At 35.4% G+C, this 144179-nt stretch overlaps 3 pseudogenes across 3 annotated transcripts; all 3 read left to right on the plus strand.

The window, feature by feature from the left end:
* The first annotated feature begins 32895 nt into the window (after nucleotides 1-32895).
* On the plus strand, nucleotides 32896-70789 carry LOC311597397 (alpha-1,6-mannosylglycoprotein 6-beta-N-acetylglucosaminyltransferase A-like; annotated as a pseudogene). The gene is made up of 3 exons (XR_014783628.1): nucleotides 32896-34857; nucleotides 39117-39230; nucleotides 70704-70789. The product of XR_014783628.1 is annotated as an alpha-1,6-mannosylglycoprotein 6-beta-N-acetylglucosaminyltransferase A-like (transcript).
* A 42003-nt stretch (nucleotides 70790-112792) lies between these two features.
* Nucleotides 112793-113642, plus strand: LOC311598365 (phosphatidylinositol 3,4,5-trisphosphate 3-phosphatase and dual-specificity protein phosphatase PTEN-like; annotated as a pseudogene). The gene has a single exon. The product of its transcript is annotated as a phosphatidylinositol 3,4,5-trisphosphate 3-phosphatase and dual-specificity protein phosphatase PTEN-like (transcript).
* A 24420-nt stretch (nucleotides 113643-138062) lies between these two features.
* LOC311598366 (alpha-enolase-like) lies at nucleotides 138063-139122 on the plus strand (annotated as a pseudogene). Its single transcript has one exon. The product of its transcript is annotated as an alpha-enolase-like (transcript).
* The last annotated feature ends 5057 nt before the right edge of the window (nucleotides 139123-144179 follow it).

Consider the following 144179-nt stretch of genomic DNA (forward strand, 5'->3'; position numbering starts at 1 on the left):
TACAGGGACACTTGAAATATAAAAGGTCATATGAATTATTTTGGTTTCCATGTGGACCCATTAACAATAGAAAGTGTTGTTTAAGACCATAATATAAAATAGCAAAATTGTGTAAGAACACACTTTTGGTGTGTTTTATTTTTTGTTTTTTATTTTCTATGTGAAAAATGGGGTAAACAAACACTTTTAACAATCGAATCATTTAACATGTTTGTCTGCAGTTCTTTGCATTGTGTGATATATATTCTCAAATATAATATATGGCATACTACACACACATATATTGATATAATTAGTGCTACCTCCAAAAACTTAAAGTTCATTCTTCTTTAAATTTCCCCAAAAAATTTAGAAGCCAAAATTTAGCAGAGTAGACTTCAGAACATGCTTTAAAAATAGGAGTCTCAATCTGCTGTGCAAGTCATGATTTCTTTTGGTAATGATTCAGATGACTCCCTTATACTGTATACGCCTCTAGGCCTCTAGTGATAGCTGTTAGTCTTATTATTGTGAATCACTAAAGTGATTGGCATACTTTCTTACTTAAATGAATAGAATGATTTTATAGTGTGTATCCCTCATTATAACATCCTCATCTTTTCTGAATACATGCATTTCCATCTAGGTCTCTACACTGAAACTAATTTCTTACTAAATAAAAGGAGCCAATAGAAACTCTCAAGTGAAACAGCATAGTCATGGATACTGGAGGATAGAAATAATCGTTATGTATTAAAACATATCATCCTGAAAGCATTCATAAATTCCCAGTAAAACAATGTCTGTTTGGTATGTTTGATAACAACAAAGACACTTTGTGCTTATGCAACATACGACATTGAAAGTGTCTGAAGTACTGTTCTTACATACTTCGCTTACCTCTTTGAGCTGCTTTTGAGTTCACATTTGGGGATTTGTTACTTTCTTTCCTTATTCTGGTTTTCTCATATTTGGTGGAGTAAATCATGAAATGAACCGAGATGTGAGCTTATGATTCTGTATTGTTTGTTTATTCCTAATACCAAGAAGCTTCATAAAGCTTTCTCTAAAGCACTTTAGTCACACAATCAAGTCTAACAGGTATGATTCTATAGATACATAAGGTAAATTGTTAAATCATCTTCAAAAGCCTCAGAGACCCATAAAATATGGCATTTAAAGACGTTTTTATTATTCTAAAGATTCTTTGACAAGACAGGTTAACTCCTGACAACACCCAGCCTACATCAAAGATGATGATGACCATCAAAGAAACTCCTTATGGATTTGTTTTTAAATGTGGCAAACAAACCATTGGGAAAAATGTCCTCATTTCTGCCACAGACAGAATTCTGTCTAAATCTGGTAAAGAATCTTAGGAACAGTGTAAATAAAGCATTTTGACATCAACCACTGGGGGTAGGGGACTAAGATCAAGTATCTTTCTTGTGATCTTATCCTTATTAAGTCAGCTTTATCTTCTGATGGGTTCATTAGATTATAAATCATCTTTCTGTGTCTACAATATCTATAGTCAATAAACTCATAACAACATATCTTAGGGAAGCCTCCAGTTAGTGACTGAAAATTGTTTGTGTAAGGTAATTTTCTGTACTTCCCTATACCATAAAAATAATCAGTGTTAAAACTAGTCTCTTGTACTACAGTCATCCATATATATATATATATATATATATATATATATATATATATATATATATATGCCATGAAGTCTGTTTCCCCTATTGTTTCCTCTTTTTTTCCTTTCCTTTTCCTCCTCTACCCCATAGTCTATCACTCATTCTTTCTTTTCCTTTTCTATTATTTTTATTTCTTCTCCAATGCCCTTACCTTAGGCTGTACCTCAGTTCTCTGACTCTTTTGAAGACTCTCAGTAAGCTTTCCCAGATAGGGTTGGTGTCTTTTCATCTAGGTCCCTGCTAATCCCGTGTCCTAGCACCCAACACTGGCACTGCCTGTGCTCCTAATATATATGGATGACTATAGTAAATGGGATTATGGCTATGTCATTTGTTGCCTTAATATTTGACTATTTAACCTCATTGATGTTCACTCTTTAAATTGTCTTTACTTGTTTTAATTCAAATAAAGACAGCCATCATTTCAAAAGTCAAAAAAGAAAAAAAAAACTAGTCTCTTAAAGAGTTTCATCTTGTCTTTAATTGACATAACACAATAACTGCTTGAAATATTTTTAAAAACAGCATCCTTATAACAAGTCTATGTGTTGAAGTCAAGTTCACAGCACTGATACATTTAACAGAAAACTCATGAAAAAATATGTAATTGATCAGAACAAAAAAAAGTGACTTTGATAAAAAGTAAAGGGTAAAAATAATATCTTGAGTTTAAAATTAAAGCAATTTGTAAGCTTGAACTGAAACAGCATGGATACATAAAAAAAACACTTGAATAACAAATGTTTACATGCATAATTAATTTGATCAAATATTAATAGATTATGTTTCCCCCTAGATTTAACCAGTGCTGTCTTACACTACTTATCTTTTAAATCCCATGTTATCATTTTTCAAATACAATTTACTGATAAGTAATCATATGTAAAAGAAATCAAGCAGTTTCCCAGGAGGCAGGATAAGAGCATAGTTAAAATTCAGCCCTGTACACACTCACTGGTCTGGATAGATGAAATTATGCCTCTGAGGACAGTTTCCTCCATATCTTTTTATTTACTTATTTATTGTTTTCCTTGTATGCTAATACAATTATATTGGATCATTGTGGTAAGCTCCATGCATCAAACGTCCGTGGATCAATGTTTTCTATTTTGACTTTATGTATTTGTTTATCATATGGCTATTACATTTACCTTGCAGTTGAAATACAAAATACTTGAGAGTCAATAAGGAAAAACATGTATACTCAATTTAAACTTCCAAAACACAGCATTTTGAGAATTTCTGTAGATGGATTATTGTGATGGTCACAAGGCAAAAAAAGCTGTTAAGGCTCAATTGATTTTTTTAATAAATGAGAATATTCCAACATAAAACTAACGTGATCAATAAATGAACAATTTAATGGAAGTGGCAATAGTTGAAATGAACCTAATATTATCATTGCAAAGAGCTAAAAGCCCCAATTCTTTGGCAGCCTAAAGGCAGTTTTGTTCTTTTGAGATATTTTTCAGTTCTTTTAGGTAGTCACCAATATGTGAGAGGATGGAAGTAAAGTTACATAAAGTTGCCACTCATGTCAGATAGCTCTGATTCACTCCCAAGGTTAAAAAATATGTTGCCAGGCTGGGCGGTGGTGGCGCACGCCTTTAATCCCAGCACCTGGGAGGCAGAGGCAGGTGGATCTCTGTGAGTTCGAGGCCAGGCTGGTCTATGAAGTGAGTCCAGGATGACTAAGGCTACACAGAGGGACCCTGGTCTCAAAAAAAAATGTTGCCAGAAAAAATGTAAACCCGTTTCATAAATAATATACTTTCAGATGTTTGAAGAAATATATAAACTATCAAGATTCAAAACTTACTAGAACCCAGTATGAAATGACATGGCTGATCCCATAAGCTTTTTCTTTAAGTCATCTCTGATTATATGATGAAATGTATAAATATTATTCCAAATATATCAAAACATAGCAATGTTCCATGGATAAAGGTACAGTTCACCTATTGCCTGGTATATACATGCCCCCGTGTCAGTTGCTAGCATAACATGCATAAATAAACATATAAACACATATATATGTACACGTATATTTATGTAATGTGACATAAGAAAACATGTTTTAAAATATACTTGAATAGTGAAAGATACAGTCATAATCATTTAAAAGACTTTTTAAAATTTATGTCATGTTTACCAACTCTACTTTCATTACCAAAATTTTTCTTCTCTTGAAATTTCCTACAGTCTTTCCTCAAGAAATTCTGAAGGCATTTTTAATAATGTTTTGTGGAACTGAAATACAATAAACACAATACAGTACATTCCCATGAGTTCTAGAGTATCAACAGAAGAAGCAAGGGAACTCTAAAAAGACATAAAAATTTAACATGTATTTTTAAAAAGTCAAGTTTTGTTTTTCTGATATGTGTTCAGAGGCCAGATAGATGGAAAGCAGACATTTTAATGAATTACAATTTACAAGCAGAACCTTTTTAATAACATAGGACAATGGAAAATCTGATTTATTTAAAAATAACAATTAAGTTAGCATTAATATCAATTCCTAAATAATTGACTTTAAAAGCAAAAGTCTCATAAAGTCTAAAAGATGAATTTTTTTTCAAGACAGGGTTTCTCTCTGTAGCCGTATTTGTCCTGGACTGCTTTGTAATCAAGGCTAGCCTAAAACTCAGAAAGATTTGTGTGCCTCTGCCTCTCTGAATTTGGGATTATAGGCATGCAACACCATGTCGACCTTTAAAACAATTCATTCCTAGGTAAATAAGAAGTAAGTTCAAACACTCAGGGACTCAGGTGCAAAGTTTGAGTTTTATAGACTGAAAAACTTAGACATAGTTATCTCTTCCTTGCAGCTATCATCATGAATAAACTTTTCACAAAATTTGTGTCCTGGCGGAATATTTTCTCTCAAAGGAAATTAAGAATGAAACTTATTTGAAATAACTAACTAATTTAATCCATATTAATAAATAATATTTAGTACTTGGATAATGAAATAAGATTTGGATCTTAAGTTTATATGGGGTTTGATTTTTCTCTTGTCTTATCAATACAATAGGAGCATTAGTCACATGGTAAAATACTACAGACCAATTAGAAAGCTTATGTGATGAGTGCAGCTAATTTAAATATATTTATCAGTTGTGTGTACATTTTCATCTAACAGATGATTTTTCACTCTTGTGTATAAACACCGAGTTTTCATTTAGATTTTCTTTTACAACTGTCAATTATCATTTCTTGTTTATATGTTAGTAAATTCCAATTTCCAGGTTGTCACTTCCACAACCATGGCTTAGATTAATTTAATCATTAAAAGCAATTCATTAGTTAATTATGAATTATAAAATATAACATCCACCAAGTTATAATTATGAATGAACACATGCAGCAGACTCAGTGAGAGACATGTATGATGGCCAAGATCCAAGTCTCGTTAAAAGAGGTTGGCCACAGCGGCTGGGTTTTCTGAGTACTTCAGGTCTGCAGTCTCATCGACCTTGTATTTAAAATTATTCCTTGGGACATTAGTAAACATTGAATCCCTACTCTGGTCTACCTAATGGATAGGACATTCTCTACAGTTATGTGGAGAGTGGGAACTGACTTTGTCATGAACTCTGGTGCTCCAAATTTGACCACTTCCCCTTGGTGGGGAGGCCTGGAAGCACTCAAACAATAAGCAGGCTACCAAGATGAGACTTGATAGCCTATGACCATATAGTGGGGCAAGAGGTCCCCGCCTGTCATAGACCTGGGGGAGGGGAATAGGGTGAAAGCAGGAGGGAGGGAGGAAGGAATGGGAGGATACAGGTGATGGGATAACAATTGAGTTGTCGTCTGAATAAATTAATAAAATTAAAAAAAATATTCCTTGGTTGGGTTAATATATCTGCTTTCACAGTCCATAATTATATTTTTATAATTAGGATGCCTACACAATATGTCCACAGTGCCTACCTCATCTACTCTCACTGTTCCTGAAGGCCACTCCTCTTCCTCCATTACACTACATTCTTTATTAATAAATCCGCCATATGCTATCTCAGATATAAATGTCATTCTTCAAAAACCTTTTAAAAATGATTATTTTGTAACATTTTAAACATTCTTTCAAAAATACATATGTCACTATGCCTGTGTTATTTCATAGTTCCATGGATATGGTGTTTAAATTATCTGAATCCCAGAAGCCATACTTACCATATGATTGAATTTTCTTGGAGACCTGGGGAAGTCTCAGCTTCTAAATTTATTGAGGCATTTCTTGTAATTTGATTATATGTGCTTGTGATGATGATTCTTTTGTTTAACTTGCTGGCTCTTGTTGGGGTTCAGGAACACATACCCTCTTTGGGTTCTGGACCCTGTCTTTTTAAGCCAGCAGGCATGTATCAAGTATATCTTATGTTTCCAATCAATTTTATTTATACCTTTATCTCTTATTTACTAACATCTGTGTATTTTAAAAGCAAAGTTTATTAGGTAGGTAGTAGCATCAAGCAGGGCACTCTCCTTTTTTGGGTCAATCCAAAGTTACATTATATCTACCTGGAAAACATTTTCAAAACAATGGTTACTACAATTTGATTGCACATGCCAAATTTGAGGAAGATATGTTTACAATTTTACATGCTGAAACAGATAAAGATTTTTTTCTTCCACATGAAAAACACATTGAATTAAAAAATATAACTCCTTTTCATTTCATCAGCCTATTATGTTACCAGAGTTGAAAAAGAAAGCAAGGCTAAAAATAGGAAAGTGGAAATTTGTCAATATTTATCAACTTATGCATATCTTTTTTTGTCGTTGTTATTTTCTGTTGTTCTTTTTAAAAAGAAAATACGGCTTGCATTTCTTTCTGGATTATATAAAGATTTATAGTTAGTCATGAAAAAGAAGATAAAATTTCTCCTTTGTTGATATGGAAAATTAGGGAGAATGCCTTGACATTTGCAATGTTTCATGTAAGGGTCTAAACAAACTCTAGTTCATGTAATAGTGTACAATTACAAATAAAATCCAGTAATTAAAAATTCCTTACTACCCAATGTAACAGAAATATTAAGAAGATATACTTATCTTGATTATTATATGTTTTTGGCTTGTAAACTAAGCTAAAATCAAAGATTTATAATCACAGATAAGTAAATAAGACAAGAAAAATTTCAGAGGCTTCTGAAATCTGTTCTTGCTTCTTAGGAATGCTGTCCATGACTCAGATGCATTTACTTTCTTACTCTGACATATATACTATGTGTTTCATCTCTTCATGGGCTTGAAAAAAAATGTTTTGAGATTCCCTTTTGGACAATACAAAGTGAAGAAGTGTGAGAAAAAATTATGGCCATGATACATATTCCTTTAAAAAACTTCCAAAAGATTTCCAAATTTAATTACTTATCTTCATTAAATATTTATTCATTAGTAATTTTTAGTTCTTTGCAAATCTCATGCACGTATACAATGTGCCTTGTCTATATTCACTTCCACCTTCCTTTATCTCTCTCATAGAAGACACCAATACAGAGGGCTTCCTATTGGGACTTTAGGTGAGAGAAGCATGGGAGAATGGGGAAATAGAAGGATCCAGAGGGTCCTAGAAACCTAAGAGAAGAACATTATGATGGGCAGATCTGGGCCCAGGGATCCTGATCAAACTAGGACACCAGCCAAGGACAATACGGGAAGTAAACTTTGAACCCTCTACCCAGATCTAGCACATGGACAGGGCATTCTCCACTGTTGAGTGGAGAGTGAGGACTGACTTTCACACGATCTCTGGTGCCCCATATTTGACAACATCCCCTGATTGGGAAGGCCAGGTGGCCCTCAGAGGAAGGATAGCAGACTACCAAGAAGAGACTAGATACCCTATGAGCATATACAGGGGGAGAAGGTCCCCCTCAGTCACAGACATAGGGGACAGGGGAGTAGGGGGAAAGCGGGATGGAGGGAGGAATGGGAGGTTACAAGGGATAGGTTAACAATTGGGATATAAAATGAAAAAATTAATAAAATATTTAAAAACCCCAATACATTCCTGCTTTTGAACTTTATATCTTTAAAATTTTTTAACAGAAAAAAAGAGAGATTTGTTCTTTGTAATTACAATGGATAAAGGAAAATAAAAGATCCAGAATCTCTTTCACATTCATCTTATGGGCCCTGAATGGGGATTCAAGTTTACAAAAACCATACATACCTAAGCAGGCCCAGCTATGCTAAGACCCAACAACCCACCATGAGCTACCATTGTCTGAGCTTCAGCCTCATCCTGGAAATTTGTCTGATATGTTGTTAGACTTTCATTAAAGATCTTTGCAGCTGATAAGTTTCATACTCAGTTTTGAGGTGGAAAATATCTATGTTGGAAATTCATATAATAAATAGGTACAAATAAGATACAAGGCTATAATACACTCAGAAAGTGTTAGATAGCCATGCACAGAATTTCTTTTCTTTTCTTTTTCCTCTCTGATTTTATTACTTATGGAAGGGCAAACACAATCAGCTCCATTTTATCTGTTGCATATTTTACATTCATGATTTCCTTTTGAACTATGTAAGCCATGTAAAAATTTAAAGGTAGTAGATGTTTGCAAATCTGAAACCTGCATTTCAAGAGAGTTTTACTCTTTTTAGTTGTGTTATTGCAAAGCCTAATAACAAAAATTACTAATAACAAAACCATTGAGATATTTTTAGATGTTAAACATTACACACAAAATAAGACTGCTATATATGCATTTCCAAAGAGATATTTATTCCATTTCTTGGTTTCTTAAAATTGTTCCTATGGATTACTGGCAATAATTAATTGACATCAATCAATTACATATTACATGCTACTCCACAACTTGGAATAAAGTCAGACCATGCAGGAGCAATCATTTTCTGGTGAAATAATAGAGAGCAACCCAGAAGATAGTTCACCAGCAATGTCTTTAAAGATTATTGTTTGGAGAAAAAGAAAAGAGAAACAGTCACAACTAAGAGAATGTTATACTGAAAATCATAGCACTGGACTATAATTCCAACTTATTATTATTATTATTATTATTATTATTATTATTATTATTATTATTATTATTTTATTATTTTATTATATCTAACTATTTGTAAATAGTATGTGTATGGTGTTTTCCACTGAGTCATGGGTGAGGTGTCAATAGTCATCACCCAAAAGGAAGGTGACACTCCATCTCTAAGAAGCCATTAACTGCCAATAGCTATTCAATTAAGGATGGAACCCATATACCTTCCATGTGTGAGTTTTAACTTTTATGGTTGTGTACAGATCTAGACAGATTCCACTGCTTACCCTTAATGATAAATATAAAAACAGTAATAGTAAAACTAAAGTGGTTGGTTTTGTGGATATCACTGTGCCATATTCAGATATAGTATTGTCTATGATTAAGTATTTCTTGATTTGGGTAGAGAACAAAATGAAAGATTAATTCACTTTACTGCTGAGGCACAGTACTCCAAATTTGTCACTTAATATTTGTAGAAGGAATCAGTAGTCACATGGCTTCAGATAGTGGATATAGAGAAAACATTACTAAAGCACTATTGGGATACATACGTTTTGTTTAGATTTTATTTGAAATTAAACCTTTTAACTGTGACTTAATATTCATCTATATTCCTAATATATTTTCCTACAATTATAATTAAGCTAAATTTATAGAATATTTTATAATTCATTTCTTATTAAAAATGTTATTTTATTGATGACTTTTATTCAGTAGGAAAACATGTTCTAGACAGGCATGGTGGTGCATGCCTTAAATCCCAGCACTGAGGGAAGCAGAGGCAGGCAGATCACTATGAGATTGAGGGCACTCTGGTCTACAAGTGAGTTCAGGACAGTCATGGTCACACATAGAAACCCTGTCTCAAAAACAAAAAGCAAACAAAAAAAGCAAACCAAGCAAAGCAAAAATATTTTATTACTTAAAAAATAAATAAATAAAAGTTAACATGACAACAACAAAGTACACACTTTTTTTGTATTTTGAGTTATCGTAGTGCCTGAACTCATAAATATAATACTGAGACCAATGAAAGTTACGAATATTTTATTTTTAAATGATTTATTTTGATTTTTATAAAATTTATTCACTTTACATCCTTATTGTAGCCCAGTCCCTTGTCACCTTCCTCATCCTCTTTCCCCTCCCCTAGTCTTCAGAAAGAAGAAGCCCTCCTCCCTTAACATTTGACCTCAGCCTGTCACATTTCATCTGGATTATTTGTATCCTCTTCCTCTGTGGCCTGGCAAGGTTGCCCACCCAGGAGTAAGTGATCCACAAAGGGGCACCAGAGTCCATGTCAGAAGTAGTCCCTCTTCCCCATATTATGAGACCCACAAGGAGACTGTGCCTCCTATCACCTACTTCTGAGCAGAGGGCCCCAATATGCATGGTCCTTGGTGCATCCATCTCTGCAGCTGTCGCCTCCTTCGTTCAGAAACGGAGGGAACTAGGAACAATCATTCCTAGGGAATGTAACCAAGACACAGAAAGACACAGATACCCATGGTATATACTCACTTATAAGTGGATACTAGCCACATAATACAGGTTAACCACACAACAATACACAGACCTAAAGAAACTAAATAACAACGATGACCCTAGGGAGAATGCACAATTCTCATTGCAAAGGGAAAACAGAATAAACACCCAAAGCATTTGAAGAAAAGGGACAAGATGGGCACATACCAGAGAGGTCCTCTGAAAAACTCTACCCAGCCAGAGATGCAAGCAAATGCTGAGACTCACAGCCAGACCTCCCAGTGGAGTGCAGGGAGTCTCATGGAAGAGCCAGTGGATAGAAGGGCCTAGAGGAGACAGGAGCTCCACAAGCTATGAAAGATATTAAATGGAACAAAAGGTTTATGGTGCTTTTTACTTCAATACTTCCATAGTTGGATACTTTTGCTTCAATGCTGTTTTACGTACATCTGGCATACTGTAGACGTTAATAAAAGTAAAAAACAAAAATAATGATTTTCCAAATACTTAGGCATTAGACCAATTGTCCACTTGAAAGCATTTAGAGCCTTAACCAAATATGGTTGCTGTGATCTAAAATATGAGAGAGTAAAATAAAATGTTCCAGGGTAAAAGATTTCCTTAAGCATTTAAGAGTATATGATAAAATGTGATTATAACATTGCATAAATATCCACACCATATTTCAAGCATTTTTCAAGTGAGAAATATGATGGCTAGTCTTTGTTTAGGGCATCTTTGTTTAGAGAATGTTGTTTCAAAGATTTTTTTCATAGAAAATATATTTTGAATATAAAATGTGTTGTCAAGAAAATTTTAGCATTAATACAAAAATTTGAGCTTTTGTCTATTATAAAGCTATGCATTTAATAAAGATATTTATAAAAGAAGTACCAATATGCTGTTTATGATATTTCAAACCGTGCAGTATTATTGTTAGAAAGACATAAAATACAATTTTAAAACAAAACCAAAAGTCACCAGAGAGTGACATCTGGCTTGAAAGATGACAAATGGGAGAAGGAAATTGCAAATTGACTGGTCACTTGAGACTCTTGACATTTGTAAAAGGTGGAGGAGGTAGCAAGTTATGGTGTGTACTCTGCACCATACACTGCTACTCCAAAAATGAGAAATAAAGCAGCAGAAAACAGGGAACAAAGGAGCATCAATAATCTGGATAATGTAGGGACCTGAGCCCGAGACAAAGAGTGCAGTACCACAAATACATACAGGATGAATTAAACTTCAACTGGGCTCTTCTATGAAAAGAGAAAAAACAAGGCTATAAACTATCAAATCCTACTATTCAAAGCTGTTCCCATGGCCATTAGTTCTTCAATCTCTGACAATGCAAACAACGCAGCTAATTCCTTCTGCAAAATAACCTAACAGAGAACTTAGGCACAAAGTGTGGGCCTTTTGTGGGACATTTCTGAGTGCTTCTACCTGAAGATCCCATGCTTTACCTAGAATGTGAGGTCTGACTATGGGTCAGGTAGAGAGAATGCACACTGCTTAGTTTTTGTGTAAGGAGTGGCGAGCACTAGGAACGGAAGAAAATAAATTTTATTTCTAAGTTTCTACTATATTATGACATCTCACAAACTCAACCCTACAAGGAACTCAGGTATAAAGCAGCTGAGGCAAGCCAAGATACTGGAATAAGCATTTATTCTACCCTCCAGGCCAATCTAAGAACACCATAAGCACAATCTCTGACATTCTGACTCATTTAATTATGAATGGCATACTCTAATTCTTGAACTCCAGAAGAGTTTTTGATTTCTCCTTTTTATTTCCCTTTAGGGACTGTGACCCATGTATAGGACTCTGGAGTCTGTGATGGACCACGTTTCTTTTTATGGATAAAACTTTCAACCAGTTCATTATGCTCAGTGTCAGTTCCTATCATCATCTCTTTTTGAACACCCACATTGAAATATATCACTATGATATATAATGCATTTTTTATTTTTAACTTGAGACTATACTATAATTATATTTATTTCTTCCATTTTCTCATTACAAAACCCTCTTACATACACCTTCCTGCACTCCTTCAGATGCATGGTCCTTATTTTTATTTTCTGTTATTACTTGAATATATCATACATTATATATATATATATATATATGTGTGTGTGTGTGTGTGTGTGTGTGTGTGTGTGTGTTAATACATACATATACACACACACTTATATATCTTAAATACATTAAATACAACCTCTTTGGTCTGTATAGTGTCTTGTCTATGATTTATTTTTCAGGGCTGACAGTTTGACTAGCAAAGATTTGGTGTTCTCATCCTTAGGGAAGACCATCTCTCCTATTTCCAAATTTTCTCATGTGCCTGTATTACTTTTATGTAGAATTGAAGTCATGTGGGCTTTTTCCCATCCACTTTGGCATGTCCATTGGTGTCATCTTGTTCATGTCAGGTTTAGTCAGTCACATTGGTGAGAATACATGGTTGTGCCTTCTGATATTAATAGAAGGCACAATATCACTGTAAACTCCCTGGTCCTCTGGCACTTACAATCTCCTCTATCACCAGCCCACTATGCTGAATCATATGTGCAGAATGTTTTTAACTCATTGAGACAGCATGAGAAATTCTGCATTTTGAATGAAACTGGTCTTCTGTAGTTGTCTTTCTCTTGTAAACAGTTTTCCTTGATGAGGGTTAAAAACTACCTGTGTTATAAGAACAACCGTTTACAAATAGTTGTTAGTAGTTATTAATGTAATTTTTTATACATTTATTTGGGGGAACGGAAATGGAGCAGAGTTGGCTTGAGTGGGCCATGAGAGTAGAGAAAGAGAGAGAGACAGGGAGAGTCAGAGAGAGACAGAGACAGACAGATACAGAGAGAGAGAGTAACTGATCATATAATACATTTTATGAGCCTTATTTCAATACAGAATCATGTTTCAAATAATTCTGTGCAAAAGTCTATGTTTTTATCATTTTGTAAGCTTCTCAAGATGCATTTATTACAACATATTAATGACTAAATTTGAGTTACCAATAGTGTATCTTGTCATATTAAGGAAAGAAATAAACCACTTCTATTTGGAATGAATAAGAGAAAGTCCAGATGTGAATTTAATACTTTACATTCCCTGTGTCTTCTGTGACCTAACCATTATTGTCTGACTCTGAATCTTTGCCTGTCTGAAGGTTGTTAGGACCTATGTCTTGTGTGCCTGTTCCTATGTGTGTTTGTCCTTTGTGTGTTAATGTTTGTTAGATAGTATTTGTCTATCTATAAGTAGTGGGACTGTCTGCCTTTAACAAAAGACTTCATTCTGTATTAACCAAACAACATAAAAATATCACGTTTGGAACTAACATGATACTTTACAGAAATATTTATCAAATTTATAAAAAGGATGGTGACCATAGATCCAGCTGACCCCAATTGACCCAGATACCAAATACAAGGGTCTATCAACCAATACACATAAATTATTGCTTTCAATATTTACTAGATTTTGGAACTTTGATTTTGACTTCTCAAATAAATTACTCTGAGTAAAGTTTATAAATAAATGCATAACTTAACATTGTAGCTATGCATTATAGTTCTCTTAAAAGCAAATTAAGTTAACAGTTTGGATGTGCAGTGTATAGGATGTCAGTATTAAGTGATCTCAGTGCATAATATTAAATTTCATGTGAGTTGCAGCAAAAGTTAAAAGTTTTAGCCTGTTAGAAGATATATTTTCAGAATATTTAATCACCACAAAAGAAAATTTTCTTTATTCTAGAGTGTTAAATGATACCATCACTCTTGAAGAATATATATATATATATATATATATATATATATATATATATATATATATATGTATATATATTAGTTCAATAAAAACATGTTTATATACAAGCATCTAATTATCAGAAAGTAGTTTACATGAAGAAAACTAAAGGGAAGTTGCTTAACTTGACAATAATTATAGTTAAGAACCAGAAAATCTGTTTTAAAAATGAAATTTGATTCAAAAATAGGAAATTAACTTAAAAATTAATCTGTGATTAAGTTGATGAAAATAGTTATATATAGTTTTGTGTGTTCATGTAAGCACAAAAGATTAAAATACAACAGAGATCCTACCCATGGATAACATTTGAAAACACATAAAGAGCATTGCTAAGAAATATTTAGTGCTTTGAATGATGGAATTAGGAAAAATAACTGAGGATTGGAAAGACTGGAACTATTTTAGGTTAATATAAATAATTTTACTTTGATTAGAAAATTGTATTTTAAATATATTTCACTGAAAGTCATAAATTTAAAATTAAAATGTTCTGTATATATCGTTTTAGTTTGGTTTTCCACATTAACTCTTAAGATGGATTTGAACTGTGGAGAAGATATGCTCAGTTCTGGGGCCAGTTCATGTCAGAGCTGACTTCTTGACACTGCGTATCAGTTCAGTTTTCTTTTTTTAAAGCAAAGATTGCTACAGAAATCTAAAGTTAATTATAGAATAGTTTAAGATTTGTAATAAAGATTATTAGACTAATGGAATGGTTCATAGCTGATCACCTGCAACAAAACAGCAATTACTTTTGCAACTGTTTGCTCTCATTGACGTTAGTGTTGGTGCAGCACCATCAAATCCCATCATCCACTACTGTTGTGCTTTGAAATTGCAAGAAGGAAATGTAGCAGTTTTAATCGATGTTTTTCTTTTTTTTACTTGACAACTCTTGTTATTTTTTTTTTCTCTTCCAAGGTAGCATATTTAGTAATAGAGCATGCACATGCAGGATTTTAAAGAAAACGTTATATTCATTCACATTAACACTATTGTTTATTTAAAACTGGACACATAAATTGACAAACTGTTTTTTGAAGAATTAAGTATTAATGTATAGCACAAACCATGATAGCTGTAAATTTCCATTGTTTCATGCTAATTTTATCAAGTATTATCATTTTTTGTGAAATAAAGTATTCCTATCCAGTTTAATAGTGTGTGTGTGTGTGTGTGTGTGTGTATCCAAATAACCAAAGGATATACTTGCATTTGATCTTTTTTTTTTTTAAAGAAATCTTGAATTGTGGTATTTTTGTTCATTTATAGTGAAACCTCTGTAATAAAAATTAATCTCTTGAAAGGGTGCTTGAGTCTACTTGAAAGTCAAATTACAAAGACTGAGAAAAACTGAAAATATTGATTTGAAAAAGAAGAATAAATAACAAATTGCCCAAGAGGCCTTTTGAATTGAGCTGGAACAAATGCTTGGGTTCTGATTCAGTCTCTTGTGATTGGTTTTCTAGCCATTCTGGGATCAACACTTTTAAGTATCTTTTGAGATCTGGGGACTGAATATTTGTTAGCTGCCCAATTTGTTCTGAAAATGTTAGCTCTCGGGGGAAAGGCTAGCCTTTCAGACCTGTCTCTTTTTCACATTAGTGTCTGGCTGCCACAGTATGTATATTTTTAGAGTTGACAGAAGATGCTGTGATGTCCCCTAATTAGGACAGAAGGGTTGTCAGAGACTGAACTTCCTCTCTCTACTCTCTCATACTTGCATAGCATATGGTCAGGAAAACATTGTGAGTTCATGTAATATTTACAATACTGATTATTTAATATAGTACTAAAATCTTTAACCTTTAGGCTGCATTATTCCTAGCGAAACTTGAGAAGTAATTAAAAGCTACCTTTTGTGACACTAGCCTGAAAAGAGTCTTCTTGAATATTCTTGAATCTTCACGTCCCCGAGGTGCTTCACACATTTGAATCTCTCCCTGTGCTGCAATGACACCTACATCTGTAAAATTCACACACAAAAAAAATGTATACTAACATTCTGTCAGTGTCACAGTAATTCCTACTGTGCATGTGCTTTGCATTTTATCAGAACGTGAGAAGAAAAACTAATGGAGTCCTAGCAAGTGTTTAGTCACACTGTGTGCACATAATCATTGCCATCAAATCTATAATGATTTGACTACAAATAATTTATATCACCACCATTAAGGCATTGCATTTAAATGTTTGTATCTGTAATAATATATAGTATTCTGTGACTTTAAACTATTGAACAACGTAAATATTCATAACATTTTTGATATACCAATTAAATTATGGCTTAAGGATATAAATAGACATTTTTATGAAAAGACACACAAATGGCTAAAAGGTGTATGGAAAAATAATTAGCACAATGAATAATTATGAACAGCCCACTCAAAATTGTGAGAAGGTTTAACATCACACCTGTTAGAAATGATTGTATCAAAATTATAAAAGGTAGCTAGTAGTGGAAAACATGTAAAAAAAACATGAACGCTTTGAACACTATTGGTTGTACCATCAAAAGGGGCAATACTTTGGATAAGCAATATGTAAGTTTCTCAAATATTTTATGTTTTCATGTAAATCAATAATGCCACCTCCTGTTATTTAACCAAACTAATTGCCTAAATCCTACAGTCATTTCTGCCAAAATAATTAGCACTATGAATAATTATGAACAGTTTGGTCAACACTCTGAGAAGGTATCACATCACACCTGGTAGAAATGGTCGTATCAAAATTATAAAAGGCAAACATCACTGAAAAGCATGTAAAAATATAAATGCTTTGAACTCTACTGGAGTGACTGTCAAAAGGTACAAGGCTTTGCATAAGAATTTCATATAACTCAATGATATCACCTCTTATAATTTAACCAAGATTTGTTTCTACAACCAACACCAGCTGCAACAATATTCACAGTTCATACAATGAACCAGCAACTTATGTAGATATCCACAAGTTTAAAAAAGAAAATGTAGCATATAGATGGAAGTAGACAATTCAACATTCAAGATAGAAGAATTCTGTGTTATATGACCAAATCGATTAACCTTAGTGAAGTGTATCAAAGCCAATTACAGAGAGAAATCATGGAATGAACGTCGCCTCATGAACATCTTAAGGACTCATGTGTTAAAGTGAGGGACAGTGTTAATGTAGGCAAATAATTTGCAAACTAGAACAACTTAACAGATGATATATTGGGATTTGTTTCTTTCATTATTGCACTTACATATGATTATATCCTTTCTCCTTTTACTTTACTCCACATAAACCTTTCAATGCATGTCTCTTTGCTCTAATTCAACTTCATAGCTTCTTTGGCATCAATTTTTGTTACAAGCATATATATTCCTAATAACATGTATATTCCTAAATATAATCTGCTCAGACTATATAGCATTTCATGTACGTATGTATTTACTGCTGACCACTTGGTATGATAAGCAAACAGTATATTTTGGGGAGGGGAAGGCTATTTTTCTCAATATCAGGATTCCTTAGCTGCCTATTTCTTTGAGCAGGGTCGAGGCCTCATGAATTTTCTCACCCATCCATGTCTGCTCAGCTCACGCTTAGGCACTAACATTGATGAGGCTTTATGGGTATAATATCTGGCAATAGTTAGAGAAACAATATCATAGCAAACTCCCTGGTCATCTGGCTTTTACAATATGTCTGCCTCTCATCCTTCATACTCCTTGAGTGTCAGGTGGAGGAGTTATTTTCTGTGTTTACCATTGGTACTGTGCTCAAGTACTCCACATTTTAATTGGTTGTATTTTCTGTAATGACCTCTTGTGCGACTGGGAAGCTCTGTGACCAGAGGGCCTGGCCAGGAGGAATAGTGAATCAAATGCCTCACCTTGGCCAACAAAATCTCATACTGATACGAACAGGAGTAGGATCATTCCCTCCCTGTCCTATGCCTGTATGGCCCAGGAAACATAGACTTACTGGCCCCACTTCTGCAACCCTTGATGTGGTCATGTAGCCTGGTGGCCAGGCTAAAGAATTAACTTTCTTTCTCCTCATAAGGCCATGGACAGCAAGTACTTGGAATTCTTCATCATGTAAATAAAACATTTCCAGACCCTAAGCCTCTGCCAATGATGTACTCCTACCCAAAAAGCCTACAGCCACTCCACAAAAGTTTAAATAGCCTTTGTTTCCCCCAGTTAAAGGGGCTGTCTTTTAAGAAGGCTGTTTCTCACATACTCACTGCCAACTGACATTATCCCTTGCACCCACCTGCCCTTAAGCTTCACTCTCTCCAGTTCAGCTTGATATGCAATGATCCTGGACACCCAGACAGAGTTAGCAGACATGGGGTGCACTCTTTGTTGTAAAGAGAAGTTTTTTTTATAATTGATTTGAGGATGGCACCTATCTGTGGCTATAAAGACAAATATGTATAATGAGTTTAGGGATTAAACTGGGCTAGGAAATTTATATAGTGTTTATACTGAACATAATAAGAAAGTTCTAGAGATTTATCGTACAAGATGGAACATTGTTCCTAAATATGTTGAGAAGGAAGAATTCGCGTAAATGATTCCTACCATAATACATATAATTAAATATTGAAAAACATGTAATAAAAATATGTGAAATCTCCCCTACCCCTCCATGGCTACAACACTTGGGAAACCTGGCCCTTGCACATTCCTTGACAGCACAATGGAGCTGACTCTCATGGTGTTTGTGTGGGAGAGCTGGCCATACCCCTTGCTGGCTGAGGCACTTCATTGAGCTGGCCCTACAACTGCAGGAGAGTTGACCCTTGTGCCCTGGGTGTGAGAGAGTGGGCAGGCTAAGAAATTCAGCTACCACCCAGACCCATACCCAAGGCTTCGAGTTAGCCCATGAAAACATCTGCTCCATCTATGAATTAATGAAGCACATAAAGGGGCAAGTCCTGCAGATCCAAAGTTGTATCATCTCCATGACAAAGGAGAACCACAGGATATCTGAGGGGAATCCTGGTAAGGATCCAGTATTGATCATTTAGCAGATGCCAGAGGACGTGAATCTGATGCATTGCAATGAACATTAGCAAGTAAAGATGTTTAGGCTAAAGTGTATACTGTGGAGATTACAAGATAGCGCCACCAAGCATGCACTGTATCTGACCTACAAGGAGGAGACAATGGACCTTACTTGGAGCCACAGACTGCAAGAACTGGAGAAAACTTGGTGATAGGGATCCACACAGCACAGGACACAGGAAAGTCTGGCCTCTGGCCATCCAAAGGCCCATGGAGGGCTGAATCCCAGTCCACAGAGTCTGAACAAGAACCCACCAGTGAACTGCAAACTGTAACCTTGCACTATAGCATGAACTCAGTATATAGGACTAAACCCCTGGCACTGTAGGCACCAGAGCTCCTGACCTGGGGAAATCTCAGGGAAAAAAGTGGCTCTGTATTCATACGCCCCCCTCCTGCCCTGCAGCAGTACACAGAAAGGCCAGGTGCCACATGGGTCCGAGGAGGCTGTGGCCATGTTATCCATACATGGTAGCAAGGTCTGAATAGGATCCTGCAAGAACCTAGCTATAGGCCCCAGGGGACTGGCCTTGCAAAATTGGTGTGAACTTATCCAGCTTAGCCAGGCTCCACAGCCTAGCAGGACTTCCCACTCTCTCTGGAGAAGCTGACTAGGCCTGAGGGCATAGGGAAGAAATCTAGCCAACCAACTACAATCAGAGGTTAGTATCTGCTTTCTCCCTGCTGGGCAGAAAAGAGTATTCACTGCCTGGATGGATCAGGCAGAAACCTAAACAACTATGAGAAGCCAGCAGGGGTTCAGGCACTACAGGGTGATTTGAGCCTAGGACCCAAAACCCTAAGGCCTAAAGGCAGGATATGGAAAGCCAAGCCAAAGGCAGGGTAACCAGTAGTACATACAGTTCCTCAAACTGATCCTGGAGCTGAAGAACACCAGCACGTACCTCTGCTGACCCAGTAAGGATCCAAGTATGTGGAGCAAAGTCTTCTGGAGCCAAAACAAGGTCAACTGCCTGAACCAGGGAAGATATTCCTGATCCCCACAGGCGAGGGCACTCGATTTATAATCATTCACAAACAATCCAAACTCAATGACCAGTGAAGGACACCATAAGCTACCTCCCAACATCAGAAACAGCAAGATGACAAAAGGCCAATGTAAAAACACAAATAAAACCCAAAACAATATGGCATCTCTAGACCCTAGCTATCCCACAGAAACCAACCCAGAGAACTCAAATACAATTGAAATAAGAAAAATTACCTCAAATCCTTAGTAATGAAAATGATAATGGAGGAAGCGAATAAAACCATAAACAAAGCAGAAAGATGTGCCAAACAGATTGAAAACATTAAAAAGGCCTATAGAGAGGCACTGGATGAAATTCATGAAAATACAATGAGATGGAGGAAATCCATAAAACAGTTCAAGATCTGAAGGCCTATAAAAAGGCACTAGAAGAAACTCAGGACTATATAAACTATCAGATGAAGGTAATCAATAATAGAGTTCAAGATCTGAAGATGAAAATGGAAACAATGATAAAGGCAAAGACATAAGAAAACTGGGAATGAGAGAACTTAGAGAAGAAAGCAAGCAACACAGAGGCGAGCTTTTCTAAGAGAATGCAAGAGTTAGAGGAACTAATCATGAGACTAGAAGACACAATCATAGAACTTGAAGCAACGATCAAAGAAAATGCTAAATCTAGAAAAATTCTAATACAAAACATCCAAGAAATCAAGCACAGCATGAAAAGACAAAATCTGAGGATAATATGCTTTAAGGAAAGAGAAGATGCCCGACTCCAAGGCACTGAAAATATTTTCCACAAAATCATAGAAGAAATTTTCTCCAATTTAAAGGAGATACATATAAACAAACAAGAGGCCTACAGAAAACAAAATAGAATAGACCAGAAAATAATACCCTCCAATCACATATTTATCAAAACAAAATATCCATAAAAAAGAAAAAATATTAAAAGTGTTAAGGGAAAAGGTCTAAGTAACACATAATGGTAGGCCTATCAGAATTACACCTGACTTCTCAGGAGAGACCATAAAAGCCAGAAGGGCTTAAAGAGAGTTCCTGTAAATCCTAAGAGACTACATATTCCAAGCCAGATTCCTTTACTCAGGAAAACTATCAATAACCATTGATAGAGAAAACAAGATATTCCATGACAAAATCTAACTAGAAGGCACTATCCAAATAACAAAATCAGAAATTGAAAAGGAGACATAACAACAGACACTGAAGAAATACAAAGAATCATACAATATTACTTTAAGGCATATATCCCACAAAATTTGAAAATCTAAGGGAGATGCACAATTTTCTTGATTGATTCCACTTGCCAAAATTGAATCAAGATCAGATAAACAAATTAAATAGTCCTATTTTGCCTATAGAAATACAAACAATCACTGATAGTCTCTCAACCAAAAAAAGCTCAGGGCCAGATGGTTTCAGAGCAGAATTCTACCAGACCTCCAAAGAAAAGCTAAAACCGATACTCTTCAAGCTAATCCAAAAGATCCAGCCAAGGACAATAGAGGCCATAAACTTCAAACCCCTACCCAGATCTAGCCAATGGACAGGACATTCTCCACAGTTGAGTGGAGAGTGGGGTCTGACTTTCACACGTACTCTGGTGCCTCATATTTGACCACGTCCCCTGAATGGGGAGACCTGGGGGTACTCAGAGGAAGGATAGCAAGTGACAAGAAGAGACTTGCTACCCTATGAGCATATATAGGGGGAGGAGGTCCCCCTCAGTCACAGTCAGAGGGGAGAGGAGTAAGGGGAAGATGGGAGGGAGGGAGGAATGGAAGGATACAAGGAAGGGGATAACTATTGAGATGTAATATGAATAAGTTAATAAAATGAAAATTAAAAAAAGAAATTGATGGATCATTACCAAATTCATTCTATGAGGCTACAGTCGAGTTGATACCTAAACCCCACAAAGACCAAACAAAAAAAAGAGAACTTCAGACCAATTTCTCTTATGAACATTGACACAAAAATACTCAATAAAATACTCGCAAAAGGAATACAAGAACATATCAAAGATATCATTTACCATGACCAGGTAGGCTTCATTCCAGGCATACAGTGACGGTTTAATATATAGAAACCCACCAATGTAATCTACCATATAAACAAACTGAAAAAAAAATACATGATCATCTCCCTAGATGCAGAAAAAGCATTTGACAAAATCCAACATCCATTCATTTTTGAAATATTGGAGAGATCAGGGATATAAGGCACATACCTAAACCTAATACAGGCTATATACAGCAAGCCAATAGCCAACATAAAATTAAATGGAGAGATACTTAAGGAAATTCCTCTAAAATTGGGGACCAGGAAAAGCTGCCCACTTTCTCCACATCTCTTCAACAATGTGTTTGAAGTTCTAGTCAGAGCAATAAGACAATAAAAGGAGATCAAGGTGATCCAAATGGGAAAGGAAAATGTCAAATTATCCCTATTTGCAGATGATAGTATACATAAGTGACTAAGAAAATTCCACCAGGGAACTCCTACAGCTGATAAATACCTTCAGTAAAATGGCTGGATAAAAAATTAACTAAAAATGGCAGTAGCCTTCCTATATACAAATGAAAATAATTCCGAGGAATAAATTAGGGGAACTAAACCTTTCATGGTAGCCCCAAACAGTATAAAAATCGAGGAGGGGGATTCCAAGATGGCAGTTAGCAGGGTGGACCTTGTTTAGAAGCCGGAGTAATCAAGTAAGGAAATTAAACTCTTTTCTTAATCAGAAACACCAAGTTTCCTGTCCCATCACAGTAGAAGAACATTGTTCAACAGAAATATCCTTCAGAAAACCTGCACATCCCTGAACACCAGAAGCTACAGACCTCCTGGAGAGCAGACCAACGCAACAGCAGCAGCAGAGGCAGAAGTGTCAGAAGTGGCAGAAATGGGGGCAGCGGCTGCAGAGGCAGGTAGCTGGGAACACCGCCAGCATTCTGCCAACAGAGGTGATGGGCGTGGTGTCTGGAAGAACTGGAAAATACTAGGTGAGTGGGGTCCACACAGTGGAGACCACAGACAGATCTGGCCTCCGGGCACATAGAGGCCCACAGAGGACTGGAACCCAGTCCCCACACTCTGGACTGTGAAATACGCCTGCGAACTGGGAACTGCAGGCATATTCTAAAGGAACACTGTATAAGTTTCTGCACTTAGAGCAGTGAAACACCAGATATCCTGGCCTGGTGAAATCCCAGGGAAACTGGTGGATCAGTATTGAGAACCCCCACCCACCTCACATCAGTACACAGCACTGAGCCAGCTTTCCTCACTTGCTCTCTCAGTCTCCCTCCCTAACAGAGCTGTGGGCCCACTAGACCAGGGGGACTGACGTGGGAATATAGAGGCGCACCAGTCTACTCTGCGACTCAGAGCCCACATGAGCCCATGGAGCTGTGGACATGCCCCCCAAGTCACAGCTCTAAAGCTGTGCCCTCAGGTTATCTGATCTAAGAACTTGGAGGAAAGCTGCATATTTCCCAGCAGCCTGATAGGTTCTCGCCAGTGATAACCAGGAGTTTGATATCCGAGACTGATCTGTGGTCAGTTTTACTCTAGGCTGGAGCTGATAGCCCAGGAGGAACACAGGAAAATGAGAAGTTCTGACCTCAGATGGACCCGAAAGTTCGGAGAAAGTCCCAGGGGCCGGTGACTATGCAAGTACAAACCAAAACTCAGAATTAAGTGAGTGTGTTGGCCTTACCTGGAACCCCTGTCTCCCCAATTGACCATCTGTGGGCCCACAGGTCCAGCGGAATGGAGAGCATGGATCGGAGGCCACCAGTCCACAGAGAGACCCAAGAGCCCGCACAGGGGACCTGACAACTGCGTGTCTAAACTGTGCACTCAGCTTGTCTGTTCTAAGAACTTGGAGGAAGGGTGCACACTTCCCAGTGGCTAGACAGATTCCTGTCATTGATAACAAGGAGCTTAGTATTTGAGACTAAACTGTGGGCAGTATATCTCCAGGCTGGAGCTACTGGCCTAGGAAAAACACAGGAAAACAGGTGGTTCTTATCCCAGACTGACCCGCTAGACCTGAGAAAGCCTCAGCGGCTGGTGTCCACGTGAGTGTGAGCGCAAAACCAAACCCAGAGCTGAGGATGTTGCCCTCATCTGTTTTCCCTGTCTTCCTCTCAGACCGTTTCTGGGCTGGCTGGCCCAGGGAGAACTGAGAGCATGGATCTGGGCCCACTAGGCCACAGAGAAACCCAGGGCCCACACAGGGGACCAGGCAGATGTGGACATACCTTCAACAGACAGTGCTTAAGCTGCACACTACGCTTATGAAATTTCAGAACTTGGAGGAAAGACGCACACTTTTCAGAAGCTGGAGAGGTTCCTGCAAGTGATAACAGAGAGTTTGGTGTCTGAGACGGAACTATGAGCAATGTAACTCCAGGCTGGAGCTGCTAGCCCGGGGGGTGGGGGGGTGGAGGGGGAGAAAACGAGTGGTTCTGAACTCAGACTGACCCGCAAGTTCTGAGAAAGCATCAGGGGCCACAACCATAAGAGCTTAAGCACGAAACCAAAACCCAGAGCAAATGATGTTTGCATCAACTGCGCCCACTGTCTTCCTCACTGACCATCTGCAGACCTCCTAGCCCAGGGGCAATGGAGAGTGAAGAACAGGCCCGGCAGTACACAGAAAGACACAGGGCCCACAAAAGGGCCCACGCAGCTGCAGACACACCACCAGCCACAGCTTTAAAGCTTCCCACAGCCGAGCATTCATGCCACACCTGCCCACCCTGTCTCCCTCTCTAGGCGATCTATGGGCCCATGGGCCCATTGGCCCAGGGGGAACAAAGATCATGGGTCAGGGTCCCAACATTAGAGGTAGCAAGATAAATAGAGGTCAGCAGAAAACTATAAGCAACAACCCCCCCCCAAAAAAAATATGTAATTTCCAGGTTCCAACTATCCCAATGAAACCAACCCTGAAAACTCAAACACAATTAATTGAAAAACAAAAAAATGACCTCCATTCCATAGTAATGAAGATCATAATGAGGAGAATGACAAAGATCCAGAAACAAATGCAGGAAGATGCAGCAAAACAGATTGAAGACATTAAAGAGGCCTATAGAGAGGCACTGAAAAAAACAAGCAAACAAACAACAACAACAACAACAACAAAAAAAAAAAAACAGGAAAAGACAAACCATCAGATCATCAGATAAAATAATTCAAGATCTGAAGGCCCATAGAAAGTCACTGGAAGAAACTCAGGAAAATAAAACAATCAGATGAAGGAAGTCAATAAAATGTTTCAAGATCTGAAGATGAAAATGGAAACAATAATAAAACACTGATAGAAAAACATCGAGAACAGGAGAATTCAGAGAAGCATGCAAGTCATGCAGACCTAAGCTTCTTTAATAGAATTCAAGAGATGGAGGAACGATTCTTAGCAGTAGAAGATACTATTGTAGGAACTTGAAACAACCATTAAAAAAGTGATAAATCTGAAAAATTCCTCACACAAAACATCCTAGGTATCCTGGACACCATGAAAAGATGAAATATGAGGATAATAAGAATTGAAGAAAGAGAACCCAAGGGGCTCCAAGGCCCTGAAAATATCTTCAACAAAATCATAGAAGAAAATTCCCCTAATTTAAGGAAGGAGGTGAATATAAACATACAAGAGGCCTACAGAACACCAAATAGAATTGACCAGAAAAGAAAATCATCCCGCCACATAAAAATCAAAACACAAAATATATGGAATAAAAAAAATATTAAAAGCAGAAAGGGAAAGAGGCCAATTAACATTTAATTGCAAACCTATCAGAATAACACCTTCTCAGCAGACACCATAAAACTAGAAAGGACCGGACAGAGGTCCTGCAAGCCCTGAGAGACCACAGATGCCAGGCAAGATTACTCTATCCAGCCAAACTTTAAATAACCATTGATGGAGAAAACAAGACATTCAATGACAAAAATAAATTTAAACAGTACCTAACCATAAAATCCAGCCTTATAGAAGATACTAGAAGGAAAACTATAACCCAAAGGGGCAAACTACAACCAAAGCCATGAAAAATAGATAACTACACCATTGCAAAAATATAACCACACAATCTCTACTGTAATCAACTTAAAAAATTAAAGAACTTAATAGTCACTGGTGATTAAGATCACTTAACATCAGTGGTCTCAATTCTCCAATAAAAAGACACAGACTGAGTGGATACATAAACAAGACCCAACATTCTTCTGCATCCAAGAAACACATCTCAGTCAAAAGGATAGACATTACCTCAGGATAAAAGGCTGGAAAAAAAGTATTCCAAGCAAATGGACACAGGAAACAAGCTGGTGTAGCCATTTTAATATTTAATAAAATAGACTTTACACAAAACTAATAAAAAGAGATGAGGAAGGACACTTTATACTCATCAAAGATAAAGTCAAAGAAGATAACATCACAATTCTGAACATCTATGCTCCCAATACAAGGGCACCCACACTTGTAAAAGACCTATTAACTAAGCTTAAACCACACATCGATCCCCACACACTAATAGTGGGAGACTTCAACACTCCATTTTCACTGAAGGATAGGTCATTAAAACAGAAACTAAGCTGAGAAATAACGACATTACCAATGTCATGAATCAAATAGATCTAACAGATATCTACAGAACTTTTCACCCAAGCACAAAGGATTATGCCTTCTTCTCAGTACCCCATGGAACCTTCTCCAAGTCTCAGAACTAAACAGAGAATTCTCAACAGAGAAATATCGAATGGCTCAGAAGCACTTAGAGAAATGCTCAACGTCTTTAATCATCAGAGAAATGCAAATCAAAATGACTCTGAGATTCTATCTTACACCCATCAGAATGGCTAAGATCAAAAACTCAAGTGACACCACATGCTGGCAAGGATGTGAAGAGATAGGAACAATCCTTCATTGCTAGTGTAAATGCAAACTTCTACAACCCCTTTGGAAATCTATCTGGCACCTTCCAGAAAACTGGGAATAGGACTTCCTCAAGACCCCACTCTTCCACTCCTTGGAATATACTCCAGGTATATGCTCAACCATGTTGTAGCAGCCTTATTCATAATAGCTAGAACCTGGAAATCGCCTCAATGTCCCTCAGTTGAAGAATGGATAAAGGAGCTTTGGTACATTTACACTATGAAATACTACTAAGCTATTAAAAACAAGGAAACCCAGAAATTTGGGGATAAATGGTTAAAACTAGAAGCAATCATACTGAGTGAGTTAACCTAGAAGCAGGGAGACTCAAGTGATATATATTCACTTATAATTGGGTACTAGCCCAAAAGGCATCTCATGAAAGTCTTCACTTACCAGAAGATTGGAATAGATGTAAGGACTCTAGGTAAGACAAATATAAGAGATTGGGAAATAGAAGGACACAGGGGGTCCTAGAAACATACAAGAAGAATATCTTGATGGATAAATCAGGACCCATGGAGATCTGCTCAAATTTTTGCACTAACCAAGGATAATACAACTAGTAAACATCGAACCCCTACTCTGATCTAGCCAATGGACAGGACATTCTCCACAGTTATGTGGAGAGCAGGGCCTGATTCTGCCATGAAATCTGGTGCCCCATATTTGATCACCTCCTCTTGGTGGGGATGCCTGATGACACTCAAAGAAAATATAAGCAGGCTACCAAGATGAGACTTGATAGCCTATGGCCATATAGTGGGGGAGGAGGTCCCTGTCGGTTATAGACCTATTGAAGGGAATAGAGTGAAAGTGGGAAGGAGGGAGGAATGGGAGAAGCTTCTGTAAGTCAACAGAACAATGTGACAGCCTACAGACTGGGAAAAGATCTTCATCAAGCCTACCTCTGACAAAGGTCTAATATCCAAAATATATAAAGAGCTTAAGAAATTAATCACTACCAAACCAAATAATCTGTTTAAGAAACAGTGCTGAGAATTAAACAGAGAATTCTCAACAGAGGAATATCGAATGGCTGAGACACACTTAAAGAAATGCCCAAAGTCCATAGTCATCAGGTAAATGCAAATCAAAATGACTCTGAGATTCTATCTTACACCCATCCAAATGGCTAAGATAAAAATCTCAGGTGACAGCACATACTGGTGAGGATGTGGAGAAAGGAGACACTCCTCCATTTCTGGTGGGAGTTCAAACTTGTACACTTTGGAACTCAATCTGACACTTTGTCAGAAAACTGGGAATAGGGCTACCTCAAGACCCAGATATTCCACTCCTTGGAATATATCCAGAAGATGTTCTACCAGATAAAAAGGATATATGTTCAACCACTTCATAGCAGCTTTATTCATTATTGAGACCTGGGAAATACCCTAAATGTCCCTTAATTGAAGAATGGATTAAAATAAATGGTGGCACATTTACACAATGGAATACTACTTAGCTATTAAAAATAAAGAAATCATGAAATTTGTGGGCAAATGGATGGAACTAGAAATGATCATACTGATTGAGTTAACACAGAAACAGAAAGACTCACATGTTACATACTCACTTAAAATTGGACACTAGTCCAAAATAGATGTTCCATGCAAATCTTCACTTACCAGGAGATTGGAATAGATGTGTGGACCTCCTATTGGGACTCTAGATGAGAGAAGTATGAGAGAATTGATAAATAGAATGATCCAGGGAGTCCTAGAAACCTACAAGAAGAACATTATGACAGGTGAATAAAGACCTGGTGGGGGATCTGCTCAAACTACTGTACCAACTAAGGACAATAGATGCAGTAAATATTGAACCCCTACTCAGATCTAGCCAATGGACAGGGCATTATCTAAAGTTGTGTGGAGAGTGGGGACTGACTCTGACATGAACTCTGGTGCCCCATATTTGACTACTTCTCCTTGGTGGGGAGGCCTGTTGGCACTGGAGAAAAAAAAATAAACAGGCCACCAAGATGAGACATGATAAGCTGTGACCATATAGTGGGGCAGGAGGTCCACTTCTGTCACAGACCTAGGGGAGGGAAATGGGGTGAAAGAGGGAGGGTGGGAGGAACGGGAGGATACAATTGAGAGGATTAAAATTGAGATGTAATCTAAATAAGTTAATTAAATAAAATAAAAAATGAAAAAACTGTATAGTGTATGACAGACTATGTAGCTTCCACTAAATTTAGTTTTGTTGTTGTTGTTTTCTTTTGGTGATGTAAATATGGAGGTAAATAAGATGAGCAAGACTAGGGTCCATGATATTAAACTCATATAGAACCAATGAAAGTTAAAATAAAAATATGTGAAGTCTATACTTAGTCCATATATTAATGGTAGAAGATTTTATACTGATTTCTTTTTACTTTTTAAAATCACTGAAAACAAAACTTCATTTAAAATAGTAACAAGAATTCCCAAACCTGAAACTACCACTGTAAATTTTCCCTGACTATTCAAGTTCATCTAAAAACTGTTTTCGTTTTTAAATAATTAAGAGAATATCTCATATTTATAGGGGAGGTATAATCATATAAATGTCTTCCTTTTATAAATGTTGAAGGATATGTGTGCTCTATTATTGAAACAGTAAATGTATTTTCTGTGTAGGAAGTAATTTCTTCAATGTGGTGTGTTTATCACTACTTCTGGATAATTTAAATTATTATGACTTACTAACCTTGCCATTTGTAGTCTTGTTCTTATTCCTTTTTAAAAATATATTTTATAATTTCATCTCAGTTGTTATCCCATCCCTTGTATCCTCCCATTCTTCCCTACCATCCATTTTCCCCTTACTCCTCTCCCGTATGACTGGTCTTGTTGTTATTCTATTTAACCCATTTGATGTCTCTCTCTTTTCTTAAATATCAAAACATAAATTTACTCATATGCCTTTGTGAATTTTCCTCATAATTGTTACTGCATGCACAATTCTTTTCTTAGTTACAATACTTAAGAAATTAAAGGGACACATCTGAACAATTTCAGATTTTGAGTTTGAAATAGTTGCTCATAGCATATGCTGAAGACTCAATAATCTATTACTTTCTATGAAAAATATGTGCATTTTCAATATAATTTGTCAATAGAGAATGCCTGTATCATTAAATAGATTGTTTCCATAACACTGAGGTCTTTGCTAATGAGAACTATAGGAACTTCTTGCTGCTTTTAGATTGGAAATGAATATTCTTGTGATAAAAGTAAACTAGTAATTGACATGACCATGATTTGATCAAAGATTAATTAACTTAAGCATCCTGCAATAGCACTTTCAAAGTATTGGAAATAAAACTTGTATTATAATTGAGTTATATACCTCTAATATGAGGCATTGTACCCCATATATATACTGTGAAATGAAGTATTATAGCGCAATATTGGTTGAACTTTTTGCTGAATTATGCATTATTTTTTATATTAGTCTGAGGGAAAATATCACACCTGAAGGCAAAGGGAGCCTTATGTTTAGTTGTCTTGCAGACTATGAGAAAAGGTTAATTAAACAGAAGTCATGCTACAATGTTTATACTACTTACATCCATCACATGTTATTTTGTTTTTAATTAACTTTCAGAACCCTAGAGCAAATATATAAAGTTTTTTTTCTGAAATGCTATTATTACTAAGTAATGTATATGGCCCTTGGTTCTTTCCATTGAATATGTTCAAACTAATAATTCTAATGTCCTCTTAAATAGATTTCACACAATTGCATTCTTTTTCCTGCTTTCAAACAGGAAGGAAAAGTTTAGAATGTTGCAATTAAATAAAACTTTGACTATTGCTTTTCATGTTATAGAAGGAAGTAGTCTTTCATTTTTCATTTTTACACATTAGGTCTATGTATGACCTATTAAGAGAAAATGCTACATTTGTTGAGGTAAAGGTTTATACCCAGACTTGCATATTGTGACACTATTCAAAAAAATATTTGTTTACTATATTTATTAACTTATTTTGTGTGGTGTTATGTATGTGTGTATACATAATAATAGGACAGTATGCATCCAGAGGTCAAGGGACAACTATGATTATGTCCTTCAACCATGTAAATCCCATCCTGTGGAACTCAGGTTGTCAGGATCAGGAGCAATTACCTTTACTTGTGGAGTCCTCTCAGCCTTTTCTAGATGACAGTGGTGCAGACACCAATGAGTATATTAATTTTATTCCATGCCTTATATTTTCAAATTTATGTCAATGATATATAACTATAATCATGTAGATTTATTTTAATACTTGAAATCTCATAGTGTGTGTCTTCAAATTTCTTTTATATTTCAGAAACATTTTGCTTATTTTAAATCATTTTGTATCCCTCAAAATATTTATATTTAATAATTAATAAGTTTTTGTAGCACTGGGTATGATTTTTTAAGTATTTTCATAATATAATAACATATTTTGCATATTCCATGAGTATATTCACCAATGAAGTTGGAAATGAATAACACCCTTTAGTATGTCGTATGAAAGTGCTACATTCTATAAATGACTATGGGATAATTATAGGATTCGAGAGAAATGCTGATTCCAAGTTTTGTTATTTATCCTAATAAAGGATGAGCTTAATTGCTGCTATAATTAAAATTTACAGAATTTGAAAGAAAAACTACTTTTAGAGAATCTAGGAAGGAAATAAAAATATAATTGATCATATGAACAAGAATGGTCATTGTAAAATTAGAAGAAAAATGTAATACTATAAGGCTTAGAATCATAAGCTACAAAATAGAACAAAAATATATCAAAAGGGATATTTGAGCAGCATGAGGCAAAGATAAGTGGGTATAGAGGATAACAGTAACCAGAATATATTACATATATCAGTGAAATTATGAAAGTTAAATGTAATGAATAAAGATCATACAATTTCCTAGAAAAACACAATACAAATACTGCAGTTTTTCTCTGTGTAACACAACAAAGGTTAATATTGAATATTTTGTACAACCAGTAGGACCACACACTTTCAGGTAAATATTTCTTTTGCCTATGAGCTTATGTCTTAATCCACAGCTGAAGACATGTTTCAGTTAGTATTTTCTACAACATTAAAACCTTTATGTTCCATTCAACTAAAAAGAAACAAACCTTGAGTAAGTGAAAATACCAGTATATATTTTTAATTCCTAGAATGATGTTAGCACTTTTAATGTGATATATATATGTACATATATATGTTTGCGCATGTGTATACACACACACATACACATATATGTATATATATACATATATTACATATATATGTATTACATGTATGTATATATATATGTGTGTGTGTATGTGTGTATACGTGTGTGTATGTATGTATGTATGTATGTGTGTGTGTATATATATATATATATACACATTATAGGGCTTTGCAGAAGATCGCAGCAGGAGCCCAGAAGCCTAGAGATACTGGGGAGGTCAAACTGGGAAGGGTTGGTAGAAACCTTGAAGTGATTTCCTATCTATTTGGTCCTGAACCTTTGGACACAGGAAACAAACCCCTGTTTGCATCTAGGAGAGCACCTTGGAAGGTGTGCAAGGCCCCTCTTGGACTGGTGGTTTCAGACCATCCCAGCCTTGGCCCGCTCACCCGCCTGGCAGCCCGGCTGCCTCTGTGGTGACTGTGGTGGCCCAAAGATCCTTTTCGCCCAGGTAGCCCTGTGCCTCTCTCTCTGTGGGCGCAGTGACCCTGTTCTTAGCTGCTCCTGGGACCCCCTACTAGCCGGAGTGACTCTCCTCTGGGAGTAGACTTCGAAGGGCATTGTGTATGCCACAATGGGAGCTAGGCAACGAGATCAGCTGACTCAGTAGTGGAAGTGAGAGCAATTCATTCACCACCACAGCCTGTACCATGAACTTGTCTTCACACTCTGTATTGAGAGCAGAGGGAGGGGAACATTGCTAGAGAGAGATGTCATTCTTTAATCCCTGGAAGTTATCCTTTCTGAAGCTGGGCTTTTTCCTTGGGACTTTTGGCTTCATATGCGGGATAATTCTCCATTTCACCCAGCAGAAGAGTCAGCCGGACAGCAACTCCTTGTTGAGGGAGCAGATCCTCGACCTCAGCAAAAGGTACATCAAGGCCCTGGCAGAAGAAAACAGGAGCATGGTGGATGGAGTTTACGATGAGGGGAAAGCGCTTGCGGAGTTACTGGATAACATAGTACAGCGCATCAGCAAGCTTGAATCCAAGATAGACAGTCTCATAAATGGCACAGAAAGAAATTCCACCAACTCCACCATAGCCATCCCAAGCTTGGTATCACCTAAAAAAAATTAATGTGGCAGATTTCATTAATAGAGTTCATGAAAAATGTGTATTGCCTCCTATGGATTGTTACCCCTCACTGTGATGGGAAAATGAAATGGATGAAAGATACATGGCAATCAGATCCCTGCTATACAGACTATGGGATGGACGGGACCTCCTGCCCATTTTTTATTTACCTCAGTGAGGCTGAAAATTGGTGTCCTCATTTACCTTGGAGAGCAAAAAACCTCTATGAAGAGGCTGATCATAACTCATTGGCGGAAATTCGTAGGGATTTCAACATTCTCTACAGCATGATGAAGAATCATGAAGAGTTCCAGTGGATGCGACTGGATTCGGCAAATGGCTGATGCATGGATCCAAACCATCAACCAAGTCTCTGGCAGAAAACAAAACCTTGAAAAAAGAAAATGAAAGAAAATCCTTATTCACCTGAGCCTCCTGACCAAGGAATCTGGCTTCAAGATCTCAGAGACAGCATTTAACAGTGGCCCTCTTGGTGAACTAGCTCAGTGGAGTGACTTAATTGGATCTCTGTGCCTGCTGGGCCATGACATCTGGATCTCAGCTTCACTGGCTGAGCTCAAGGAGATTATGAAGAGGGTTGCTGGGGACAGATCTGGCTGTCCACCTGTAGGAGACAGAATCGTTGGGCATATTTATATCGATGTTGTGGGACTAGCTCAATTTAAGAAAACTCTAGGACCACCAAATGCTAAACTCCTTTGGAACAGGAGTTCCATGCGAGTTATGCCCAGTCATTAGGCTACAAGACCCACTAGGGAAAACGGGATCTGAACCCACAGCAGTTTTACACCATGTTCCCTCATAACACAGACAACAGCTTTCTGGGCTTCGTGGTCAAGCAGCACCAGAACTCCAGCGACATTCACCACATTAACGAGCTCAAAAGGCAGAACAAGCCCCTTCTGTATGGAAAGTGGATAGTTTCTGAAAGAATACGAAAATCTACTTGGCTATCATTCACACGTACATGGAAGTACATGCCACCGTTTACGGCTCTAGCATGAAGAACATTCCTGGTTACATGAAAATCTCGGCATTCTCAGTGGGTGTGACCTGCAGATTCTTCTTCGGGAAACCAAGCTGTTTGTTTGTCTCAGATTCCCTTATAAAGGTCCAACTACCCTGGAGGCCGTCGCCAATGGATATGTTTTCTTGAGCCCCAAGTTCAACCCTCTCCAAAGCAGCAAAAACAAACTTCTTCTGAGAGAGTTGACATCCCATCACTCTTACCCAAAAGTCTTCATCGGCCTGCCACATGTCTGGACCGTGGATTTCAACGGTCAAAGAGATGTAGAGAATGCAGTAAAAGCTATCTTAAACCAGAATATTGAGCCGGATATGCCCTGTGAGTTCACGTGTGAAGGCATGCTGCAGAGAATCAACGCTTTCATCAATAAACAGGACTTCCGCCATGACCAAGTGATGTGGCCTCCCCTAAGCGCCCTGAAGATGAAGCTGGAAGAGGTTGGGCAGTCCTCCAAGCAGTTGTGCCAGGAGAACCTGCTCTTCTGTGAGCCATCTTTCTTTCAGGACTTCAATAAAATAAAATAAAATAAAATAAAATGGACTTGCTGAAGTACAGTGTTATCTACCAAAGCTCAGAGCAGAAAGTGAAGAGTCAAGGTTTTTGGTTTGGGTTGTTTTGATTTGTTTTTCATACACATTAAACAAATAAACTTGACTGCAGTTATTCTTTAGAATAGAAGTCTGAGTGACTAGGAACAAGGAATACCTTCTACACTGCCGTGTTTCCCTTACTCTCAGAAATAACTTGATATGCAGTCAAAAACTCAGAGGCCTATACTTAACACACACTGATGGGTTAATTGCTCAAATATCTAGGCTTGGAGTCCCAGACTTTGCTGAAGTTTTGTAAAACAGGATTGGAGCTTCTTCATCTTACACACTGGTAACAAATTGTACTTGTCATTCATGCATAATGTATTCATTACCTTAAAAAAGAGTCATTGTAGTTCTTTGCCAAAGCCTTAAGAAATTATACTATGACTGGACTCTCTGTTTTGTCATAAAATGCAACTTATTGCCCTTTTCCATTAGCTTTATTATATAAAATTCAATTCAATAAAAGATTTTCTGTTAAAGAGGTATACATTTCTTTATTTGATATGTTTAATTATCATACTATTTTTCTTTTGAAATTCAAAAGAATATTAGAATTAACTTTACTTCAACACTGCTGAACGTGGTCTGAGAAGCCTAGTAATACTAGAGGAGAAAGATACTGATAAGACTCTGACATGAACTCTGTAGGCCCATATCTGACCACTTCCCCTCGGTGGGGAGGCCTAGTGTCACTCAGAGGAAGGGGAAGCAGGGTACCAGGATGACACTTGATAGTCTGTGACCATATGGTGGGGGAGGAGGCCCCCCTTCTGTCACAGACCCGAGACCTAAGAGAGGGGAATAGGGTGAAAGAGGGAAGAAGGAAGGAATGGGAGGATAAAAGTGAGGGGATAACAATTGAGATGTAATTTGAATAAATTAATTAAATTAAAAAAAAGAAAATTCAAAGCCCCTTCGCTCCCCCCCAAAAAAAATAATTCTGAATGTGAGTGAAAATAGTCACCTTCCTAAAGTTCTTCAATTCCTAAGTATGATTGCACAGGAAAATCTAAAAAACCCTTTGTTCCTAACTCTTTCCTAGCCATTCTTGTAGGTAACTAATGAATATTGAATACTAGTTTATATGCAGTCACAGTTTATTGCATTTTCATGATTGTGGGATTAAAAATCCAATATCATTTTAAGGTCATAACTGACAGGTTATTTGCAACATTCTTGTGGCTGAGTTACGAGAAACATTAATTGTTGGATCAGCTCACACTAAAAACAAACAAACAAAAAAACAAAGAGTCTTTGGATAACAATTTTGAAAGAGGTATTTATTTTAAAGAAAGGTAGGAATTCTGCTTTGGTTGGGTAAGTTTTTGTTGTTGGAATATCTTGATAATAAACTTGACTTTCTAAAGATACAAGTGTTTCTTTACATAATTGTAAAAAACTAATCTTCCTTTTAACTTACCTGGTGGCACTCAGAGGAAGGATAGCAGGTTACCAAGAAGAGACTTGATACCCTATGAGCATATACAGGGGGAGGTAATCCCCCTCAGTCACAGTCATAGGGGAGGGGAATAAGGGGATAATGGGAGGGAGGGAAGAATGGGAGGATACAAAGGATGGGATAATCATTGAAATGTAACAAGAATAAATTAATAAAAAAAAGAAGAAGAAGAAAAGACAAGCAAAAAAATAAAATTAAAAAATGTGGTCTTATCTTTTCATCTCATGAAAATGCATATATTCTGTGTTTGGATCTTGGTTTTCTAGAAAGCCTGATATGAGGTAAATTCACAGTCTTTGTATTGGTAGGGTAAATATTCTATGAGAGGCACATGATAGGAAAAGAAGCATGGGAAATACAGTGACATCACTGACCTAGCATAGCTTTAAAGAAATCAGGACTTCTCAGTCATGAGATTATTCTGTGAGAAAATGCAGGATTACTGAATGTAGACCCATTCCTTAAGTGAAAGGAGGAAGAATTCCTCTTTGTGTTTCTATCTTTTGCTTCCCGTCTTATATTTACAAAAACAATTGTGGGAGTATAACTGACAATGAACACAAAGGTGATGCAAGTTTTAAGATAGAACTGTGTCTAGCCAGCAGGATTAGGTGCATTAGTTAGTACTGTTAAGGAAAAAGAGGAGACAATATGTTCCATAACTGTTCCATCCTTGGTTCCAAAGTTGCCCTCTCTTGAGATGTTCAAAGATAAGGCAGCATCAACAAGGTTTTAATCCACTTATTCTCTTCTTTGGACTCAGTGTGTCTGAGTTCTGTTACATAGAATGCTGGGGTAGTCCATCTTAGCTTACTCTAACACTCACCTCAGAGCACATTTGCTATCCATGGAAAAGAGAACTACAAGAACAACAAAGCCAGGCGTGGTGGCGCACACCTTTAGTTCCAGCACTCGGGAGGCAGGGGCAGGCGGATCGCTGTGAGTTCGAGGCCAGCCTGGTCTACAAAGCGAGTCCAGGACAGCCAAGGCTAATACAGAGATACCCTGTGTCAAAAAATTAAAAAACAGAGAAAAAAAAAAAAAAAAAAGGACAATGAAGCCTGACTTCTAGCCCAAGAAATTAAGAACAAATTGTAATTTTTCAGGTGTCTGACAATGTTCAACTCTCCAGAAGATGTTAAAAGTGTTGATAAGTTGCATATAATTTTGATACTGAAGGGACTTCCAGAAAAAAAATGGTATTGATTTTCTAATTTTCTCAGCTACTTCTAGCTTACTCAATGTGAATATCACTTTGAGAGGTTCTTACTTTTTTTTTTTTTCTCTAAAGAATGGATGAGAACTTCGGGCTTTCTGTAAGACTTAATGGATATAATACGTTTGTTGGCGTTATCTCTTGCAGAAAGGCTTTTGTTGACATATATCACATTTATAACACTTACATGGCCTGAAAAGAACAAAATATCATCTAGTAATACCAGACTTAGTCTAGAAAAATGTTTTACTATGGGTCTCTTTCTTTGTCCATTGATGTTCGAAACCGAGAGTAGCAAGGTGATAGTGAGGCATGGATTGCATTAAATATCCATTACAGAATTCCATGCTATTTACAAAACTTGTAATAATTACTAATTGGATGTTGTTTTATTTTACTTTCTCTAGCTGTAATAAGTTATTATAATAAAAGCAACTCTTGAGAGGAAACTATTTCTTCTGACTGACAGATCAAGGGTACATACAGTTCATTATCCTGGGAACAATTGGGCCATCTGGTCATTGCCATCTACTATCGTGATTGGTGCTCATCTCTCATTATACACCTAAACATTCCAAAATGCTATCTTGGAAATAGCTCCTCCAACAGTAGACAATACTTTCACCTTCGTTAACACGATCAAGATAAACTTTCATAGACATTTCAGGATTCCTACAACCTAGTGATTCTAGATTACACTCCATTGTTGATTATTACCAGCAATATATACAAATAAAGTAACAAACTCAGTTATGAATGTTGCCACAGAAAAGACATTGACAAAATTTATGTCATTTCCAATAATTTTCACTTTTAATATGTTTGTCACAGAAATATGTTAAAAGTCCTGACTTCCATTATAAGAAAGTTCACAAGAACCAAAACATTATCGAGATTGCACAGAACATCATTGTTGATTCATTGTACCATTGGCATTATGCTAATAGGCCATGTCTATACCAGTTGTTTCCTATAAAATAACATGCAAGTCAGGTGACACAACTTCTAATTATTCATTGAACAGCTATACAGGCAATGTTTATGTTGGTTTAGTTGTCTTTTTAAAAAAAATTATTAATTTATTCTTGTTACATCTCAATGGTTATCCCATCCCTTGTATCCTCCAATTCTTCCCTCCCTCCCATTTTCCCCTTATTCCCCTCCCCATGACTGAGGGTGATATCCTCCCCCTGTATATGCCAATAGGGCATCTTGTTTCAGTACATTGTAAAACTTTTTAACATGTTTTCCTGTACATTCTATTTTATAAGGCTTAAAAAAGAAATAACATCAACTATGCTAGATAGCTTTTAGAGTGCTTAGAAATATTGCTCTTATATATTGTGTGGCAATGTTCAATGCTTACTAAGTTTTTCTAGCACAATGAACAAGAAAATACTCTGTGTCAAACTACAGAGTATCAGTTGTGCATTATATGTTCAGCCATAAATCATCTATTTGTATTTTCCAGGAACTCATTGATCAGTTTTATGAACAATCTATTTATCAAACTCATTGGATTGGGACATGCTAAAGCAACATCTCTGCACATATCTGAGGACATTTGAATAGAACATTAGCTAAGGTAAACTTTACTAATATCTTTTGAACTCATTAATCCAATCAAACAGAGAATCAAAACTAACCATCATTGATCAAATCATTGTGAAAAAGTATAGAGAGGCTAGGTAGAAATACTTGCTGTTCCGGGACTGGTTGCTGTGGAAAGGATATCAAAACTCATGTTTCTTTTACCTACCACAGGAAAACATAAATCATCACTGTACACAGGTTTTTTAAGTAAAGAAAGAAATAATTTTCCAAGAAAAGTTAAAGCAATTATAAATATGTAATGTTGACATCATACAAATGCAGGCACTTGTTTTACTACCTTTTTTTTTTGCCTCTGAGCTCTATCATCCATTTTGCATTCAAATATTAACCATACAGTGAAGATATTCTAATTTAAGGGAGATGAAAGTGATTTAGAAATAGAAGTAATAGAAATAAATCAGCCAAGGATAGTAAAGGGAAAAAAACTGACGTGGAGATTCTTATCCATTATCATTCTTACAAAGCACTGCTCTTGAGTGGTGAGGGAAAATGAAAATTATATAGTTGACTTCAAGAGCAAATAAGAATTCTCAAGTAATGAAGTTTACAGGAATTCTCAAGAAAATATTTTTCTTTTATAGACTTAGAAACACTTCCTGTCTACTCAGATAATTAATTTTATTCCTTCTCAAGTCACAGATAGGGTTGACGAAAGATAGTCTAGTTTTGCAATTAAGCTCAGTTGTTCTGAGGTTAATATGTTTTAGGTCTAGATAGATGTTTTAGGTTGATTGAGATGAGATATCATAGATATTGATTTACATTCAGAATTGTAGACTCACCAAGACAGGAAAGCTGTTTTCTTCAAGGGTGCCAAATACAAATAAACAAAGCACTATGAATGCAACATTTATATAATTCCTGTTTGTTTTGTGGTTCTTCTTGCTGTACATAGTATATAATATATGTATGTAATAATATAAATATATATTTTAAAACAGAAAAATAATAAAGAAGAAAAAATCCACAAAACAGAAAAAAACCCACTTTATTCCTTTATGTCAGATATGATTTGTCACATTTAGGAAAAGAAAGTTAATGTCCTTCATTTTGAATTTCCAAAGAGTTTATCTTCATATACCTTATAGCCCCACCCTTCTCATCACATAGCATGTATTTATCTTGCATTCACTTTCATTGTTTTTCCAGACTGAAAAAGCCTCTACTGCACTGTAACCACAGAATGTGAGAAATAAAAAAGGGAAAAATAACTCTAATTTTAAAGAGATGTTTTCATTTTCCTTATGATGTTACATTGCATTATAGAAGCTACTTTAAAGAAATGTAAAATTATTTTATTGTTTATTTGTAATTAAGTAGTATAAAACTAATCTGTAGAAAGGTGTGTATAATAAATTGGGATCAATTCCAGTGCATACTAAAGTTTCTGTTGTTTTAACCATGTTACTCTATCACATAATTCAAATATCTCCCTTTTTAAGTGCATCAAGCCTTATAGGAGGATATTAGTTGCTATTACATGGTATCAATGACTATATAAGCATATCCATGTCACTGGTTTTCTCTTTTGTCACTATTGAACTTGATACACTTGTTATTATAATCCCTAGAAAACAAAGGATTTTAAAGCATTATATTTGTAAATTTTGGTACCTTATTTCCATCATTTCTACAAATTGAATGCCTGTTCTGATATGATTACATCAAAGTATCTGCGTTATGACTTGTCCTCTGGGGTAAGCATTCAATCAGAAACTATGAGAGAAGTGTTGGTTTTACCAGCAGTTTCCATATGTTATTTTCCTTTCGTTTTCATTTCCATTCTTTTCTTGGATGGGAACTGTGTGAATAAATGGGTTTTAAAGTGCAGTGAGTATGGCTGCACATTATTCAGGATGAAAGCCTGTTTGATGATCAGGTTGTTATTGTGAAAGTTTAATAAAAAGGATGGAATGCTGACCTAGCCCCACTTGTGGAGACAGACTTGTAAGATGGGGAAGAACCAGAGGCAGAGGCTGAATGTTGGAAGCCTCTCAGACTCTTGATGATTGAAGGAAACAAAATTATGTTGTAATTGCTTTGAAGTCTGCTGTTAAGTACAATTTTGATTAATTTGACGAGGCTGGAACATGATCAAATATGGGTGGGCAGAGGACTCCTTTGACGAAGTTGATGATACAGGATATGATCATGAGGAAGCAAGCAAATGAAATACACAGACTACTTGAAATTTTATATTAGGGCACTGCGTGTGACTGTATTTTATGAGAATATTTGTAAATATTTGGAGAGAGAATTGCCCTGTGTAGACCATCCCATAATGTTCTGTGACAGCATCTTGAATCTGCCTCTGAAGCCGTATGCAGGGTTGTTCTCCAGAGTGCACTATGACAAGATTTCTTCATAGTGACTGCGTGTATAAAAGATGTTATTTTTGGGGAAAAATCATTTAGTTAAGGTAATCTGTGTAACTGTCAACCTGCATATTTATATTTTTTTTCTCTTACATCTATACTATAGAAAATCTTGGTAAAGAGGGATGAGTGGCAAACGGCAGGCAAAACATTCTTTGGGTATTAAACTTGATGTTATAATATGTATTTTAAAATATAGTTTAAGTGAATCAAATTTTTCATATTTTATACAGGATTCCTACTCTCACCAACTCTTTTGCACTCAAAGTGACAAGTTAAGAATAAAGAAGTGAGTAAGTGCTAGAAATGTAGTTAAATGAATCATAAATGGATCCTTTTATAGAAAATCAGCTCTAATGGTTACTTAACCTACACATGACTTCATTCATCCTAGAAAAAATAAAGATAATATTTATTATTCATAAAACCTTTTAATATGTCACCTCATTAATCTTCTATCCCTTTCTGTGACCCAGAGACATAAAAACTGTAGATAAATTCCAAAAATTTCAGGCCTGGCACTCAATTTTAGATATCAAAGCTGATATACCCAATGGCTTGAAATATTGCTACTTCAAGCAGTTAGGGGAGTTGCAATCTTTCACAAGCTAGAAACTGAACATTCTGGAATTTTGCCTTACTAAAGTTCCTAAAAATATAATGATAACATATGAGGACACACTGAAGCAGTGCACACTTTATATAATTGCTGCTGCACCGCTATATAGATTTTGAATGGCAGTCCTGTTAAGTGCATTAGCTTTAATGAAGAAGTTGGAAATGGACTCTTAACAACCTTATTCGGATAAGACTGCTTTTCAATGGCCCTCACTCTGCCCTTGAGAGTCACATGTTGCGTGTGACAAAGGAATTTCATAGTTAAGTGAGGATTAGATGAAGGAAATTAATTAAAACTCCCTTGTAATATTTTCCCCTCGAGGTATTCAATATGCTGAAGTGGTGTGATAGAGTCCTATTCTCTCAATAAATCTACTCATTAAATAACCCAATCGTGTTAAACACACATCCTAGTTTTTTTTTTAATTGGACTATAATTTTTCTCCTTGTGTTTTTATGCTGACTCCTTCCAGCCATCACTACCTCCATGATTTGTAGGTACGTTTTAGTTTTCCCTAACAAGACTCTCACTAATTGTGTCCATGAGTTTCAGAGCCTATCAGTTTGAAACTTGAATACCATTGACATGACATGACACATTTAAATAGACAATGGTTTAACTGATATCTTAGGTATATTTCATAAAACTGGGCACATAGATAGCTGAGTTACATATTTATATTAGCAAAGCATATTTATACAGATTATTGTAATAATTGTTGATATCAGCCTTTAGAAACCCTAATAATCATAACCTTAGAATTTTTTTCTGTCTTTAAAGCCTCAAAAAAATAGTTTACAGTTTTGAAAACATTATTATTTCATTTTAAATCTTTTAGTGTTAAAGACAATCCTTATGAAACTGCTCCTGATATACTTGTAAATCTAGCCTTGGAAAGTCAGAGACATATTCATCTGTAGGGTCTCCTTGTCATCCAACATAGCAAAGTTCTTAAGGACCAAGTAGTGAGAAACCTTGTCTCTCACACACACACATCAATAAAATTGTAGGTCATGTGAGGAAAAGAACCGGTGGTTACTCTTTGCCTTATAACCATAAATATCTGTGAGGCTAAAAACATAAGTTTACATGAAGTAATCAGTTATAAAATATAATAATCACAAGTCAAAATTAATTTCTAAAAAATTACAGCATATAGCTATGACAATATATGTAAAAATGAACTTCTGCCCTCTGCATGTGACATGGCTGCTGCAGTTTGAATTCACAGCAGCTGTGGCCAATTACACAAGACCTGTGCAACATTTAAGTACAAATATTCAACATATACTGAGAAGAATATCTGAGGCCCCAACCCTAACTAACAAAGTACTAGAACTTAGCTGTTGGTTGAGAGTTAGTTTCTTTAAGAATGTGGCCTCTGCTAGGTTATACCCAAAATGATAACCCTAAAACCCATGTGCATTGGGATAGGACTGATGGGAAATAATGGGAAATTAGCATACGGTAGGATGGCAGGTTGTGAGTAAAACTGCAGTGGGCAGTGAGGTATGATCGAAATGGATTGCATACCTATATAAAATTTTCAAAGAATAAATAAAAAATAAGTCATAACAGTGAACCGGGATAAGATTATTTAAATTTTTTTTTACCAAAATGTATGACTTCAGATAAGAAAATATAAGATTTAACTGTCAATTACCACAATCAAATACAAAAGTCTATGTTTGGGATATTCTGAGGCATCATTTCTGAATATTAGGCATCATTTCTGAATATTCTCTGATTAATGAGAAGTATCTAATTGTGTTAAAATTAGTAATATTCTTCCATTAAAACAGAAATGAACCTTATTTATACATAGTAACACAATGCACTTGGTGTCTGATAATATGGGATAGGAACAGAGTTTAGTACTTGAGGCCTTCCTGTTCCAGAAAGTTAATAAATTAGTTGATTCTAGAAAATTATTCAAAAATTTCATTCAATTGATTTTTATAAATTTAAGTTCGATGAGATTATATATGTATTTGTTCATTGAATTTTACAACTGATAAAAATTTTAATAAATTATCTTCAACTCATTTCTTATTATAAATCCAGTGAGATTTATATATACACATGTATAGACATATATTTGTTACTTCTAATTTTTATTTTACATAATGGATTTATGTTCATATTTATTAATAAATTAAATAAAGAGACAAAATATTTTAATGAATGAGTAGTATTTCAAGTGTTATACATACTATATTTTCTTTACCATTTACTCATTAGTTGATATATCCTTTGATGCTCTGTAGTTCATTATCTTGATTGTCAGCTGTTTTTCATATAGGCAACATTATCTTATATTACCCAAAACAGTATAGAAAAATTATTTATCCATATACTTACCAATCTCATTATTTTGCCATTTAATGATGGCAATTCTAATTGAGGTGTGATGTGTATAGACTCACTGCTTTTTAATATTCACTCATTTTCATTCCACCTATAACAAAGTTCATGCATTTCTAACTTTCAATAAATATGCATATATGTAAACAGACATAAAATATATATTTATCTTATTACCCTTACTCTGGATTTCAACACATCTTCCTTCCAATTTCAGATCCTTTATTTTGTACACCCCCTACATAAATATGCAGGTTTCGGGCACTCAGAGACACATGGTAAATATGCAAAGTCTAACCACCGATACATAGAAAAGTGATTTTAAAAGTGCACTAGCAGCCATTTATTGCCAGTAGTTTAAGCCACTCCCTGATCCACTGGACTATTTAACTCTTTGATCTTGAGTATGTTTTATGGGTGTCACCATACTCGCTGAGAATTCATGTGAAACATGGCCATATATTAATCAGATACTAGAATTTTACAATATTTCTCATTAGCTGGCTTTTAAGGTTTTGTTGTTATTTGTGTTATTATCTGTCATTCCTTCTAGGATATTCTCCGAGCCATGAGGGTGTTTATGGTTATGGGAATTGATAGGTGTCCCACTTATGCGTGATCTTTCATGTAATTTATTCTTATCACTTTGAATATTTGAGTTTCTGTGCTAACCATTACCCTTCATATTAAGATCTTTCTATGTATATCTATGAATCCCACCAAGCACAGACCTATTGTCTTCCAGGGAACCCACAACCACTACACTTAGAAGGGACTCAGGAAGATTACCAGCGACTTCTTGTATCTCCTCCATTGGGTGCTCCCCAAGTAACTCCTTGACTTGTTTGTGCTGTCTCTCTTAACCAACACCTCGAACCCCATCACCATCCCTTGTTATTTTTCATCACACACGACACAGATGCAGACTTCTCCTAGGACTTCCTGAACTGCTTGCCTAAATTAATCCTACTAGTCTCTGTCCAACTGTATGTGAAACCCCACAGAATGAGATGAGCTCTTTTCCCGGAACTCACAGCCAAAACATTTGGTGGGGACCAAGGCAGACTACCGGTGTTTTCCCTGTCCTCCTCTGCTCTGGTCTATCTAGGATAGCTCTAATCCTGCCATCTCAACCCCTTCTCTGGGCCAATCTTCATTACCTTTGGACTTGTCATATGAATCCAGACACAGGGTACCCATATGTTTACTTCTGCTGCCCTTTGTAGAACTGTGTCCTAAGCCATATTTAAGAGATCTCTGGAGTTAGTGACTTTTCCTGACCGGTAGACACTGTACAAATCTGGGACATCTTGGAGAATGCGCTCAGTTTCCGTAAGATTTTCAGACATAGGTTAAGTCAGTTTCTGAACCCTGCAACTCAGATTGCCGCCTAAACTAAAAATTAAACTTCTATTTTTTCTTTTCTTTCTTTTCTTTTTTCTTTCTTTCTTTCTCTCTTTCTTTTTTTTCTTTTTTCTTTTTTTTGTGCACAGTGGATAAGCTTGAGGTAACTGCAAACAAAGAACTAACCAACCACATTACAAATTTGAGAGCAGGTCTCCACAACAAGAAGCGCTGTAAATGTTACAAATTGAGGTCCTGGATGCCAGTGAAAACCACAAGTGTGAACAACCAGGAAAATATACCTCTTCTAGAAACAAACTCTGATAGTATAATACCTTCATAAAAGCAATTTAGTTGAAACACAAGACAAGGACACTAAAATAAAAATTATAAATAAATTTTAAAAATATGTTAATCAATGCCTTTGTGAGGGCTAGGAAAGCAAAAACGTTTGAATATAGCAGAAATAATTCAATATGTGAAAACAGCATTTACCAGAGACTTTTCTAAAAAAAAAAAATCTCAAAATAAAAACTTAAGTTAAAAAACATTCAGATGAAAATCTACCTGAATAATGTAGAATAAAAATAATTTTTTGTCTTAAAGACAAGTAGAAGAAATGCACAGCTGAGTCATTAAAAATGTTAAATATAAAAACATCTAGTTTCAAAGTATCAAGGAATTCTGAGATATTAAATTAAGACCAAGGAGAAGAATCCAGGTTAAAGTCCCAGAAATATTTTAATAAATTATTAAATACATTCCGAAATCTAAAGAAAGACATGTCTATCAAGGTATAACAAGCATACAGAACAGCAAATAGACATGAAAAGAAAAGGAATTATCCATGACACAGAAAAATAAAACTAATACATATACCTGTTGTAATTTCCTGGTTTCTCTCTGAGCGACACTGAAAATTACATTTCTCCTTTGGTAGCATGCAAAGTCAGTCTAGAACCTATAATGCTAGTAAGTGTGAAGAATTTAGTTCTGCAGAAGATTGTTTTCAAGTTCTAGTGGATAAGTAAATGGTGTTTTCAGCACGAGAGCACTACTGTCAGGTTGTGGAGGTTACATTTAACAATGCGGACAATGCTCCTACTATACAACATACATCACAAGATAAACACTCTTATATCTAAAAATGTGTTACATAATTTTTAGTCAATAGCCAAAAGTGTCCCATTGATTCCCCCATACAGAGCACACTATTACCAGTGTTTGAGGATTCTCTCCACAACTAATGGTAAAATCCTATTGTTGAAGACACCACATAATTGTATCATCAATCATGGAGAAACTGAAATTTTTCTCAACTAGAATCTTTACCCCCTCCTGACTAGAGATCATATTGCTGGTGAGTACTATATATGCTACTGGAAGAGAAAGTAATTATGAGTGCCATAGCTATACAACGTCCAGTCCTTCCAAAATAGACCCACTAATTAGTGACCAAGTATTTAAATATATACATGTATAGGCATCTTGCTCATTCAAGCTACCACACCAAGAATGATACAAGAGTGACCTGCCCACAAGTTATCCACACTACCATGATAGTGGCATAAAGCTTATTGAAATCACAAACACCATTTTTTATTGGATTTAAGGCCTGCTACAAACCATACTGCCCGTTTATACCAGAAGTATTAATGAGGCCAATATCTCAAAATGATGTAGGTAATGCTACATAGAAGAAAACATAGTACTATTATTTTGTTATATGAACATGGAAATAGCATCAGGCATTGCTGCTAGAGCAGATTAATGATTCAACCACCACTCTTGAGAAGAACTTAGCTTGTTAGCAGTGACAACCACCTTTACAATTTGGAAAACTAGTTTGTTTAGTAAGGTCAGATAAAGATGTTTTTGTCAGTGGGTCTGATGTAGAAAATCTTAAGGAACAATTTGAAGTTCAGAAAAATATACTCTCAGGGATTTTTTGAGCTAAGAAGCAAAAACAGTACCCCAATTAACACTTGCAGTCATGTCTTTCTCAGTGGAGCTGGGTTCGTGATCAGATTATTAATTTCTTGTATACATTTTTTGCCCTTAGTTTCCTGATATAATTTAATAAATTGTTAATGAGTACAACTTTACGGCTGAAAATAAAAATTTATATAAAATTTAGATTTGTGATTCTTTAATATTTTTATAGGATTACTTTTTAGGATAATTAATTCTTTCATGGTAACTTCAAATCGCAGCCTGCCAGTAAAGAGAAATTGGTTGAAAAAATTACCTTGCGAGTTTATACTTTGTTAATCTATAACAAGTTGCTTAGCTACAAATGTATGTGGGCTCTTGGGGATAATCTGTTTTCTTATTTTTTCTCATCCAGAATATGTAAAACATTTGCTCATGTGAGGGTTTTAGGGAACACATTGTTTTTAACGTATACTCATTGTAATCATTCATTTAAAGAAAAATTGAATGTACTCACAATGTAATTTTTATTCTCCTTGGGATATATAAGTTGTAAGAGAAAAAATAAAGTTGTTGGCTTCTGTTGGAGTTTGCTCCACCCACTAAAATGTGTATGCATATATGAGTATGTATGTAAACTTGGTTGGAGCTTACTCCTTGGAGTTTCTTCCATCCAACCAATGTGTGAATATGTATGTATGTATGTGCATATGTATGCATGTATGTATACTGTATGTATGTGTATGTGTAAAATTGTTGAAGCTTGTTGGAACCTTCACATTGGAGCTCATCTTGCTTAATCTGTTTTGCGTGTGTGTGTATGTGTGTGTGTGTAAAATTTTTTCACCTTTTTTTCTTTTCTTTTTTTAGTAGCTATAAGTAGTTCCAGCCCAGAGATTTAAGCTTTGTACCATCCAAAAAATGTCTGCTAAGAAATCAGTTGCCCTAACAGCTCAGATCACCATTGCCAGTCAAAGCTGGTCTTTGACATTTCTTCCACAAGACCTTTGTCTTTATTTACTGTGAAGGTTGGCCAAGTTTCTAGTACTAGACATGATTTCCTTGATATTACTTATGTCTTAAAAACAAATATGGATCTATTGTTTACTGCTAATGTATGTACTCCACTAATGTACCCTTAGTGTTCTTGTGCCATGCTAGTCATTGATGTGGCTCATAGGCATCATATTTGAGTAGAATTGTTGGTTCTGCTTTTCAAGCATGCCTGGCCCCATAGAGTACCCTAAAATCTAGTCCTCAGAAAAGAGGACTTCTTGCTAGTTTCATTCTAGGAATATCTGGGTCCTGTGTCTGAAGTGGATGGTGTCTTTGTTAACAGGGACTCATACTACCTCTGAAGGGCAACCATGGACAATTTCACTAAGGTATAGGTGTCTTTTCGACAACCCTGGACAAAATAACTAAAAAGAAGACTTCTAATGCCTGGTGCTGGAGTTTCTTCACAGCTTCCCTAATATTAATATATTGATTTTTGTCAGAGTCGGAGGAAGTGTTGGCTTTGTTTCTTAACAATTAGACTTTATTATACAACCCAACTATCCCATTCAAGAGGGGAAATGGTTAAAGGGAAAAAAGAATAAACCTTCTGGTAGCTGTTCCATGGGGCAGATCCCTAGGTTTCTCTGGCCTGTAAGATGGTCCTTTCCTTTATTCATGTGCGCTTGTGCTCCGAACCTGCAGCTTTCTCCTCTCTTCATCTGTGTCTCTCTGTAGCGCACAATGCACAATGGCTGGTCTTCTCTAAGGATCCCTCCTCCCATTGATGTTGGATTAGAAACACAATAGCCTGGCTGGAGTCCCGGGTCCATTTCCTGAATTCTAGAGCCAGGATAACTCCACTCAGTCTATCACAATGTCAGTTTCGGTGGGGTATCCATGGTGTTTCCAAGCACCTTCACCTGGGATAATGCCTACAATCCTTCGCACAAGGTAGCCATCTAATATCAACCTTCTGCATGCATAATATGTAGTTTTACCATTGTAAGTTGTTGAAGAAATTATTTTGCTTTAAAATACATTTTGTGGTCTATTGTTAAAGCTCTGTTGGCTATAGCTGTATCCGTTATTTCTTGGGTCTCTGTTATACTTCGACAGCCTGTTGGTCAGCTCCTGTACTACCTCTATGCTCTTTGGATTATAAAATCTTATGAGTATTATTTGACCTCAAATACTGTGATACCTATATTTGGGATCTTATAATCAGATTGTTTTGGGATCAGCATAATTTTTTAGGTTTTATACATTTGTCAATAATTTCATTCAATTTTGATGGGGGATTGCACTTGATTCACAGGAAATTTTGATAATAGGGATACTTTTATAATATTCTTATGTCTATCATAGTGGTCTGTCATGGTACCTTGTTCAAAATTCTTCATTGTTTTATAGTTGCTATTGTAGAAGATTGCTTAGTACGTTTGTTGACTTGTTTGTGTGTGTGTGTCATACATACAACTGTGCACTCATATATGTGTTTATATGTGAGTGGGCCAATGTGCACGTGTTAGAATGCTAGAGGAGTAGTTCCAGCGTCTTCTTTTATTGCCGTCTACTTTTTTACCATGAGTCAAGGATGCATGTGTTAAATGCATTAGTGACTGTGAGTTATTACGAATGTATCAGTGTCACATAAGAGAAACAATCAAAAGGACTTCCCCCTTGGAGTCTTCTGTGCTTTGTCTTCTGTTCTGTTATATGCATTTGAATCTGTGACTGCCTGATAAGAGTATATCTCCTGTTCTGTGTCTGTTCATGCATGTGTGTGTGTGTGTGTGTGTGTGTGTGTGTGTGTGTGTGTCCTAATAAAGGGTTGCACTCTCTTTATTGATCAACACTGAGTACATCCCATGAGAATGAATGAGAAATACTTTGCAGAAATAAAAAGAGTTTTACAAGTGGTAACATTTACTGACTCCAACTGACCCCAACCAACCCAGATAACAGAGTTTACAAACATCATTGTTTATCAAATCAATATCCAAGTGTTGTGTTTAATGTATATAGTGCAAAATTATAGAAGATTGCTTTCAACCATTTTATTCACTGATTTCAGCAAATGATAGGCATGCATTGTTTTAGCTCTGGGAGTGGAAGAATACATCATTTAAGATAATAGCTATGTATTAACTTAGGTTGCAAAACTTGGTTATAAGGTAATTCCAAGGCCAGTAAGGTTGATTGTTTCATTGTGATCTTAAAATTAGCTTAAACAAACAGGCTGAGTACACAGTAGGATAGTAGTCTTAAGTCTAAGTAACCATAAGATTCATTATGAACTCTGGCATGAGGCTCAGCAAAAGTCATACCCTCAGAATTTAAGAGAATTTTCACAATACTTCATCATAGAAATGAGACTGCTATTTTGTCTGGGTTGGTTTACCACTGAGCTCACAGTATCTACCACTCTCCTCCTTCCAGCACCCGGGGTGCCTTGATCTATGGTCATGGTAGGGTTTATTAGACAAAGGTTTTGTGAATTGAAACCCAGTGACTTATTATTGTGTGAAAAATACTTTTACATGTCATATTCTGCATGGTTTGGTCCTTGAAACCTAATTGGGACAGTGATGGAATCAAGAAAGAACAGTTACACAGAAACAAGTACAGAGAAGGTGCGAACAGATGGGATTTTTGGGTTGTAATCATGATGCACCTACTAGGGCACAACCTGGAACCTCAGCACATATACTATATAAAGCCTAGGAGAGAGGGTTAGCTAGTCTCAGTAGGTCTCTATCAGGCACAGCCTCAGGTACACAAGGAGGAGTGCATATCATTAAACAAGCTTATTCAAGATATCATATGCTCCCTATACTTAACCACTGAGTGAGTCATTTAGAATAATTATCATTTTTTTAATCCTTGATTTCGTTATTTTTGTTTTGCCTTCAGCTTGTCCTGAGTAATATTATGTTTATACCTTTCTCAGTATGTTGGATGTTTTTGTTGTTGTTGTTTTTAAAGATATATATTGCACAGGAGTGCTTTATCTGCAGGAGAGAGTAGCAGTTCTCATTATAGATTGTTTTGAGCCACCATGTGTTTGCTGGGAATTGAACTCAGGACATGTGGAAGAGCAGGAGGTTCTCTTACTCACTGAGCCATCTCTCTATCCCCATATGTTGGCTTCTTATTACTGTCAATCTACAGATTTTTGTATGTAGTTTCATTTTCTCTACATTATTAAAATTCCTTATACCACCTAAGATATTTTATCCCTGAAAGATTCCTGAGATTATTTTAGTCACAGAAACATTGTTCTGAACAGCATTAATCTATCTTCTCATCAATTTTTATTCTCTTTATTTAATGTTCTTGCTTTAATGCAGCCAAACCATTAAGGACTCTATTAAGTGATAATATAAAAAGTGTTCCATTTTCTCATTCCTGATTTGAGGAGTGAGCATCATGTCAAATGCCTGTACTGCAGTCAAAGGTTGTGAGAACCCTGTGTTTCACATATGGCTAGATATGTCACTGTCCTGTCACAAGGGCTACCTGGCTAGTCCTAGAGCTATGAAACCATAGTTGTTTTTCTCTTTAGCCTAAAGACTGGAGCTATATACCTTTCTCTATATTTCTCTGCACATCTTTTCTGTTTTTGTGCCTCTTTCCACTATTCCAGCCCCTACTCTTCATTCTCAAAGCTCTTTGGTCCACATGACAGAATAATCTTTCTTTTTAATGTATTAGCTCTTTTCATTCATTGAGTGAATGAACATCTGTTGATTAATCCAACATCTCACTGTGGATTTTTTTCATTATTCTCTACAAGCAATTTTTTTAAATGAATCCCATTGGCAACATAAAGAAAATTTGACCCTGCAGCATAAATTCATACACTGTTTCAATATGTAAAAACTCTTGTGGTGCATGCCAAGAGATTCTGAATCTATGCAAAAGAAAATATATACTAGTATGTAATGTGACAGTAAGGTTTATCTAAGAATGATCCATTTATACCTAATACTAGGCAGAGATGGAGTAGTCTGCAAAAGTAAAAGTCAACAACACAGTAAGTATAGAGTATTCTTTGATTATAGGTAATGAAAAAATTAAAAATTCTCTTAAATATATGTCATGATGTGCTTTTGTAAGGCCCAAAATGCATCAAATTTATGGGTTGTGAAATTCATATTTCTTGGAATTGTATATAAAATCAGGAATATATTAATTTTTATCTCATTTCATGGGATAAAAACTGGGTATAGGAGTCTTTAAGTAGATTTATTCTATGCCATAAACAATCTTAGTTTTTTGCTGGTGTCAGCTTGTTGAGAATTTAATGTAAAATTATTAACCTAGCATCTATTAGTATATTTTAGTATTATTATACTACTCATGAAACAACACGAAATTATACATTAAGTGACTTAATTGTAAAAAAACATATTAAGGTAGTGATTATGACATCAGTAAGAGCAACCTATTTCTTAGGATGGCAATTTTAATTAGTAAATTTATATTATATTTTATAAGCAATATAGTTAGTTGAATTTTTTCTCTCTTTTTCAGAAAGGCTGTTTATGCACAGGCCTGGATCTCATTTAACATTTTCTTTAGATCAAGCTAGCCTTGAACTCAGGATTCTACCTGCCTCTGCCTCAGAAGTGCTGGGATTAGATGTGTGAAACACCATAACCCAGCATAATGTGTGGTTTATTATACATAAAATATTCTCAATAAAAAAATTATGGTTTTTCACCCATTATTTCTTGGTGATGTAACAGCCAGATAATTATTGTTACATGTTGTGAATGATCAAATCATGTCTAGTATGGCACACATATATGATTTTAAACATTTAAGAAAAATGAGAAACCTTTTATAGGATACGAAAATATGGTGCTTGTGGAACTGAGAAATCTCATTCTGAATAAAGAGGAAGCAAAATTAAAAAAAAAAACAAGATCAACAGGATTCTCATGAAATGAGAAGATGTTGATCTCCATCACCTCCAACTCAAAGTTCAAGTCTGTCAAGGTTTGTCCTCAAAAAATGGCCATGTTCAAAAGTGTTTATCCTTGAACTGTGAGTATCTTGCATGAGACAGGCTGGAGTATAAGACAAAACAATAGCTAAAAATGCAAATGGTCTTAATGAAAAAAGCTGAAATATAATTATGATATCACTGATATTCAGGTAAGTGAGGGTCAGGCAGATTCTTGGGTGGAAGTGGAGATCGTTACGTAAAATGAAGTCAAACATGCAAGGAAAGACAGGTTCACCTTGACTTATTTTATATGTAAAAATAATATCTCTTCTCATAGGCTAGAACATTTTCATAACTGTTTTCTGGAGGCTGTGTGAGTAGTGGAGACAAAGAGCATGAAAATGTTTTTGTTTTATTTATATATATATATATATATATATATATATATATATATATATTAATTTATTCTTGTTACATCTCAATGGTTACCTCATCCCTTGTATCCTCCCATTCTTCCCTCCCTCCCATTTTCCCCTTATTCCCATCCCCTATGACTGTTCCTGAGGGGGATTTCCTCCCCCTCTATATGATCATAGGGTATCAAGTCTCTTCTTGGTAATCTGCTGTCCTTCCTCTGAGTGCCAATGGGTCTCCACCAGGGGACATGGTCAAATATGAGGCACTAGAGTTCGTGTGAAAGTCATACCCTACTCTCCACTCAACCATGGAGAATGTTCTGTCCATTGGCTAGATCTGGGTAGGGGTTTAAAGTTTACCGCCTGTATTGTCCTTGGCTGGTGCCTTAGTTTGAATGGGACCTCTGGGCCCAAATCTGCTTTTCATAATGTTCTACTTGTAGGTTTCTAGGACCCTCTGGGTTCTTCTACTTTGTTATTCTCCCATGTTTCTCTGAAAATGTTTTTAAATAGGTACCGACTTACAGATACAAAAAGATGTAATTCTGCTATGTTGTTAACAGTAACATGAGTAGATAACCAAGAGTACAGTTTATTTCAAAAAGCCAGAAGAAGGGATATTGAACATTTGTCCTTTAAGTGGTAAAATTTTAGGAGATATACACTCTTAACCTTAAAAAATATAAAACAATGTATATATTTCAATAATATTATATCACTATATTAATTATATTTATAATTCTATGCTTTACATTCCAATAATACAAGTTGAATTTAAAATGATTGCATCAGATAGTTAGTCAAGCAACTTTTTATATAAGGAAATCCCATTATGCCTTAAAATATATATTATGTCATAGGCAAAAGACTACTCACCCTCAGCAGTGTAGGGTGACATGCAATCACCCTACAGACATGCAATCAGTTGGCAGTCTGTTGTTTTAACATGATTATTATCATACAGATTACCAGAACCCACTTTTAATGTCAGACATGACATCAGAAATCTGTAATCTGACAACTTAGAGAGAAAATCAAGACAGATCTCACCTGTCCAGGCAGCCTAGCTGAACAGGTGAGCAACAGGGTCAGTGGGAGAGCCACTTTCCAGGGTACATGGTAGACAGGAACTAAATGCCCAACACTCACCTGAAAGTCCACATACATATGCACATATGTGCACATATGCATAACTACTGCACACAAAGATGCCCATACGCAAACACATACATAAAAATACACAACACAATGTATACTTAAAAATACACAACACAATGCATGCACATGCACACACACACACACACACACACACATACACACACACACACACACACACACACAAATAAAAGTGAAACATGAATAAAATATTTTCCTACAAGTTCTACTAATGAGAAAATATATTTCTGATAAAAATATCTTAAGTGGTTTATTGAAATTAAAAATATTGTATCCAAAAATGGGAATTATTGAAATGCCTAAATATATTTTAGTGAGATCATTTCTTCTGGGATGAGGAAGGAAATGGTTTCAGAAGTAGATGGTTTCAGGAGCCTGTGAAAGCCCCCTGGTTCAATCTTCAGTACGCAGATATAAATGTCTTTCATTTTTCTTAAAAGAATAGTTTTGATCACATAAACCTAGAGAGTATCTTATAGAATGAGTAAATGTCAAAAGTATAGAAATAAACATCAATAATTAAGAAAAACAAGCACCTCAGGGACATGGTACAGCATGCTCAGTAGAGCTACAGTATCTTATGGATTTGGAACCGTTACCGTCTGACGGTTCCCCCACTTGATACTCTCTGTCCCTTTTCCTCTCCTCCTCTGACAACAATTCATGTCTGTCACCTTGTTGCCCAAAGGAAAGCTATGCGACAATTTAAAATACCAAAGAATATTCTTTATATTATTGCTAAACATCTCATCACCAGTTTGCGTTAAGAGATTTAAAATTCAGATTTTCATTAAAAAGGGGAAATCAACACCATATGTTGTGCTAAGCCTATGCAGCTGCTGCTACAACAGCTTGATATCATGTGAATGGAAAGGCAGCCATTCCTTTGTATGACATACAGGATTATAACTTTCTCAAATGTGGTTTTTAATATTAAGATATAAGAAAGCCTGGTGAAATAGGATAACTTAGAACTCTCCAAATTAGTATTATACAGAAGAGAATTCATTCTGAATCAGGAGCTAAATGAGTATCTATAAAAGAAATTAAAATAGCCAACTACTCCTGAAACTAAACTAGAAAAGCAAATTCAGAGAGGAATGTTCTCTATTAATGCATCTCCTCTAGAAATCTCGACTTTATTGCAATGTGATGTTTGCCTAAATATCAATCTACTTGGCACTTTTATTGCAATTCTGCAAATGGAAAGAGAGCAAATGAACCATTTACTGCTTTTATTTTCTGGGTATAATCATGTTTCTGTTTTTCATTCAATGATAGTCAATTTTTTTATGCGCTCTAGCATAAAACATTCTTCAGCATTAATGATCAGTTATGCTAAGAGCCTGAGATTGTATACAGTTCTCATTTATATTACAATGTACATAATGACTTGACAAGTTATTTAGAAACCTTAGTTGAGAAGTTAGACAATAATACACTATTGTAAAACCTTGAATATTTTATATAATGTTCATGGCTAGCCACATATGTGACATAAAAAGAACCATAGCAATCTATCTTAAGTTATTGGATTTAATATAGGAGTCCTAACCAAGGAAGAAAAATCTTTCTACAAATACCCTAGAAGAAGACTTAGTAATTTTTATTTTAAAAGTGAATCTTAAGAGACAAATTACATGCTTTTAATCAATTCAAGAGATGTCTTTCATGATGAATAATTGCATTAAATTATTTCACATATACATAATAGCTGTACTATCAAGAGAACAATAGGTCAGCAATATAGTATAAAAATAAAAAAGTCCTTGTGATAGAAATGATACAGGAAGCTATTTTACTTCCAGTGAATAGATTATAAGTCTACAGCATATGAAAATAAAAATATAAATACAGTCACAGGACACTGCAAAATATTATTAAATGAAGTGCAGCAAAATGTAAAACGAATATTATATGGCCAGGTATATATTACCAGAAGAAATTATACTGAACTTAATTTATAAAAACATCCAAACAAGCATGTCACATTATTAAGTTACATAACACAGAACAGATGGTCATTTAAAACACAGCAGAAGTATTTGCTAAAATTCAATAATTATTTATTATATTTCACTCAAAGTACTTTGAATACAAGTTAATCCATCAGTTTCTAAAGGACTATTCATGAATCAGTAGCACTCATGTGCTTCAGTGAAAATTAATACATTTTTAAAGCATTGTTGAAAGAAATTGCTTGTGTAAAATAAAGCATTTTTTTTCTACTCCCATTTTAACTCCCAAATAATGACATGGAGACATACTACGTTTATTAATAAGCCCTAAATCAATAAGCTGGGCAGGTACTAATTTATACTAACCCGTATATGCTGGTCTGGACTGTTACCTGCCATGAAGTCTTGCTCTGGCCACTCCTGCTCCACTGTTGTCCTCATGGAAACATCCTCATGGCCTCCTTCTCATCTGCCTTTCTCTTCTTCTCTGGGTCTTACCTGAAACATTCTTACTGGAATCAGAACTTCAGACCTAACTCTCCTGGCCAGCTATTGGCTGTTTGGCTTCTTTATAAAACAATCAGAGATTACGGAAAACAATTTTACACAATACTACTGAGACAGGAGATTTTTCATAGGGATGACAATGCCTGTGTCTGGACTGCAACCAGATCTCAGGTCACAGAAACCATCATCTTATTACACAGTACAGAAGACCACTCCTTAACAGGCATGTTTATTATTAGATGTCAGTCTACACGCTGATCTACTAAGTCAATGCAGCCATCACAGAATGTCCATTGTGATATACATATTTAATTATTAATAAGATGTTCCTAGAATAAATATGGCATAAGAGGATCACAGAAGAAACATTCTTTAAAGAATAAATATGTTTATCTTCCCACACTTTCAGATTTTAAAATCATATCCAGAAGAGCAATCATTTTGTCCTGTATCATGTTGGTATACAGATATAACACTAAAACAGAACTGAGTTCATAATAAGTTAGTTTATAACAAGTTTGTCATTATAATTCTGTAGACATTAGTAGAATTTTCTATAAAATCAATAGAAAATGAGTATCCTCACACAGTCAGTGCATATGTCTCTATTAAACAACAAACTAACTCATAATTTGTCATTTGTCTAAAATCTAAAGAAAATATTAAATGTGAAGGGAAAGCTACAGCAGAAAGTTTTTATGGCTTTAGATCAAGCAATAGTTATTTTCCATATGAATCAAAATTAAAAACAACTTTAAGCTGCACATCAGTATAATAATACACTGCCTTTGTGGAAGACTGTAGTATACAACACAAGCTGGCAGCATAGTTTAAATCTTAACATCTTAGTCATTCTAATGCTAGTGTCGCAGATGTACACTTGGACCACACTAGCCTTAAACATTCATTTTTATTATATTCACACTGCATTAAAAGGACCAGAAAAGTCTAAGAAATATGCCAAAGACTCCACAATTTCCAAGGTCTTTTTGGACAGAAGACAGACTACCTCTTTGGATTCTGTAATACATATGTGAATAAGAGCACAAGTATCAAGTGTGGAGAAGCTAAACTCATGGACGGTTTGGGGAAATGCCAAAAAGTCCATCCCTTCAGCAGCAATGATCAATGTAGGATGAAGAAGAAGAAGAAGAAGAAGAAGAAGAAGAAGAAGAAGAAGAAGAAGAAGAAGAAGAAGAAGAAAAAGAAGAAAAAGAAAAAGAGAGATAGACTTAACACCTTAAAATTGCTAAAAATAAATAATAACCCTGACCTAATTTATTGTAAGATGAATGTTTTATAGATTTTTCTGTGTATAATATTTTAATTCATATAGCAGAATTCAGATCATGATTGGGTCAAATAATATTTTTGTCATTCTTCATTGACATGATGTGTTATGTGTATGATTTTTTAAAGAAGAGTGTATGATTATTTTAAATTACAAGTGATTCTAGTTTCATTAATACTATATTTATTTCTGTTTCGGAAGGTAATATTGCACCTAGTTGGTAATGCCCAACTTTCCACCCAGATACAGGGTGCCAGTTAAAATCACAGGAAAGATTCATTCTATATATCTATTTATATAATTGATTGTATGTTATCAGTTTAAATAGCCGGGAAAACATTTCTTCATTGTTTCATAGCGAAGCTAGCCTTGCCTTGTAGTGATTTCTGTTCATAAGCTTGTTATAGGAAATAGCTAATGGTTAAAAAAACAGTGATCTATTATTCTTGTCAGTCTGCATATATGATCCTATCTTTTAGATACTGAAAGGCATTTTAGTACATTTTAAATATAGTACATTTTAATAATATCTAACATTTCTCAGAAAATTTCTGATACACTCAATTGATATTGACAATTATTATATAATTAGTATTTTATGTAAGAGTTAATATATTTCTCTGGGAAACCACTTAATTTACAAGTACTTCTGTTAAGTAATTTTGTAATCCATGAGTTTATCAGGACTCACTAATTTTATTATACCTAAATCTATGTTTCCCAAATCATAACAATCTTATAGTGGTACAAAAAAGTGCTCTGTGACAGGTTGAGCATTATTTAGAATGATTTCACACTCAAACTTCAGGCCAGTATTATAATACACTGCCTTTGCTACAGTCGATACTATATAGTTCTGGCTGAAATCACGTTTTCATATGTGCGCCTCAACCTCCCTCATGCTGATATTATGGATTTTACCTGGACAACACTTAACTAAAAATTATTTGTTATTATATAAGCATATATATACATATATATTGTTAACTGCATGTTATATTTTTGTATATTATATTTTGTATTATGCTTTGTTAAGACTGTCAATGTATTATTTAAATTCATGTATGGACATATTTGCCAGCTGATAGGCTTCTGATTGATGGTTTGCTCATGATACCTCAACTGCAGTGAGAAGTGAATTAATAAATTCATCATGAATTCATATTTTCAGAATTACGGCCTAGTTATATGTAGTAGCTCCCCCAGGAGATTGACTTTGATCTCTTGATATGTCTTGTCTTGATCTCATGTCTCTACCCCCTTCCTGTCTCTATGTCTTGAACACCATGGCCTTATTTGCTTTGAACTATCATGCACTCCGAGAGCCACAACATTGCACCTTACTACAACATACAGTAGAGGAATCAGTTTATCAGGAATCAAAACCTCTGAAAATATCATGCAAGTTAATTATGCTTTGTCACAGTGATGTTAAAGCCGCTAACATAACAGCATTTATTTTACAGGAATATTTTCATTATTATCAACATTAAATTTCAAATTCAATGTTATTCCTGAGGTTAGTTGTTTCTCTTTCTTATAAGAATTCAGCACACATCTCACTAACAATTATCAGCAGTATGGAAGGATATACAAGAAATCTTCCACCTCTAACAGCTAATCCATTAGGAAGGGATGGAAAGATTTGCTTTTAACCACTCTCTCTACTTTACATTTATGCTGGATCATATAATAGTTTGCATTCATATATAGACTTGATGCCAGTATTTTAACCAATGATTGGCTCAAAATACTGCCTATAATAGGAGCCATCTATTTTCTAGTCTAATTCCATAAATACAAAATTATACAAGAACTATGTATAAATAAAGTCTCTGAATACAAAACACAGCAACACAGATTAAATACTGAATGCAATGAATAAAATATTTACTAAATTAAATTGTACTAAATGAAGAAACAATTTTATTATTTTCAAATATAGTGAACTAAACTAAGACTTTATAATAAGCTCGGAGAATTTCTAAAGAACTTTTGCATTTGCCTGTGTGACTTATGTTGTGCATTTATATGTTCCCAAAAGAAATCCTAAAGTTTGCAGTACATCATTCCAATTGGTTTGAACAGCTCATTTTTATCACTGATTTACAAATATGGAAATCACATTTCAAAAAACATCATTGTTTTAATGTGATATAAATGTGCTCATTAAAGAATGCACTGAGAGGCAGTACACACCTTATCAAAGACGTTTCCTCTTTAAATTCTAGATCACCAAAGATGATTTCGTGATAAAGTTTCTTCACAAAATTTGAAAGGATATGGTAGATCAGATTTAACTATTAAAATAAAAAATATATGGTTTGGTGAATTCAGCCAGACAGAAAGGAATGGTTACATGAAATGCAAAATATAAGGAAAGTCATGCCAGCATAAGTAAAGAGAATGTGTATATACAGATACCTTGAATGTGCATGTGTATATGAATATATACACTCATATGTATGACTATACACATTCATATATATATTCACATATATATTCATATATATATATATATATATATGGAGGTAGGTATGAGGGAGTGGTTGTGGGTGTGTAAATGTGTCTGTGTGCATTGAATGTCTATCTATGTACATGTATGTTTATGTGTTTGTGCCACTACGCATTAGTATGTATCTGTATAAATGTATTTTGTGTTTCTATGTGCAGACATGCATACATGAATATGTGTGTGTGTGTGTGTGTGTGTGTGTGTGTGTGTGTGTGTCTAAAAGTACAAGGTAATAAATCTACCTAACTGGAAATTTTAAGTTATTATTAGAAATGAGTGTGACTATTTTTCTTTGCTCTTTTTGTTTTGTTTTGGGTTTGGGTTTTTTGTTTTCTGTTTTTGTTTTTGTTTTGTTTATGACAGGGTATCTCTATGTAGCCTTGGCACCTGGACTCACTTTGTAAACCAAGCTGTCTTCCAACTCACAGAAATCTGCCAGTCTTTGTCTCCGGATTTCTGGAATTACAGATGTGCACCATCTTGCCTGGCTTAGTGTGACTCTTTAAAGAGTTAAATTACCATACAAAATTCATACATTCCTAAGAAAAGGTTTCAATAGAGAACAAAAAAAATTTAAAAATTGAGTTTCAGAAAATTAAGGAAGTTATTGACAGAAGCACTAACTAGACACTGTGTGTAAATGGGTATTATCAAGAAACTGAAATCTTCATATTTGTGGACAGAATGCACTGAACAGTATGCAAAACTTCAAGAAAAATAAGATGAAGGAAAGAGCATTATAATTGGCAAAGATGTGTTTGCCTTGTACCTACAAAAGTTATGAATGTAGAAAAATCCAAAAGTGCGTATGTTTGATAGTAACTTTGAAAGCCTAAGTATAGAAGTAGAGATTAGAGCACCCATGTGTTTCGGAGTTCTCCTCTCAGAGGTTAGAGTTGAAACCAGAAAAGAATATGAGCCACTAAAGGAAGTATTGATGGAAATAAGTGAAATCTGACATTCTATTCTTATTTTACAAAACTTTCAGAAAAAAGAAAAAGAAATAAAGAAGAGTGTCACCCTATACCACAGAAACCTGCTTACTAGTGAGAAACCTATGTCATAGCAAACTGCCCCAAGAGTCAGCACTAAAGAAAATAAATGGTGTGAACACTTTTACTACGTGCCTGCCATCTGTTATTAATTGCACTGACTGAGTGAGGGACTATTTGTGCAGCTGCAATAAAGTGAACTGATTTTCAGGAATAAAAATATATAGCATTCATTGAGTCCACAGTAAGGCTGATGATTAAATGAAATACATAGAAAGGCATTGGTTTTAAATTGCACTTTAACTTCTTTGGGAGTCGAAATATTTTTCTTACTGGCAGCAAATCCATTCAACTATATTTATAATACAAGAAAATGAAATCAAGTCAATGTAATTAAAAAATTATAAAAACTAGAAGCTTTGTATTTGATACATTCATAGAAAATGTTAAGGACCTCAGACAGATTTGTAAATGGTTGAGGGCTTCATGTAAGGTTTTTAATAACAAATAATAGCAATGAGTTTTAAAATCAAAACTGAATGCTTTTAAGTCATTTTTCTTAAAAAATACTTAATGGTATTTGAATATAAATTACGTCTTGTGATTTGCTGTCCTGATGGGCTCTCTCTGTGTGTGCACCTCTGTGTCTCTGTATTTATATGTGTTTCTTCTGCTTTTACTTCTGTTGTCTGTCTGTTTGTTCCTATTTGTTTTTGTTTTATAAATTCTTATTTTATATTATTTTAAGGTTTTAAGATACCTATTTGTTTTCTAAGGAGAGACAGAAAGGGCTATGAATTCATATGGGAGGGAATGTAGGGAAGATCTCAGAGGAATTGGGGTAGAGAAAACCATAATCAGAATATATTGTATGAAAAAATATGTATTAAACAAAAAATTTAAAAAAAAACAATGATCACAATTTACTAAAACTATAGTGTATGTAGTTTGGGTTATGAAATAAATATGTTGCAAACTTTAATTCTAAGCTTAAGTCACCTAAAAATAAGGAAGATAGTGCATTTGATCAAGTTACTGTCATTGAAAGTAATACAGGAGTAACTAGTCTAAATATTAGTGAAAAATATATTTTGATTGTAGAAAAAATTTGAAAACCTTTCCTTAAGCATGTCTGGAAAATTTTCGCTGCCACTATTTTAAATGAGAAAATAAGGAAATGCTGAAAAACATTTACATAATGGACAAATGTAAATCCATTCCAGTTATAGAAAGAAGCTCCCTGCTGCCTTGATTATATTATGCATCCCTGCTGCTCAATGAACTCATACAAACTAAAATAAAAATATCCTTGTTCAGTTATGACTTTGAAGCAAAGAAACTGCAGTGTGGTGTTCCATTGCTTCCTTCACCCCTGAAATCTAAGACCATGAATTATGCTTGCTACAGATATTTGAACATAAAATCATCTGCTTGAAAGATAAACTATGTGGAATGGCATATATGAGAATCCTGCTTTAACTGCTAACGTTAAAGAATCTGAGATAAAGGAAATTACATTTTATTGTGCTTGCTCTTGATTGTCTGTTCAATGAGTTGTCACAGAATCCAATTTCCACATTAGCCATTTTCTCGGTAAAGGATTGATTCTCTTGTTCCATTTATGGTGGAGTGATAGTTCTGGAGTCCTCTTGACTTATTATGAAAAGTGTTTATTAAATCACCAGCCTTACAGGGGATAAAACTTGTCTGTTTACATAATACCACTTGCTCTGTTTTAATCAGCCTTAAGTGCATGACTTTGAAATGAATTAACAATAGGAGAAATATATTTCAAGCAATATTACTTTCGTGACAGTATTATTTCTCACATAAATAAAATGGAAAATAATTTTACTTAATAAAATGTGGGATGCAGACATAAAATAAATGCAAATGCAACATTCATAACCCAAAGAAACAGTTTTCGGGAAATGTTTTTTTTTAACTCTATACAAATCAATGAAAAAATATCTTCTCTGCGTTCTATGAATTCAGATTATAGTAGTATGTTTGTTATGAGTATACTTCCAGTTGAAGCCATCTCGTGTAACTTTCATATAGAAGGATTTGTACTTGGGGCTGCAAGTTGATTAAATCATTAAAACCACTTTCTACACCAATCTAGTGACATGAGTTTGCCTTCCCCACATCTATGGAAGGGAGAGGAGAGATCAACACTACAAAGCACCAGGAGACCTTTGCATGCACGTGGCATGTGTTCCCCCAGCTTATACATACACATGTAGTAACACAACCACAGTAAGATAAAAAAGAAAAGATGAAATCAATTTCAACGTTTTCAAATTTCTTAATCTTGTAATCAACATCAACGATCAGTGAGGACACAGATATTACAATGCATGTACAGGGAAACTACCATGGCACTCTCAGCAAAACAGTTAAAAGTACTTATGTCAGAAAGTATCAATCTTAAGGATAATCATAGTGTGTGCTACTCCCACTATAATTCAACATAGATGCATTTTAAATGTTCAAGAAAATATTTAAATATTTTAGCTTAGAAAAGAAACACACAGACCAATAAAAAAATCATCAAAATAGAGTCATATTGTTATATCCACTGACATGCTACCACATATGTGGAATATATATATTGAAAACTTAAATGTATTTCAATAGTTATGACTAGATTAAGATTTAAGGACCATGGTCAACTTTGACAATCTGTATCCAGTAACATTATATGGAATGAGTAGGATATATTTAGGAATGTATATCCTTATACATATATTCATAGGATAGCAATAAATGTAAAATGAGGCTATGAATTTGATAAAGTTTAGAGAAACAAAAAAATTGGAAGATTTGAAGGAAGAAAAGAAAACAGAAACGCTGTAATTAAGTTATAATTGCTAGAAAATGATTAGAGCCTCATTCTCATTAATTTGACTATTAAAGCAAAGATTATAAACAATGGAAACTTATCTCTCATTCAAACTGTTTTTAGCATAGATTAAAGTTTCTTTCTCTCTTTTCTTTCTTTTCTTTTGTTTTTGTTTTTGTTTTTTGTTTTTGTTTTGTGTTTTGTTTTTCGAGACAGGGTCTCTCTGTGTACCTTGGCTGTCCTGGACTTGCTTTGTAGATCATGCCAGCCTTGAACTCACAGCAATCCAACTGCCCCTGCCTCCAGAGTGCTAGTATTAAAGGCTTCTACCACCTTTCCTGGCTCGATAACAGATTCTTATAAGTACACTTGTCTCCAGGTATAAGGGATATCCATTCTAGTCACTTAAGAGCTTTTCAATGCACAACATCCAAATAATATTATAGTATTATTTAATTTGAAATATTAATTTCAAATTTAGGAATGAATGTTTAAGAAAAGAAAGTAAGAAATGACTTAGTCATTGAATATTGAGAATAGGCATGCGTCTCAGAAACTGTCACCACTCTTCTCATTCTTTAACTTCCATTACAATTTATTCTTTTTCTCCTATTCACATTAACTCATCATAAATTATTCATAAGACAGAAGGAGGCAAACTCTTTAAATGGGAGTCTATATAATTTTCATTATTTCAATAATAGAATTCATTTTTCTGATGACAATGAGAGCAGCAAGACTTAACCAAACAAAAAGACTATGATCAATTTTATGCCTAAGGTAAGTTCTAGAAATTGTTTCTTTAAGTCCTTTAAGGTAGATATTATTTTCCCTGGCCAAGTTAGTGGAAAAGAAAACAAATTAAGATATGTTGTGTGACATGTTCCAAGTTGCGGTACAGTGTTTATTGCAGATGGATACAATTTTGCAAAACCATTCTTGATCCCACTTTAAAAACGGGAGCTTTTGGGGCTAGAGAGATGGCTCAGAGGTTAAGGGTGCTGGCTGCTCCTCCAGAGGTCCTGAGGTCAATTCTTAGCAACCACATGGTGGATCACAACCATCTATATTGTGATCTAGTGCCCTCTACCGGCCTGCAGGAGTACATGTAGGCAGAGCACTGTGTATATATAATAATAAATAAATGTATCTTTTAAAAGCAGCTATTTAGCCTAGTAAATGAGAAAGAATAAAGGATGCCAATAAGATGCATGTTACATCATGCATTTAAAGAAAACCAGAGAGCATTACAATGTGATTTAATATTGGTGCTAATCAATGAAACAACTTCTCAACTTAGAAAGAATACTTTTGAATTTGCCATTAGGTCCCCAGGAAATCAACAAAGATGTGAGGGCTTCAAAATTACAGGATTCCATTTCTAAGCTTCAAAATACTCGTTTCTTACTGGGCACAAGTATACCTGGTTATTCATGATCACCAGACCCAAAATCAATGTATCATATATACGAATCATAAAATGACACTACTCAAAAATAAAAAGAATTGCATGTCATTGCAGACTACACTGATCGCAAACTGAATAGGCGATATAGCCCTTTTGGAGAACCATTATTGTGGATCCTGTCTGCTAAACCAAGACTAGTGTCTTTTCTTTGTTTAGAAATACAGATAATATTTTGTTGCTATATGGCTGTCTATTAACTTCCAGGAGTGATAATGATTTGACCCAATAATAAAACCACATCTGGATCAGCCTTTGCAACAGGAGTCACTGTGCAATTATATCTTCAATAATCAAATTTTATAATTAGCAATTCACATCTGTTCTCTGAACGAGTGAAACAGGTGAACTGACTAGGCTGTGAGGATGATAGTAACCCCTGCGATAGATACTTCTAAGGATTTGGTGGTGTTTGATTCCCTAATTTGCATGTAAAAGTCTTGAATATTTCTATTCAGCATTCACAATGTAAAGAGCTTTTTTTCATGGATCTCTGATCGAGTAATCATGGGAAGGAAGAATCAGGTAAATTTGTAATGATGTATGATTTTATGATGTATTATGAAACTCAGAAAATAGGTCTAAGAGCTTCAACCTATTATGACATGTACATAACAGTATTATTTTCCCTCTTATAATAAGTAAGGAATCATAGCCAATGACCAATATTCTCAAAATGCCAAAATAATTTCCATATTGTAAGAAAACTCCAAAGAATATCTGTAACAATTTTTATAGCCTATGTATTGAAGTCTTCTTGGCAGACACATACTCATCCTCAAAAACTACAATAAATTGACAAAAAATAGTTACAACACTATTTTAACTTTTGACATAATCTATTCAACAGATTTATAAATTTTAACCTATATTAATTTGATAGAGAGTAGACTTACCATCAAATTTGCGTACAAGATATTGCTATCTACAAAATTTGTGACTGTATTGGTTAAACTGATTCATCTCTGTTCCCCTCTATATTTTGAGCTACTGTTACATCTCTTGGGATCAAATGTGATGAGCTGTTGTCTTCCATAGTGGTGCCTCATTACTGGAATTGAGTTGTGGAAGCTCAGCTCTGAGATAGTAATTTCCACTTAATTTATTGCCAATTGGAAGAAATTATCAAGATTTCACTAGGTACTCAAAAGAGAAGAAACCATGAAAAGATATTCTGAATATAGTGAATACAGTATGTTCTAGATTTACCTATGTGTATCTTAACAGGTAAGGAATGAGATGTGTCATAAATATTGATTTAAATCTTTAATTTAGTTTGTGTTCATTATAATATGACAAGTAGCTTTACCATTGGATTTAATGTTGCCTATCTAACTGTCTATGATTTAGTTAACAGGAAACCAAATGATGAAATACTTTCTCATCATTTGATTCAGAAAAATGAACTCAGAATGTTTATATTGTTTTCCTTTCCTGGAACATGAATAAAAAGGTATTCTTAAACATTGATCTGAAATAGATATAATTATGTCAGTCTTGTTATACAGGTACTTTTTTCATTTTAAACTTTCAAAATTACATGTTGTTCTCATGCACAACATATTTTATGTCCCCCATTCTTTGTGTTATCCTTTGGGCCTTGTTGGAGCTTGAGGGAAATTGTAGATAACAGAGGCAATAAGGATATGAGCATTAACTATCCATTGCAATACAAGCATTTTCTTTGTAAAACATCTTAATGTATCTGTCTTCTCTGAGTTTATATTGCTGTGAAGAGACATTATGACCATGATAACTCTTACAAAAAAACCAAACCGACCAAACAAACAAAAAACCCATGAATGGAAGTTGGAGGAGGCCTTACAGTTCAGAGGTTTAGTCCATTATTGGCAAGGAGAATAGCAGCCACAGGTCAACATGGTGTTTGATTGGCTGGCTGCAGGAAAAGAGTGACAGTGGACCTGACTTGGGTTGCTGAAACCTCAAAACCCAAAGCTACTGACACACTTCGTCCAACAAAGCCACACTTGGGCCAGCAAGTCCAAACCTCCTGTTAGCACCACTCCCTATGGGTTATAAGGCACCATTTTCAATCATACTCTAACTGTATTCTTTCCTATTTTGTGAACTTTGTTCTTCCTAACAGATGCTTGCTTGTATCACCGGAGAACTTTTTGAATTGTAGATTCAATCTCAGTCGAGAGTCATATCATTCACCTACAAAACATGAGAAGGATTTTACAAAGTATCTTTGCTGTAGACAAGGTTTTCCTTTATGGTGACACTAGAATATACACAGAAAGGTCTAAAGAAAAAAAAAGAAGGAAAAGAAAAAGAAAAAAAAATCAATGCACCAAGATCTTCATTACGTTACTTCACAATTATCTTTTCCTCTAATGCCTTTTCAGATAAAATATTAAAAAAAAGGCTTGCAAGTATAAAATTAATATGTCTGGTTCATAGTACTGCCTTCCAATTTTCTTGAAAAAATGTTTCATTTGGCCCTGCTCGCCTACAATTATATACAGAAGAATTATAGGAAAAAATGGCTTTAGCGGAGTTGACTTGGCACAGTAAAATTTCAATACCCACAGTCTGAGTTTTTATACATTTTGGGTATGAATCAGAACTGTCGGAGAGTATTAATGACAATTGTTTCAATTGTCAGTTTCTTAGCTTCTATTTTCATTAAACTGTTATCTATAGTTTATTGGTGAATTAGACTTGGGGTTTTCAAGGTTTATTGCTAGCAAAGTACACTTTACAATTTCATGACTCATCATGATATGCTTTGGAAATTTGAAATATTTTATGCAACAAGGATCTTTTGAAGCTCTAGTGTGCAGGCAATGGTCTAATTCTCTAAGGAAAAGTTAATATATTCCTACGTGGTGATAATCCCAAGGTGGAATATAATATGCTCTAAACTACAATACATTTCAATATAGAAGATCTACTTTTCATGATAAAAACCCCAAATACTTGCATATTTTATATTTTGCATCAGTGTATCTCTATTCATCTCAAATCTATGACCTGAAATATGTACTATTTTGATAATTTTAAAAAAAATATCTATTGTGATATTTTTGATCATAGAAGCAGAGTTCATAATGAAGTGAATAAAATTGTATTACTGGAAGTACTAATCACTATTTAAAAATTAAATAAATGTCATCTCAATAATTTTACCAAGGAAGAATATTTTGAAAACTGTAAGGGGACACAAATAAAATCTTGGAGACTCATGAAAATATAATTTAGATAGGATCTAAGTTATGAATAATTGGCAATACTGTCTTAATGTGAACAAAACAGTGAATACTTTAAAATAATAAGATTTTCTCCTTTTAGTGTGCTGCTTTTCCTACATATATTGTAAGATAATCATAATTAAATATTTCTTTCCTTTACATTGTGATATAGGAAATGATGTGTGTTTGTGTTTGTGTGTGTGTGTGTGTGTGTGTAAATATGCAAACATGTCAGTGTTAGGTGAGATGACTGAAGTGAAAGTTCTGAACCTAAATATAATACAAAGAAGTGTAAAAGAGACTATCCATACATTTTTATTGTTATTAATTAGTTGTATTAAAATATTTACAGAAATTAAAAATTTGTTTTTTGGATTGTTCAGGATTGTTTTGTAGCTATATTAATAAAATAAGGGTTTTTCTCTATCAATTAACTTGTGTAACTTACATTTTGATTCACTGTGTGTCTTTTTCCAGGCATAGACAAAGCAGCATCTCTTGACTCTGGAGAAGCGAACAAGCGAATACTGAGAATCCATTTATGTCCAGCTGCAAGATCCAAGGAGGTTATTGAAATGATAAATACTTTCCTGATATAAAGCTGAATCTTTTCATTTGTGCTTCTCTGCCAATCAGTTTTAACAAACTTTTGCTCAATCTTTAACTCCAAGCAAAAAAAAAAAAAAAAAAAAAAAAAAAAAAAAAAAAAAGACAAACAACAACAACAACAACTCAGTGTAAAAATCAGTCTCTGTGCAAACTTGATCACATGATTTTCTTTCTTGGAACTGATGATGGAAGGGGAGGACCAATTCTCTGGTGGTTTTCTGACTTCCATAAATATACTTATACACACACACACACACACACACACACACACACACACACACACAAACACATGAATGCATGTGTGCATACATACACACACACAAATTCATGCAGGTATAATACAAAAAAGCATAAACATGTATACGACATATACAGACATATATATATATACAGATGTAAACACACGTACAGATAGGCCCACACATAATGTATAAACACCCATATACATAGACATACAAATCATAAAATATGATTTTAATATTTTAAAAAGGATAAATAATATACCAACAATTTTGTCTTTGAGTAAATGTAAACATTAAATACAGCTTCTAAGTCATTTGATTGTCCCCCAACATGGACTCAGAAGAAGAATTTTTGACACATGTATCTTTCAGAAAACATAACTGAAATTTACTCTTAAAAAGTTTGTTATCCACATTCTCCACCATTGAATGGAGAGTGGGGTCTGACTTTCACATGAACTCTGGTGCCCCAAATTTGACCATGTCCCCTGGATAGGGAGGCTTGTTGGCATTCACTGGAAGGATAGAAGGCTACCAAGAAGAGACTAGATACCCTATAAGCATATACAGGGGGAAGAGGTCCTCCTCAGTAACAGTCATAGGGGAGGGGAGTAGTCGGAAATTGGGAGGGAGGGAGGAATGGGAGGATACAAGGGATGGGATAACAATTGAGATGTAATATGAATAAATTAATAAAATATTATAAAAAGTTTGTTACCCACACTAAATTCTATTTAGGAATGCCATAGCAGTTATTTGGTATAAGGCTTGAAGTTTCTTAAGGTCTCAAAAACAGATTCTTTAATTTAGTTTTAAATGTGTGTGTATGTGTGTGTGTGTGTGTGTGTGTGTGTGTGTGTGTGTATGCTTTATTTCTATGACCAGTTTTAATTTGAAAGCACTATAACAAGTTTAAGACAGAAGAGGACAGATTTTAAGGGGTATAATAATATGATATAAAGTAGGAGACAAGAGGCAGGATTTGGATTCAGGTCAGTGTGCAGTACAAAGGGGGATGGAATCTACAAATGTCACACTGAAGATGATGGCACTGTCAAATATCATTACATTTTTAAATTTATATGTATTAACTTAATTTGATATGAATTATATATAAACACAGGACTCTGATTATGAAAAATCAACAGCATACCGTACTTGAAAGTTTCAATTACTTTTCTCTGCTCTCTCATCAACCTAACCTATTTTTCCTGACTGCCATATACCATGAAACTATATTTAAGGCCCCATGTAACTCCTAATGAACTACTTTACAATTATTATTCTATGATAATCATGTATTACATTACTCTTTTTCCTCCTCCTATCAATTATTCTCCTTTGTTCTGTGTTTTTATTTTGCAGCACTGTTCACAAATATTCATATGTGAAAAGAAAATAATGTCAGTTTAAATAATTGGAAATTCATTAACAAAGTATCATAAGTCTTTAGTTGGTAAAAACTTATATATTAAAGTGATCACTTCAACTTTTCAATCACAGTTTCAATTGAAACTTAAAGCTTTGTTTGTGTTCTGACATTAGGTGTTCTAAGACTAAAATCAACATTTTAAAAATAGGCCTTATTTTTTGATTAGGATAGGATTGATTTAAAGCATATTACTTACTGTAATAAATTATAATAAAAGTAATGAGCTTTAGCCCATAAAGCATCAGTAGAGTCATCACTAACAGTAATATGTCAATTATTCTAAAAATACCAATGTATACATAGCCTGTTTTCTCATCAGCTAATCCCAGATAAATACTGTTTTCTTTCCTAATTAAATTGATATGTATAGCTGCATGCATACTAAAATGCTCAGTATATTTCTGATGTATTTAATGTACTAGAAAAATGCTCCAGAAAATCCTCTACATTTCAGATGGTGGGATTATCTCCTTGCACAGGGTAATTTTTGTGATCAACAGCTGAAGTGCAACTTAGTTGTTTTCTAAGCTCTGTCTATTATGAATAAATCTGCTATGAACATTTTGGTGCCAGTTTTTATAAGTACATGAGTCCACATCTCTTGGTATAATACCTAGAAAGATAATTGTTAGTCCATATGGTAACTATTTGTTTCTCTTTGCAAGAAAATGTCAAACTGTTTTTCAACATGACTATGACATTTTGCATGTAAAATATAATAAGCCTTGCTGGTCTACATTCCCTTAAGCAATCAACACTGTCATGATTTTACATTTTCTTTTTAACCAGCCTAGTAGTTTTCAATGTTGGGGGCTGTGCAGGAGGAACAGCAAAACAGCTCTAGAACTCAGAGAATAGGGCCCACTTGGTAGCAGACTCACTAACTTCATATTCTAAGGAATTTGTGGTGTTATGAAGCATAGCTCTGCTTGTTACTATTGCGATCCTCATAATACTCTGAATATATGAATTGTGTGAGAACTATCAGGCGCTGTTCTAGCCCCTCATTGGGCAATATTATCGGCATATGCAATAACAACGTTTAATCTCTTTCAGGCATTGCTGCTGGAGTAGATTGTTTCAACTACCACCTGTGAAAAGAACATACAGATGTAGATTACTAACAAAGGCCACTACATTTAGACAGAATTAGTAAAAATAGATTGTTTAGCAAGTTCGGTTAATGATGTTTTGCTACTGGCACTGATGCAGAAAATCTTAGAGAACAATTTGAAGTTAAGAAAAACAACTCTCATAATAGTAAAGCTAAGGAATTTTTGAGGTTGGTGAGCAAAGACAATACCTCAATTAACACTAGGTGATGTAACTCTTTCATTGAACCTGGATGTTAAGGTGACTAATTTCCTTTACATATTCTTGCCTTCAGCTTCCTGATATGATTTAATGGAAATTATTGATGAGTGAATTTAGTATCTAAAGTAGAAATAGTTGATTGATTTTTATAAAGAAGTTTAGGTTTGTGATATTTTTAAAATAATTTAATTTTGGATTTCCAAGGCGGTGGTGTCTATCATGCACTGTATCTGATCTACTGTACAGAGACCAAGGACTGGATTGGGACCCACAGACTGCAAGAACTGGAGAACACTAGTGAAGTGTATCAGAATCTACGATCCAACATCAGAGACAGCAAGATGACTAAAAGACAGCATAAGAATGCACACAACAAAACCCAAAACAACTCGGCATCCCCAGATCCCAGCTATCCCAAAGAAAGCAACTCTGAGAACTCAAACACAAACAAAATACAAGAAAATGACATCATATCCTCAGTAATGAAGATGATAATGGAGGAAATGAATAAAATCCATAATCAAATGCAGGAAGTCGCAGCCAAGCAGGTGGAAGACATAAAAGAGGCCTATAGAGAGGCACTGGAAAAAATCCAGGAAAATACAAACAACCAGATGAAGGAAATCAATAAAACAGTTCAAGATCTGAAGATAAAAATTGAAACAGTGATAAAAACACAGACAGAAGTAAAATGGGAACTAGAGACCTTAGAGAAGAAAGTAAGCAACATAGAAGTGAGCTTCTCTAAGAAATCCAAGAAATGGAGGATTGAATCTTGGAACGAATTTTGGGACTAGAAGATACAATTGTAGAACTCGAAGCAACCATCAAAGACAATGCTAAATCTGAAAAATTCCTGACACAAAATATCCAAGAAATCAAGGACAATATGGAAAGAGGAAACCTGAGAATAATAAGCATCGAGAAAACAGAAGAGACCCAACTCCAAGGCCCAGAAAGTATCTTCAACAAAATCATAGAAGAAAATTTCCTCAATTTAAAGGAGATGCATATAAACATACAAGAAGCCTACAGAACACCAAATTGAATAGAGAAGAAAAGAAAATCTTCCTGACACATAATAATAAAAACACAAAATATACCAAGATGAGACTTGATAGTCTATGACCATATAGTGGGGGAGGAGGTCCTGCTTGGTCTTAGACATAGGGGAGTGGAATATGGTGAAAGGGGGAGGAAAGGAGAAATGGGAGGATATAAGTGACGGGACAACAACTGAATTGTAATCTGAATAAAGTAATAAAATTATAATTAATAAAAAGGAAACATTTTTATTTTTGTAATTTAAACATTTTATACATACATTTACATTATTTCACACATATAACATAAGCTACATACAGCAAGAAGAACCAAAAATATCAGGAATTATATAAATGTTACATTTATATACATTATATGTAATATAATGTATAATATATTATACATGAGAAATATTTTGGCTATTTGTATTTGGCAACCTTGAAGAAAACATCTTTACTACCTTGGTGAGTCTAAAATTCTGAATGTAAATCAATATGTATCATATCTCATCTCTATCATCTTAAAACATCTATCTAGACCTAAAGATTTTTATAAGTTTACTTTTTACAATAATTGATTCTTTCTTTGAAACCACAAATTTCAGCCTGCCAATAAAGAAAAGCAAGCTTAGAAATTACCTTCCTTGCTTATACTCTTGTTTGCTTATATAACAAGTTGCTTTGTTACAAATGTATATGGGATTTTGGAAATAACTTGTTTTTCATGGTTTTTTTCCCACTCACAATGCATAAAACTTTTGATCATGTAAAGGTATTAGGAACATGTTTTTCTTATGTATGTTCATTGTAACCATTTATTTATAAATAAATAGAATGTAAACATGTGATTTTTTTTTTTTTTTTTTTTTTTTTTTTTTTACTTCTTGAGAGATCTTCCTGGGATATGTAAGTTGTGGTGGAAATAATAAAGTTGGTGGAACTCGCTCTTTGGAGTTTGTTCCATTCACCAAAGTATTAATGCGTATGTACAATACATGGATCGATTGGAACTCACTCTTCCTATTTGTTTCAATCAAGCTGTGTATGTATGTATGTGTGTACATATGTATGTGTGTATGTATGTATGTATGTACATGAATGTATATTGTAGGCTTTGGACTTTTTCATATCTACTTTATTTGGTGTTCTTTAATGCTTATACCTCCCTTCCATTGCACCTTTCCTAGATTGGAAATAAAGAAGATTAATAGGAACAGAAGTAGATAGTTTTGGACTCTGTTCCTTGGTGCAATTCCACTGGCATAGTCAGAAGGATTCCAGGAGACCCGTTAAACAACAAGCCAGCAATTCAGTAAAGGTGACTGTAACTGCAGCTGTCAGAACCTGGAACAGCAGCCAGAATCCATGACAGCAGCCTAAACCTGTAAGAGTTCACTGGAACGGTTCTTTCTAGGAACATCTCGAAATAGAACAATGAACAGCCAAACAGTAGGAAATGATACCAACACCAAAAGCTCAGCCTCTTGTTTTGAAGAGCATTTTTGTATTTTATCACATTTATTGATTGATTTATTGATCTGTGTTTGTTGAACTATCTTTGTTCTATATTTGTCCCTGAATATCAGATAGGCAGGACAAATGTGGGCTTGAAGGATTTGTAGGTGGCTTAGTGCCCTTATCCCTCCACTGAAAGTCCCACCTGCCAACAGGAAGTAGCCAATTCTAGAGCCATAACCTGATTGGGAGGGCTTAATACTTCATTCTTTTATCATTTTCCCACACAATTCTTTTCTGTCAGAGTAAGCCCCTATGTAGGACAGAGATAACTCTATCTCATCTAACTTTGTTCTATCTTTTTCTTGAGGGTCATTTCATTTGTGGCTCCCAAGTTTTTTGCCAAGTAATTGTTTGAGCATATGTTAGGAAGAGATTTGATCTGGGATCAATTCCTTTAGACCCCAGTTATCTTGTTCCTGAGTAAGTAAAGGGGCAGAATTTCTGAGAGCATCTTGGAGGCAGAGCCTCATGAGGAGATCTCTGATATCTCTATGTGAGTCATAACCTCGAAGGTGCAAGGAAAACCTTCAAGTAGGGCCAGACAAGGATAATTGCCCTAAAAGTGAGAGGAATAGTATTTTCTGGATTTTCCTGAGCAGGCATAGTGGTAGTACTCCCAGGAGAAGCTATAAATGATTAATAAGCATTCTCCCATCGATCCAATATGCCCAAGGTACACAAATATTAAAAGGTCCCGAAGGATGTAACTCATAGAGATCATGACCAAAAATGAAAGGCATGAATGACAATTACATTCTGTGACTCAGTTCTGAATGATCTTTGTCAGGCAGCTGTGCTGGCCTTGAGACTTTTGTTGGTCCCATTAGAAGTGGCTGTGCCAGCTTAGGAGGAAAGAAAGTGGAGAGAGATATGGTATATTTATATTATAATCTCAAATAAAAACATATTTAAAAACTGTTTAATGTTGACAATTTAAATGTAGAATTGGAAATCTGAAATTTATTAATATGTTTAGAAGAGTATAATGTTTTAAATATATGATTGATAAGATATGTGTAAATAATAAAATATTGATGAGTTTACTTGAAATTTTAAAACTAAGCATATGTAAAGCATATGATGCTCTAAAACATAGTGAAAAACTTTCTGTGAGTATGTATGCAAGCTGTGTGATAAATTATATTTAAAAATAATATAGAATAATACATATTATAGTACTAATTTAAAATAATGAAATAAAGATGATAATACTTGAAAACACATGTTTTCTTAATGGAAAAAAAAACACATTGGGTACAAGTATGAACAACCAAGTAGGAACAGAATGTTTAAAGTCCAAAATGTTAACTATTCACAAAGTTATACAAAACAAGTATCTGATTTTCTTCTATTAAAAATAAAAAGCAACGTCAACATACACATGCATGATGTATACATGTATAAGTGTAGGTGTATAAAGGACAAAAAATGACTTGTGAATTTGAGAGAACAATGTTTTGGAGTCATTTCTGTCCTTGTACCTCTACATAGCTTCCAGGAATTGAACTCAAGGTCACCAAGCATGCACAAGCATGATATTTACTGAATCATCCTATGGAGCTAAATCTAATTTTCATGAAAATAAATAGAATAACAGAGATAACCAGCAATGCATTACAGGAAAAATAACTTTTACAATCACTTGGTAAAATACATTTGAGATATATTTACATCACTTTTCCCTAATGTTTCCTCCCTCAACTCTTCAATGTAAAACCCTTGTTCTCTTTCAAATTCATGCCTTCTTTTTCTTTAAGTTCTGCTATCTATATACGTGAATATTTCTAAGTAAAGCATACATATTGATCTCCTTATTCTATATAATTTACTTTTATGTATATGTTTTCAGGCTCAAGTAACGTTTGATATGATACTTTGGACTTCCTTTATGTGAAACAGCATTTAAAATGACCATAAGAAATATTGAACTGAAGAATTTTGTTACTACTGTTCAACTTGTTTACTCAGGTCTAAGACACAACTAAAACTGAAAAGAAACTTTAAGTACTAGATACAATTAGCCATCCAGTTATCACTATGAAGCAATCTGTAAGCACAATGGTTACAAAGTGAGGGAAAGCAGTTGTTTTTAGCCGCTGGTGGGATTTATTTTAGAAGGAAATCTACTTTCTCAATAAGCACATAGATTCATACATGAAAAGACAGATAAATGCATTGCATCAGTAACTTAAACAGTTCTGAGTTAGTAGCACTCAGTAGCAATGGGTAAAGTAGATACTGGATCAAAAATACAGCTATAGTTTATGTATATCCTGTTTCATTATGTGTATTAAATACATTTTGAACAAATTCACCTCCACAATTCCCCTTAATTCCTTTCAGATCCACCCTCGACATTTTGGAAATCGTGTGTGTGTGTGTGTGTGTGTGTGTGCGCGCGCGCGCGCAGAAATGGGGGGTTTTCAAAATAACTTAGAAAAATAATTAAAATTTTGGTAGATGCCTAAGTTGTACCAATAGAGGAATTTTAATCCAGCTACATAGCTGTTCTGGCAAGAGATCACACCCAAAGACCGTTAAGTCTATGTTATCTGACTGGAATGCAGACTTGCTGTGAACTAGAGGATAATCTAGCTGGAATACAGACATGCCCCTTATTATACGCCTTAAATTCCTAACAATGAAGGGAAGGTTAATTTAAATAAGGAAGTAGGTATGTTTGAAAGCAACATCTAATTGAGTGGCAGCAAAGTGAGGAATCAGAGGAAGATTTTACAGACAGAATCAGGATATGGCCAATTCTCATGAGTACAGGGGAGAAAAGGGAGGCTATTGAACAGCAGCATATGTGAAGAGGTGGGTGCTTTTACTGAAAGAGTTTCATTTTGTTTTGTTTGGTCCTACATTGAGTGGTTTTCCCCAGGCAGGCCAATGGTGACAGTAGAGTCACCATCTTCTCAGCTGACTAGTCCTCATCACAGCACCCAGGATATCTATGTTCCTAGGGCTTGAAAGCCTCCACAGTGCTTTAATATATATATTTCCAGCTAATTGTAGTGTTTCTTGATATTAATTCATTCTATTGATTTGTACCTTTCCTGTTTCTTCTCACTAAACTAAATATCAATTAGGACAGGCCTATTTCTTGATTGCTTATTATTATCCACTATTAAGTAGGTCTTCCCTGTGCCAACTTCTTGCCCTAAAGTGCACTCATAATTAATGTCTATTTGTAAGGATGATTATCTCCTGAGTCTTTATTTATCTGATGTATTAAATCCACCTGTTTCTATATTGTCATGTGGTTTAGGGAAATTAACAAAAATGTGCCTTCAGAAATTGACCATATATGCACAGCTTGCTATCCCTAGAGTTATTTTTAGTATAGAGCATTCTTTCGTCAGTTGTTTTTTGAACAGGCAATCATGTCTTGTCAGCCCCTCCCTCAAACATCTTCAAATGTGTCGTTTATTTCTGTTCTATCTCCCATCACCTTAGAACTGTAGCTCATCATCTTACACCTGGATTACGGAAATAGCCTCTCTTCTGGCAACTGTACACAAGTCATTTTCTGCATCGTTCCCTCCTAAATGAGTTTTTAATTTGTCTAAATCACAGCTTTTGAAATGTGACTTAGAAATGAAGAAATTATCAATGATTCTGCAGCCATTTATGAAATATCATCAGTTTAGCTTTGAAAGTACTAAAAACTATTTTGACACACACACACATACACACACATCTATGCACATATGTGTATATACACACATCCACATGCACACATTTACATGCACATGAACACACAAACACATACACATGAGCACACTTTCACACACATGCTCATTGAATGCTTCTAGATTTTTCTATATATATATATATTATTCCAATTAGTTGTAAAATGGTTGGGAAACATTCAGTCAATTTACCCTCCATTGTAAAACACCAATAACTGCTATGAAAATATAAAACTACTTTATTTTAGTGTGGGAAGAATCTAAAACTTTCCAAGCTGTTTCAACATACGTGACATACTTCGATTTCTCTAAAAGATGCCTGTGTGTTACTAGGGAAAATAATATAAATATAAACGTACCAGTGATATAGAGAAGGGAGATAGAAGTGTAATATCAGAGATCTCTGCGGTGTACATCTCCTTCTCTCAGGGAACCGCTTGAGGGAATGTGTTATTTTGTTCACTTAAATCACCTGTGTAATGAAAAGGGCTGGGAAATTTCATAGACATTAGTTTTCATGTTCTTGAAAATTCCACCTGTGAATAAAGAAACATTTTATACTTCCTTATCACATGGTTCTTAGTGTACTGTTTGTTGTACCACCCTAAAACCTGCCCTTGACTCATACAAAGATAAAAAGAAGCTTTAAGAAGGGTAAGAAATACATGGTAGTGATACCAAAGATCAGAGTAGGCTATATGGTCTATCAAAAATTCATATTTAGACCTTGTATATCTACTCTATTTCTTATTGACTCTAAATTACAGATGATGCATTTTCAATAGTCCAATATGAAGACTCAGCAAAAGAAAATCAAGTGAATTAGCATTTTTCTATAGTTTATGACTAATATATAATAGAATATGTACTTGATTTAGTTCATTGTTTTCTCACCATTCTTTATATTTTTGACATTCCAGAGGCACAGAACCTGCACTGTTTCCCCTCTTAATGCCTAGAGGATGTTCCTTAAGGATCTCATGATGTAGTTTCACTTTGCTTTAAGGATATCATTGCTTCAATTGCATATTCTTGATTATTTTTATGTCAGATTGAACCCTTGAGCTTAAATTCCCACCTATTCCTATAAGTAGTTCTAAATCCAAAGGGACTTCAGCTTTTCTCCATATATACCTGTGATTCCCTTTCCCAGTGCCCCACCTTTTAGTTCACTATGAAGGAGAACGCCAAGTGGATAGTGGCATCTATACATTGTATCCTAGAAGTTATTCAAATTATAGAAGCACAAATCTAGCAAATATTTAGAACTCTATTTTAATTAACTTAAATATTTTAATTTTTCGCTATGGATACCAGACATTCTTGGTTCCTAGAACTATTTCTAATAGGTATTTGAATAGCAGGGCTATATACCGCTTGTTTGAATTAGTATTCTGGAAAAGAGATAGCACCATTTCTGGTGTGTGTGTGTGTGTGTGTGTGTGTGTGTGTGTGTGTGTGTGTGTGTATAATTTGCCTTGATGCCCTAGGCCAGAAGAATTGATTAACAGGTACTTTGACATTGTATTATATTAGAAAGTTATGATGTCTTTCTGTGAAATAATTACGTGATTATAATCATTACTCAGGCACTACTTTTTATTACAAAACACGTATTTTTGCTGGCATTTTGTCATAGCCTATTATAAATAGAGACTCTTGCACCTAGCAAGTGGCCATTTTTTATAAATTTTATTTGGATATACAAATTTATATGAATTAATAGGTTTTGAAATGATAAGATAGTTGATATTAATTATAGATTTAAATTTGAAACGGACCTTTAAAGATGGGTTCATTGACACTTTTTATTTCCATTTTCAAGACTTTCAAATAGGTGATTCAATTATCTTTAATAGTGCATTTATTGTATACTTACTCACTATGTGTGGTATTCACTCATTGTTTTCTTTTTTCTGTTTTGTTGCAATTAGTTTTGCTCAAATAATAAGAATATTGCAACATGAACTATGTATGTAGCTGACACTATCATATTTTATTTTTTAATTGATTATGGCTATAAACTTATATTTTTCCTCTTTCTTTGAATATGGTTTTTATTCAGATTTTCTCTTTCACTTTTGTTGCATAGGTCAACATTAAGAATTTTTCCTTAATACCTCAAATACAACTGTTAATGAAGATGTTCATATGCCATATTCAGGAGTTTTGTCAATATAATAATAATTTGCCAGATAGCAAAATGTAGATACTAAACATAGATGGATGTACTCTAAACAACAAATTTATAGAAGATCATGAGTGGACTAGAAGGGAGAATGGGAGGAACAGATACTGTAATTCAAGAACTAGTTCTTGTTTGATGTACATAGTCAGATTTACAAATGACTGAATAATCTAATGTGCCAAATTAAAATAGACTGGTATTTCTTTAAGATATGTTACAGATTCCTGACTGTGAAAATGAGTGCCTACAACTATATGTGTTTCTTGTGCTTTTTCTGGGATTTTCTTCCTTTGGCTTTTTGTTGTTGCTGTTGCTATTGTTGTTGTTTCTATTGTTGTATTCCATTAGTCTGGGTTTCTTTTCTTTTAATTATATTTGACTTTAACTTGTCTTTATGCGTTAGGTGGTTGTTTGTTTCCTAATGAGAGACAGAAAGAAGGTGGGCCTAAAAAAATAGAGGAAGTGGTAAGGAATATGGTGGAGTTGTGGTAGGGGAAACTCTAATAAAAATATGAAAACTCATATTTTCAATAAAATAATAAAATTTTTAAAAGGCAAAAATACTTTTGCATTTCAGATCTAAGGGCCACTCCATCTATTGGCTCCCATCTCTACCTGAAATACCAGAGATGGGCAGCCATCAAGGATCAAAGTCTTGAGGCCATTAGGTAGAAGTAGATGAGAACCCTCCCCAACTCCTGGCCTGCTAGAATTTGCCAGCAGAGGTGCGGTCTGCCCTGGGCCCTCTATCCTCCATCTTTCCAGCATGCTCTACACTGCAGCTCTCAGGTTCCTTCCATTTCCAGGGCCCCATCTCTACCTGCTATCCTAGAGTCTGGCAGTCATCAGAGACTAGCAGAGACAAGAAGCCATCAGAGACCAACAAGCCCTGTCTTTACCTGCAATCCCAGAGACCAGCAGCCTTCAGAGACTACCAGTTCTCCCTCTTTATCCCTGCAGGCCTCCTGCCACTTAAAGGAATCAAAAGCTGCTGCCACCCAGGACCCCTAGCTCTATCCTCACAAGAACACCAGACCTGCTAACATAAGGGACAACCAGATGGTTAGAGGTCAGCATAAAAATACAAGCAATAAATCTGTGGCCATATGGCACTACTGGAACTCATCTTTTTGACTACAGTAAATTCTGGCTATTCTAACATCTGAAGTGCAAATGTCATTAAATCATTAAATCTGATGTTATGAAAATGATAGAAGCCTTTAAAGAAAAAATAAACCTCTCAAAGAAATACAGGAAAATAAAATCAAATAGGTAAAGGCAATGAATAAAACTTTTTAGGATCTGAAAGAAAAGATAGAACCAATAAAAAAACAATAATCTGAGATAAGTCTGGTGATAGAAAACCAAGGAAAGAGAGCAGGAACTACAGACACAAGAATCATCAACAGAAAATAAGAGATATAAGACAGAATCTCACATGTAGAAGATAACATAGAAGAAATAGACACATCAGTTAAAGAAAATGCTAATAAAAAGTTTTTTTAAGACAAAACATCCTGGAAATTTGGGACACTTTGAAACAACCAATCCTAAAAGTAATAGGAACAGAAATAAAAGACTATTCACAGCTATAGCACTCCAGGGCATATACCCAAAACATGTTCCACCACACTGCAAGGACATTTGTTTAACTATATTCATATCTGCTTTATTCTTAAAAGCAATAATCTGGAAACAATATAAATGTTCCTCAACTGAAGAATGGATAAAAAAATTATGGTACATTTACCGAATGGAGTACTACTCAGCTATTAAAAACAAGGAAGTCATGAAACTTGTAGGCAAATAGATGGAATTAGAAAATATCATCCTAAGTGAGATAACAAAGACTCAGAAAGACCCATATGGTATGTACTCCCTTATAAGTGGATATTAGCCATAGAGTACAGGATAACCATAGCGTATTTAAAAGACTCAAAGAAGCTAAATAACAATGAAGGCCCAAGGGAGAAACTTGAATCTCACTCAGATGGGGAAATGAAACAGATATCTGAAGTAGATCAAGAGAGAGAACTGGATGGGAGAGGGGAGGGAAACAGAACAAGAGTAGGGACCAGGTGAAGAAAGCTGGGCTGGGAGTTGATAGTTCTGGGAGAGAGATGGGGAGCATATGCATGGGGATCCCTGGGACAAGCTGAACACCTTTGTCAGTGTAGAATCCTGAGAGAATATAGGGTGACTATAGCTGGGATTCAAAGCAGCAGAGAATATGGTGACTGAGGTAGTCACCTCTTATATCTAGGTACAACTTCCAGTGGACAGTGGGAGACACCAACTCACAAAAATATATTTTGACCCCAAATTTACCCTGTCTAAAAATGAGCAAGGAAAAAAGACGTATCAGAACTTGAGGAAATGGCCAACCAATGACAGATTCAAACTGAGACCCAACCCCTGCCACTATTAATGATACTCTGTTATGCTTGTAGACATGAGCCAAGATAACTGTCTTCTGAGAATCCCCACCCAGCAATGGACCAAAACAGATACTGAAACCCACAGCTCAACATCAGAACATTTTGGAAGAGTGGAAGAAGGATAGAGGGACCCCAAAAGACAAGAACTACACAAGAAGACTAACAGACTCAACTAACCTAAGCAATGGGGGCTCACATAGACTAATACCCAACCTAAGTGCATCCATGGACTAGACCTAGGCCTCCTACAGTTATGGAACTGATGCACAGCTCAGTCTTCATGTGTGGCCCTTAGCAACTAGAGCAGTCATTGTCATTGACATGGATGCAATAGCTTTCTATAAAGTCACTTTCCTTTAGCCCGTCATCCTTGTCTGGCCTTAGTGGAAGATGATGTTCTTAGTCCTGATGTGACATGATTTGTCAGGGTTGGATGACATGTGGGGTTGGGGACTAGTTTCTCTGAGAAGAAGTGGACAGGGAGTGATAGAAGAGAGTGGGAGGGTGGGGCTGGGTGGAGAGAAGGGAGAGAGCTGTGATTGGGAAGCAAAAGGAATAAATAAATAAGTTACAGAGAAATAATATAACAACTGCATGAATTTGGAAAAAGAGAACAAGACAGTTGGAAAGTGAACCAAATAAGCAATGATTAAATCAGGTCTGCTTTGGACATACGTTTTTGTATATTTCTGTTGCAATAGCTAGGCATAACTCCACACACATGGATTCCACCATTTCACAGCACTATACGTCAGAGATTGTAATTTGTTTCACTAGTTTCCCTATTCAGAACTTCTCAATAGCATGACCACGATGCCACTAATATGACATTTTAATACAGTTTACTACTAAGACTCTGCACATAAGCCCATTGTATATATTGGCTCAAATCAGGTCCATTTGATGGAGTGACCAGTACAATTTCCTTGGTTGCTGTCACATAAGACTTTACCATATTCTAGAGGATTCTTATATTCTCATTGTTTTCCACTTGACATCCTATAGCAACTATGACATTGTTAATTACTCTCATCTACTGATATTTTCAATCATCTGTATATATCTCTGACAAAATCTCCAATTTGCTGCTTTTTACTTTTAAAGAATCATTAAATTAACCTTATGATTAATTTCTCATTCCTTAAAAAACAAGCAAAAGAAGAATCACACGCAAATATATTATACCTTTTAATTAAAATGAATTCTTAATAATATTAATAGAATTTCTTAAATAGGCCCTGTGTATAAACATTGTCTCATTGTAAACTGCATAGAAATTCCCTTGTTTTGTCCCAGAAGGGTGTCTCAGTGGTAAAGAGTATGTAGTACTTTTTTTGAGGACCCTATTTTGGTTTATATCACTGCTATGTAACCCTACCTCCAGGGGACCTGCCACTTTTGTCTCCAATAACAGCTATATTATATAAACATACCCGTATACATAATTTAAAATAAGTGTTTAAAACTTTTAGATATAAAAAGTAATTCCTGTATCTTTTTGTTAAAAAGCCAAGCAGGCTTTAAAAAAAAAAAAGAATAAAGAAGATAAATTATAATTGCTACATCTGCATTAAAATAATTTTTACTTAAGTGTAGTTTATTCCTCCAGAGGTTCTGTATATTTTCAGCATTTCATAGGCATTACCCTAATCTTTTCACACATTGTGTCTGTATGCATGCTTTCACTACATACTTTTGTGTATGTATTCACTGCATAGTTTGATAGTTGATTTTATGTGACAATATAACTGAGTCAGGTAGTGGGCATATTTTAGTTAAATATTTTTCTCTAGAAAGCCTCTAGTTGCATTCCATTGATACTAGAAGATTAATTAGACTAGTTTGCTCTCCCAAGTGATGCCATTCTTTATCACGTCATTTGAAATAGAAGGGTCGCTCTTCCATGAGAAAAGTAAATTTATCTTCCTTATTTCCATCAAGCTGAGACATCATTCATTACAGAAAGCAAGGAGGAAGAATTTTAAACGTTCTTCTAGGCAACGTTAAGCCACAACTTTCCCTTAAGAAGAAATAAGAAATAGTTTATGCACGAATCAATGAGAGTTACTAGAGAACAGGAACATGAGCTCCAAATTTCTCAGCTAAAAAGTTATAACATGGCAACAGAGCTGAGAAATTTAGGCATCAGTACATTCACCAAATAAATACACTGGTGGGAACCACAAGGTGTCCAGTTACAGAAAAACCGGGAAGTCCATTGGAAGTTAAACTATATGGTGATGTTCTTTGCTTTTGGATTAGAGGATTCTAGCAGTCAATTTAGAACATATGCCTATGGTGTAGTTTAGATTTTAGTTTTATTCAATTATATATAAAACAGAGACTCCTTATTTAAAATATAATAGTTTACTTGAATATTTGGGAATTGCACATAAGGTACCCCAATCATACTCACTTTTTCGTCCTCTCATGTCTGTCTCCCAACCCTTGTGACCTTCTCCCACACAATAAGAAAATATAAAAAAAAAATATAACAAGTCCAAATATTTTAGGTTGGGAACCGCTGAGCTACAACAGAAAACTTTATTTGATATACCTAGAAAATAGAGACTTTGTTGTTGTTGTTGTTGTTGTTGTTGTTGTTGTTGTTGTTGTTGTTGTTTTGTTTTTGTTTTTCAAGACAAAATTTCTCTGTGTAGCCTTGGTTGTCCTGGGCTTGCTTTGTAGACCAGGTTGGCCTCTAACTCACAGTAATCCACCTGCCTCTGCCTCCTGAGTGCTGGAATTAAAAGCATATGCCACCATGCTGGCTTTTTAATTTCTCTCCAATATATTGTATCCCTACCACAGTTCTCTCTCTCTCCCCTCCCTCAGTCTCTCCCACTGCCATATCATCTCTTCCCAATATCCATACCACGTTTTCTCCTCTCAGAAAATAACAGATTTTGTAGGGGCATCAAATAAATATGGCATACAAAGCTACAAGTCCAGGGAGATACTATCACACCGTGGCTGGAAGAGGCAATGCAGTAGGAGGGAAATAGTCACAAAAGTAGACAAAAGAGACAGGGACAGCCCCTGATCCTGCTATTAGGTTTCCCACAAGAACACCAAGCTACTTGGTTATAACTTAGATGCAGAGGACTTAGTTTAGAAGCCTACAGACTCCCTGATGTCTGTAAGCCTCCATGAGTCCCTATTAGTGGATTCTGTGGCCAAGGTTTTCCTGGAGTCATTTGTGTCATATCCTGGTGGCTATTGTGAAGGGAGTGATTTTCCTAATTTCTTTCTCAACCACTTTATCATCTGCATACAGAAGTCTACTGACTTTTTCGTGTTAAATTTGTATCCTGCCACTTTGCTGAAGTTGTTTATCAGCAATAGGTGTTCTTTGGTAAAATTTTGAAAGTCATTTATGTATACATCATATCATCTGCGAATAGTGAAACTTTAACTTCTTCTTTTCCTATATGTATCCTCTTGATTTCCTTTAGAGGTCTTATTGCTCTAGCTATGACTTCAAGTACTATATTGAAAAGAAATGGAGAGAGTGGGCAGCCTTGTCATGTCATTGATTTCAGTGGGATTGATTTAAGTTTCTCTCCATTTAGTTTAATGTTGGCTGTAGGCTTGATGTATGTTGCCTTTACTATGTTTAGGTATGTGCCTTGTATCCACGATCCCTCTAAGACATTTAACAAGAAATGGTATTGGATTTTATTGAATATTTTTTCAGCATCTAAAGAGATGATCATGTGGGTTTTTCCTTCAGTTTGTTTATATTGTTGAGTATATTGATGGATTTCTGTATATTGAACCACTCCTGCATGTCTGGTATGAAGCCTATGTGGTTGTGATGGTTGATATTTTTTTATGTGATCTTGGATTTGGTTTGTCAGAAATTTACTGAGTATGTTTTCATCTATGTTCAGTAAAAATGGCTATATTACCAAAATCAATCTACAGATTAAATACAATCTCTATCAAAATACCAACACAAAAAGACTAAAGCACTGGAAAAATCAATTCTCAACTTCCTATGGAAAACAAAACAAACAAACAAGAAAGTATAGCTAAAACAATTCTGTACAATAAAAGATATTCATTTTATGTGTGTCTTTTGGGGTCTAGAATATCTCACTTAGGATGATCATGTCTAGTTCCATCCATTTGTCTGCAAAACTCATCCCTGATCTCAAGTTGTACTATAGAGTAACAATTATAAAAATGACATGGTACTGGCATAGGAATTGGCCAGTTGACATATGGAATCAAAATGAAGACCCAGAAATAAACCCACACGTCTATGGTCAATTGATTTTTGACAAAGAAGCCAAAACAATACAATGGAAAAAAAAAGATAGCATCTTCAACTAATGATGCTGGTCTCACTGGACTTCTACTTGTAAAAAAAAATGCAAATAGATCAATATGTGTCATCCTGTAAAAAACGAAAGTCCAAGTGGATTAAAGATCTCAACATAAAACCACAGACACTAAATCTGTTAGAATAAAAATTAGGAAAGAACCTAGAACTCTTTGGCATAGGAGACAACTTCCAGAACAGAACACCAACAGTACAAGCTCTAAGATCAACAATTAATAAATGTGACATCATTAAACTTTACAAACTTCTGTAAGGCAAAAGGTACAGTCAACAGAACAAAGTGACAGCCTTCAGATTGGGAAAAGATCTTTACCAACCCTACATCTAACAAAGGGTCAATACCTAAAATATATAAAGGACTAAAGAATTTAAACACTGTCAAACAAAATAATCCAATTAAAAATGGGGTACAGAGCATAACATAGAATTCTCAATAGAGGAATATTAAATGGATGTGAAACACTTAAAGAAATGCTCAACATCCTTAGTCATCAGGGAATGAAAATCAAAATGATATTGAGATTCCATCTTACACCTATCCTAATGGCGAAGATCAATAACTTGCTGCTGAGGATGTAGAGAAAGGGGAATACTCCTCCACCTGTGTTGGGAGTGCAAACTTGTACAACCAGTCTGGAAATCAATATGGTTCTTTCTCGGAAAATTGGGAATCATTCTACCAAAAGATCCACCTATACCTCTCACGGGTATATATCTGAAAATAGCTCTACCATACAATAAGGACATTTCTCAACTATCATCATAGCAGCTTTATTCGTAATAGCCAGAACCTGGAAATAACCAGGATATCCCTCAACTGAAGAATGGATAAGGAAACTGTGGTATATCTACACAATGGAATACTACTCAGCTATTAAAAACAAGGAAATCTGGAGTTTTTCAGACAAATGGATGGATCATCCTAAGTGAGATAATCTAGACCCAAAAAGAGACACATGGAATATATTCACTTATATGTGGATTTCTGCCCAACATAGATGTTCTCTGAGAGACTCCTACCAGTTGGGGACATGGATAGTTACTGAGACTCGAATCTAGACACTGGGCAGAGTGCTGATGGTGTAGGTAAGAGTGGGGAAATGGAAGGTCTGGGAGGGATCAGGAGCTCCACAGGGAGACTACCAAGGCTTGTGGGTCAAAGCACAAGGGGGTTTCCACAAACTGAAGATCCAGTCAAGGATAACACACATAAGAACCAAGTCTTGTTTTTTCATATGTAGCCAATAAACTGAGAATTCTCCTCATGGAGGGAAGAAGTGAACTGCTGAACGGCTGAACATCTGCCATGCACTTGGAGGCCTACTATTTGGTCTCTGGCCCTTGTCAAGATAGCTCAATGGGCACACAGTGGAAGAGGATGCAGACTACCCTGATAGGCTGTTCCCGTAGATCTAGAGACTGGGAATAAGCAGAAGAGGGAGGGAGGATGGCAATAAGAAGATGAGAGGATGGGGATAACAAATGGGAGATAAAGTGAATAAATTATAATAAATAAATTATACATGTAAAAAATCTGAACAGAGAAAAGGGTTGCTGCAAAGACAGGTACACCAACCAAGGACCATGCAAGGGGAGGCTCTAGACAGTCAGCTCAATGGTAGTACACAGACAGCACAGTCTCTTTGTGAGTCCCACAATATGGGGAGTAGGGATGACCTGTGACATGGATCTGGGCCACCTAATGCTATTCACTTCCCTCTTGACAGCGTGGCCATGCCTGCCCAAAGAGGAAGAGCTTCTATGTAGTACAGGGGACACTGGATAAACAGACATCAAATGTTAGGGGAGGAGGACTCCCCTTTCTTAGGACTAGGGGTGGGAGGGAATGGGGATGAGAGATCGGATGGATCAGGAGGTGTTGAGGGAGGGGGCAGCAATCGGCATGTAAAGAATTCAAACTGCTGTAATTCCAGCACTCAAGAGGCAGAAGCAGGTGGATCTCTGTAAGTTAGAGGCTAGCCTGGTCTACAAAGTGAGTCTAGGACAGCCATGGCTACACAGAGAAACCTTGTCTCAAAACAAACAATCTAAAAACAAGAATTCAAACTGCAGAACAAACAGGTAACATATTGTTACATGGGATTAACTCTGAGGCTAGCTGAGATATCAGTGTATATGCATTACAAGGCTTCATGATTGTCATAGATTCTCTGTGAATTATTACTAGAAGCCATTGTTAGTATGACATGAAGGAAGATTGGCAGATATCCTACTTCTGCTCATACAACCAACAGAGAATCAGTCTTTTTATTTTTTTAAGTTTTTTTCCTCCTTTATTAATTTATTCTTGTTACATCTCAATGGTTATCCCATCCCTTGTATCCTCCCATTCTTCCCTTGCTCCCAATTTCCCCTTATTCCCCTCCCCTATGACTGTTCCTGAGGGGGATTACCTCCCCCTCTATATGATCATAGGGTATCAAGTCTCTTCTTGGTAACCTGCTGTCCTTCCACTGAGTGCCACCAGGTCTCCCCCTCCAGGGGACATGGTCAAAGGTGAGGCACCAGAGTATGTGAGAAAGTAATATGCCACTCTCCACTCTACTGTGGAGAGTGTTCTGTCCATTGGCTAGATCTGGGTAGGGGCTTAAGGTTTACCACCTGTATTGTCCTTGGCTGGTGACTTAGTTTGAGCGGGACCCCTGGGCCCAAATCTGCCTATCAAAATGTTCTACTTGTAGGCTTCTAGGACCCTCTGGGTCCTTCTACTTTGCCTTTCTCCCATGATTCTCTCATCTAGAGTCCCACTAGAATGTCCTCTCCTCTGTCACAGTTTCCTGGTAAGTGAAGGCTTTCGTGGGACATGCCCGTTGGGCTAATATGCAGATATAAGTGAGTATATACCATTTGAGTCTTTCTGCTTCTGGGTTAACTCACTCATTATGATCATTTCTAGCTCAATCCATTTATCCACAAATTTCGAGAATTCATTGTTTTTAATAGCTGAATAGTATTCCATTGTGTATATGTACCACAGTTTCTTTATCCATTCTTCTATTGAGGGACACTTAGGCTGTTTCCATGTTCTGGCTATTATGAATAAGGCTGCTATGAACATGGTTGAGCAAATTTTCTTGTTGTGTGCTGGACCATCTTCTGGGTATATTCCAAGGAGTGGAATAGCTGGGTCTTGAGGAAGCCCTATTCCCAGTTTTCTGAGATAGCACCAGATAGATTTCCAAAGTGGTTGTACTAGTTTGCATTCCTACCAGCAATGAAGGAGTGTTCCTCTCTCCCCACATCCTCGCCAGCATGTGGTGTCGCTTGAATTTTTGATCTTATCGTTCCTGATGGGTGTAAGATGGAATCTCAGAGTTGTTTTGATTTGCATTTCCCTGATGAGTAAGGAGGTTGAGCATTTCATTAAGTGTTTCTCAGCCATTTGATATTCCTCTGTTGAGAATTCTCTGTTTAGTTCCATGCCCCATTTCTCGATTGGGTTATTTGGTTTGGTGGTATTTAATTTCTTGAGTTCTTTATATATTTTGGATATTAGACCTTTGTCAGATGTAGGGTTGGTGAAGATCTTTTCCCAGTCTGTAGACTGTTGCTTTGTTCTCTTTACCGTGTCTCTTGCCTTACAGAAGCTTCTCAGCCTCATGAGGTCCCATTTATTAATTGTTGACATTAATGCCTGGGCTGTTGGTGTTCTGTTCAGGAAGTTGTCTCCTGTGCCAATATGTTCCAGGCTCTTCCCCACTTTTTCTTCTAAGTGACTTAGTGTCTCTGGTTTTATGTTGAGGTCTTTAATTCACTTGGATTTGAGTTTTGTGCAAGGTGACAAATATGGGTCCAGTTGCATTTTTTTATACATAGACATCCAGTTAAACCAGCATCATTTGTGAATAAAAATCAAGTGACCATATGTTTGTGGGTTCATATCTGGGTCTTTGATTCAATTCCACTGATCAACCTGCCTATTGCTGTGCCAGTACCATGCTGTTTTAATTACTACAGTTTAAAGTACAGTTTGAGATCAGGTGTGGAGATTCTTCCAGAGCACCTTTTATCGTACAAGATTGTTTTCGCTATTCTGGATTTTTTGTTTTTCTATATGAAGTTCAGAATTGAACTTTCAATGTCTTTAAAAAATTGTGTAGGTATTTTGATAGGGATTGCATTGAATCTGTAGATTGCTTTTGGAAGAATGGCCATTTTTATTATGTTAATTCTCCCAATCCATGAGCAAGGAATATGATTCCATCTTCTAATGTCATCTTCAATCTCTTTCTTTAGAGTTTTGAAATTTTTTTCAAACAAGTCCTTCACTTGCTTAGTTAGAGTAATTCCTAAATATTTTATATTGCTTGTGGCTAATGTGAAGGGTATCACTTTCCTAATTTCTTCCTCTGCAAGCTTGTCATTTGTGTATAGGAAGGCTACAGACTTTTTTGAGTTAATTATGTAACCAGACAGTATGCTGAAGGTGTTTATCAGCTGTAGGAGTTCTCTGGTGGAATTTTGAGGGTCACTTATGTAGACTATCATATCATCTGCAAATAGGGATAATTTGACTTCCTCCTTTCCCATTTGGATATCCTTGATCTCCTTTTGTTGTCTTATTGCTCTGGCTAGAACTTCGAGAACTATATTGAAGAGATATGGAGAGAGTGGGCATCTTTGCCTTGTTCCCAATTTTAAAGGAATTTCCTTGAGTACCTCACCATTTACTTTGATTTTGGCTATTGGCTGGCTGTATATAGCCTTTATTATGTTGAGGAAAGTGCCTTGTATCCCCGATCTCTCTAAAACTTTAAACATGAATGGGTGTTGGATTTTATCAAATGCTTTCTCTGCATCTAAAGAGATGATTATGTACTTTTTTATTTTCAGTTTGTTTATATGGTGGATTACGTTGATGGATTTCCATATATTAAACCATCCCTGCATGCCTGGAATGAAGCCTACTTGGTCATGATGAATGATATCTTTGATGTGTTCTTGTGTTCGTTTTGCAAGTATTTTATTTAGTATTTTTGCATCGATGTTCATAAGAGAAATTGGTGTGAAATTCTCTTTCTTTACTGAGTCTTTGTGAGGTTTAGGTATCAATGTGACTATGGCCTCATAGAATGAATTTGGTAATATTCATCCCTTTCTATCTTTTGGAGTAGTTTGAAGAGTATCAGTATTAGCTCGCCCTTGAAGGTCTGGTAGAATTCTGCACTAAAACCATCTTTCCCTGGGCCTTTTTTGGTTGGGAGACTATCAATGATTGCTTCTATTTCTGTAAGGGAAATGGGACTATTTAGCTTGTTTATCTGTTCTTCACTCAACTTTGGCAAGTGAAATTGATCAAGAAAATCGTCCGTTTCCCATAGATTTTCAAATTTTGTGGCATATATGCCATCAAAGTAGGATCTTATGATTCTTTGTATTTCTTCAGTGTCTCTCTTTTCGTTTCTGATTTTGTTGATTTCAATACTGTCTCTCTGCCTTTTAGTTAGTTTGGCTAATGGTCAGTCTATCTTGTTTATTTCCTCAAAGAACCAGCTCTTGGTTTTGTTGATTCTTTGGACTAAAAAACAGTCCAATTTGTTCTAATTTGATAATTTCACCCCAAATTTGATTATTTTCAGACGTCTACTCCTTTTGGGTGTTTCTGCTTCTTTTTTTTCTAGGGCTTCCACTTGTGTTGTTAAGATGCTTATGTGCGATGCTTCCAATTTCTTTTTAAAGGCACTTAGTGCTATGAATTTTCCTCTTAGCACTGCTTTCAATGTATCCCACAAATTTGGGCATGTTGTTCCTTCATTTTCATTGAATTTCAGAAACTCCTTGATTTCTTTCTTTATTTCTTCCCTGACCCAGGTGTCATTTAGCAGAGAGTTGTTTAGTTTCCACATACGTGTAGCCTTTTTGTTATTTCTGTTGTTGTTGAATTGAAGCCTAAGCCCATGATGATCGGATAGGATACAAGGTATTATTTCAATCCTCTTGTGTCTGTTGAGGCTTTCTTTGTGAACTACAATGTGATCAATTTTGGAGAAGGTTCCATGGGGTGCAGAGAAGAAGGTATATTCTTTCCTGTTTGGGTGAAAGGTTCTATAGATATCTGTTAGATCCATTTGACCCATGGCATTGGTTAATGATGTTATTTCTCGGCTTAGTTTCTGTTTCGATGACTTGTCCTTCAGTGAGAGTGGGGTGTTGAAGTCTCCCACTATTATTGTGTGGGGATCGATGTGTGGTTTAAGCCTTTTTAGCAGATCTTTTACAAATGTGGGTGCCCTTGTATTGGGAGCATAGATGTTCAGAATTGTGATGTCATCTTGGTTGACTTTACCTTTGATGAGTAAGAAGTGTCCATCCTCATCCCTTTTGATTAATCTTGGTTGAAAATCTATTTTGTTCGATATTAAAATGGCTATGCTTGCTTGCTTCTTGTGTCCATTTGCTTGGAATATTTTTTTCCAACCTTTTAACCTGAGGTAATGCCTATCATTACGGGTGAGATGTGTTTCTTGAATGCAGAAGAATGTTGGATCCTGTTTATGCACCCATTCAGTTAGTCTGTGTCTTTTTATTGGAGAATTGAGACCATTGATGTTGAGAGATATTAACGACCAGTTACTATTAAGAGTCTTAATTTTGATGTTGGTTCCAGTTGAGCATTTGTGTAGTTGTGTTTTTGCCATGGTATAGTTATCTATTTCCTGAGTAGTTTTGATTGTAGCTTGACCCTTTGGGATGGAGTTTTCCTTCTAGTACCTTCTGTAAAGCTGGATTTGTGGAAAGGTACTGTTAGAATTTAGTTTTGTCATGGAATATTTTGTTTTCTCCATCAATGTTTATTGATAGTTTTGCTGGGTAAAGTAGTCTGGCCTGGCATCTGTGGTCTCTTAGGGTTTGCAGGATCTCTGTCCAGGCCCTTCTGGCTTTGATGGTCTCTGCTGACAAGTCGGGTTTAATTCTGATAGGTTTGCCATTAAATGTTATTTGGCCCTTTTCCCTTGCAGCTTTTAATATTTTTTCTTTGTTCTGTATGTTTTGTGTTTTGATTATTATGTGACGGGCAGTTTTTCTTTTCTGGTCAATTCTATTTGGTGTTCTGTATGCCTCTTGTATGTTTATAGGCATCTCTTTCTTTAGATTGGGGAAATTTTCTTCTATGATTTTGCTGAGAAGAGTTTCTGGGCCTTGGAGTCTGATATCTTCTCTTTCTTCAATGCCTATTATCCTCAGATTTCTTCTTTTCATGGTGTCCTTAATTTCTTGGATGTTTTGTGTCAGGAGTTTTCCAGATTTGGCATTTTCTTTATAGGTTGCTTCAAGATCTGTTATTGTATCTTCTAGACTTGAGATTCGTTCTTCCATCTCTTGGATTCTGTTAGAAAAGCTCAGCACTGTGTCATTCGCCTTCTTCTCTGAGGCCTCACATTCTCGTTTTTCTTCTGTCTGTGTGTTTATCATTGAATCCATTTTCATTTTCATATCTTGAACAGATTTTTTAATTTCTTTCATCTGGTTGTTTATATTTTCCTGAAAATTTTCCAGTTCCACTCTATGTGCTTCTTTTATGTCTCGCACCTGCTTCGCTGCTTCTTCCTGCATCTGATTTCAAATTTTATTTGTTTCCTCCGATACCATTCTCAGGTCATTTTCTTGTGTTTCCATTGTATGTGAGTTCTCTGGGTTGTTTTCTTTGGGATAGCTGGGAACTGGAGACGTCATGTTGTTTTGGGTTTTTTTGCGAATGCTTTTACGCTGTCCCTTAGACATCTTGCCGTCTCTGTTTTTGTTGGGTAACTTCCAGAGTTGAGTGGAGGTAGTCTGGTGATAGATTCACTTGTTTTCTCACGATTTCCGTAGGCTGGAAGCCCTGATACTTCACTGGTGTGGATGGCAGGAGGTTATCCCTGTAGTTTTGGGCTCTCACCGCCAGTGATCCTCAGCTCCCCTTTGCTGTGGGTCCTGCAATCTTTCTGGGTCTCTGAATGATCGTTGGGTCAGGCCAAGGTATCCACAACCTTTTGGGTCCCCTGCCAAGTCCAGCCAGGGATACTGGGCCCGAGCCACGCGTCAAGCTCAGCTAGTTTCTCAGGGCCTGAACCGTCTGCCACAGCAGGAGAACTGCAACTGCACTGAGCAAGCACCTGGTGGAAGTGAGCGCTCTGCCCAGCTTGTGTCACAGCAGGAAAACCAAGGCTGCACTGAGCAAGCACCCAGGGTATAACTGAGCGCTCCGCCCAGCCCGCGTCACAGCAGGAAAACTACGGCAGCACTGAGCAAGCACCTAGGGTAGAAGTGAGCACTTTGCCAGGCTTGCGTCACAGCAGGGAAACTGAGACCACGCTGAGAAAGCACCCAGGGTAGAAGCGAGCACTCCGCCCTGCTCGTGTCACAGCAGGAAAACTGCATCTGCACTGGGCAAGCACCCAGAGTATAACTGAGCTCTCCGCCCTGCTCGCATCACAGCAGGAAAACTGCGTCTGTGCTGAGCCGGAGCCCAGGGTAGAAGCGGGCACTCCGCCTAGCCTGCGTCACAGCAGGGGAGCTGTGCCTCGGGCAGAATTGCCCACCGAGCCGAGCCAGCCTCTCCACAGCACAGCTCACTGAGCAAACCCAGGACTCCGGGCCGAACTGTCCGCTGAGTCCAGCCTGGGTCTCAAGGCACCACGCGACCTAAATCCTGTCCAGAGTCCCCTCTCCCGCAGCAACTCCCACCGTCCACCACACTAATCGCCTCCACTGTAAGGCTCTGAGCTGCAAACCTCAGCCAACTCCGCTGGCGCTGCTGGAGTCGCTGGCGCTGCTGGAGCCGCTGATGGCACTGCTGTCTCCACCGCCGCCGCTCTGATCCGAGAAAGTCCGCGCTCCTCCCATGTGCAGGGGCAGGCCGGTCCTCCGCACCCTGGTCCCTCTGATCCATGGAGCACTTCTGCTGCCGTGGTGTGGGGACCTTGGTGTTCCTGGCTCAGAAATCTGCAATTCCCTAAATTGTTCACTGGAGCTTTCAGACACGGTCCACACTGCTTGCCGCATTCTTGGATCTCCTCCCAGTCTTAATTTCTCTGTACATTTTGCATGTCTCATACACTTATAATGTTAGAACTGTGTAATGCTTGTGAGAAATTAGGTTTTCAGAACAAAGGAACTGGACACTGATGCCAGATCAGACCTGACAATAAATAGTTCCTCTCAGGATGCTGCACTTTGACATTGTGCATCCTCTTTGTTCCAGCCCAGGTACTTCAGTTGCTGATACCCACCAGAACTGCACAGCCTCTCAGACAGTGTTGTAGAAAGCCTCTGGTCCAGCATTTCAGATTGTCCCCCACAGGACTCCTATTAAGCCTAGAATCTCTCAACATTTAGAAACTGGGCCAGAAATGGTATCCCAGGCTTACTTAGCAATTTGGCCCAAATCTTTGGCCCCTCCTAAGGTATTATTTGTCCCAAATTAGCATGAAGAAACCTTAAGAGAATGACATCCTATTTCCTCTAAAGAGGCTTGGGTAGGTTTCTGTTTCCTCTCTTGTTCTACAGATGCTTATTTTCAGTGGGAAATCATTATAAGTTATTATTGGTCTTATGCAGAGAGAAAACTAGGTTGGATTCAGGGATGTCTCTGTTTTCCTTGATCTTTCTTTCATAGATAATGAAATAGGAAATGAAAAGAAAGAAAGAAGGATATAGAAATATAGAGGGAGGATAGAACAAAAGGTAGATGATTGAAACTACTCCTTAACTCAAGGCCTTATTGTTACTCACAAAGGTTGTTTCTAATTCATTGGTATAGAAATTTGGATATTTATGCAAATCAGGGTCGTGCCAAACACAAGTCTAATTTTATCACAAGAATATATATCCTAGATCTAACAGATACATTTGATTCTATAGATATGTAAGTTAAATAAGGTCTTCCAAATCTTCAGAGACCTACAGCGTATGGCATTTAATGATGTTTTTATTATTCTAAAGATTCTTTGACAACAAGACAAGTTGACTCCTGGGAACATCCAGGTGACCTCAAAGAAGATGTTGAGCATCAAAAACCTCATTATGGAGGTTCAGAAGTGGCAAGCAAGCCACTGGGCAAAATGTCCTCATTTCTGGCATAGACAGAATTCTGTCTGAAAATGGGCAAGCTTAGATGCAAGCAGAATTGACAGCCAAACTCTGCCCACAACAGGTTAAGCAAGTCCTCAATAGTTCCTGCCTTGTGAATAAGTCTAGAAGAGATTTTATACTAGAAGGCAGAAGATGATGCTCCAAAGTTATAAACAGTGTTTGGTGACTGTTCGGGCAGTAAACTGTCTCAGTCATTTCTTCATTTCGGAAGCTGCTAACCTGCACTACAAGTCACTCAGGCACCTAAATTGTATTCCTTCTCAAGTTTCTGAGGTAGGTAGAAGACCACATCTTTTAGTCTTATTATCAAGTTTATTTGGTTAGGGCATAAGATCATTTTCGATCAAGATAGATGATTTAAGTTTATTGAGATAAGATATGATAGATACTGATTTCATTCAGAAATTTATACCCAACAAGATAGGAAAGACGTTTAATTCAAGTTTCACAAATACAAATAGCCAAATCACTATGAATGTAACATTTATATAACTCATGATTGTCTCATGGTTCTTTACTGCTGTATGTAGTTTATTTTACTCACGTGTAATAATATAAATGTATATGTTAAAAGAGAAACATAATAAAATAAAAAAATTAAATAAAAATTACCTTAAACTATTTAAAACATAATTAGAATTTTTCACTTTCAAAAAAGAAAGGAAGGAAGAAAGAAATAAGAAAAGAAAGAAAGAAAGAAAGAAAGAAAGAAAGAAAGAAAGAAAGAGAAAATATACCTGGGTCAGAATGAAACATCAAAGAAATTTTAGTATTAATCTATAAGTGTCCTTTGAGGGTTATGTTTTTATTTCTTTTCATAATATTGCTTTTATTTTGCTTAAAGGGCAATTTCATTAAAAAGAGATTTTGTTAATTGATATAAATATTTATTTGTCTTATGGGACAATCAATGTGTTGGTTTTCTGAGTCTATTATAAAATCATCATAAAAATATACTGGTTAAAATGTCAAGCTAAATAACAGTTGTTAGAAAGAACAATGTTTCTTTGGGGATAACATGGCATTGTAATAGTTGCATTTAGAGAGATGATGAAACTTTTTTTTTTTTTAAATAAAAAGGGAGAAAATTCCATTTGTTATTTGACTGTAAAATTCAGTCATCTCATGATCCTGAGAAAAAAAGTGGCATCTATTCATTGTTAGAGGTGCCTTTAGTGAACAACCCTGGTTTAATAAGAGTGCATATCTCATTCCTATGGTTCTAATCTCATGACTAACCTCCTCTATGAATCCTATATATAACATAAAGTGTGTTTTTACAATCTTAATTCTGATAGTATATCAACATTCACGTCATTCTACACAATGTCAACAAGAAAATAATATCCATGTAGAATCAAAAGACTATCAGAAATTTGACCTTATTTACTTGACCATCTGTGTATTATGCCTCTATCTTATCTATCTATCATCTATCTGTTCATCTATCTATCTCTCTACATATAATCTCCATATATATCTAGATGTTATCTAGCTATCTATCATTTATCTACCTATTTATCTATCAATCTAAATATATATCCACCCAACTATTTCACTGTTTTATGTCTATTGCAATGATTTTGGTAAATGAAATTAAACAAAATATGATGTATAGGATATAGAGAGCACAGGGCATTAAGATGTAATGTAAGTGGAGGTAAGATAGTGTTAGTATAGAAAAAGGACATGGGTTGCATGGTAAAAAGAGAATGGTAAAAAGGGACACAAACAGAGGGAAATATGGGGCTTGCAATATCTAGGAGTAAGTGAAGGAATTATATTTTTATTCTGATAATATGACTAAAAGATTTTTTATTTCCAGTTATAAACTTTGCTCAGCACAATCATGACAGCAAAGGCATAAGTGAGTTCTCACACATGCATTCTCAAATAAAAGATAATCTTTGAGTAATACAGAGAAATAAAAAGTTTAGGGAATCTGTCTTAAAATAATTATTCTGGTGGCAAAATATATAATTCATTGACACCAAATGAGAAGACACTGAAGACAAGAAAACTGGTAAGGAAGAAAACCCAACAGTTCAGGGGAAAAATAATGAGTTTCAAATCAAGGCATTGGTATTACAGAAAGAAAAATGCAAATAAAAATCTTGTCAAGATTTTCTCTTCCATTTGCAAGTAATTGGCTGTGAAAGTTAGAAGAAAATACAGCAAAAGCTTCCTGTGTAAGTCACTGATAGAAGAAAATCATATTGAGATAAAGAATGCTGTAGAATAAAAATGTTTGTAAAAGAAAAAACCACAATTAATTGGGAATTATTTTCAAGCATTTGCTTAATATCCAAGTATTCTGTACTTAGAGAAGAAAACAAATTCCCCAAAAGTTATAGCAATGTAAAATAGAAAAAAAGGAGAAATTTATGAACTTTGGAAAAAAAGCATCATTAAAATATCCAAAAAGAAAACAAAGCAGTAAACTGAGAATCTATAATGAAGCAAACATGGACAAGTCAGCTGAATCTCAGTGTTCTGCTAACTCATGTTTTTCTCTCACAAGAAAATGAAGATGGATAAAAATAAGATGATAATTAGAGGAAATGTTCAATGCTCTTGATTGCATTCCTCATAAAATGTCTTTAGGTATTTAAAGAAATAGGGCAAAACCAGAGGTTGAAGAGAAGCACATGGAATTCAAAGTTGAACTGCAAGAGATGTGAGATGTCCTGCAACAGGAACAGGAGGAAAGTGAGAATGTCCATCCTACATAATACACAACATTCTGTCTTTGCAACGGCGTTTCTAAATACATTCCAAATCTCTTTCTAAATTTCCAAGTGCTTAAGTCTGCCATTACTCTATTCAGAGAAGGGGCTAGAAAACCTAGTTCCCTGAGTTTAAGAAAATATAGCCTTTTACTGTACTAGAGACAATGGAAACTTCTGTAAAAGGTGGACACCCAATTGAATACTCAAGAGTACAAACCTAGATAATGTTTCTATGTATGAGTAATATGCTACCTCCTGATAGAAATTATTAACATGAATATGATAATCATTACAACTTGTGCACTTTTATTATTTTTGATAAACAGCATAACAAAAAATCTTAGAGATTTAAACATTCAAATAGCACATTATTTAAAAATGGAATGAAATTCAGAACTAAGCTTGTTACATTTACCAAGTTTGTTGAGGTCATAATTGAATAGTTTTTGGTGTCATTGACTTGCCTTGAATAATTATACATTAGTTTCTAAGTGGTAAATGAAAAAGTATTAATTCAACATATCAAAATAATAAATGTTCTTTCTTCATATGTTAAAGGCATGAAAACCATGATTAGTATTTAGACTAAATTTAGAAAACATTAACCTATAATTATAGTGAGCAAAATAATTTCAATTGGAATATGAATGACTCCACTAAGTCCATATTTTTTAATGTCTAGTGCCTAGTTGGTGGATTTTTTAGGGAAGAATTAAGAGGTGTGGCATTGTTGAAGAAGTTTTAACTTTGAAAGTAAGCTTTGAGGTTTCAAAACCTCATGCCAGACCCAGTGTCTGTCTGTCTGTCTGTCTGTCTGTCTGTCTGTCTGTCTGTCTGTCTGTCTCTCTCTCTCTCTCTCTCTCTCTCTCTCTCTCTCTCTCTCTCTCTCTCTCTGTGTGTGTGTGTGTGTGTGTATGTGTGTGTATGTCTACTGCCTGCAGATCACAATAGAATTCCCTTAGCAGCATTTCTGTTTTCTCCCTTCTAGAAGATATCGGGTCAATCCTCTAAAAGGTAAACAAGGTCCCAATTAAAGGTTTTCTTTGATAAAATTTGCGTTGGTCATGATGTCTCTTCAGATCAATAGAACAGTAACCTAGTCAGTATTATATTACAGTTTTCTTTGGTCAAAGTCTAAACTAAAAGATTAAGAACAATAAGCCTATCATCCTAATTGTCTGTATATAAAATAATGTAAGAATACTATTAAAAAGAAGATAACATAGTATTCATGCATTTGGAAAAGCTGTTAGTTGGTTTGCTTCTGTCATTACAAAAAATAAGTGTGATGACTTCTATTATGAACTTTAAAAGATTATTTTGTCTTGCAGAGTCAGAGTTTCATTCCATGGTCAGTTGCTTTTGCTGGTCTTGTTCCTCTGACTAGATGGGCAGAAATGAAACAGATGAGGAAGACATCAGAATCCAATTGTGCCCATAAGTGTAGGGTAAAATCAACCTTTAATATGAATCCTTCTCTAATACTTAACCCTCTATCCTTCTATCACCTCATAAGTGTGTCCACCTAAAACTCAGTCCCTACAACACAGGCCTGCAGCTCAAGACATGGCTTAGTGGTTACAATCCCTTATTGCTTTTACAGAGGACCAGGGTCCAATTCCAAGCACTCTATGATAGTTCTCAGTTCTTTGTAATTCTCGTCCAAGGGGATCCAATCCTAGAGGTCTGATATTCCCTTCTGACCTCCTCTAATACCAGGTATGGGCACGGTGCACATACATATATGCACACAAAATATTCATGCACAGAAATAATGGGATAAATATAAAAAATAAGATTATGGCCTTTAGTTTAATTTCCAGATCCAAATGTAGTAGGTGGGTGAATGTTAATACTTTTGGCCTAATTTTTGCTTTTAACAAACACATATATTGATAGATGAGTGCTTCTTTCTCTCTACTTCTGACCAAGTGTTGACTCAGAAATTTGGAAGAATAACAGGAAATCGTGGTCTGTACCCAATTCATATTCTGCTGTAAGAATTAGAGAAAGGTCAGTGAAGCAGACTATGCATCGTGGGTTTGTTGTGATCACCTGTATTAGCAGACTGAAGCAAGAGCAGCCTATACCTCCAGGTTCTGTCAATTTTCTCAAGATTCAAGTGGACCCATGGGGCATAGCATGGTATGAATTACCCAGGAATCTGGCATAAGTGAACTAATTGCCTTGTCAAATCATATGAACTTAAAAACAATAGGGAGTATGTAAGAAGGTAATCGAACAGAAGTTGACGCACTTGCATCGTATAAGACTACAGTGAAAGCCCTTTGGAGCCCTGTAGTAATTATGAGAATACTGCTAGGACACAGAACAAAATGTTGTCTCCAGTATCTTATTTTATTCAAAATACCCCTTCCTTCCTTCCTTCCTTCTTTTCTTTCCTTCTCTCTCCTCTCTCTCTCTCTCTCTCTCTCTCTCTCTCTCTCTCTCAATCTCTCACCTCCTCCCCCTCTCTTTCTTTTTCGTTTACTTTTCTAGAAATCCCCACTTCACTTTGGGCTGTTACATAACCTATAGACTGAATGCAAACAGAAGAAAGAGAAAAAGGAAATGCCTAATGAAAATGTTCATCATCCCATAATTTTCTCCCTGTTCACCACTGCAATCATCCCTTTAGACTAAGGATAGTTTAAAGTTTATGCAAGCTATACGTTTGCTTCCTTAATATCTGAAAATCTTCTGATTTATTCAGACATAAGGAAAAGGAACATTAAAGAATAGACCTGGAAATTTGAGTCACAGAAAGTTTACTTAAGAAAAAATATTTTTAAAGCATGATTGACAATAAAACTAAGATTTATTTTGGCATTTTAATGCACAGATTTTTAAAAGGCGAGGACTGACTACAGATAAACTGAATTCCTACAAATATATGAAGAAACTATGTGCCACAACTGGGGATTAAAAATGGACATAGGGACTGGCATGTCGGTACATAGTCCTAGCAGTTGGGAGGCAGAGGCAACGGCTTCAGGAATTCATTACTTGCCTGGAGTACATTGAAAATTTACTTAAGCTGTATGAAACCCTATCTCTAGGCTTTCAATAATGCAAGACATGGGTCAAAAAAGCATTGGCAAATGACAATAGAAAACAAAGAAGATTAATTCAGCTATAGTGCTGAAGCATAATATCATTACCTAAGTACTGAGTATGTATGCCGTGGAACGAATGCCTTTATCATTACAAAGGACTTCTTTAAATGATCTCAAGTTTAAGCCAGTGATATTATTATTCTCTTTGTATAAAACAAAGAATCTCAAAGAGGTAAAATAACTCCATTAAGCATGTGGGTGCGGTAAATGTGAGAATTAAGAATACAAAGCTATAAAAATTGCTCATTTTTTTTTTTGATATTTCAATTCATCTTGGAGGAGAGAAGTGAACAATCGCCTATCTCAAATATACTTCTAGGCAAGTCGATGAAGCAATTTCTCGATTAATGACTTATATGGGAAAGGTCCAAATCACTGTGGGTGTGTCATCCCTGGGAAGGTATCCATCGGGGGTAGCAAAAGCAAACTGAGAAAGCCCTGAGGAGCAAATAAAGAGCAGCTTTCCTCCATGATTCCTGCCTCTGCTGCTGTTCCTATCCTTTGCTGAAGTCTCACAATGATGTACTGGTTCAGATGTGAGAGCCAGATAAACCCTTTCCTCTCCACACTCCTATTCATCACATTGTTTTTTTCACGTCAATAAGAAACCAGCTAGAACAAATGACTGAATGTGGAAACAAACTCTAAAGTGCATCATGTTTTATGATGACAGAATATAGGTAGAGAATTCAGAAAAAGAACTGATATTGGCCTTTTCGCTAGTTGTGTTAAGTCAAGCTAGCCTAATTTTTCATTTCACTGAGTCTGTTCGAAATTAAGTCTGATCTCATTAACATTGTCTAAGTTGGATGCTTTGAGGGGAAAATCCCTATTAAGCCATAAAGAAATAATTAGTAAAATGTATTAGATGTGATTATAATGTGACAAATTATTTTATAACCATATCAAGCTATAGACTCAAACGAATATTGAACTTCACACTATTAACTCTGGATGAATACCCATATTTATAAGGAGCCTTTTCTTGTTTAAATATTTCTCCTTTCCAAGTCTGCATCTTGCAAGTTATAACATCTGTGTTTTAAACAATGCTATTTGTATAAAAGCACTAAACACTTACCCTGCATGTTATACTTAACTAGTCACTTCATATTACTTAGGTATGCTTTCTGAAGATTAATCTTCTCACGGCAAACCTATATAATCGTGGACATTTCTAAGACAGACCTACCTTTTCTGATGTTTTGGTTTTCTTTTCTTATTTTTGTTTATTTTTATTTTTTTCCCCTCTTCCATTTGATATTTCACTTTAAAGCCAGGAATTTGTACTTGTAGGACAAATATTTTACATTAACTTATAGCCCTAGTCATTGCACATATTTTCATTAGGTAAAGCATAAATAGTTTGAATAGTAGGTATACCATCATTAGAGAGTACTAGGCTCCTATGTAAATGTTTCAAGATAAAAATCCCCTTCTATGAATTATAAAAATATGGCATTTAGTATTTATTATCTAGTGATAATTAATTATTTAACAAATAACAGTAAATATATACTTATGCATACAGAGATATGAAATTTTATTGCCATAAAACCCTTAATATATTGTATTAAATATCATTTCATCAAGTAATTTCATTTGTTTTCACATGTCATCTCTATAAATATAAAAAAACTTAACTGAAAAAGCAAAACATTATGCACCATTATTTTGCCTATATATGTATATATAAATACACATATATACTTTCTAGTAAACACTTTGTGTGAATGTCATATGACCTATTTAAAAATGTATATCTGGAAATATGTACTGTATGATACATTTGAAATGACATTTCTAATATGGCCTATTTATAGGTAATTTTCTGTTTAACTTTCTTCCCTTTAATTCCTTATTTTCACCATATTTTATAATCTTCCTAAATATATGGGAATCCTAAAAACTCAAATGACAATGTATTAACACTGAATATCTATATGAGAAACATAATCCTGGACTACCAGGAGCCCGGAAAACTAAAGCCACTTTAACAGCTCTTAACCCTAGGGGTCCCCTTGCCTCCATCATCCATGACCTTTTTTCTAAAATTTCCTGGTAATTATCTATATTGTCAAAAACTTATTATTTTAAATTCTGCTTAAAACCCCAAAGCAAATTAATAGTATTAAGTCTAGCACTGAATGGTCCTTAAGTATCCCAGAGTGCAAATCCATTTGTTAACTCCTTGGGAAGTAGAGACAGATCACCAACAGAAGCCTTTTTTGTTTGTTTGTTTGGATTTGAAAATATCAAAAGGTAGACATATGGCTGCTGTTATACCTTTCTGTTCCAAGTTGAAAAAAATAACTGGAGGAAGAGAATGAAGTACTGGCCAACACCTGTTCTAGTACAGACTTATCTATGTTCAGAATCCAGAGTAGATTGTAAGAGCTTAGAGAATCTTGCCAGTGATTCATGTCACCTTGCGCACTCCCGGCTACGCCTTCTGCAGCATCATTCCTTTCTGGGCATTTTTCCAGATGTGTTTGCTGCTGCACAGCTGTTTTAGAATGTGTGATTCAAAGACTCGAGAACTCTCTTGTGTTCTGCTCTGTACTACTTTTGTCTCTCTAAATGAATGGTGTTGATGCTTCCTCACAGCTCTCAGAATACTTTTTCTTCTTCTAAAAAATATTCTTGGGTAGTGATATCATAGGTGATATGGTCATAAAAGGAATCTCATAATGAACTAGTGCAATGACCTTATTTCCCATCAGAAGCTATGAACCATAACAACAGGGTAAAGGACACAATGCTTCAAAGCATTGTGCGGTTTGGTCTTTGGCATCGTTGCTGTACCATGTTTTTCTGGCAGAGACTTATATTTGATATTCACTTAGATGCAACTCTTAATTTTGGCATTTTATGTAGTTTGATAAAGCTGAGGATTTTTAAAATGTCAAGTGTGCCTCTCTATGCTTCCCACTTATTATAGTAATGCTCATCCTCTCATACATTAGTATATAAAGGAATAATCTGAGTAACATTTTATTTTCCTTAAACAAATACACACCTCTCATTTTCTACAGCAGATATGCTGGTAGTAGAGTGTCAGTATTCCACCTTTGGGGAAGCCAGGTTCTTGAAGGTACTGCCAAACCAATTTGAGGATGATTCCAAAGGAAGAAGTTAGTAAATATTTTAGTGGAGATTATTTACATTCACTCAGCATGAAATAGCAAATGCAGGAAGGTGATGTTGCCTCATCGTCAGACCTCCATTGAATCTGGGCCGCTCTTTCCAGCCTTCTGTACTAAGGGAGAGTCTTACGCTACAGCTAGTCCTTAGGAATAGCCCTTATATCAGGCTTGTGATGCTTGGTCTCATCGATTTGTTTGGATTTAGAATTATCCATAGGTGTACATTTAAGCGTTACTATAAAGCAACAATCTTGAGACTGCTATCATTCACTGATGACAAAATTCTATTTACCTGACCTTATAACATATACTCAACACTAGAAAATATTCAGGGCATGACGTACGTTAGGTATCAGAATGAGCTGATGCAGCAGTTTATGAACTAAGCATCTATAACATGCAACTGATCATTATAGACCACTCAGCCTCTTTTAGCAGGCAGGCACATGCACACACACACACACACACACACACACACACACACACACACACACATACCACGTATGCATACACACTCACACATGTGCACTCTCACACATAGACATGTGCGCACTCACGCCCCACACTACACACTATGCCACTTTCTTTCCCACTAGGAAACCCTGTCTAATAAAATACTTCATGTTTAAGTTTGTGAATTGGGTTTACCCCTGTTCACTTTTTCATATAACATTTTTAAGACTGTGTAACACAATTCCATTATTCTACTAACTTTATAAAATATTTTATAAGTTTCTTGAAACATCACTAGCAACTTTTTTTCCATGTAAAAACATAGTGTCCTCTGTGAAATTTGTGTTTTTGCAAAATGTTCCTTGAGATAACCTTTTCCTTTTATAAAACCGTTCTTTCATTTTGTATATTTGCACCTGTTTTTTTTACTGTATAATTCCATACAAAATATTACTATATAACTAATTAAATAGTGCTTTGTGATCAATGTCTCACAATTTCTGTAAGATGAGGTAAAGTATACAAGTGTTACTTATGAAGTTTCACCATGTCACTGGCACTGACATGGCCAGACTCTTGGATGTCTTTAAGTAGCATTACAGAGTTCATTAAAATAATGCATGATCCATTTCTGAAGCAGTAAAATTCTGCATCCAGAAGGATCAGTAATGCCACCACTTGAGAGCCTGGTCCTGATCCTTTTTTCTTAGAACACTAACTAAAAGAACTTAGATCCATGAATTGTCCTTTTGTCTCTTCGAGCCAGACTTGTATCTTCTATAATTCAGAATATTTCTGTAAAGAACATAAACATTTTATGTTTGAAGTGTGATCATAGGCAAGGCAGTGCCTCTAACTTGTATCCTTTGTGGCAGAATGGAATCCTGTATTCTTTTACTGCCAGGTTTCCAGCAGACACAGATGGCCCCATCACAATTACACTGACCAATTCTTTGTGAGTTTCCACCTCTCTGTCTCTATTTGATCCCAGCTTGCCTGAAATCCCCTCCCTCATTTTCCCTTTAAAATGTTGAATCATTTTTGCATAAATGGGAGAAGAACACAGAATTTTCTCTGCTGTCCGTCATCACTGCTTTTCCTGCTTCCGGCAATGTCTGGCGGCTCTACCTTTGATGCTCAGCTTGGTGCCTCTCACACAGCTTTCAGGAAATTACAGGGAAGTTGTTGCCTGAAGCATGGTTTTATTTGGAATTTCTACTATAAAGTGTGGGTGTGACCAACTCCTTCATGTGAAAGAGTAAGTCACTTGCCACAGTGACTCTTCGACATGACCGCCTTGTGAAATGATGCAGTGAGAAACACAAGAAAGAGGTTGATGTCACCAAGAGTGATGCCCATTTCTTTTGTTGCTTTTTGTTTGGAGGGAGTTAACCTAGTATGACACTGAAGGAGGATGTATGATGACTAGAGGATCAGTGAAATCTTTACGGCTAGCAGCAAAGCCACATTGTAGACTTCATATGTGCAATATATCCAGAAATACTTTAATGCAGAGCAGAGTCACAGCAGGTATCCTAGAAACAGCAAAATAACAACTGGACAACTGGAGCAGTCTGGAACATCCACATCACATTTAAGTCACCAATGTGCCAAATGAAATGGAAGATATAATTTAAAAATTCAAAAGCCATATCTAGAAATTCAATATTCAAAAATACTAAAGCAAATATAGTTTTTTCTTTCTTTTTTCTTCCTTTTTTTTGTTTTTTGTTTTTTGTTTTGTGGGACAGGGTTTCTTTGTGTACACTTGGCTTTCCTGGACTTGCATTTTAGACCAAGCTGGCCTTGAACTAACAGCGATCCACAGGGCTCTGCCTTCCTGAGTGCAGGCATTAAAGGTACGTGCCACTATTCACAGCTTTTAAATATAATTTTCATGTTAAAAGATTTGCAATGCTAAATATCTTAGGGTCTTTGAAAATCAAATACAGAAGGCACAGAAAGAATATTATATATTATTACTAATGTTTGTTAGTGATAAGTGATATCACTATCATCATTCAAAATAAATAAAAAAACATTTTACTTTCTAAATGTGATGAATATATTTCCTCCAAATAGTTCTTAAATGATCAGATTTGACTTCTTAAATATCATATCTTACTATTTAACTCAAAGGTGCATAACATATGTTCACCAACTTGTATTTTAGGGGCTAGAGAATAGCTGTTAACAAAGGGTTTCTCTCAATTCCTAAAGCCCGTATAAATAAAACACGTCATGGCAATACACATTTGTTATCCCAGGGTTGAGTAGATATGTGTAAGGAGGTCCTTGGATATTATTGGGTACCCAGCATAAATTACTTGCAGAGTTCCAGTCCAGTCGACGGAGATACCTTGACTTAAAAAAAAAAGTGATGGATGTCATCTGAGAAATGACTTCTGGGGCGTTTGCTTTGCCCTAAATTAACACACACAGAGAATGTACATTAACCTGCACACACACACATAGTAATACACTTAGTATGAATCCTGAAAACTACATATTAAATATCTTGCTGGAATTTACCAAGCCTCTGATGTAAGCAGCACACGATCTGGGAGATAAACAACTAATTCAGAGACTCCTGAGCTTCCTTTAGTCAATATACCTACAGTGAATAACCACAGTTATAACCCATTAAACCCCAGGTTGATTGGCCATTTTCAGCTTTATGTGCATGCCACATGCTTTAGTATATCAGTCATCAGTCTGTTGTACTCAAGACAATTTAAAAACAATTAATCCATTCCATTGTGTGTATTACATCCTACTGTCTGATTCACAGTTCATATCACTTTTGGAGCATATAGAGGTTGTGGAATTGTCAGCTCACAGAATAATATATGTGGATCTCTACATTTGTATCTATCATCTATCTATGCAATGTTAGATCATGGAAAATAGCCTTTTAGAGTTTGTGCCAGCAATACAAGCTAGCTCTCTCTGCTCTGCATTCTCAGAAATACTTATTATTTTCCATTCATTGCCTGCTTTTCATTGAGAATGAATAGATAATTCATTGATGCACTAATTTGAATAGTATGTAGACCAAGTATTTTGATACTACCAATGTAAAATTGTGTGGATATCTTTAAGTTAATGGGGAGAATTTAGACAATATCTCTTATGAATGCTACGTAAAACTTGCTTGCTAAAGCTGATCCTGGTGTCTGGATCAATCATTTCCTTGAGACCTTCTGACGTTCACTCTTGTCTAGATCCAGGTGAAGAATACATTTCTGTTATTTTAGCTGCTCTGGTTTATAGTATGTGTTACTGTCATGCTTACAATCTTATGGAAGATTAAATAAAAGTCACACACCCATCAATTTCCTAATGACAGTTATACTGAAGCAAAGTATTTGACCTTATTTTTATTCAAATATATCACTTTGGCACCTAAGAATATTTCTCATAGTTTTAGTGCTATAAATTTGTTGCTAAACTATATCAATGACTTGAGCATTGTTGTTTTTTAAAACATCAACATTTTTTTTGTTTTCATCACGGAAGATTTTTTTAAAATTAATTTATTCTTGTTACATCTCAATGGTTATCCCATCCCTTGTATCCTCCCATTCCTCCCTCCCTCCCATTTTCCCCTTACTCCCCTCCTCTATGACTGTGCCTGAGGGGGACTTCCTCCCCCTTTATATGTAAACTTCAAACCCTTACCCAGATCTAGGCAGTGGACAGGACATTCTCCACAGCTGAGTGGAGAGTGGGGTATAACTTTCACATGTACTCTGGTGCCTCATATTTGACCCACTAGAGGGGGAGACCTGGTGGCATGCAGAGGAAGGATAGCAGGCTACCAACATCAACAATTTGAACAAAATATTTTTTGAAAAATTAACACAATGCCATCATTGGTTTTTTGTTCATTAAAAATCATCCATACTATCTTATAGGCAGAAGTAGAGAGAGGTTTTGTTTTTGTTTTTCCATTTGGCTGAAGCAATATGATTAACTATATTAATTTCTCATAAGTTGGTTAATTTTAAGAGTCTGCCATTACAATTTGCATGCTCTTCAGTACCTTGTACGCATTCTTACAAGACAGATGTTTTCCTTCCTAGAGTGGTTAAAATGGCATATCAGATGACAGTACGAAAGGCTAGTCAACTGCTATTTTTGACTAAACTGTTACTGAGATAGTTTTCTTTGACATAGGTAAGAGAATAACTGTAGTCAATGTGTGAAAATGGCGGGACGTGCAATCCTCAGTTTGTGGTCTGCCAGCTAAAGGTGAAGATATATTCCTCCAATTCAGGCCCCACACGCCGGGAGGACAAGTACATGTACTTCGAGTTCCCTTAGCCACTGCCTGTGTGTGGTGACATCAAAGTAGAATTCTTCCACAAACAGAACAAGATGCTCAAAAAGGACAAAATGTTTCACTTTTGGGTAAAAACGTTCTTCATACCAGGACCAGAGGAAACCTCAGAAAAAGTAGAAAATGGAAGTGGATAGCATTTGCAGCGTGGAGAAGGCAGACAATGACAAGGAGTACCTAGTGCTCACCCTCACAAAAAGTGACCTCGACAAAGCAAACAAAGAAAAGGCCAACCGATACTTCTCTCCAAATTTTAAGGTGAAATTATACTTTACAAAAACAGTAGAGGAGCCATCCAATCCAGAGGCTAGCAGTTCAACTTCTGTGACACCAGATGTGAGTGACAATGAACCTGATCATTACAGATACTCTGACCCAGAGAACGAACCTTTTGATGAAGATCAGCATTCACAGATTACAAAAGTCTGATTTTTTTTTAATCAAGAGGGATAAAATACTATGATAAAAAAAAACTTGAATAAACTGAAATGGACCTTTTTTTTTTAATGGCAATAGGACATTGTGTCAGATTGCAGTTATAGGAACAATTCTCTTCTCCTGACCAATCTTGTTCTACCCTATACACCCACAGGGTTTTGACACTTGTTGTCCAGTTAAAAAAGGTTGTGTAGCTGTGTCATGTATATAACTTTTTGTGTCAAAAGGACATTTAAAATTCAATTAGGATAAGGAAAGATGGCACTTTCCCATTTTTTAAAAAAAAGAAAATATACAGCACTATTTTGTATAGATGTTATCATAGGAAATAACATTTTCCTTATGTTAACATTTCTGGCATTATGTTTTCAATTAAATTTAAGTTGCTAAATGGAACCAGATAGAAGGATATAAAGCTTATTAGACTGATTACAAAGCTTATGAGTACTGTATTTCAATGTCAAAATGTATTTTTCTAAACTTAAGCATTAATATTTATTCAAAATATTATAGACAATATTTATAAATGCAGTAATCTGAAAATTCTATGAGTAGGTAGTAGGTTGTCTCTTCAGTTTGTCAATAGGAAAAAAACAACTTTTTTATTTTTTATTATGTTCTTTTTTAACATATACATTTATATTATTACACCTGAATAAAATAAACTACATACAGCAGGAAGAACCACAAGTTAAAATTCTAGCACTAGTTCCTTAGACAAGATCAGCTAATTTATATACATTTGAAATATGACTCAAATTCAATTTATGGAATAATTTCTCCTTAGGAGGAATCTAATGTTAGTATAAAATTAAGCATTGATTATTGCTTATAATCTCTGTTCTTTCCAGAAACTTCAAATGCATGACAAAACAGTTAATAATAAAGTAACAATTTACTAAAGCCAGGCATGGTGTTGAATGCCTTTAATCCCAACACTTGGGAGACACAGCCAGGCAGATTGCTATGAGTTCAAGGCCAGCCTGATCTACAAAGTGAGTCTAGGACAGTCAATGCTACACAGAGAAACTCTGTTTCAAAAAACCAAAAAAAAAAGCAACAATTTACTGACCTGTTCTTGTTCTTAAAGTATGGTGTTAACAATTGGTAAGGATAAATTAGATGCTCTTTTCTCACTAACTAAAGTCAAGGAAAATCAAAACAGAGTGCACAAACTGTCTTACATCAAATTAACTATTTGGAACTCAGAATCTTGCCACATCGATTCTACCATCCACATTAGATACTCATTTCTCAGCTGTGATTCTGTGGTCTGTGATTCTTACTGCTTAAGGTGTGCCCAGACAACGCATTCACCAGAGGGAAGAGTTTTATTTAAAAAAGAATTTTGTCACCTCCAGGCCTTCTATCCCCCAACTCTTCCATAAGACTCCCTGTGATCCACCCTAAAGTCTGGCTGTGAGTATCAGTATCTGCTTCAATCCCCAGCTGGGTGGAGTCGTCAGAGGACCTCTCTGGTAGGCTCCCATCCTGTTCCTTCTCTTCAACCGCTTCTGGTGTCTATTCTATTTGCCCTTCTAAATAAGGATTAAACATTCTCCCTAGGGTCCTCCTTGATCTTTAGGTCTGTGTATTGTAGTGTGGTTATCTGGTTTTATTTGGCTAATATCCACTTATAAGTGACTATATACCATGCATGTCTTTCAGGGTCTGGATTACCTCACTGAGGAATATCATTTCTAGTACAGTCTATTTGCCTGAAAATTTCAAGAATTCATTGTTTTTAATAGCTGAGTAGTATTCTATTGTGTAAATGTACTACGGTTTCTTTATGCATCCTTTGGTTGAAAAACTTCTACGTTGTTTCCAGCTTCTGGATTTTATGAATAAAGCTGCAGTGAACATAGTTGAGCCAATGATCTTGTATGGGACAGCAGCTTCACAAGGAGACCAATAAAGTCCACAAATCCAGGTGGGAGGTTGAGGGTGCTGCAGAGACTGATGCACCAAGCAAGGGCCATGCATGGGGAGGACCTAGACTCTCTGCTAAGATGTAGTTGACAGGCAGCACAGTTTCCTTGTGGGTCCCATAATATGGGAAAGAGGGGGCTCCCTTTGCCATGGATTCTGGTGCTCACTCATTGATCAGTTCTCCCTGGTGGGGTGACATTGCCAGGCCACAGAGGAAGAGGATTCAGACAGTCCAGATGATACTTGATAAGGTGGGGTCAGGTGATAAGGGAGGAGGACCCCCCTTTTCTGAGGACTAAGGGAGTGGGGAATGGAGCTAAAGGAGGGAGTGGGATCAGGTAGCAAGCAGGGAGAGGGCTACAGTCAGATTGTAAAATGAACAAATTTATTAAAATATAGATAAATATTCATAAATATTGTACATGATGAAACATAATAGAAACTGAATTTTTAAGGCTAGCATATGCTTAGCACACACAAAAATGCTTAAATATGTTCACATAGTGGTATATTCTAAATGACAAAATATAATTTTCTTAATCTCTGTCATTAACAAATGTCTACTTTTAATCATAGATCCTGAAAGTAACAGATATGTCCTGCTTGGTTATCTTAAATCGAAGAGAAAAATCTAATTTCATAGTGGATTATGTTTTGAACATGAATATTTACCTCCTTATGCTTAAGCAAGTCAAAAATCAAAATAACCCATTGTTATCTACCTTTTAATGCATGTAATTTCCCTTTTAGGGAATTAGTATTAGAATTTAGAACCATACATGGTGAGCAACCTAAGCAAGGATCATAGAACTATTGATGCTGTGTAAGAAATGGTAGATGATATACATCCTTCCAACTGCTCAGTTGGCCTTGGATTAGTCACCTGATCAAACCAAAAGAAAGTATTAATCTTCCTATTAAACTGGATTTTCTCTCATGTAGCTGTAAAATACATAAAGTGTTAACTATTCTCAGTTTCTAGAGCTTTTTATATGCCTTAAGGAGAGAGACTTAATAATATTATTTCCTTTTGTCAAAGTGAGGTTTTAATTACCAATTTTCATTTATTCTAAGTAGATCTAATATGAGCCTAAATTTGAATGACACCTCAAATATTACAAAATACATTCTTTTTTTTTTTTTTCATGCCCATTCTGTCATGGTTTCTGGGAATCAAAATCTGAGCCTAGCACATCTTTCTCAACTATCCTACTCCATTTATCACTCACTCACTCACTTTCTGTATTTCTCTAATTTGTTTTTGGGTTTTGATAAATGTCTGTAATGCATTTTCATTATTCTATCCCTCAATACTCCTTTATCTCTCCCCAGTCCTTGTCACCCTCCCCATTCCCTATGAGACTCAATAAAAATACAGTAAGTTTTATCAGGGCCACCTGCAGAATTAGAACTATTCATTACCGCCTCGTCAGGTCACCAGTGAGTACACGTCTGAAAACAAAAGCTCATCCTCTATGTCTTTCAGTAGATCATTACCATTGGGAATTATGGAGCCATGACACTATTTACTACCCATGCTTAATTGTTGACCAGCTCATTCTTGTAGGGGCATTTACAACAAATGAGAGGTCATAATAACAATGGCGGTCTCTCTCCCAGCATATGATATCTAGTTGCCATTCTCCCACTGTTCTGCCTGTTATTTTCTTTCCACCTCTTATTCAGCCATGTTGCCTGAGCCTGAGAGAGGATATTGCAAAAATACTGTTTAGACCTGATTGATTCTTGCTTTCTCTGTACATCTAGCTCCAGAATATAGTGCTTTTTAAAAAAATCTTCTAATAGACACCATTTGTTTCCATGTGAACAAACAGCATACATTTCCACAGCTATTTTGAAATGTAAGCTTAATGATCTCATACACAGAAAACAAATTAGAAAAATTTTTGAAAACTAGTTCTCAGAATGTTCCATGTCTTTTTAATTTAAAGCCATAAAGCTTTGGCAAACAACTTGAGATTATTCTAAGGTCAGATATAATCACGAAAGATTCTGATGTAGACTGTGCTAACCTTGTAGTTTAGTTAATTTATTTGACATAAAGCAAGGGGTCAAATTATAAATAGTTGACTCATCCTAAGAAATGAAAGTTACTATTAAAATTATGGTGTGTGCATGAGAATTTAAAACTTTTTCAGTAATCCAATTTCATAAATATTCACAGGTTGAAAATAAGATACAAGTATTACTTTTAAAATGAACATTAATTTCTATTTATATTCTGTTACTCTCATGCTTAAATATGTGTGTGTGCCACAAAGTCAATATGGAAGAAATAATCATAAATTGTATATGATTGGTTCTGTACAAGCTTCAAGAAAGATATCACATACGTGGAATATAGAGAATATGTGCCATAGATCTTAGCATTGAATACTGGTCACTGGAGATTAAGGAAAGAAGAGCACATGGAGAGAAAAACAGATGTTGATGAATGAAGACTAAGTCACAGAATTGTCACAGCAGGTAACATGGGTAAAAATAACATGTTGTACCATTCAAAATGCCAGAAGAGAGGGTTTTGATTGCTATGCTTTCAGATAATGAGAAATATATTTGCTTAAATCTCAGCATAGGGTGAAAAGGATGATATAAAGTCTTTCCTCAAGCTAGAAAGCTATTGGCAAATGATAGCTTCTGGAAGGAAAAACAAATGACTATTCTCTCTCTCTCTCTCTCTCTCTCTCTCTCTCTCTCTCTCTCTCTCTCTCTCTCTCTCTCTCTCTGTGTGTGTGTGTGTTTGTGTGTGTGTGTGTGTGTGTTTGTTTGTTTTTCATTTTTCCCTAGTAAGTTGATCATTCTCCAGGAGAAAGCCACATATCCAATAATATTTGGGGAGCAGAAATTGGACTTGATGGTGGAAATTAAAACAATAATCATAATATAACTTATGAAAAAGGATACAAAGACAAAGTTTGGTGTGTAAACCAGAGAAGAATAGATCTAGCAGGAGACAGAAGCAAGAGTGAATATAATCATTATACAGTTCATGAAATATTCAAAGCACTAAAACAGAAACTAAACAAAATCAAAACAAGCAATCCTTAAAATACTAAAAAACAAAACAAACAAACAAACAAAAAAACACTTTGTAAGTTTTGCTTTTCTGGAAATGATTGATTAAAATAATATTCTCTTTAGATAGCAAAATGTCCTTCGAAGTGTTCAACAGAGTTGAAAAATGACAAGAGAAATAGCATATAACACAACCATGTAAAACTATTTAAAGGGATCTTCATAGGCAAGAAATATGGCTCAGCAATTGAGGGTGCTTTCTATTTTCCAAAGGACCTGAACTTAGTCCTTAGCACCTTGTCTAATCACTCAGAATTGCTTACAATTCCAGCCCCACAGGGCTACAATGTACTTTCCTGGCCTCCACAGGTGTTGCACTCATGTTTACAAACCCACACATAGATATATTCATAGGATTTTAAATACATTCTTTAAAATACCTTCATAGTAATCTGATGATAATCCAAAGGGAGCATGTTACATACTTTTTATAAACAAGAACATGTTATTGTTTCATACCAGTAGTAATCTCAACTCTGGAGATACCCAATGGCTATCAATTTTATGAATGTTAAGTATCTTAGAGTGCTTAATGCATAGAACGGACTTTAACTCTTTATTTCCACAGAAAATCCTAGTGTTTCAGATAGATAAAGAAGACAGACTTACACAGTGCAATAAAATAGGGATAGGAAAGAAGAGTAAAACATTAGAATGTTACAATTAAAGTATCAAGAAATAAGCAATTCCAAGACCTGAACATCCACATATTACTTTTAAATATCTTGTTAAAAACTCAAATAATCAGGACCAACCTCTTATGGCTACAGATATTATAACATGTCACACACTGTCATTTTAGTCAAAAGTGGACTACAGGCAGGTTGGTGGCCCAATGAATGCAAGATAAGTTGTTATTTCTTTCTAGTGTGAGAGAGTTCTGCAAGAAATAAAATATGGATTTCATTAATTTCCACTTCTAAAATTCATATTTGCCTCATGTAAAAACTCATTAACATTCTCACATCTTTTATAGTCTGATGTAAAATTTCCTATTTCCTAGTGTCACCAAAACATCATAAAGTCATAAAACAATTCCTTTCTAAACTATGTGGATTCTGGTGTAAACATGCTTAATATAAGGAGAGATGTATGGTTACAGCTCATAAAGTAAACTATATTTAGTACATACTATAAGCATTCATGTATATTAATTATGAATTTTCAGTATTAACAGTGTCATCACAATCATTATTTGAGAGTCTGATATTATAACAATGCTCTCTGTAAAATGGTATTCCATGTTGTGCCAGCAGCATCCTCGTACATCCTATATTTATATTGTATAATGCATGGAAGGTCTTATACTGTGTAAATAAGCAATTTTAATGAATGACCTATATCATATTTTTAAGAGATGAATATTCAGTGGCATTCAAAGATAGGTTACTGAAGGGCAGCATTACCTACTGATGACACATGACTTCATAATAAAGGAATAAAATCATATTGGTTGTATTGATGATTTAGTTTTATTTATTTAATATTTTCACTTTTCTTATATTTAAGAATTTTATATGTGAATACAATGAAATAGGGGCATATGCACCTTCCGTTTCCTCTTTAAACTTCTCTCAGATCACACCCCCCACATCCCTATTAACTTCCTGTCTTATGTAATAAAAGCCTTTTTAAGAAACCTCAAAACCAATTTTTTTTCGTCATGCATATGCTCACTCTTTAGAACTACCCACTAGAATATGGGTAACATAGAAGGGAGCCCCAAGTGTCAAGGAGGAATTAATCTCTCACTAGCAGAAACTATCAAGTGTCAAATAGCACCTTAGTTAGGGGTAGGGTTTTGTCAGCTCCTTCCTCATCTATGCTGGAATTTTATTAGCCTGATAACATGCAACCATTCTGTAGCTAAACACTGCTTCTGCTGCTGCTGCTGCTGCTGCTGCTGCTGCTGTGTGTGTGTGTGTGTGTGTGTGTGTGTGTGTGTGTGTGTGTGCATGTGTGTATGTGTGTGTAAGTCATGTCATATAAAAAAGATAGCATTTCAAAGAACTTTTGCCATTGGTTCTTAATTCTTTCTATTTCCTTTTTCCAGGATGCTCTTTGAGCACTTAGCCTTGGCAGGAGCTGTAGGAAGTTTGATAAAGATGTTTCATTTAAGTCTGAGCACCCACAATAACTTACTCTCAGAACTTTGATCAGTTAAGCGTTTTTGGAATGACTGCTTCTCGCTGCAAAAAGAACTTTCTCTGAAAAAGTGTCAGAGAAACCCAGGTCTATAGATACATATTTAGAAGGCTATTTTCACAACAAGGCCACTTGGCATAACAATGAGAGCAAGCTCTATTCTAGGCTCTATGAGCTAAGCAGCTGTAGTCCTTTGACCTAAGTATGCTTTGATATCAATCAGGAAGTAGTTGTTTATCCCATAACTGTGAAGTTAGTATTTCATCAGTGGACACATCTTGCCTGGCGGCTTGGTGTTGCACTATGTAATGCCAGCTCCAGGTAGGACAGTTAGTAAATTTTTCTCCCTGCATCAGACCTCTGGAATTATGAAATAAAACCAGAAAGGAAGATATTTTCTGTTCTGCTTGAGATTGATTTCTCTACTTCACTTGTAGTATAATTTTTAGAAGGCTCGTTGAAGAGGATAAGACCAGTAAGAGTAAAGACAAAGACAATTTCAAACATTATGTGAATATAAACTGAAACAATATATACTAAATTGAAATACATATGTTTAATAGAAAACATAAGAGTCTTTAAAAACACACTTATAGTAATTAAAAATCTATTAAGTGGCAGGAGGAAGCCAGAAGAGGTTTCATGAGGCATTAATTGAAATAACAGTTTTCTATACTTTTATAATGTCATCTGTTATGTAATGTGAAATTGTAAGTTTTATCTTAATATTATTCTATTATAAAATGTATTCTCCTTTGATCATACCTATTGTCACTGTTAAGTTACTCAGAATTTACATTCATAATTAATGTGCTCTTTGTTTAAAAAAATGTATATAGTTTGCTGAACCAGAAAATAGAACACAGAGTTTGAGCTAAGATATAATGGATCTTATTTTGTTTGCAGAGAAGTTCATGGTGTAAAATGTAAGTGTAAGTAGATACTAAGAGTTATTCCAAATCATGACTGCTATTTTGCAAGAACAGTAAGATGTGTGACTATTGAGAATCAAAGGAAGAAGGAAATGGATCGTCACTGAAAAGCCAAGTGATGAAGCCTTTCAAGAAACCAAGTTTTGAGTCTCACTGATCATGAACTTCCAGTGTATAAAACTGTAAGAAAGTAAACTAATAATTTCAGGACACCAATGGTATTTAATAGAACAGCATTTATCAGCTTGTCATTAATTCAAGAATCCTAAGTGAACAGTAAATGTTTGCTTAATTAACACGTAGGTGGTTTGTTTCACCTCCAGTGAGAAAAGTAGAGGACAATGATGGAAATAAATATGGTGGGCCTTCTCCCATCAGTCTTCAAAGCCTAAATGAATATTCAGAGCAATTCATAATGCCAATATATTGAGCACAAAACAATGGGAAACATGGAGACACCTTTACAATTCATGGCAAATTACTAGAAATGTTTTAAATATTCATTTTATAATCACATTGTAAAAAATGTCCCTTATTGTATTCTAGTTATTAGATATTAGAAATGTAGCAATTATCAATTTGTTCATTAATAGAAAACTCTTGAAATGATTTATTATGAAATTCTCTTCTCCCATTCTCTTCATTATCAAATCAAATTTTCTTTTTAACCTTCTAAACATGTTTTAATTAATTTAATTACAAATTTTCCTTTACATAACACATCAATTTTAGCACACGTCTCGACTCTCGGCTCCACACTCTCTCCCTCAGATCCCCTCGTTTCCTCCCCTAGTCCTCAGAAAGAGGGTCATCCTCCCTGAACATTTGACCTCAGCCTATCAAGTCTCATCTGTACTGCCTGTATCCTCTTCCTCTGTGGACTAGCAAGGCCACCTATCCAGGGGGAAGTGAATTTTTTCCCCTCCAGGTCTTCTATCTCTCATCTCTTCCATAAGACTCCTCGTACTCCACCTCAAAGTTTGTCTAAGAGTCTCAGCCTCAGCTAGGATCCCCTGCTGTGTGGTGTCTTTCAGAGGACCTCTATGGTAGGCTCCCATCCTGTTACTTCTATTGAACTTCTTCCAGTGTCTATTTTATTTGTCCTTCAGAAAGAGAATTAAGTAATTGTCCTAGGTGCCTCCTTGTCATTTTGTTTCTGTAGGTCTGTGTATTGTGGTGTGGTTAATCTGTATTATTTAGCTTATATCCGCTTCTCAGTAAGTATATACCATGTGTGTCTTGTTCTGGGTTACCTCACTCATGATGATCATTTTTAGTTCCATCCATTTGCCTGCATTTTAAATATTCCTTCTTTTTAATAGCTGGGTAGTATTCCACTTTGTAAATGTACTGCAATTTCTTTTTCCATTTTTTTCTGTAGAAGGACATCTAGGTTGTTTAAGATTCTGACTATTACAAATAAATCTCCTATGAGCATAGTAGAGTAAATGTCTTTGTTGTATGGCAGAGCACCTTTCAGGTGTATGGCCAGGAATGGTATGGCTTGGTCTTGAGATAGCATCATTCCCAACTTTCTGAAAAAGAGTCAAATTGATTTCCAAAGAGGTTGAACAAGGTTGCACTCTCACTAGAAATGGAGGAGTGTTCCCTTTTCTCCACATCCTTGCCAGCATGTACTGGCACTTGAGTTTTTTATCTTAACCATTCTTAATAGGTATAAGATGAAATCTGTGTCATTTTGATTTATATTTCCCTGATGACTAAGGATCTTTAGCATGCCTTTAACTGTTTCTTAAGCATATGATATTCCTTTGTGGAGAATTCTCTGTTTAGTTCTGTACCCCATTTTAATTAGATTATTCAGTTTGTAGGTGTTTAATTTCTTGAGTTTTCTATATATTTTGGTTATTAGCCTTCGGTTAGGTGTAATGTTGATGAAGATCTCCCAGATTGTAGCTTATCATTTTGTTCTGTTAACTGTCTTCTGGACCTTACAAGAGCTCTTCAGTTTCATGAGGTCACATTTATTAATTGTTGATCTTAGAGCCTGAACTATTGGCATTCTGTTAATGAAGTTGTCTGCTATGCCAATGAGTTCTAAGCTCTTCCCCACTTTCTCCTTTAACAGATTTAGTGTGCCTTGTTTTATGTTGAGATCTTTAATCCACTTAGACTTCAGTTTTATGCATAGTGATAACTAAATATCTGTTTAGATTTTTATACATGCAGAAAACAAAGATCAGCTCCATTTGGTAAAGATGCTATCTTTTTTCCATTGTATGGGTTTGGCTTCTTTGTCAAAAACAAATTGTCCGTAGGAATGTGAGTTTATTTCTGGGTCTCAGTTTGATTCCATTGATATGCCTGTCTACTTATATTCCAGTTCCATGCCAATTTTGTTACTGTGGTTTGTAGATATGAGCATTTTCTACTTTTACTTATTCAGATTATTTGAAAAAGCTCCACATATATATACATATATATGCACACATATATTTATACATATGTATATATGCCATATCAAAGGACACTTTATGTTTAACATTTCATATGTAACTTTTCTAAAACATTAATTGCCAAATACTATTTTTCTTATTTTTCTTCTATATTTTGTTATTGTAAAGTCATTTACTTCAAAGCTCCGTATTAATACATATTCATTTAATCACTTAGTATGTGCATCACAGCATGAGGAAACTAATAAATATTTATTTTTAATTTAGGAATTAAACCAGTATTTTTTCGTTTTTATATAGTAGTTATCATCTAGAATAAATATATCCAGTAAAGTTTATTTATACTTTACATACTAAAAATAATCAAATCATCTATTTTAATAATCAAGACTAATAAAAAATAAAATATAATGCTTTTTATAGAAAGTTAGGTTCTGAAATGAGGGCAAAGCCAACTTATTTTTAAATGCTAGCTGATTGTATTCTCTCTCTCTCTCTCTCTCTCTCTCTCTCTCTCTCTCTCTCTCTCTCTCTCTCTCAGGAGGAGGCAGAAAATCTGGCAAGAAAGTCCCTGTCAGAAAGAGCTCCTGCTCCTCTTTCTAGAGACCTCACATGAAGCCTGAACTACCCATTGGTTACATCTTTGTGGGGGGTTTAGGTTCAGTCCATGCAAGGTCCTTGGTTGGTGTTTTAGTCTTAACAGGCCTCTCTGGGCACTGGTTAGTTGGCTCTGTTAGTCATCTTGTGGGGCTGCTATCACCTCCAGGTCCACAAAATTTTCCATTCAAAATTTACCATGCCTACAAGATGTGTAAGGACAATAATAGGGCAGATAGAGCAGAGATTAAGGGAATATCCGACAGTGCCTCACCCAAACCAAGACTCACCCCATAAAAGACTTGTCGTCTGGGAAGCTCCACCCAGCATTGCCTTGAGACAGATGCTGAGACTCACAATGAACCAAACATTGAAGATGCCTAGGTAGCCTTGTGGAAATGTTCTGTGAAGGAGAAAAGGACCTGGGAGACATGGAATATCTTAACATGCTTATGGTTTGAACGATAATGGCCCAAATAGACTCATATATTTGAATATTTGGTCATCAGATAGTGAGATTATTTGTGGAGTGGTGTAGCTTTGTTAGAGGAAGTATGCCACTGTAGGTAGACTTTGGAGTTTGAAAAGGTCATGTTGGACTGAGTGTCTCTTTTTTCTTGCTGACAGTAGATCTTGATTATGGAACTCTCAGCTACTTCTTCAGCACCATATCTGTCTGTGTGCAGCCACATTTCCTGCCATGCTGATAATGGACTAAAACTCTGAAACTGGAAGTAAGCCCCAACTTTCTTAATTTTAACCAAAATGAAATAAGTAAACACATGTTCACACAAAAATTATATAGAAAGAGTATAAAGAATGTTTCCTCAATAAAAATATCCTAGACCAAATGTGTATACTGCAGGTTTTTAAAATAATATAAAAGAAGACAGTACTACTCAAATTGTTGAATAAAATATAAAAGAAAGGAGGGCCTCTAAACACTGTTTTTTTATGTTTTATATGGTATTCAAACAATATAGGTACAGAATAAAAAGAAAAATAGACTGATCTCTCCAGTGAATATAGATGAAAATTTCTTCAAATATAGTGGCATATTGAATTTAAAAACATATAAAAAGAGGATTACTCTATAACAAGTTGGCTTCATTTAGGGAATGCAGGAATGCTTTCATATCAAGAGATCCACCCAGCACTAGATCCTGATGAAAGTTACCTACAGCCTAGGGAGAAAAGAATCATACCTCAAAATAATAAAGGCTATCTATGACATACCTATAGTCATAACACTAGATGTAGAAAACCTCAAAAATTTCCTCACTAAGATCAGAAATAAGACAATGCTATCATGTCATTCTAATTGTATTCAATATAGAGTTTGAATTCTTACCTAGATAAATAAGAAAAGAGAAGTATGTAAAGATCTCTACTTATACATTTATATAATTCTATGTATAAGGAAATCTAAAGACTCCATCAGAAATATTAAAACCAATAAATACTTTTGAACGTATGTCAAACTCTGGAGCCTTACAACATATCAATGAAAATCATAGTGAAAAAGAAACCTGGGAAGCAGTCACTTCATAAAACTTACAAGAATGTAAGTAATCCTCAGCAAACAAAAATCTTAGCCTGAGTTTAAATAATGCCCCAAATTGGATAAAAATTGGATATGTGAATTTGAGCAAAATTGAATCTGTCAATTGATATTTTACCATTGTTTGAATCATGTATTAGAATCAATTTAAATATAAGCATATGGAAATAAAAACTATCGTTAGTAAAATGTATTGGATTAATTATGTATCTAATATATTTAAAAGACTTAAGAGTGATTTCTTTTATATGACTTGAAAAGTATATTTAGCAAAAGTGCCAATATATAAAAATGGCATTATCTCAGATACAATAAGTTCTATAAATCATAAGAAATATATGTAGTAAAATTTCAAAATGAGTAAGCCAAATATGTGATAAATTATCAATATTTAAAATTTAATATTAGAATCTACAATATTTAATATCTTACAAAACATAATGAAAACTAATGCTATGTCAAAATATAAAAATGTTTGAAATCTATTAAAAAAGACCCAATGGCCAATGACTTTGTACAACAATATTCAAAGTATGTATAATTACTAAAATGAAACACTAAATGTAATGAGAAATTGCCTCACGTCTATTAAGTGGGATACTATCTGAATCAGTAACAAGTGTTGTTAAGGATATTGATAAGTTGCTACACTCATATATTTTGGGGTAGTATAATTAGGGAAACATTAAATTATATTAATGCTAACAATAACAGCCATAGGTAAGAAGTTTCCATATAAAAATATATATGCAGAACAGTGAAAAGATGGATCTGAATAGATGTGTCTTATATCTCTCTTTGTATCAGAAATATTCACAATGACAAACGCAGAAGCAATTCAAATACCAATGAACAAGTAATATGTGGTGTATGCATATGAAAGAATTCTATTAACCATTAAGGAACACATTTCCAATGTATGTTACAAAGTGGATACACATTGGCAACATTACTATATGTAAATCAGGCATATTATGAAAACCCAAAAGCAGTATGATTCCATATGAAATATACAGATTTCTCAAAGACTACAGATACAGAGACTAAGATGCTGGATACCAAAAGTTAGGTAAGGAAATAATGAGTATTATTATTTAAAAGATATACTTTGCAGCCTTAGTTCAGCAAATATGTTGGAAAAGGAGAGAAAGAGAATTTAACAGCCACAGAATAGAGAGATGGGTAGTAAAATAATATCTATTGATATTATACTGCCATTGCCCACTGAAATCTGTCAAGCTGAGGTCATCTACATAAGACCTGCATATAATTCAGCCCACCAATATTTCATCCTTGAGTTAGGAAGGCCCATGAAGTCTTAGCATTTCCTGAGCAACTATTGAAAGTTAATAGCATTGGGGGGAATGGGTGTCATTATGTTCATTAATGTAGCAACTGATAAGCTCCCCTACTCCAGTAAACAAATACCTATGCATGCTTGGGAAAGAAACTCCACTTAGGCTAAGTGGATCACATACAAGAACATGAAAACAAAGGAGGAATCATTGGAAATAATGGTTTCTCTGTGACAAGAAGGGGATGAGGCAGGGGATGGATGTAAAAACAACTTAAATTTATTGCTGTCCAAGGGTTGAACTGTCCAACACTAAAAAAAAAAAAAAAAATACAATTTCAAGAAATGTCATTTGTGTTAGTTTAGGTGAGAAATATTCCCCATAGGCTCAGAAATTTGCAAGGTTGGCCTTTCATTACAGGCTCTGCTTTGAGATATTATAGAAACTTTAGAATATATAGTCTTGGTGGAGGATGCTGGCCACAGGGAACAGGCATGTTTTTCATTGAAGATGCCATCCCTCATATGCCTGTTCTTCCTCTTGCTGTGGTACATCCTAGCTATGATGAAGTCATTTTCCTCTATAACCACAAGCCAAAAAAAAAAAAAAAAAAAAAAAAAAAAACAAATAACAAAAAAACAACCCTCTTACTATAGGCTGTTTTGGGTATTTAATCACAGCAAAATAAAAGTAATTGATATATTATTTTTAAAATATACTTTGAGTTTTTTAAAGTTCTAGAGATTGATTCCATTACAGTGTGAATGTAGAAAGACTATTGGCTGTCATCTATTTTACATACACACACATGCACACATACACACACACACATACACACACACACACACATACACATACATACACACATACACACATACACACAGACCCCCGATATATATATTAATCAAAATATTTTTTCATATAGGTGTTTATGTACAGGATGCCCGTATACCACATGCTTACCAGGTACCTATGGAGGCATAAAAGGACTTGGATCTCTGAACTGAGCTTTCACATGGTGATGAGCTTACACGTGGTCCCGAGAATAGAGCTTTGGTCCTCTGAGAGCAGCCTTACCTATAGCCCATGAGAAATAGCTCTTTATGTTTGTTTTCTTCTTGAGATAGGTTGTTTTAAACAAAAAATGAAGTAATTAGAAATTGATTAAAAATATATTGGTAATTATCCAACATCCACAACACAAACATATTTCATTTTTTGTTCATTATTTATTTTTTTTCTCTTTTAACAAAGTTGGGGTCATATATTATAAAAGCAATTTAGTGAATCTAACAAAATAAGACACAATTTACAATTATGCATTTGATTTGTACCCTGTGGTCAGTATTCAGAAAAAATGAGCTATTTATTTTGCTGTTCTTATAATGGACATCATTTATATTTGAAAATTTATTAAATAAAATAGTATTCTGATAAATTACCAAAACAATTAGAAAAATAGTGTTATTTTGAGTATTTGTAAGGTTTTTATTCTTTTAAGTTTATATTTTAATCACCTATGTTTATGATATTTCTGTATTTATATGTGACATGAAAATAATTGTAAGAAAATTATGGTTTCTGATAAAAATTGAAAGTATTTAGTAAGAAAACTTTAGGCTTTATTTTTTTTAAATTGATGATATTTATACTTTGAATATAACCATATGAGTTGTAATGCATACCAAGTTACTTAAAATTTTGGTTCAGAAAAATATAAAGTTAAACTACAATTTTGAAGTTTCTATTTTGTAGACTTTATTTCATTAACTGATTTTTAGGCTGCGTTGTTCTTATAGGAACAAACTATTTTCAGTTCCATAGTACATATTTAATAATGTTTCAGATCCTCACCTAAACATAGGTCAGTAAAAAAAGCAATTGGAAATCTAATAAAAAGATGATCATGAGTTCAAGTTTGATGATATATACACCGGTTGGACTATTCATAAGATACTGTCTTAAAATGAAGTAAAACAAAACTGTTTAGTTTATTACATATTTTTACAGTTTCATCTACAAATACAAAACCATATATATATATATATATATATATATATATATATATATATATATATATACACTATTACCACAATGATTATTCTTTTTATGTTTAGAGCTAAGATCATAGCATTAGTGTTCCATGACTGAATGAAATGAGTAATTTCATTCTTCATTACACACTCCAGAAAAACACAAAAACAAAGCTAACATTCTTGTCAAAAGAGCACAACCTTCTAAATTCCTGTAGGTGGTGCCTCATCTTTAGAATACAATTATACAGTCACTAACACCCGTTTTAAAGAACTTTTTAAATTTAATCACATGTATAAGTGTGTGCCTGTGTGTTGGTATATGCGTGTGTGAGTGCAGGAGACTGGGGAGGACAGAAAGTGACTTTGAATACCTAGAGAATTAGGCAATTTGAGTTGTCGATTTTAAAATGAACCCTGGTTCTCAGTAAGAGCAGTATGTTCTTTTAATGGCTGAGACATCACTCCAGATCCAGAACATGATTCTAAAATAATTTATTATTTGTTTATTACTTGGTTTGGTTATTCCCATCATTCAGACTGGCTTGATTTTTATAATACATCTATATGTTTAAAATATTCAGTAAGTTTAAATTAGGGTGAAATTTGAATAGCCTTGGCAGAATACATGAAGGTGCTGGAGGCCTTTTCTCTCTGACAGCAAAACTCCTTCAGAATATAAACCACTTTTAACTCCTTCACAGTATTGCAACTTGTCAAATACCTTAATTTTTTCATGTATTCAGAAATTACATTAACAAGATGCTTCATTATCTTCTACTGTGAAGTAATTTATGTTTTAATATTAGAGCAAGGGGCACTGGAGAATAAATGGATAACTTTGCAAGAAAGTAGATGGGACATATCACATGGCAATTAAAAAAAATCTATATTTATCAATCTGAGGAAAATTTGACAAGTTACTAAAGTTTAAAATAACTGCATTTCGTGAGCCATGTAAAGAGCTGTCCTATATTTCAGAGCCAATCACTTGTGGAATTTCCTTTAGTTGTGAACATGGAAAAAAAATTTTTACTGTATTTCTTCTTAGTATCTGCAAATAAAACATCAGTTTTCTACTATTATATATGTTGAATAAAGCATTGGTCAGATAAAATCATGTATAATATATTTACTTTTATAAAGTACTGTATATTTATTACTATCCATCTTATTTTGCACACATTCATGATATGTGTATATTATTGCTCTCTTGATGAAGTGCATATAGATATTTATACTATCCTGAAAAGGAAGTGCAGTCTTTAATCCCAGCACTTTGGGAGGCAGAGTTAGGCAGATTGCTGTGTGTTCGAGGCCAGCCTGGTCTACAAGAAGACCAGGACTACAAAAAGAAACCTCGAAAATAAGGGGAAAAGGAAATAGTTTAATTGTTATGTAAATATATTAATTTACTTGTCTTAGAGTATTATATACTAGAGAAAATTTCAGAAACATATCTTTTTAAAGCAAACACAGTTACCATCAAATTATCTTTAAGGAAGTATTACTTTATACACAAAAACTTTGTTGTAATTTTATTTCATAAATCCATGAGAGAAGAGCCATTAAGAAATTATATTTTACAAACAATAACATTCTAAATAATTTCTCTTGCCTATATATTTCTATATTCCCCCTTCTTTCTTTTGACCCCATATCTCCAAAGCTAAGAATAATTTCTTATGATGTTCATGTATACCAAAGCAAATTTTTCACAGTGTGTTAAGTTTATGGAATTACCACCTCATTTAGTTTGTTTAGTCTTAAGTCTCTTCAGTTTCTAAACACAAAGTTTCCTTATTTCATTTGTGTAATTTTCCATTCCTTCATTTTAAAATACATAATATGATACTTTGTAATTACAAGATTTGTAAAACAAACTGTGTGTCCGTCATAAGTTAATGAAATAATAAGAATAGTTTTAAAATTTTCTGCATTTTGAATCATCCTATGAAATTTTCAGGATTTGCCAAGGTACATGATAAAACCCAGACAATTTTATAATTTTGAAATAGAGGGCATTTCAAACCTCAGGAGCTAGTGTTTAGATTTACTAATGGGACATATAACACATGTTCTTGATATACGTTTTCTCATCACAAAGAGTCCTTCATGGTGTACTATTACTGCATGTGAAACACAATGCAATTAGGCTTAATGCAATTCCTAACAATACATAGAAAGCTAAATAAAGCATGCTTATGTATACAGTGTCTGAAAAAATAGGTATGAAAGTATAAAAGTACTAAGTTTGACCTTAGGGCTTGTTAAAGAAACTCAAGACCACCAAGTTCACAAAAGAAACACTACTACAGCTAAATCACATACTGACCCTCTCACAATGATACTGGGAGACTTCAAAAATCCCTCCAAAATAATAACATGTCTTCTAGTCAAAAATCTAAACAGAGAAATAGTGGAGATAAATGATGTGATAGGCTAAGTGACTCTAACAGATATTTACAGGACATTTCCTTCTATACAAAAGAATATACTTGATACTCAGCAATTCACAGAAGTATAAAAAATACGGAGAGTTCTCCTATTAGTAACTGTACAGCACACACACACACACACACACACACACACACACACACACACACACACGAGTAAGATGCAAGAAGTAATCAAACTCATTACAAAATCAAGAAAACAAAAATAAAGAAGGGCTGGATAGATGGCTTAGCATTTAAGAGTACTGGCTGCTGCTCTTCCAGAAGACTGATGGCATCTCAACTGTCTTTAACTCTAATTCTAGAGGATATGACACCCCAACAGAGCTATACATCTTGGCAAAATACCAACATACATGGAATAAAAATAAATGAAAATATTTCAAAATCGTTTAGTTTTTGGAATAATTAATAAGACTGTCAACCTTTTGCCAAATTAACCAAAAGCCAAAAGGAGAAGATAGAAATTAACAAAATTAGGTACAAAAAGGGAACATAAGAACAGACACATATTTGACCATGTTCCCTTCATGGGGAGGCCTGGTAGCACTCAGAGGAAGGATAACAGGCTATCAAGAAGAGACTTGATACCCTATGAGCATATACAGGGGGAGGAGGTCCCCCTCAGTCACAGTCATAGGGGAGGGGAATAGGGTGAAAATGGGAGGGAGGGAAGAATGGGAGGATACAAGGGATGGGATAACAATTGAGATGTAATCTGAATAAATTAATAAAAAAAGAAGAGATTACCAGGAAATCCACAGAATCTTAAAGACATACTTTAAAAAATATATTCTGTCAAAATGGAAAAATCTAAAAGAAATAAGTCATTTTAATATACATCAGTTACTAAAAATAAATTAAGCTCAAATAAGCATTTTAATCTGATTTTAATGCCTAGTGAAATAAAAGTAGTAAATAAAATATTTCAAAAAACAAACAAACAAACAAACAACAAACAAAAAACAAAAACCAGGTCAGACAGTTTTGGTGCATAATTCTTCAAGAATTTCAAAAATTTACACTGACATTCTTTAAATTAGTTCACAGAAATAGAAACAGAAAGGACATTGCTCTATTATTTTTATGAGGTCACAGTTATCCTAGTAACTAAATCATAAAATCATGTAATGAAAAAATAGAATTATGGAACTATTTCCCTTTTGAACATATATGTAAAAATTCTCAATAAGAAACTTTCAACCTCAATACAAAATCACATCAGAAATATCTTCCTGAAAAAATCAAGTATCCTACATCAAAGAGATATAAGAGGATCCAATATACAAAAATCCCTAGATGAACCCTTTTCTATAAGGTCTTTATCCTTGTATTCAGTTATAAAAATTTAAAATACTCTCTCTTTATTCCATCCTCTTCTGGTGGATATTTCATTTTAATGTTTGTTAAACTCTTTTATCTGCATCGAATGAATATCCCTTTCCAGTCTGATTAAGTTATTTTAGCAAAGAGAGTGAGAATGCTCAGAGACATTGCAATTCTAGTGACACTCCTGAGCACAAATCCAATCTTGAGAAATCTCTGCTGTTTTGACTCAGTAGTAATTTTGGAGATTTTACTTTAGCTCTAAATTATTTTTTTAAATAATTTATTCAAATTGCATCCCAATTGCTATCTTCTTACTTGTATCTTCCCATTCCCCCCCCCCATTATCTCTTTCACCCTATTCCCCCTCCCCTAGACCTCTGAGAGAAGGAGAACACCTCCTCCACTATATGACCACAGTCTATCAGGTCTCATAAAATAGCCTGCTTCCCTTTCTTCTGAGTGCAGCCAGGCCTCCCCACCAAGGGGAAGTGGTCGAATTGGGGGACCAGAGTTCATGTCAGAGTCAGTCCCGCTTTCCCCACTACTATGGCAAGATAGCTCAACATGTAAAGGTGCTTGGTAAAATACTTTGAGAGCTGAGTTCAATCCCGGGGACCACATGGAAGAAGTAAAAATTTTGTATGGCATACACACACACACACACACACACACACACGAGCCCACAAACCCGTGTATGCAAATGAGTGCGTTATTGTAATTAAAAATAATTTCAAAATTAGATCTTTTGTTAATTAGTGATAAGTAAATGGCCATTAGATCAGTTTTGAACTAAATAACATTAATGGTTTTTAGTGATAAATAAGTTGCCATTTAAACATTTTTAAACAATTTCAAGAACATTTCTGTTTTTATAAGGTAGATCATTGTTTCTGAGTCAGAGTTTCTAATATTTAGCCAACAACAGCCAAACCGTCACATCTAGAGTTTTAAAATAAAGTATCCCACAGTTATCAGCTCCAAAAGCAAAATAACAGCTTCCTAAGTATTAAGTAGGAGTTCAAAAAAAAAAAATGTTTTCCAAGAAGGAATTTGGAATCTTATATTTCAAACATCACCAGGTTCAGAGTATAAATTTTATCAAAGTACACCTCCTTAGTATTCTAATTTTGACATTATAATATAACTGTAAATAAGCACAGCCGTAAATTCTTCAAATCACATTTTATAAGTTAATTTATTAACTGTTTTTTATAATCCTTACTATAGCCTGTTAGATGACAGAGTTTGAGATATTGGAATAGTTCATATTTCTTATTTTCATTCAAAGACATAATAGCCTGTAGGCTGTAACTATCACTTTCTGTAGAAGACTCTGTGTTCTACTGTTTATTTGTAGAGGCAAACTGGGGTGATAGGAGATGAAGAGGGGGTAACTGCTCTCTTATTTAGGCAGCTTTAGACAGACAAAGATCCAGCTTGCCAAGATTGTATTAATATGAATGCATTCCTTCCTAGTGCATAAGGAGTAATTCTGAGTAGAATATAGTGAAGAAATGAAGGATCAAACAGAGAGGCTGAGCATGGCAGGTGCACAGTTACACATATGAGAAAGGAAAATTAAATTAGTTTTGCACTCTTACCAAAATAAACCTTATGGTTATTACAGACATAAACATAAAATTAAGCACTTTATACCTTTTTAAGGAATATAGCAATGTAATGTCTCAAGGTTGTTAAGGATTCTTTAAGCAAAATCCAATAAGCTGTAACTGCAATGAAACACATTAATACTCATATGCATAAGAGGATTTTAGATGATTTGCCCATGAAAAGAAATCATAAAGGTTTTCATTAAAAAAAAACAAAGAAAATTTATTCAGCATGCACACATGAGCAGCAGTGCACTCTGCTTTGTGCTTCTATCATATTTGCATAAGGTAATTCCATCATTTCCTCTAAGAGAAAAGCACTTGGAAAGGATATCCTGTCCTCTCTCCACAACCTGTGGAAATTACTTGGAGGGAGAGAGAGCGGGTAACATACAATTGATATCTCTGATTTGAGAATTTTGGTCTAGAAATTATACAAAGACACTTTCTCCTTTTCTAATAAAAATGACCACTTGTCAAATAATAACTTTTATTTTACTTTATTAATTTATTCAAAATTTTTATTCAAATATTTACTGTGATGGCTTTCCATTCTGAGATGACTGTAGGTCCCTGTGCTATAATCTGTATGAAGACATTCATCAGGGTCAAGTATATGGGACACAACTGTGTCACCATGAAACTGCAATTTGTCATCAAATTCAAAACTTGGAAATTTTTTTACTAGTAATTTCATTCCTGCGTATCCTTTTTGATTTATGATAAACTTGTAGATGATTTGAAGAGTAAAATAAAATATACATCTGTAAGTATAGCATAGTGATAAATATGTGGAATTTTGAGAGAACAGGTATCAATCTACATCTGTGAATCTTGAAAAACAAGTTTGAGATTCTGGGGTCATGGTTATAGGCTTTGAGACGAATAAATTCTCAATGACTTGTAGGAACTAAACATATGTGTTTTGACACTACATACAAGTAAAAGTTATTACATGTAAAAACAACTATATTAAATATCATTTTGGAAAGCAACTTTAAACTGAAGGATCTTCACTTGATCTCTCTTCCTCCTCTATCCAGTCTCACAGTGTCCTCAATAGAGCTGCACTTGAACAATAGTTAGATCCTTCCATCTCCCTGCCCAGATCTCTATGGATACCACAAGCCATCCCCTTCTAATCTTCCTTTGTCCACTCTGCTGAATCACAGCTTCCAACTCCAGCAGATACTCCCTGCTAAACCAAAACAAGTAGGATATCAACAGCCGTTCTTTGTCTCTTTGTTCCTACTGACCAATCCTGCAGTTTTGTCCCTGGTGTGGCAACAGAACACCAGATGCAGCCCTTCACCACCCCCCGACTGACCACATTTCCTCTGGACCCCACACACTATTGTCTCCTAACTTGTCTTATTGCTTTAGCTTACTTATTGCTGTGTCCCAAAACAAACACAAGCAAGCACCACATGCTAACTCAGGGAAAGAAATTTAAGACAGACAGCTCCTGAGATCCAATCATGCCAAGTCTATTATCCAAACACGTAGCTGGAAACCTGCTGTGGTCTCCCTTTCCTCTCCGACCCAATCACGAATGGATCACAAAGACCTTCTTCTCTAACCTTCTTTCCCCCAACCCATTTCAATTACATAGCCTCCAAAACCAATAGTTTCACTGCAACACACCAGCTGAGCAGGCCAAGAAAACAGACAACACACAGCTGTCACACTCTCAGAAAAGCCAGAGAGGAAACAGAAACCTAACATCTAAACACATACCCAACAAAGATGATAGCACCTGGAATAAAACCAGTTGTTGAGAAAACAGTGTAAACACAATTAACAACAAGAGCAATATGCCTCCAGTAGAACTCAGACATCCTATAACAAGCATAAGAAAAAGACCTAAATATAGCTCTTAGGAATATGAAAGAGTTTCTTTAAAAGGAAATTAATAAATCCCTAAAGAAATTCAGAAAAACACAGTGTAAAGACATTTAAAAAAAAAACAACAGCAACAACAAAACAACTGTTCAAGACCTGAAATTTGAAATAGAATTAGTGAAGAAAACACAATTCTGAAAATTCTAAGAGAATTCTGAAAATGGAAGAAAAAAAGAAAAAAGAAAAGAAAGGAAAAGGAACTAAAACAGAAACTGGAGAGACAAGCTTCACCAGCAGAATACCAGAGGTAGAATAGAGAGTCACAGGCACTCGAGAAACAGTAGGAGAAATGAATGCATCAGTAGAAGAAAATGTTAAACCTAAAAAATTCCTGACTCAAAACATATAGAAAATCTTGGACACTATGAAGATAGAAAGCCTTAGAGTAATAGGACTAGAGTTAGGAGAAGAATCCCAGCTCAAATGTCCAGAAAATATTTTCAACAAAATCATAAATGAAAAAAATTCTAAACTAAAGAAAGGCATACCTATAAAGGTACAAGAAGCATAAAAAAACACCAAATAGATTGGAACATAAAAGAAAGTACTTTTGTCACATAATAATCAAAGCATGAACTATACAGAATAAAGAAAGAATATTAAAAGTTGAGTTAAGACCAAGTAACATATAAACGCAGACCTATTATCATTACACCTGACTTCTCAAAGAAGGCTCTAAAAGACAGAAAGGCCAGGACAGATGTGCTGCAGACGCTCAATAATCAAAGATTCCAGCCCAGACTATTATACACAGTAAAACTTTCAATCGTCATAGATGAAGAAAATAGGATATTCAGTGATTAGGCCATATCTAAATTATATATATGCAAATCTAGCCATACATAAGATGCTAAAAGGAAAATTCTAACCTAAAGAGGTTAACTCTACAAATGAAAACATAGGAAATAGGTAAGCATACACCAGCAAAATCAAAAGAAAAGAAGAACACACACACAAACATATTCATATACAAACACACACACAAACACATATACACACCACCACCACCAACAAAAGTAGCAACAATCAACAGTCATTGGTCATTGTTATCTGTTAATATGAATGGCCTCAATTTTCTAATAAAATACGCATATTAATTGAATTGGTGCAAAATCTGGATCCAACTTTTTCCGGCATCCTTCAACAAGCAAACAAACAAAAATCCCCAGTTAAGGATACATACCACCTCAGGTAAAGGCCTGCGAAAAGACATTCCAAACCAATGTACCTAAAAAGCGAAGTAGACTTAAACCAAAACTAAAAAAAAAAAAAAAAAAAGATAGAGGAAGGCGCTCAGATACACATGTCTCTCCTTAAAGCTCACTTCGGTGTCTGCAGAAACCTCTCTATTTCCTGCGCACCGAGCCGACATCAAGAAATTCACTATGTCTATTCTCAAGATTCATGCCGGAGTGATCTTCAACTTTCATGGGAATCCCAAAGTTAGGGTTGATCTCTACAATGTAAAAGTTCTATGTCGAGCTGCGGTGCCCACTGGTGCCTCCACTGGCATCGATGAGGCCCTAGAACTCTGTGACCGTTAGAAGACACAGTACAGGCATGAGGTGGCTTGTCTCAAAGGCTCTTGAGCACATCAGTAAAACTATTGCATCTTCTCCCGCTAACAAGACACTGAATGTTGTGGAGCAAGAGAAAATTGACAAGCTGATGATCGAGACGAACAGCAATGAAAATAAGTCTAAATTTTGTCCAAGTGCAAGCCTGAAAGTGTTCTGGTGGTCTTCAAAGACGGTGCTATGGAAAAGGGGGTCCTCCTTTACCGTCATATCGCTATTTTAGCTAGCCGCCCTGAAGTTATCCTGCCTCTCCCAGCATTCAATATGAATAACCGCAGTTCTCATGCGGGCAAGAAGCTGGCCATGCTAGAATTCAGGAGCCTCCCTTTGGGGGCCTCTTGTTCCAGGAAGTCATGCACATTGAGCAGAGGTTTTCCACAACCTGAAGAATGTCAGCAAGGAGAAATATGGGAAGGATGCCATCCATGTGGGTGATGGGGCCAGATTTGCACCTAACATCCGGGAGAACTAAGAGGCGTTGGAGCTACTGAAGACCGCAATTGCAGAAGCTGGCTACACTGAGCAGGTCGTCGTTAAACAGGTCTGGAAACTATTACCTGGACTTTAAGTCTCCCGATGACTCTAGCAGGTACGTCATGCTTGACCAGCTGTCTTTTCTGTACTGGTCCTTCATCCGGGTGTCCAGTGGTGTTGACCGAAGACTTCTTTGACCAGGACGATCGGGAAACTTGGCCGAAGTTGGTAGCTAGTGAAGGCATCCAGGTGGTTGGGGATGGTCTCATACTGACCAACCCTAAGTGGAATGCCAAGGCTGTGGGAGAGAGTCCGGCAACCGCCTCCTGCTCAAAGTGAACCAACTCAAGGCTCTGTGACCGAGTCTCTGGAGACATGTAAGATGACCCAGTGAGATTCCCATTAAAGTCAAAGATCTCTCTCTGGCATGACTCGAGAATAGACGTGGCTCATTCTTTTTGAGGACTAGGGGAGGAGGGAAGCAGGGAAGGAGGAGGGAGGATGGAATCAGGATGAGACAAGGGAGGGGGCTAAAATCAAGATGTAAAGTGAATAAATGATTTAATAAAGACAAAAAGGTTTAAGAAAAAACATTGATATTTTGTGTGATTACACTAGGGGAAAAAACACTACTGGGAAATATTACTTGATGCATGCCGATACACAACCTATAGATTTGAGTCTCCTGCTTAATTTTATTTCATATTATATTGAAAAAGAACAACACATTTTATTATGCTTTTTCATTCTCCCAAGTAATCTTAGATGTTACCTACTTTCCCACCCATTCAACCCCATTTATTTTTCTTAAATAAATGAAGACAGTTTTTTATTTATATTTTTGCTAATTGTTATCAGATGCTGTGACTACAATTCCAGCCAGTTACTTATGAAAACAGTTTACTAAAGTTCACATAAGAATTCTGAATCCTTTCAGTTTTAGTGTGTACATTACTGCAGGTGTGAAACGGCTAAGATGACAGAAGTTCGATCTAAGGGGCACATTAAAAACAATGTGTTGATGAGGAAAAACCAACATTATTTTAGTGTATTGGGTAAGTATCTTCTCTAAAAATATCTATTTCCTATTTGAATCACAGGGTTGGTTGAAACTGGCTGTTTAACATATGCCTAGATTTGCAGACATAAAATACTATATCGGAGATGATAGCAAAGAAATCACTTTATTCAAAAGGGTCTGCAGCTACCGGAAAGGAAAAGAAGAAGCAAGAAGAGAGAAGAGAAGCCAGAGCTCTGAGCAATGTGGCAGTGTGCAGCAATGTTCACAGTTGTACAAATATCAGGAAAAGTGGGAAAGAAGTCTATAAAGGCAGAGACTGAACAGTAGGAGCAGTAAGGCAAGTTAACGATGAGAAGGGAGAAATATCAACATTCACAAAATGGTGTAGAAGTGTTAAACTGTGTTCCAATAAATCTGATGATGTGACCTGAAGCAATTAAAGTCAGAATGTAGTATGAACAGAACTGTGAATATGTGACTAATCATTAATGAGTGAAGAACTGAACTCAAATAAGGAATACTTTGATCTAAAAAGATGATACATATTAATACACCATGTTATGACTTTCTTCTTCATAGTAAATATTAATATTTAGAATAATGATATCTTAATCCATCTATATACCCTGCTTCTTCCTATCTTCTTTCTCTTCGTGTCTTCAGTCCTTCCTTCCATAAAAAAACCATGATCAGTTAGTATATCAGTTAAATAATAATTCCTTAGATTTCATATATGTTTTTCTATATTAGATATGCACATTTAAACATTTCCTTTATTTATACTGGCACATATTAATTTTAAATGATTTCTCATAATTTAAAATTCTACTCCATATATTTTCAAATATTAAATGCCAACTTGTCAATAATCATTTATTATTCAAAACTTAATAATGTACCATTTTCTTTTCACATAAGTATTTAGCTTTGAAACCTATTCACTCATCAGGTCAATGTATTTGGTGCTTTGCCTACATTATCTTAGATTTTCAATTTTGGGTACAACATCTCAGAGAGAATAGAAGAATAAAAATTCCATTGAAAATGAATATTCATAATTAAATAAATATATGTTATTTCACCAGTTTCTTGTTGGTTTATAACAAATAAGATATTTGTGGAGTATTGTGAGTACACATATTTAAGTGATAGCTACCATGTTATCATAAGAAAAATTAAAAATTAATTTTTAATCAAATCACTACCAGCTTCATTTTCTGACCAACCTGAGACTAGAACAGTCTCTCATGTTAAAAGTGCTCTGTCACTGAGATGTATTTTGCAGCCAAACTTTTTACTATCATTTTAATGCTGAGATTCAAAATAAAGTTGAAAAATTCATTACTATTTAATCAGTCTTAATGCAGTAAGGCATACTCATAATATATAAGCCAATATAGATATACATATATGATGAATGAAAATGCCAAAATTGTTTAAAGTGTTAACAAATATACTTGACTGTATACTGTATTAGCCAAAGTTCCCTAGAGAAATTAAACCAATAGAATAAATACATTTTATAGGGGAACTTATTAGATTACCTTATTGTTGGCTCTTATTCCTGAAAAATTTTACTTCATTATGAATTTATTAAAATAATGTACCTCTCTTACAACCCAACTACCTTAAACAGGAGGGAAAGGAGATTAATGTGAACAAGAATGAAACTTCTGGTTATCATTCCATATAGCAAATCCCCTGGCATAAATCTTAGGAATCTAGCAGATCCTCTCTCTATCCAACATAAGAAGCCACACAGTCTGTGGACTGAACCTGGAGACTCCACCGAGCTCTCTCACTGATTCCCCAATGTCCTTGAAGGCAAAGGACCATAAACACCATTACTTATTTTGTAACATTCAACCTGTGGGTATAGTGCAAGTGATATATCTGAAGCCAGATCCAAGGCTGTGCTGCCTTTAGTGGCATGCATTAGGTCACTAGTACCTAATACCTGTTCTCCTACAATTCCCTTACATGTGGACTGTCCAGGGAAATACAGCTTATATTGTTGGCGGACCCTGAGCCGGTGGGCCCCTCTAGCTGTTTCCCATCTGCAAGATACTACCTTACACGTCCCTTTTAGATTGACAATCCCTAGACCAATGTTTTCCTTTCCCACAGCAGCTACAGGACCCTGGAAGTCTTGGCACCTCACTACCATCATGGCCAGAAGCTCCTTGTTCTCTCCTACATGTAATATTTTCTTTTGTGTTATTGTGCTGATTATTTTGGAGTCTGGAATTTTTACCTCTATAGTTTCTTTGCACATGAACGATTTTACCACAATTAAAGGACCAAGTGTCATGGTATCTGGGACCTCTGACTATGCATTGTCCTATAATATTGCTTTGATGCTCCTAAGAGTTAATATTAACTGTCTCTCTTACCGATCCATCCAATGGATCTCCTCTTTCCTTTAGTGGTCTAATTGCCCACTTACATTCAGTATTTTCATTCTCATAAGCCATGGTCAGTCAGGAGCCTGTTTGGTCACAGTATCTGATATGGCTCTATCCATAGCTGTACCCAATCTCTGAAAAAATTCTGTGAGGGCTTCTGCCAACCCTTGAAATACATTATTAAATGGAATGGTTGGCTCACCCGGTTCCTCTACCATGTTCCAAGCTCTTAAGGCTACAACACGACATTGTTCAATTACTTTATCTTCAGACTGGATTTGTTCTCTTAAATCAGCATACCTCCCTTCACCAAGCAATTGATCTCTATCAACATTTATCTTCCTTGCCCTGTTTTCTTGTTCTATTCTCATGGCCTCATTTCGCCACCATGATAACCATTGTAATTGTTACACCATATATAAAATACCACTGAAACCAAACTTTTCCAAGCTTGGGGAACAAGTCTATGCTACATAGCTCAGTTATTTAATATTTGTTTAATGAAAATCAAATGCATACCTGATGACAGAGTCCTTAAAATGTTTTAAATCCAACATATCAATTGGATGCGATGCCATTTCATCTTAACCCTCAGCACCATTTTAAACAGGCATATGTCTTATAATAACTGCAAAAGCTGATGGTGTCTGTGTGGCTCTGGAGGGTTCCTTTATCAGAACATTTTTCTCCAAATACCTTTTTGTTTGTCTGCTTTCCTCTTACTCTAGTTTCCATTTTCTTCACCCCCTTTTACCAAAGGTGCTTTTTGCTTTCTCAGCCCTTCAATTTCTTTCCATTTTCTTCTGTTCAGTCAAGTCCGCAATTCTTTGCAAAATGACAGAATTTACTGACACTTCAGGTCTTCCTAGCTTGTCATCCTTTCTTCCAATCCTTCTAAGAATGAAATACAATAAAAAGACAAAGAAAAACAGAAAATCCCCTCTAAACATAAAGCAAGAAAGAGTTTTGAAACAGCAGTTGTCATTCTACTGAAACCCTGAAACAGCATTTCTATATCTGCCACAATGCCATCTTGCCCTAAAAATTTTCCTCAAGCTACCTCCTATCCATAATCCCAGATACTTGCTAATGTTCTTCATCTGGGCCAAATCTCCATTCACGCCAGCCACATGCTTCTCCACCTAACCCATGATGGCACAACCTCCTTCTTTTCCCTTCTTTTCTCCTCCAGTTTCTCTTCTTTCTCCCAAGATTCTCTCTGTCTCTCCCAAGCCTGGGAACCTTAGCTGCAACTATCTCATTTGTCCTTCCCAAGTGTGATGAGTTTTTACTGTTTAGCACCAAAATACATCAGACCAACACCTTATATGATGTGATTTGTGTAGATAAACAATGACTTTCTCACAATGAAGTAGTGCATAATGCAGCAGGTGCTCAGTCTATCAAGCTAGATGTCTTAAAAGTTCAATTATAGCATGAAAATCCTGGAAGGTTCTATGACAGCTTCTGATCTTCCAGTCTCATTGACATTTGTGAGAAAGAATACAGCATCATTAACAACATAGATGAACTTGCTAACAAGAGTAAAGACAGGTAGGCAAAAAGAACTTTCCTTTTTCCTTTTATATGGGTTGCCAACAGGATTAGGCACTGATATTTTTGAGTGATTTTTCACTTCAAATAGTATGATCAAGAAGATCACTCACAAGCGTGCTCAGAACTTTACCTTTTATTTGATTCTTTTCCTGTCAAGTTGACAAGATTAACTATCACATATACCTGTTTCTACACATCATTTTGAAGAACATGAATTTATTGAACTCTATTATGAGTTAGTTACTAAATCATCTTGATATCCCTCCTATTTGTATTTTAAATGACTAATAAGCAAACAAATGAAATATTGTACAATTCTTATCATTTATAATTCTTATTAAATAATTATGGGCATGTCTTACTATATTAAGTTGTTAAAATATTAACAGATTTCTTAGTTTTAGTTACAGATATCATAGCTGATTAAAGAATTACAAAATCAAATTTAAAATGTATAAACAAGCCTAT

Source organism: Acomys minous (genome assembly GCF_964271855.1).
Source record: "Acomys minous genome assembly, chromosome: 5".
Lineage (NCBI taxonomy): Eukaryota > Metazoa > Chordata > Mammalia > Rodentia > Muridae > Acomys > Acomys minous.